Source organism: Pinus tabuliformis, chromosome 8 (assembly GCF_031772625.1).
Source record: "Pinus tabuliformis cultivar Carrire ecotype Pingquan chromosome 8, CPIR1, whole genome shotgun sequence".
NCBI classification, from domain to species: Eukaryota; Viridiplantae; Streptophyta; class Pinopsida; order Pinales; family Pinaceae; genus Pinus; species Pinus tabuliformis.
This window is the reverse complement of record NC_142294.1, coordinates 695,380,185-695,524,363: the sequence shown is the minus strand read 5'-3', so window position 1 is coordinate 695,524,363 and position 144,179 is coordinate 695,380,185. Positions and strand designations below refer to the sequence as shown.

The 144,179-nt window shown below is 37.1% G+C and overlaps 2 protein-coding genes across 3 annotated transcripts; one reads left to right on the top strand and one right to left on the bottom strand.

Moving 5' to 3' along the window:
• Positions 1-30,627: 30,627 nt before the first annotated feature.
• LOC149237515 (MLO-like protein 9) lies at positions 30,628-98,417 on the top strand. Of its 2 annotated transcripts, XM_089372669.1 has the most exons (28): positions 30,635-31,346; positions 31,679-31,736; positions 32,069-32,337; positions 32,526-32,642; positions 32,779-32,839; positions 33,336-33,424; positions 33,537-33,611; positions 33,733-33,821; positions 33,974-34,023; positions 34,141-34,181; positions 34,303-34,476; positions 34,599-34,634; positions 34,819-34,886; positions 35,137-35,197; positions 93,368-93,425; positions 93,758-94,026; positions 94,215-94,331; positions 94,468-94,528; positions 94,985-95,073; positions 95,186-95,260; positions 95,387-95,475; positions 95,628-95,677; positions 95,795-95,835; positions 95,957-96,130; positions 96,253-96,288; positions 96,473-96,540; positions 96,812-96,872; positions 97,873-98,417. In XM_089372669.1, exons 1-28 carry the CDS (start codon positions 31,218-31,220, stop codon positions 98,308-98,310), a joined length of 2,943 nt encoding a protein of 980 aa, XP_089228795.1. In that variant the 5' UTR covers positions 30,635-31,217; the 3' UTR covers positions 98,311-98,417. The 2 variants fall into 2 exon arrangements, with proteins under 2 accessions (XP_089228796.1, XP_089228795.1); XM_089372670.1 differs by lacking the exon at positions 96,812-96,872 and having other exon boundaries at positions 30,628-31,346; positions 97,873-98,039.
• LOC149237516 (uncharacterized) lies at positions 67,624-71,611 on the bottom strand. Its single transcript, XM_089372671.1, has 2 exons — positions 71,026-71,611; positions 67,624-68,186 (listed from the first exon to the last, which is right to left on the bottom strand). The coding sequence occupies exons 1-2, from the start codon at positions 71,418-71,420 to the stop codon at positions 68,144-68,146; spliced, it is 438 nt and encodes a 145-aa protein (XP_089228797.1). The 5' UTR covers positions 71,421-71,611; the 3' UTR covers positions 67,624-68,143.
• Positions 98,418-144,179: the final 45,762 nt, after the last annotated feature.

The following is a 144,179-nucleotide window of genomic DNA, read 5'->3' as shown; positions in this document are numbered from 1 at the left end:
CCGACCTCCGATCACCTGATATCTCTGATTACCGATTAGAGCTTAATCACTATCGATGTATTGCCCTTAACTATTCCATTGTCGCTTAGACCTTTGGCTTCTCCGATATGTGATAAGCGATCAGATCTGGACTGTCAATCTGAATCTTGATCCCATGGTACACACTTAATCGCATGATCGCGATCGCTCCATTTCAAAGGCTCATCCCGATGTCTTTAAAAGGATATCGCTGACGTGACTTAATCCTGGTTGTTGATCTAAATGATCCAACGACTGCTGAGCATCAATACTTCACTTCTCGCTCTTCCTTTTACTTGGGTTTTTACGCTATTTTTTCAGTGTTTCCTCTATGGGTCGATTCTTCAAAAGGTTTTGGTTCCTCATTGTTTCCACTACTCAACTCTTTCTGAGCTTAACTCCTTGAACTCTCAACTTCGTTGTCTCTCTAGAGCTCCACTCTGATGCTTCAATTGGACTCGATGATCCATTATGATTATTCTGAATTGTTCTCCTCTCTCTTTGCGTGTTCTTCACCAAAACTCTGCTTGCAACCACAGTTACAGAACCCATGAATTCACCATTTATATGTAATTTAATCATTCAATATAATTTCACGCATTCACACAGTCCGGAATAGACTTCTGTATGTATAAATATGAATAACTGATACATGTCGAGACTCTCTGTCTCTCATGGCCTATTTTTCAGTATTGTGGCCTCTCCCTAACTGTGCCCGTAGGCTGACATATATGCCAGTGAGTTCTGTTGAACTCATCCTAGTTCAACTCCTAAATCTATTGAGTCGACTCCTAAATGTACTCTATCCTCTATGTCCAGTTCTAACTCATTAAATTCCTAAAATCTCTCTCTTGTTCCTCGAATCATGAACTACTTTAAGATTTGGATTTGACTTCTAACTCTTTGTCATTACTAGCCACTCATGTCCTCATTTATTTGAGAGTATTTACAAACAACCTCTCATTACCTAATTAATTCTTATTCTATGCACTCAAAAGCCTAATATTACATTAATTCACCACTTAGGAATCCAACTTCCTAAAAATACATGACCCCCTATGTCTACTTAATTAAAATGATTTTCTTTGGGCTGAATGCTCTTGCATCAGACTCCCAAAGTAGAAAATGAATGATCCCCTGATCATGTGTCTTCTGATCTTTATCTTCTTGGATCCCATACTTTGTTGTAACTGTCCAAATGTCTTGTTCCTTTACTACTATTGTACTTTTGTTGTCTTCTACTCTATCTTATTCTTCTTGTCAATTAGGTTCAAACTCTAATTGATCATGATTTATTTTGCTACCATTTTCCTCCATTTGTACTGCTTCATCATCAGCGGCCACATTTCTTCAATCTTTGTTTCCAGTACTTCTTTAGACTGGTCCATGTTCTGCTTCTTATCTCTTTGTTTCAGGTTGTTGTTGTTGTCCTCTAACTCTTCAAATTGATTTTTATTTTCTTCTACCTTTGCTCTTTTCTATAATAGTAGACATTTCCCTTACTCTGGTTATCATTGTAGACATTGCTTCCACCCAAAATTCCTGAATATCCATAAGGATTTCTCCCTCTGCAATATCAAATTTCTGCATTGAATTTTGTCCTTCCAGCATTCTCCAACAATTGAGTATCTATGTTCCATGGATTAATTTCCTCCATAGAATCCTCTTCTTTCATATTTATTTGGCTGCTCATCTGTGCCAAATTTCCTCCAGCATCTGCAACAAAACCTGCACTCACAAAACACTTGTTAAAATAAAAAACATAAGGCTTTAGTGCCTTATTTTCCTTTGGCAACAATTCAAGTTTTTGCATTGTTCCTATCTCTTCTGTCAGCACATTAGTATGTTGATTTGAACTCTCAAAAAAATTCATGAGACTGTCCATTAGTCTCTCTTCCACATCATCTGTTTCAATGATATCTCTTTGCTTTTGTTCACAGTAGTGAACTTCTTCTTCCTTAGCCTGTTACTGGTTAACTCTTCTTTGAAATTGTTTGATTCTTACTACCTCCCTTTCATCCTTACCCTCTTGTTCTTTAAGAACCTCCATATCATCTTCAAACAACTTCTTTCCTTCCCCAACGACATTCACTTGATCATTTCTTTGGGACAACATTTCTTCAATCTTCATTGAAATAAGACTTCCATCATCCTCCTCTATGACAGCTCTATCTTTCTGCTACCTACTCCCAGGTGATTCTTCTGTCTCCTCCTGATTCTGATATCTTGCCATCTCAATCTTGATCTGAACAGATTTCAGATTCTACTCCTTCTCTCTGACAAACTCTAAAGCTTGTTAATCCTCCTGTGATGTACCTGCAATCATCCACAAATTATTAATTTTAAAACCATAAGACCTAGCGGTCTTACTTGACTCTTCAGTCATGACATTTCCTTGTTGGTCTGAATCTTCTACATGATTCAGCTCCTCAGACTCAACTTCATCTCTCTCCTTCACAAGGAATGGTTCCTGTCTTGTAAGAGCTCCAACTATTAATTTGTCAATGAGTTCTTTCTATTGTAACAACTCAATACTTTCCTCATTTGAGAGATCTTATTCATCATACTCTACTGCTCTAGAGTACATTTTATCCCCAAAAACACGTTGCTCCTCATACTTCAGTTCAAGAGCTCTATTCAGCTTCTCTTCAGAGTATTTATCTTTTGTAAGATACTCCTCCATGCTTTCAACAACTTCACAAGACTGTCTATCCTCTCCTATGCATCCTCCAAGCACACCAAAACTATTAGGTTCAAAAATACAAGGCTTGATGGCCTTATACATCAGCTCTTCATCTTCAGTCAGCATCTTCTCATGTTGTTTTGAACTATCGCAATAGTCCATGAGATCTTCACTTGATCTCCATTCTTTAGCTTTAGTGTAGTCTTCACTTTCTCCCAGAATTTCTCCCTGTTCTGGTTCACAAATGTACTCTTCCATTTCCAACTCAACTTCCTTGAGTTTTCCCCTCAGCCACTTTACTTTCTTTTGTTGTAGCCTTCTCTACATCTCATGCCATTCCATTGGCTTCTTCCTTAATACCCAACCTTGTCTCTGGTTATCTTCTAGCTGCATTGTTAACACATCAACTTCTTTTCTCATCTCAGCCAACTCCTTGTCAATCTCCTCTTGACTCAGTCTTGCCATCTGCTTTGGCATTCTTCTTCTCATATCCTCTGATGTGGCTTCTCTTTGAACCGCTGCTATGATGATCAATAGTCATCTTCTTCTCCTCTTTCTTCATGAGCTCCTCACTCATCTGCAACAAGCCTCTGCTACAGCTAGTCCTCCTGGCTGCAATCTTACCTCACTAAGCTCTCCTCACTTAGTCTTTTGGTAAGCACGGGTCCTCTGTTTGGAACCTCCTCTTGAGCAACACCTTTGCTCCTTATAGGCTTCTACAATCTCTCACTCTCTCTTGAGAACACTTCAGTTGTCCTCTCTGTCCAATCTCTTATTGGATTCTTCAGGTTCATTGCCACTTCTCCTTCAGAGTGTTTTCCTTACTCTGCCTTCAATGACACATCTAGTTCTCTTCTCACAGCTTCTCTTGCTATCCTTTCTGAGATGTTTCATCTGCAACCACAATCTTCCATTTCAATCTAAAACCAAACACACTATCTTACCTCCAAGATCTATGTATGATCTTGTTCTCCCATTCTTCTGCACTTTGAATGGATTGTCCTCTGTTTGGTATCCAAGTCCTCTTTCCTTCAAAACTTGTACTAAGAAATCTTGCTCTCACTTTCTTCAAGGAATCCTCTGTTCCTGTCTACTCCAAGCCTCTGTTGGAACTGCTACAATCTCCCAAGAACTCCAAAAGTTCCCCTACAATCTTCTGTTGTAGCCTCTATCATTCATCAATTAACTTATGCACATTACCTTCTTCTGTGTGCAAACTCCTTTTCATAGGAAATCTTTCCCCACTCTAATTACAAACCTACTCTAATTACAAATCTGCTCTGATTGCAAATCTTCTCTTATACCACTATTGACGCAGGGTTACCCCCGCACACACCCACAGTATGCATAAACATGAATAAACACAACTGTCCCAGGTAATTGACTCTCAGAGGAGTCAAATCTTCATAATATCAATGGTTAAGGCCCTCTTAGCATCAGTCCCTTCATATCAGAAACTAATCACCCCACCTAAACATCCTATCGGGACTATTCACCTCCTTATAACATTCATTATCCCTTTTATTAAAGCCTTCCTCAAATATTTCTTATCGGGACTCTAAAAACCCTTCAGAACCATTATATAACCCTTTAATCCACACACACACACACACATATATATATAACCACCCTCTTAACCTTTGGTTAATATATATTTAACACATAAAAACCCTTTATCGGCGTTATTTTCCTTAAAACCCTTTTAAAAAGGAAAATGTATGCAAAGCATACCTTTTCCCGCCTTCCGTACAGACTCTGCACAAATTCCGAGGTTGTACCTCTATCGCAATCGCTATCGGCTCTTTCGCAGGCCATACTTACATACCTCATCACCCCTCCAATTCTGATATGCGACTATCAGAATCGTTGAAACCCTGCTTAAGCCTTAAAATACTTACTCTTTAACATAATACAAAGGAGATATATTAACTTCCGCTCCGAACCATATAAGGCGGACTTCAAATTTATAAGTTGCGACTATATTTATCATCAGGTCTACTTCCTTTACTCACTCCATAGCGCTGCACTATAATAAGGCCCAACCTCTGATCACCCGATATCTTTGATTGCCGATTAGAGCTTAATCTCTATTGGCGTATCACCCTTAACTATTCCACTGTCGCTTAGACCTTTGGCTTCTCCGATATGCGATAAGATATCAGATCTGGACCGTCGATCTGAATCTTGATCCGACAGTCCACACTTAATCACATGATCACGATCGCTCCATTTCAAAGGCTCATTCCAATGTCTTCAAAAGGATTCCGCCGACGCGACTTAATCTTGGTCGTTGATCTAAATGATCCAATGACTGTTGAGCGTCAATACTTCACTTCTCGCTCTTCCTTTTACTTGGGTTTTTACGCTATTTTTTCAGCGTTTCCTCTGTGGGTCGATTCTTCAAAAGGTTCTGGTTCCTCGCTGTTTCCACTGCTCAACTCTTTCTAAGCTTAACTCCTCGAACTCTCAACTTTGTTGTCTCTCCAGAGCTCCGCTCTGATGCTTCAATTGGACTCGATGATCCATTACGATTCTTCTGAATCGTTCTCCTCTCTCTGTGTGTTCTTCACCAGAACTCTGCCTGCAACCACAATTACAGAACCTACGAATTCACCATTTTTATGTAATTCAATCATTCAATATAATTTCACGCATTCACACAATCCGGAATAGACTTTTGTATATATAAATATGAACAATTTTTCAATATTGTGGCCTCTCCCTGACTTTGCCTGTAGGCTTACATATATGCCAGTGAGTTCTATTGAACTCATCTTGGTTTGACTCCTAAATCTATTGAACTGACTCCTAGATGTACTCTATCCTCTATGTCCACTTCTAACTCATTAAATTCCTAAAATCTCTCTCTTGTTCCTCGAATCATGAACTTGGATTTGACTTCTAACTCTTTGTCATTACTAGCCACTCATGTCCTCATTTATTTGAGAGTATTTACAAACAACCTCTCATTATCTAATTAATTCCTATTATATGCACTCAAAAGCCTAATATTACATTAATTCACCACTTAGGAATCCAACTTCCTAAACATACATGACCCCCTATTTCCACTTAATTACAATGATTTTCTTTGGGCTGAATGCTCCTGCATCACATATGAGCCTCATAGGGCTGCTAATACTGGACATTTCTCGACCGAGACGAACCAACAGGATTTTGAACCTATTGGTACTGGACATTGCTTGACCCAGTAGGATTAGCAGGGTTGTGAATAACACCAAAAGAAGGTTGGTTCATACCAAGCATGTGAGCTTGTGAGCCACTCACATTGGTAGCGCATGACACCATAGAAACATTTGAGTTTTCCCCCCAGGCACTGGTACAACTTGGCCACCGACTAGAGGGATGGAGGAACTGACAAAGACATTCCTCGAAACCGTTGGTTGAACCGGACAGGTGACTGGGACTGATGATACAAGGGGGTTCAGAACGGTGGGTTGCACAAGGAGGTAACAACCTGTTGGGAGGTCATGTTTGCAATGAACAGACCCGAGGTAGGCATGGTGCCTGACACCCAAATAGGGTTATGGTAAAGTGATGAGGCACTAAGTGTACCTAAAACCAATTATGCCAAAGACACATAGTTGGGTGGAAAACTGGTAGGAATACCCCCTGTAAAGGGGAAACCCTCAGGAGGAAAAGGATGTTCATCCTCCTCGACAATGTGTGGAGTAGAAACTTCTGACTCCTCTAGAGAGGTGACTGGAGCATCACCTTCGGGTTCCATATCCGGGAACAACCAACAACGAATGGCCGAAGAAGTACGAGGGTATAGTTCCAAAGGAACACCCGGCTGGTTGTACGGACTATAAGGATGTTGCGGTGATATCACAACATGGTCAAACAGAGGGTTCAAAGGGTATATAACCACTCCAAGCTGATCGTAAGTGGTCAATGAGTTCTCAGGAGTTTGAATGGGATTGTTCAGAGATTCTGGGCCAAGATCAGCAGATGACCCAGTATCTAAAGTAGGCGGAGGACGAGATGACAAAGGTTGAATGCTCAGAACAATTCTGATTTCAACACCTTGGTCCTCGAATGACTCTGGTAACTCAGGAAACGACTCCTCAGACAATATTTCAGATGAAGGAGAGGAAGAGGAACTAGGTGAACCAGATGGTTCAACCACGATGACCTTGTCTTAGTCGACAGAAAAATAAACTTCAAGGCTTTAAAATGTTCTTTAAATGGAACTCACGATTTGGTCTAGAAAAGACTAATAGGATGTTATTGGATCGTGGGCAATCAATTATTAAGACGCATAAAAAGACTGATGCTCTTTCATTTTTTAAAAGTTGAGAAAGAAACAAAGATGACTCTATCGCTTTCGATTGGAAACAAGCTCGAAAGGACAAGTGCTCGAATGATCTTTTAAGGTTAATGAGTCAAAAATATCGAATGACTACTCTAGATGATCTAGGTAAATAGGATTACCAAGCAACCGTGAATTGCAGAATACCTCCCGGAGAACCAAGAAGTACGAGCAGACAATCTCCCTGAATGTTGTGTTCAGTGTATCACATTTGCAAGGCAACCGAATCGGCTTCCTAAGGATAAAGGATTGCAGCCTAGAGGGGTCTCCTGTTATATACTCGACGGTACAGGGAGCACAAATCCGTACTAGCATTGTTTAATGCCGAAGCTAATGACAGCTGCTAGGTTTAAAGACGTCGGAACACGTCTCTAGCCTAGACCTTCTAGATATGATCATTAAATGTCAAATGTGCCTTAGGTTAATTGAATTCATTTTAAAGTTTATCTTGAGTTATGTTTCAGTTTTTAGGCCTTAGTGATGCGATTCGAAAAACCTTAAATGCAACTAAATGAGACAAGATCCTTTCAATTCGATGAATTGCCTACACTAGAGAGGGCAGAAACTACACAATCAAATGCAAACAATCAAGCAACTAAAAGAAAAAATGATCTTTCACTACTTCACTTTTTGAAAAAATAAACTAATGAAAAATACATTCCAATTCTTAATTTCATGACAAGCACATTTCTAATAGTCCTTTCAAAAGCAAAAATAGTTCTTTTCATTTTCAAATGCCAATGCAATCCTAGCCTTTAATGATGCAGGCTATCGTAGCGCAATGATGCAACAAACTAGAATTTCATACTTTTTATGAAACAACGAAATAAATTTTTCGCATACAACACTTAAATGAAAAAAATTTCGAGACAATAAACTCTTCAAGCAAATGAAAACATGAAAAGAGAGGTTCATTCAGACTAATGAAGCACCGAATTTACCAACAACAAGACAAGCAATGTAATCCATGATGGAAAATAAATGTTTATACAAGAAAACGAAAACTTTTCAAACTTGTGTAATGGAGGTCAAAGTCGTAAAAGGACCGCAAACGAAATGCAAGGAGTAAGTACACCTACAACTCAACCCACAAAGTTCACAATCAGTTGAATGGACGACAAACTAGATGCCCTAGTGTCACTGACCATCCAATGACTCAAGAAATCAAGTAGAAATATGATAAACCAATAAGCAAAATAAACCAAATGAAAAGAAACTTTCTAGTCAGGGAGAAAACAGTCTAAAAGGCTTACATGGTCAAAATCATGAGAGTAAAACACACTGGCCAAGATTGGGGACAAACCCTAATCTTCACTTACAGGCATCAATGTGACTACCTAACTGACAACAAGCGCCAGAGGCTGGTCGACTCGACTATTTCTCAGCATATCGCGCTGATCGGGGCGACTGTTAGCTGATTAAGTGCGCTGATCGAGGAAGCCAAGAAAAAATATTTTTTTTTGAAATAGGGACCAGATTTGCTACTATAAATTTCAAACTCAGACCAGTAAGAAGGAGAAAAGAAACAGAACCAAACGGAACAAGTGGAACTAGAAAAGTTCACACGAAATCATGAAATCTAAGACAAACAGAAGGATTGGTTCCTGAGTATGGTCGCCAATTTCTGGTGAAGTAAAATTATAAGTGTGGACACAAACAAATTCCTCTAGCCCGATAATGGGTCTAGCCACAACTGATACATTCTATGGAAGATTTCCTTATGTTAGAACCAATTAAGAGGGCCTACCTCTTAGTACGCTTATCCCATTTGATGAAGTCCTTGCTTGCTCGCTCCAGCTATCTCTCGCTTCCTTCTTCAAGCACCTGAAACAAGTAAACAACAACAAACAACAACTGTGATAATAGACAAACTATAATTCAAGCTACTTAACAAGTCAAGAAACATTAAGCCATGAACATGTAAGATGACAAATCATGTAGGAAATCAATTGATAGTTGCATATATATTGAATCAATAAGATATTACAACCATTGTCTTGACGTTGTCATTCTCCTCTGACAAGACCAGGTTCCCACACACTTCTGCTAGCATTCCATGGTGGCCTCAACAACAATAGTTTTAAGGATATTCCCTTTAGACTTCACACTAAACGAAATTCACACTTCTCCCTCACACAACTAGAGAGCTACAACTATAAATAGCTTGTTGTTTACTCCAAACTTAATTAGCACTAGCACTCCAACATTAACACTTCAACACTAACCCTAGCTTGTGCTTGGGAAAAAGGGAGGTTTATATGGCATGAATGGATGGGAGATTGATCCTCTTCTCATGGGAGAAGGTCTTATCCCTTGAGGTCGTTCCATCATTATAAGGGAAAGGGGCCCAAACTGACATCCTCGACCCCATCCGGCCAAACCATTTACCAGACTTCAGTTACAAAGCTTCTAGAGCCGGAAGCTTTGGCCCTTTATTTAAAAAAAATTCCATAAGAGGACCGACATGATTGGAACAAAGCTCAGTCACTCCGGTCGGCACTAGGGACAATGTTAATCCTTGCATATCGATGCGAGGAAGACAAGGGCCATTAGCACCAATCTTGTAAACTGGGAAAAACAAAAGATTTTGGGGAAATGGTGCAAAAGGGAGTTGTTCTGGTCATGAAGAGGGACACAATGGGAGTTTCTTCATGAGGGGTAAGCATGTAGGGTTCAATGTATATGTCCTCCAAGATCAAGGAACGAGGAGTACAGGGACAGTGACAAAACGATGTGTAACAATCTCCTTCATAGGACTTTGAGTTTCCTTGGTCTTGGCCATCCTAGGAGCCTCAAATCCCTTTTGTATTATTTACTTTTCTTCCTTTCACTTCTCATTCACATGCATCTCTTGTTCTTGTCTTCTTTTCTATTTCTACATTTAGTATTAATGATTTCTTGTTGTAAGATTGGGTTAAATGGTTGAATTAAGTTATTTTCTAGGATCAAAAACATCATTACATCATTAGAACAACTTTGGAAGGTCATAGTAATCATTAGAGCCACATGGATTAGTTTGCTTATTCCCAAATCTAGATTTCTAGAAGTCCCTTGTGGTAAATAATAGTAAATTTCTGTTATTTCTTAGAGCATGCTAACGAGCTTCAATCGATTTGATTCCACTTGCATTAGATAAAAAAAAACATTCTAGTTAATAACAAAAGTTAACCCATTGCATTTTCACTTGATTAGGTTAGGCATTTGATAAATTTACTAGCTCACTAGTTCTCGAATTTGTAGATTTTAGACTAGTAATTTTCTGTTATTTTTTAGCATGGATTAATAGAGGTATTTTTTAATGATTCCACTTTGAATGGAATAACAAAAAGACATACTAGCCAATAACAAAAATTTTCCCATCCAATTTTGTTGGACACCTAATCCTAAAGGGTTAGTGTGGAATTCGAATGGACAAAGCAATCCAAGAGACCTTGGGATCTGAATCCCAAGAGTCACCTATTGTACTATAAATGTGTATCTTATGTTAATAAAAAAATTGAACTCACTGATTTATCCTTCATATCTTTTGTGCTGTCCATGTGAGTTTAACATGGTATCAGAGCCATGATGTGTGGCCTACGTAGTTTTGTGCAACTGGTCTGAGCACTGGCCTTTGTCATTCTGACTTGAGCACAGGTCCCAAAATAGTGTAACTCCTGCTGAGCGCTGCCTCATCCTGAGTGATTCCCTGACTGCAATACGTTTCTGATTTTTATTGAATGCCCTGCGCTCTCTGACTGCCAGAGACTGCGCATTATTTGAATAAACGTTTGTCTGAGCTGCCCCTCTCTGCGCATCTGACAAACCTGCTCTCTGCTCTCTATCCGTTTTCTCTGCGCATCTGACAAGCCTGCTCTCTGCTCTCTTACATATAGACGGTATAATGTCTCTGAACCTTTCTCGCATTTGCATGGGCGGTGTTTAGTGATATCCTTGGATTTCTCTTCGTTTTCTTGGATTTGTATTGCCAGATGAATGCAAAGGCGGCAAGAAGAGTGTACTGCTGCCATATCAACAAGGGCCTTGAATGAATCAGAAGGGCCCTCAAATTTCCACCTTAATCTCTCATTATAAGCAGTAGTATTTGAAGCAAGGTACTTGATAGTCTGAGCCGCCAAACTAATTTCAGCTATGGTCTTAATATGGATAATTGCGTTTGGAGCAGGTGCATAGTTTGAGCAGGTGCATGCAACCGCCGATACCCATAAAAGGTCGACCCATCGAGCTCCTCGGCGAACTGTTCATCGACTTTCCTTCCGCACTTTGAGTGCCTCTGCAGACACGCACATTAAGACACTCTGTCGCACCAGAAAACATGGTTTTGATAGATATTTTGATTGTTATCTATTTGCATCTTCGAGGAGGTTAAATTTATACCTGTGCATTATTTAAACAGTGTTGTTCCCATTGTTTCTACCTTGAGCTGTAGAAACTGTTTTGCTTGTATCAATTACATTTTACAGAATCGACTCTTAACTTACCTATTGTTGCGTGAAGGCAACCTTCTCTAGGAGTTAGAGAACCTGTGAATTAATATTATTTGTATCCCATCGGTGTCTGAAACGACGTGTTCCGTATGATGCACGTTATCGTTATCGACTCATTACTTTCCTTGTTCACTGGTGCGAAAATCACAATCTCTGTCTGTTTATTCGTGCACGATATTTGGAGTATGGTAATTGCTGGTATATGTGTGAGAATGCCCAGCAGCTACCGGAGCTGAATAATTGCTACGGTGTTCTCAATCTGTGCGCACGTTTTCCTGGAAGCTGAACAATTCGTCTGTCCCGCAGTGTTGTGTGTATGATGCATGGTAAATGGCAGTGCTGCAAAGCGTATAGTATTGGAGCTTGTACAGGCCTGAACTCTCTTACAATTGGGTTCAGTGATCATGGGAATCTTCTGGAGAGTAATTCTCAGTATATGAGAGTAGATTTCATTTTGTTAGAGTTGTGTTCATCCTGTTTGATTTTCTGTTTGATGAGTGATTTAACCTATGATGGGACTGAAGCATGCCTTGGTGAAGTTTTGTTGTTTTTATGCATATGAAATGCCAAATTTATTTTGGTACGTTGTTGAAAGACAGGCATCTTCCGATTCGTGCTGCATGCCATATTCGCTTGCTGCTTGAGTGTGGTGATATATTTAGGGAGGAGTTATGCATTATTTTGGATGTTTCATATTTGTTTGTTGGACAACAAAATTGTATAGGGAAAGTGCTGCACATTTGAAAAGGTGAGAATATTTGTTTTTGGCGGGCAGGTGGGGAACATGAAGGTTTGGTTTAGATGAGCTTCGCAATTGTGGTTAAACGGTAAATCTTAGCTTCCACTTGTGGAAGAGATGGCAAACTTATTGCAGAGAACATGTGTGAGCTGTAGTTGTTGAAGATAGCATCAAAATCAGATTTGGTAATCCGTTAGGGCTAAAAGGTTCATAAGTGCTTTCTTCAAAGCCAGAGCTTTAATTGCAAAATTTTTTATAGATCTTTTGGAGTTGGGGCTATCGTGCAGCGCTCCTCCTTTTTCTGAGATAATGGTGCTGACAAAGACCTGAATGTTGTATGCGTTGTTCCTTGTTATTTGAGATAGCGGTGTTTCAGAACGAGGCTATCGTGCAGTGCTCCTTTTGCTGTGGCTTGTATTAATGCGTGGTTTATATGTGCGCTAAAGCTGTATATGTGCGCTGTGGTTACATTGACCAGCATATATATATATATTGAGGAGGCTTTCATACACTTGCTGGAGAGTATTCTTGTACACAGGATTTAGTTTGTGAGCACTGGGAGTAGTGTGGGCATAGATATTTCTTAAGAGTGATTTTTTTCAGAACTTGAAAGTAAGAACATCATTCAGTTCAAATTTATGGTGGTAATTGTACAGTTGGGAATCTTATAATTATTAAAACATTCAGCTAGACATGCGTTTTGTGAATATAGTTGGATCCTGCTGAAGAGTGGAGCATGCTTTGTTGGAAGCCAAATTCTCACGTGAATTGAAGAAAATTCATTTTTTGAATGAGGAGTCTGTTTTCTGGATATCACCATTCTCTGTATGTTGAATCTATTGCAAGCTGATTTGAAGTTGTTGCCATAAGTTTATTTGGTGTCCATCTTTTCCTCATTGTTTTATTATTTTGAGGTTAGAAATGGCTCCAATCGGTGCAATATTAGAGTTAGTGAACAATCTAATACTCTCTACTATGGATAATACAGTCAAAATCAGCAAGGATTTTCTCACCGATATTCATAGTTGTTTACAAGATGTACATGAAAAGATTGATTTTTTACAACTTGAATCTCAGCTTCAGCAAGAAGAATTAAAACAGAGGAGTCATCATTCTAAACATGTTTCTGTTCAGAACATTGAGACAACCACCCATCAACAGCATGTTAATAATGGTACAGTTCATTCAAATAAAGCAGCAGTTGTATATGCAGATGCAGAAACTCAATCTGCACTTCCCAAGCCCATCATCAGACCTTGGGAACAGCTTGTCCACAACAAGCACAGAACTGGTCTTGGATATGACAAGGACTTGTCCTTTCATATTCCAGACTATGCCAAGCCCATTCAGTTTCAGAGTGTTGGATTCATGTATGACAGTTCACCTGCTCCTTATGACAGTTCAGCTTCAGCTGTTCCAGAATCTGCCCCTCTTCCACAGCAACAACAACAACAACAGATCGTGAAATGCCAACACTGTGACCGAGTTGGCCATCTGAAAGATCACTGTTTTGATCTTCATCCATGTGAGCACTGTCATAAAACCAGCCATTCTTCACACAGGTGCTTCAAAAACAAACGTACTGCAAGAACAAAGATTCATCTTGGATGGATCGCTTCTTGGCAATGGGCATCAACAGCCAAGAAGATATTCCAAACACATGTCAGAACTTGTTCCAGAGTATTGAACAGTCTTGCAGTTGATTTTTCTCCATCGTCTCACCTTGTACCTGATAGGGGGGGAAATGATGGTCATCTACAAGCTTCAAAGCCACATCAAGCGAGCCTGAGCCACAACCTGCCACACCAGTTTCAGAGTTGCAGCCAGAGACAAAGATGCCCGTGAACACAGATTGAGAACACTTCCTCTAGCAGAAGACTCCAGCTTCTTGCCAGCTTTGGAAGAGTTCCAGGAATTGCATTAAGCATTCCAGAGTTGTTGGTCATCCTTAAACCATCACAGGTTGAGACTTCCCTTTTCAGGTTGAAGTTTTACCTTTTATGCGGGGTGAGACCTCCCTTTTATGGTTGAAGGTTTCCCTCTTTAAAACAATAGGATCACTTCCTCTAGCAGAAAACTTCAGTTTCTTGCCAGTTTTGGAAGAGTTCCGGGAACTGTACTAAGCGTTCCAGTGTTGGTGGTCATCCTTAAACCACCGCCCTTTTTACCAACATTTCATAGAGCACATTCAGCCTAGTGCTGCCATGCATCTTTTGCACATTTTGTATTACAGCTCTTTTCTTGGACTCATACATAACCCTTCGGATTAAGGGGGGGAATGTTGGACACCTAATCCTAAAGGGTTAGTGTGGAATTCGAATGGACAAAGCAGTCCAAGAGACCTTGGGATCTGAATCCCAAGAGTCACCTATTGTACTATAAATGTGTATCTTATGTTAATAAAAAAATTGAACTCACTGATTTATCCTTCATATCTTTTGTGCTGTCCATGTGAGTTTAACAAATTTGGATTTGATTTGCTTGGTGATTCGGTGAATTATAGTTTCTTGTAGTAAAATATGTTCTTTCTTGTAGTACTCTTCCAGCGTGTATATACTTGCCCAGATTCACTCAAAAAGCTTGGTTATGATCCCTTAGGGTTGAATCAAGACACCTAGGCTCTAAATAAATTATTACGGAAGAACAAAGACCACTTAGGAGTTACCTCTTTACCCATGCAAAACATTTCAATGATTTGGGCTAATGGGCATATTTATGGATTGGATAATACAATGATGATTTTCTTGATTTCCACATCCAATGAACTCTGTTAATGGACCTAAACTCTTTGAAATGTAGTTATTGACATTTACTTCATAATATTTACTTTATGCAATTAGAATAGGTTTCTTTCCTTGTATTTTCTTTCTTACAATAAGTTCAGGTTTCCATTTCGAGCATTTCATTTTCTGTAATTAGTTTAGGATTTGATTTTATTACATTCACTCCATTACATCATGACACCAAAGGAAGGACACATTATCTGTTGCACATAAAGTGTCGATACCTCTTAAGTTGTACGAACCACAGGTTGATAATCAAAGTTGGTAATCTTGGGAGTTGCAGCATTCTTGTTGCAATACCGAGGTTCATCACTTTTTGGAGTCATTGTCGGGGAGGTGTTAAAGTATGCATTGTTTTCTTCCCTAGTTGATTCATTTCTTTTTACTTTTTGCAAAAACAAAAAAATATTTGCATTAGGCATATTTCATTTCAAAAACAGAAAAGTGCATTGCATTAGTGTTTTCATTCAATCATAAAAACAAAAAAATTCTCCAACACCAACCCACCCCCCCCATTTGATCATGTGGTGTAGTAAGAGCCACATCATCATTCATTTTTGCAAGTATAAGAAGAAGAGGTGACAAAGAATATAGAATAAATGGATGGAGATAATGGCAATGAACAAGATATTCTTGGATTCCCCATTCAAGATACTAATGTCAATGTGCACATGAAGAACATCCCTCCATATTTTCTTCCAAAATTTCATTGTCTAAGGTTAGAGGATCCAAAATCTCTTTGAATTTGAAATCCTTTGTAGATCTTATGGTTAATTACTAAACACTCAAAAAGTTGAGGTTTATTCCAGTGACATTGAAGTATGGAGCTCTTAAATGGTTCATAAGTTTTGGGACTAATTCAATAAGATCATGGAATGATATGCAAAAGATATTTCTATAAAAATATAAAGTTCATGATCTTAAAGAAGAAATATTTACAATGAATTAAAAAGAAGAGGCAAGCCTTAAGGATCTAATAGAGAGGTTCATGTATAATGTTAAGAGGAGAAAATTACATCATTTGATATTTTACACACTAAAAACCCTCTTACTTAGAACAATTAGGGATGAATGGATTGATCTCCTTGATCTCATGAGTAGAGGTGATGTATACCAATTATCATTTGAAGAAATTTTTGAAACGTGCAAACACATATCAAGAGGAAGGACAAGATTAAGTAAATCAGCATCAAGATCGGTAATTCAAGCTAAACTTAAAAATTTGTTTGATGACTTTAAAACATAAATTCTTAGCAATATAACCAAACAAGTAGAAATGTTAAGAATGAAAGATGAGGAAAAAGAAGATGTTGATATTTGTGTTGTCCATGCATAATCACATGCTATTAAATATAGCCCCTCATTACCAAGGTTAAAGGAAGTTTACTAAGAGGAAAATGAAGCAAGTCAATTTCCAATGCAACTATGTTATGTAGCTCCAAGAGGACCATGGCATCCTATTCAACCTGATATTATGCAAGAGCCTAATTCACAATTTCAAGCTTATGCACATCCATCCCACATTAATTGGAACACACCCTTTCCTTGGCAACCTTAGCCATCTCAACCCCAAAAACAATCTTGGCAACAAGGTTGGAAATGAACTTATGGGATCCATCCACATATCCTCCATACCCAACTCCATGTTATCCCTACCATTCACCTCCACCACAACCACAACCTCAATCACATCCATCTCAAATATCCACTCCCATTCAACTACTTGTACCACTATTTCCAAACCCACACAATGAAATAGCTCAACCTACTTACAATTTTGAGGTACAACACTTCCAAATATCTCCTCTTGATCTCAATGGTATTCATCTCACCTTAGGAATAATATTACAAAAAATATATTCTCTTGATGCCATTGAAGGACAACATGCAGAAAAAGAAGATTCAAAAGAGAATACCAAAGAATCATGGGCTGCACTTGATGAAAAGAAAATATCAAAATCAGATGTTGAGAAACCTCCCTCATGGTTTCCATCAAATCCTCCATGTATTAAAGAGAACAATCAATAAAAAAAGGACTATTTAAAGGTCATGGTAGAAGAAGACATGAAGAATGATCTAGACAAGCAAGCAAACCAAGGGCATCAAAGTTATATTGATGTTTGGTTCTAGAAAATCAACAAGATGGAGCATCACTCTTTTCTTCAACTGTGTTTGATATTTTCAAAGTCAAATCATTTGGTATCTAAAATTCAGGTTCATGTCAAATCATATATTGCAAGCCTACACATTAGTTTATCTGTCATCTTGATGTGCAAATGGCTCCATTGGAAGTATTCCTACACTTGAAAATGATTTTGTTTTTTCAAGTAGAGTGTCATAGGAAAATAAATAAAAAATGAAAAATAAGAGAAATAATAAAATCTCAGGTGAAAACCTCTTTTGATGCGCCTGAGATTGGTTCATTGATTGAAAACCTCCATGAGGCGGTCAATGGGTTGGAAAAAAGAGAAAAAAATATATCCTAGGTGAAAACCTCCTTTGAGGTGCCTAGGAACACCTACTAGTTGAAAACCTCATTGAGGTGGCTAGTAGGTCTAGAAGAAAAAAGAGGAAAAAATAAAAAATGGTTGTTCCATGTATCTCTTTGATGAATGCAAGTGCTCTCCAACATCTATAAGAAACAAAAACAAATTGGCACCAAAAAGAGAAAAAAATGGTCAAAATTCTAGTCAAACTTGGACTTTCTCCTGCTTTGCTCAAATGCTTCTGAAGGAACAAGGTCATGCCAACCTATCATCCTCATCTATTTCCACCATCCACCCATCTGATGAGCATCAGTATTGCAACAAGAATGTTGCAACTCCTGAGGCTACCAACTTTACTTTATCAACCCAAGGTTCGTACAAACTTGGAGGAGATAGTGTTGTATACACAAATAGATGCAATGGATCCAATCTTTGTCACTACTAAGCTGGCAATAGACCACTAAGGTTTCTAAAACCAGCCTTCTATTGATTTAGAAGAAGTTTGATTACCAATGGAGAAAGGGGAATTTACCCTAATTGAGAGAATTGAAATATTATCTACTACAGTAATGAAAGACTGAGATAAATAATTAAAACACACCATTCATGTAGCTATATGTTAAGAGATCTTGCTTCAGAATAATTCTAAGCTAACACATGTGGAACCCTAACTATCCTAAGCATGCAATTTGATATAATCAAACAATTTATTGGTGTGCATATCAATGAACACAACAACCTTTTCTTTTTGTCCTTTTTGTGAAAACATGAATGCTATTTCTTCTTGATTGTATGCCAAGTGGGTGAGGTGTGGAGAGAGGTGGTTGTGAAGGGTCAGATGGATTGAGGGGCAAGAAGGGGTTTTGTCCTATCTTTCTTGATGCATTTTTCAGAAATCGGCCTCAAAACAAGCCACTATAGGTCGTCCTACAGGATGTCCTAATGCACCTACAGGATCCCCTGTATTCCTACAGGATCAGGTCGAAAGCATAAGGAGTGGTTTAGACAGTGGTATAGGGCTTAGGGAAGGTGAATGATGGAAGGTATAAGGAAAGGAAGTGGCTAGGACTTACTCAGAACTCAAACCAAATTTTGCAGGATGGTTGGATTTGCTCAACAAGCATGGCAAGTTGTTCTTATGAAATGATAACTCTGTTTATGGATTTAGTGGATTTTGGCGATTATGGATGGATGAGGTTAGGTTGGGCTGCTGACATGAGATATTCCTGCACTATTGAAACTCCTGCAATACACACATTACTGGCATTTAACCATAAATCACATCAAGACAAGAAAGATCTCCAACAACATAAGAAAATAGAATTTCATCATTCATTTTCCTAGTTCATGCATGGAAATAATTTGCAGCCTATTTTGAAACACCATGAAATCTAATACAAAGCTTGAGATATCGGAAATAACAACTACAACCTATCCTTGAAAACTGAAAGATGCTGGCCTAATTAGCAAAAAACCCTAAATTTCATAAGAAATCAAAACTCTGTCTTTTTGGGGTTGAATGGGAGTTTTTCCTTGAAACCATGGTCCTTGAAGGGAGGAGTGAGGCAAGGTCCACCAGTTATCAACCTTTTTGGTATTCCTTTATCTCTCTAAAGCTACTATAAAGCTATGCGCAAATGGAAGCAAACTAATCAAATTCACTAATACTTGCAACGAAAGAATGCCAAAATTAATTCATCAAGTAATCTATGAAGTAACCTAAGCATACAAGTACAGTAAGAGGAACCTCTGTTGCTAGGGTTGGGGCCTAACCCAAGAGCTTCATCCCTCTGAGTCAACTCAGTGCTGGATCAAGGAAATGCCCATTTTCATTAACATATCAAAAAATACATAACAATGTTTTGCCACAATCCTTCAACTCGAAAGTGCTTAGTTATCTTGCATAAAAAAATATGAATCCTAATGAGACTCTATACCTCCTTATTTATACAAATGAAGTTTCCAACAACTTCCTTAAATCTAGGGAGGCTTGGCTCCCAATCTCGAGATGAACTGGTTCCTAACTATCATTGGCTTGATTGCCAATGATCTCCATGACTCGATAGCCTGCAACTTTGAGCTAGTCTGATTTGATTGAAGGATATTCCATTGAGTGATGATTTAATGAGGAAGACCCATCTCCTATAATCTCTCATTCTTGTCTCATTCAAGTTCCTCCACCTTAATTAGCCATAATTGCCATAATTTGCTTCCAAAAACCTGCAATCAATTCACATTAGACCACTAGACATAACATGTTATCTTTACTTATTTCATTAAGCAAAATATAATTAAAACATGTAAGGAATTATGAGAAGAGTTCATTTTAGTAAGCTTGGAGGTGTATTAAGGTCCATATATTTACCCAATGACGAACCTCATCATCACCCCCATACTGAAAGTGTTGCTCATCCTCTTAGCAACTTAATCTATGTCCATGTCCTTCATTGCTCTGGTGGCTTCCCTAACATCCCATGCTTCTGTTGTAGTCTCATCTTCCTGTGAATAAAATCCTGCCTTCTTCTCTATATCTTCCCACTGCTTTCTTTCTTCTTCTTCTTTCCTTCCAACATTCCTAAAAGCAATGGTGGATTAATCATCAAGCTAATCCAATTGACTTTGAGTCTTTGTAGAGTCTGCTTATACATGGGGGTTCTATTTAGTGCCTCTCTCATTCTGTCAGGAGAATGGTATTCTCTGATTTTTAGGCTATAAGGCAAGGTGTTCCATCTCCTTTGGAAAGCTTGCATGCTATCATCTCCTAGAAATCTGAACATGTCTTCAAAGTGTGTGACTGCTTGTTCTTGTGCAGCAAGGTACCTAGGTGCAAGCTTGGGATCATTTGCAATGAGGTTGTGGGTGTTGATGATAGCCATTGGGTTAGATTGTTCAGCTCTGATCATAAGGGGTTCTATCTCTTCTTTTTCCATTACCTTTTTTATCTTTGTAGCTCTTGCCTCCTCATGATTCATCCATGATGCTAAGGCCATCAATTGCAAGTCTCCTAGTTTTGAATTTGGGTCCCACACATTTAAATATGTCAAGGCCAAGTTGTGTAGGTAAAACTCAGATATTTTTTCTCTATCTTCCAAGGTGCTTTGATCACAAAGATCAATGAATTGTCTATAGTCCTAGAAGGGCATAATTCCTCTTTATGTTATAGTTTTGATTTGGAATTGTAGCCACTATTCCTTAAGTACAAGGCATAAGACTTTGTTGGCATCCTGCACTGGATTGCCTCCAAGGATAAACTGGCCATAGTTTCCAACTGGCTTTCCCTTTCTTGTAGTTGTCCCCTTAGCCATGCATTCTCTACTTCTAACTGAGATTTCATCATTACTTCTCTGTCCCTTATGCTACTCATTTCTCTGCCCATCTCCTTCAATTTCTCCTCCATGTCGCCTACATCCTTCACCCCTTTAGATTTGGCAATTTGCATCCACTTGTGTGTCCTTGCCCTCTCTTTTTCAAGTTCAAAGAATAGGGGAATGGCAAACTTCTGTGGGATTACCCTACCTCCTTCAATGAACATGTAGTAGGAGCCGAGGTTTGGCTATGGACTAGGTTCTCTCAATTCTTGGTCTTCTTTCTTTGTTTCTTGTTTGTGTGATACCCTCTTGGTCACTTTTTTGTGTTACCTGAAGGTTTGACAGATTTTCCTGTATGATGGCCTCTGCTTCTTGTAGGTCTATCTGCGTCTCTTGTAGGATAATTTTTCCCTTTGATGAGGCTGACCTTGTGACAGACCTCCTAACATAGGTGATGGGATATTTGGGAGAGGCTTGTTCTGATGATCCTTCTCCTTGATTTTTCTCTAGAGTGGTTGCCTTTTCTTGCTGCTTTGGTGAATCCTCAATGAAAATTGGAATTTTGGTGGGGGTTTGAGGTCTCCCTTTTCTAATCCTAGTGCTCTTTCTCATCCTAAAGTACAGTGGGGTTTGTCTTTGCCTCTTCCCCTTTGATTTGATAGGTGTACTTAGGGCAGTAAGAGAAGTTGTTGCCTCTTTCTCTGTGGGCTCTGGAGATACCCTCGGTGATTCTTCTACTTCTCTACCTTGAGCTTCAGACTTTGGCTCATCCTTCTATCATTTTCCCTCTTTTCCATTTTCCTTCTCATTTTCTTCTTTGTCTCCACCTTCCTCTTCTTCTTCTTCCTCTATTTCTTCACTCTGCCCATATGTCTCTTCTTTTGTTTCTTCCCCTGTCTCTTCTTCATTCTCCTCATCTATTTCTTCTTCTTTTTCCTCCTCTGTTTCTTCTTCATTTTCCTCCTTTATTTCTTCTCCCTTCTTAATAGTAGTGGGGTTTTTGTCATATTCAAGAGCTTGAATTTATCCTCCTGCTTGCATGTCTCTGAAGGTTGTCCATGTAACAGTGAGTCTTAGGTTTTGTAGAGCATCTTCAAGGATGAGTTTGATCAACCTGTGATGGGCTAGTTGTTGATGTTTTCCCTCCTACACTTTGATGCTCATGTCTATCATTGACTGTAAAACGAAATAGGGTATACTCAATCTGTTTTGAGGAGGTGTGTTCTCTCCAAATCTTAGTTATTGGAGGAGTCTGAAGTGGTATCCATACACCACACTGTATATCCCTTCACATGATATGTATTTAATGAGGTGGTAATTGAATTCATTCCAAGGGTATGGAATGTTTTCCCTTCTAACCCCATTTTTTCCCTCCATTGGCTCCTCCCCTTCCAAAAAGAACCTTTTCTTTGCAAGGGTGTTGTTACCCTTGTCTTCTTTTCTCCATGGTAACCCTAAAGGGAGTGCAGTGATTCTCCTTATAAGTTCAGGGGTAATTACTACTAATAAGCCTTTCACCACAATAGTGGCATTGGTCCTAGTGAGGGGTATGAGTGAGAGGGAAAATTCTCTAGCCACATCATCATTGTATCCTCTCATCCTCTCAAAGAACCCCGTCCATTGGTACCTTGTGAAAATTTCCACTACAGGAGGATGCTGGTGGATCCTTGCTATGTTTGTGAATTCTCTCTTGTTGAAACCTCCTGTCATCTTTCCCTAGTAATTATGGAGGCTTGTGAGGATACAATTTAAGAATTCTGGTAGGTGAGGGAGGTATGAATGTTAACTTTTAGTGACATGCAATACAACTCTCATATATTGCAATTTCCTTAATCAAATTGAGGATTTCTTCTTCTTTCAAATGGAAACTATGTAAGGATAACCTTTGATTTCTCTTCACTTAGTTCCCACTGACAATCCTGTAGGTTGATTCCTGTGTATCTTGTAGGCTTCTTGTAGGTTTCTTGCGCTGTAGATGTTGATTGTCTCATGTAGGTGTTGCTTCAGGAACGCTAAGAGAAACCTCTTCATTCGATGAATTCTCGAAATTGCCTTTTCTCTCTTTGTGTGGGAATCAATGTTTTATTTCCATATATGGATGATCGTGTGGTGTAGTGTGTTAGCTGTCCAAGTACAAGCATCTCCTTCTGGATCGTTGTTCCCACTATCAGTCCATCATTCCACCTCATCTCGTAATCATCTCCCACTCCTTTCCTCTGTAACTTGACCACTTTTGTCTTTATTCCCTCCTTCTCTTGATTTGACTTTTGCCACATGTGCAGTGGTCTAATTGTTTTCTTCTCATCGACTGGCCGAAGGTGGCCAAGTTAACTAGCCACCTTTACTTATAAAATCAACTCTCACATAATCCTACATTTTTTATCATATCGTACTAATGTGAGAGCATGATTAAGATGACATACCTATGGGTAAGCTGCTTTGATGATGATGCATGCCGGAGAGTGATGCCTCTTTGTTGTGTTTTTGCTGCATATTCTTCTGTGTATTTGTCTCTTTTGATGCATGTTTATTTTGATGTGTAGGTGCTGGAGAGTGACGTTGGTGATATTTTTTCTGCTGCTAAGCTCTAGAGGAGCTTCTTCATCCCTGGATTCCTTGTGCTGAAGATGGCTGCAAACTATGAGGTTTCCTTGGTGGGATATGCTACTACAAGATTTCTTATGAGATACCTACAGGATGTCCTGTAGCTTCATTTCCCTTAAACTTCTATACTTTTTCTCAACTATGAAGCATGAGGGATGTGGAAATGAGTGGAGAAGGGTGAAAGGGAATGGTAGGTGAGAGATGTTGTCTCTAGGTATTGTTCCTCTTTCCCTATTCTCTATCTCTTCTATTTGTTTTTTTTCTTTTTGTAATCTGTATTTTTTTGAATTGATTTCTTTCATGGATGCAGGGGTGACATGGTGATGAAAGGAATGGCTATGATATGGTGGAGTAAATATTATTATTGTTTTTTTTCTTTTTTAGACACAGGCTTGTCATCCCATTGCTCTCGGACTACCTTTATTGGGATTTTCAAGGCCACTGTAATTCCTACAAGAAACTCTTGTAGGTTTACAGGGAATCCTGTAGGATTACATGGAGTCCTGTAGAAAGCATAGAGTTTGTGTAAGATGAGCTGGAGAGGTTTATAAGTGGAAGAATAGGTGAATAGTAGAAGATATGAGATGGGTGGATTAAAACATGTCGCTTGTAGGTCCTTCTGTCCCTCTCATGTTTTGCTTATCCTCCTCTTGCTAACTTGCAACACAAAATTTCCAAATTTTTTGTATCTTTTTTCTCTTTTTTTTCTTTCTTTTGTAAAACAACTAGTTTGCCTCCAAAGAGGTTTTCATCCTAGTTGCTTGCCCTGGGTGTCTCAGAAGATGTTTTCACTTAGAGATCTTTTTTTCTTCTTCTTTTTTTAAAACACCCTTCAGTCGCCTCAAGAGGTTTTCAACCCAACAGTGGGACTCAGGTGCCTCATGGAAGTTTTCATCTTATTATTATTATTATTTTTCTAGGGACTTGGTGGGATGGAAGCTGAGACTTGCTCTACCACCATCATTGTCTTCCTGATGTTATTGATGAATTCTTGCTTTAACAAGGGCTTCTTGTAGATATTTAATCTATACCCATTGATAAGCAAGGGGATAGTGATGTTGGCTGCCATTAATGTATTGAGTGAAGGAATCTTGCATTTGATCGGCAATGTTGCTTCCAGACCATAGACTAGCTGGAATAGTATGAAACCAGTTGCGTCTTTGGTGAGGGTTTGGTAAGCACATAGAGTTGAAAATAGCATGAGAGCCAATTTGACTTGTGCATCCCAATAGTATGTTGAAGCACTGTAACCAAAACCTTGTTCACGGATTCAACTTGTCCATTGGCCTGAGGGTAATATGGGGTCGAGCTATCGTGGCGCAAGCCCAATGCGGATGTTAGCTCAACCATCATGTAATCTCTAAAATGGGAGCCATGGTCTGTGACAATGGCTTGAGGTACTTCAAATTTGGAAATAACATGGTTGAAAAGGAATTGAGCTGCCATCTTACCATGTGCATAGTATGTAGGCATTGCTTTGGCCCATTTGGTGAGATAATCCACATCAACGATAATATAGCCATGCCCCCCAGTTGAACGAGGGTTATATATCACATAATTGATGCCCCATTTGGCAAAAGGACCAATGGTAATGATGGGGTGAAGGTGAACATGTGGGGCACACATCTTGCATTGGTAAATTTGGCTTTCATGGCACTTGCGAACAACAAGGATGCAATCCTTAAAAATGGATGGCCATAAATAACCAGCGTGAAGGATGTTTTGAGCGGTAGCGTAGCCAGACATATGACCACCACATGCCCTAGAGTGGTAGTCATTGAGAACTATTTCAGCTTCTTCGATCGTAAGACATCGACGAAGAACTGAATCGACACCGACATGGTATAAAGTATTGCCAATAATATGGTAGGGTTGGGAGTGATGCCGAATCCTTTAGTGATCATCCTTAGTCAACACGGACTGGAATGTGGACATCTAGAGATACATGATGATATCACCGTACCACGGATCAAGGGTGTTAATCAGGAAGAGAGTCTCATCTGGGAGGTGTTCATCTACACCAGTAGGGAGAGACTTAAAAGGAAGGGAATAAATCAATTCGATGAAAACGAGTGACTTCTTAGATTTGGTAGTAGTAAATACCAAATCAAATTCTTGCAGGATGACAACCCATTTAGAATATTTTCCCCCCAGCAACTGACGAGTTAGAATGTAGGTCATGGATTGCATTCGGAAATCACTGTAGTCGTGCGCAAGAGGATGTAGTGCCGAAATCGTTGAACAACCTGGACGACGGCCAAAGCCAACTTCTTGACATGGGCTTAACACGTTTTAGTGTCGAGGAGATTACGACTAAGGTAGTAGATGACATATTCGTTTCCTTCGTCGTCGTCTTGGACCAAGACCATAGAAATGATGCTAGGGGTTGCAGCTAGGTAAAGGAAGTAATCTCGATAATAATCTGGGGGATGCAACAGAGGAGCATTTACGAGGACCACCTTGCGATCATCAAATAATTTTTCGGATACCTCATCCCATATGAAGGGCATTCCTTGTTTTAGTAACCAAGTAAAACTTGTAGCTAGCCCAACATAATTGGGTATAAAACGAAGGAGAAAATTTGCCTTTCCTTGCAGGCTCTAAAGTTGGTGCAATGAAGATGGAGGGGGTAAATTTACAATGGCCTCAACTTTCAGCAAATCAAAGCGAATACCGTCCTTGGAAACGATGAAGCCAAGGATTCATTCAGATTCTATGTAGAAAACACATTTATGTGGGTTTAACCGAATGTTGTAGTGTCTACAATGTAGAAAAATCTGTTGAAGATGCTCAGGGTGATCTTGGTGCTTACGAGAATGAGTGGGGATGTCATCCAAGTAAGGCTGGACAATGTTGCGAATATCATGAAACGCATATGACATTACCCACTGAAATGTAGCCCCAACATTTTTGAGGTCAAAAGGGAGCTTTTTGTATGTGAACATACCCCATGGACAGATAAAAGTTTTCTTTTCTTGATCAGTTAGTGTGATGTTGATCTGGTTATAACCAGAAAAACCATCCATAAAGGAAAATATCTCGCTCTCGGCACATTAATCAACGATTTGATTAATGAAGGGAGTAAGGTAGTTGTCCTTAGGACAAGCACGATTAAGATATCGATAATCAATGCAAATGCGGATCCTGCCTTGTTTTCTAGTCACCAGGACAATATTTGAAACCCAATTTGTAAGAGGGATGGGATAGATGAACCCAGATTTGAGAAGTTTTTCAACTTCACCCTTGATAGCGGCGACCTTCCTAGGGTGCACTGGGCGGAGCCGCTGGCGAATGGGCTTCGTGTGTGGATAAGTTGGTATTTCGTGCACAACAATGCTAGGATCAATGCCAGGCATTTCTTCATAGGACCATGCAAACACATCACAGAATTCTTGAAATAGATGAGTATAAGTCTTGATCTCATCTGGAGAACAAGATACCCCAATATGAACATGTTCAACGATACTAGGTTTGATAGAAATATCAATTGACATCGTTTGTGTATTATTAGCCCAATTTCCTTCTGACCATACTTCGTGAGTTATGATTAGTGACAGAAGCAGGAGGGAAGGAAATACAGAAGAGGACTCTTCGGAAGCAGTAGACACGATCGTCGGACGAGGTAGGAACGGGGAACGATGATGAGTATCGATCCAAAGTGGTTCCTCGAGAGACATGACTTCCATGATACCTTCATCAGCAAGGAAGGTATCGGCTAAGGGATTAAGTGATTCCAAAGCGCCAAGCCATGGGATTGAGAGTACGTATCAAGAGAAGTCTTCGAAACAGAAGAATCAAAGGATGCAAAACTTGAAGCCGAAACAATTTCCATGTAATTGATTTTGGCAGGACTAAGCGGCATAACCTCACCCCAAGTATCTACAAGATCTGGTGAAGGTATGACCCAAGGATCAGATTTGACCAAGATCATATTGACATAGGCAACATGAGGAGGTGGGAGCGGAAAAATTCCCATTAAGGTAGAATCTTTGAAAAGACCCGCCCCCACACTCTCATAGGGAGCACCAGTGTGCTTGACGTATAGAACATTGCCATTCAAAGAGGAAGAGGCAAAGAAAGACAACTGGTCGACAATGACAATCTTCCCTTGATGGGGAAAACAAATCACACGGAATAGGGAGGAGGCTACAACATGCATAACATGGGTCCAGATCTGGCCGAGTAGAAGATTGTAATTGAGATTGGCATCAACAATCTCTACCTTGAATTGCACTGTCTTTCCTTCCAGAGTAATTACAAGGTTAGGTAAGACACCGAAGGGTCGCAAATCACACCCATCGAAAGCTTCCAAAGTGTTTGGGGATTGGTTCAAAGCAAGGGAACCAATGGCCTTCCAGCATGCGTTTGACATGATGCAAGTGGAAGCACCTTCGTCGATGACGGTCTAGTGGATGGTATTCTCATTAATGATTACCTGAATGAGAAAGGCAATCTAATGAGGGAGGCGCAGAATATGGTTCTTTATATCAAATTGGAACCCTCAACAAAAGAAACTTGGGCATAGGCCACTCAGTGAGCCCAAGAAACCCCACAAAAACTGTGGCAAAAAAAGTCGGTCAGACCACAAACAAAATGAAACATCTACGACAACAAAAACCATGATAAACTTGGTTAAAATGTCTTAAAACCACCACGAACCTACACCTTCACACACCCGCCACCACTACAACACAAAAACGAGACATGAAACTAGGAAAAATGACAAATATGAAGCAGCCACACCCCAACCCCCTCAACTCCCCTCGTAACAAGGCAGTAATAGTAAAAAGAGAGGCTCGAAACTAAGAAAAAAACGACGACAATGGGGCTACCACTCCCTAGCCCCTTCAACTCCCTTTGCAACAAGGCACAATAGAAATGTCGATGGTTGCGAAAAACGACCAGGCAAAATGCAAAGAATCATGGCGGCGATGAACCATAGCAATTGCGGCGATGTCCAAACTAGAGTAAGAAAGATCAGATGGTAGCGTCAATAATGGTTCCTGTTGTCAAGCCCCCTCCATTAAATTTAAAACTAGAAATTGCCCCTAAAAGTGCAAAGATACACAGAAGGAAAAGAAGATTTGGGAATATCATCTTGAATTGCCCCTAAAGGTGCAAAGATACACCGAAGGAAAGGAAGATTTCAGAATACTATTTTGAAACACTCAATCACTAAATACAAAGTCTCTTATTTCTAATAGAATAAATAGTAGATAAAGATTATTTGATTTTTTTTGTTTGAGAAACTCACTTTCGTTGGATTTGACAAAGTAATTTCATTTTTTCCATCCATTAAACCTTTTCACTTAAAACTGGAAATTTCTTTGTCTTTGTACTCTTCAAGTTTGATAGTTCCACTTTTGTTGATAGGAGAAGCAAAATTCAAATCCCCTTGTATTATCCAAGTTTGATAGTTCCACTTTTGTTAATAGGAAAAGCAAAATGTCAAATTCCCTAAAGATTAAGACTAGACTCTGAGAAAAGACACTCAAAGGCACTATGCCACGTTAAACTAATGAAATCTTAATTACAATTCTAAGTTACATCATTAGATATTTGTGCATAAATAACAAATTTACCATTTTGTTAATAAACCATGTATCATTAGCATTAACTAGAAATTCATTGAAATCATAGCATATAAAATAGCTTGCAAACCTTGAGTTTGACAACAAAGTTAGCAATTGTTTAATCAGAGTTTTAGCCAGTCGTGGCTTTCCCATGCTGGTGTTGTGGTTACATTTGACATTACAAAAGTAAGGATCAAAATAGGGGATGTTACAACCTTGGCTATAGAGTGACCAACTGTTGAGAATGTTGGAGCAATAATGTCTTTTACTATGTGGAAAGTCTCAGATCTACATACAATTACATACAATTGGTGATATTCAACAAAAAAAATAAGTGTTTAGTTATGCTTATATATGTATTTACTCTATTATATATGTGTGTGTATGTGTGTGTTTTTCATGTATTTATGTGCTAAGCATAATATTATTATTGTTCTAGTCATGTTACATGCTACATTATATAGTAGCATGTGTTTGGTATGTATAATAGCATGGTAAAGGGGTATCTTAATGGCATAATTAGACTTGGTTGAGTGACTAAGATAAATTATAAAATTGGTATTAAAGAAATGACAAGTTATATGAGACCAATGATATTACATTTTTGAAATTCAAATTTATAATTTATGGTTATAAATTAGATATTATTAATTATATATAATTATATCTATAATTAATTAAAAATTATTATAATTATTAAAATAAAAACCATTTGCTATAGTGCTTTTTCTTGTAGGAATATTGCAAGTTTTATATGCTTTTAGGAAAAAGAAGGAAGAGTTGGTCTTACATTTTATACATCTCCCTTGGTTAGCTCTTTAGCGTGTTTTAATACTAATTTGTGTAGCATCTTTTACAATTGAATATTAAAATATATGACAAAGTTCAAAAGAACTTTGTCTTCAGATTTGACTCAAACTTCAAACCTGGTTGTTGTAAGGCTAGTTACTCGGTTCTAATTGCAGAGTTTTTCTAATAAATCAATAGTAAAAATCTGAACTTTTATTACATTTTGGATGAAAATGGTTGATTTTTAAAATATTAATAATTTATTTTTAATATAAAGATTAAATATCAAAATAGTATATAAGATTTTTTTGTTTGGGAAATAAGTTATCTGGCCAAACTAAATATCAAATTGGGATTTGAGATCTTTGTTTGTGGAACAAGAATTTCAAAAACCAAATTAATATATAACACTCTTTATTTGTGTAACCAGAAAAACAATATCTCCACTTTAGTATAGTGATTTGACTATTAAAATCTTTAAAAATCTAAATTATACCCACTTAAATCCTTATTAATTCCAATGTTAGAAATGCTTTTAACTCAAATCCTTATTAGTTCCAATGTTAGAAATGATTTTAACCATTTCACCCGCTCAAACTGTTATTGGTTCCAATATCGTGTTGTTGTATATTAAAGGAGGATATCTGCTTTCATTGTGAACATCCTACCGGAATACATTCACTGTGTTGTGTGTCAAAAATGGCAGTTTTAACAGGTGTGGCCAAGATTGAGATGGCAACAGGTGTATGTGATTGTCTAGCTCTGAATCGAAGTGTGTGGTCATCTTGGATCGATGATTTCCTGTTATGTAAATAAAGAAATAAAGACAACAACGGAGAAATGTGTATATCAGAATATGATTTTGAAAAGAACAGTTTGAGGCGATCTCACGACTATAAACAAGTCAACTATTACCCATAAATTATTCAAAGGTATCGAGTATTACATATACCAGTCAGCTTCAATGCCGTTGCCCTTTAGCGGTAAAAATATATTTGTTTTTGATGCTGACAAATTGAGTGACTTGGCCTTCCCACGCCATTGATGGACTTGGGTATGGATTGATGGACTTGGGTTCACGTTTATACTGACAAATTGAGTGACTTGGCCTTCCCACGCCATTGCATTGACTTGAATGACTCCACAGGAGACCAATTCTTGAGTTCTTTATTTACAAAATTCAAAGCTACAGTATGTAGTCTTCTTTCATACATCAACAATATTAAAAGGATAGCCTCACCACGTCTGTATTCAGAGAGAGGGTTCCCGTGCTCGAATTCAGGATTTCGGAATTGAAAAGACGATATTGTGGTTGAGAGTATCAACCCTGATTGGGAATTGTTTTAAACTGCTGAAATTTCCTTTTTAAGGTTGTGGTGAATTTAGAAGCAATTACCAGTCCTCTGAGAAGAATATGGCAGGAGCTGACAGTGGCAATGATCGTTCTCTAGAGCAAACTCCTACTTGGGCAGTAGCAGTTGTTTGTTTGGCATTTGTGGCCATCTCTTTACTTCTTGAACATGGTATTCATTATGCTAGCAATGTAAGGTTTTGCTTAGATTTCAACTGTGCACTTTTTGGTTTAGTTGAATTGATCTTACTTCGGTTCAGTTCTGCATTCAGTTTGTTTTGACTGGTAGAAATTTGATAAATTTTGGCTTCTGAAATCACCAACAAAACACACTTTTAAAACCCAATATGAATGGCTCATATTCCATATGTCATCAGTGATTAGAAGTAGAATTATTGCTTTGGTTATTACAAGAAAGGGATGCTGATAGAGGAAGACATGATAAACAAATATGCAGGATTACAAGTTTTGAATTCTGCTTGCATCTGTACTAATAAAGGCCTTTTATGTCATTATATTTACAGTGGCTCTCCAGAAGAAATAAAAAGGCTCTATATGAAGCGCTTGAAAAATTGAAAGCAGGTAATGGATACTCGAAACCACTCATATCCTCCATGTTGCTTCTTGTAGTCTATCCCCCAAATACTCTGAAACTAATTTGAACAACAAATTTATGCTGTTTTAGATAGAACCTCCTTCTAAAATGGTTACATGGGTTGAACTTGACAATATCTGTTTTATGTATTTAACTGATCTGCTTAGATTGCATTAGTAGCTTGTTGTGGATTTTCTAAATTGAATTTCAGCCTTTAGTTTCAGGCAACTACACTGATTTCTTTTAGCACCTGCTGGCTAGAATTTCTGAATATGTCCTCTGAGCAAATATTTTTGAAAATCGTCTTTTTGGGTTGCAGAGTTGATGCTTCTGGGTTTCATTTCGCTTCTACTGACAGTTGGACAGAAGCCCATTTCTATGATTTGTATACCCAAAAAAATAGCTTATATTATGCTTCCATGTAAGAAGGAAATTGATTCTAGCAACACAAAGGTGGAAGGGGATAATGACCAAGAAAAGGAGCGCATGCAAAAAATTCTATGGGAATCAATGTCTACTGAACAGGAGGTCCCATGGAGACGTGTCTTAGCTGCTTCTGAGGGTAGCCAACATTGTAGCTCCGCACATGTAAAGGCCAAACCCTTCTCTTAGTCTTAATGCGCATGGTTTCTTTATCCAGGTCCTATGATTCTTTGATTGATTTCCCTGCCGAGATCGAGTTGATTTAGACCATCTTGAAATTAGCTTCCCATACAAATTTCAAATATATATTTTATGTTGGATTTTACTTGATAACTCTGGTGCTTTGTATTCAGGGTAAGTATCCTCTGGTTTCCCAAAGCGGCATGCATCAACTCCACATCTTCATCTTTATGCTGGCAGTTCTCCATGTGTTATATAGTATCTTAACTGTGGCACTGGCAAGAGCAAAGGTAGGTGGAAGGGGAGATCAATTATTTTGTCCAATAATGTTCAGTTAAATTCTGCCTTGGGTTTTACTGTTTTGACCTCTGCATGCATTTATATCCTCTGTTAATACTGAGATCTACAAGTCCTCTTGATGCCTAGATGAGGCGTTGGAAAGAGTGGGAAAGGGAATCACAAACTCTGGATTATGAGTTTTCAAATGGTGAGTTGATGTTCTTTTATTTCTTCTCCCTTAACTGGGTTGCTATGGAATCTTATTTACTCCATTCTCTGGAGACTCTTTAAGTTGAAAAGTAATAACTGGTTGGCAACCTGCAAATTTTAATTGGGATATACTGTGTTAGTTATAGGCTGATTGGTAAATGGATTTTAGTTCAAAGTAGTTTGGTAAACAGTTTGTTTCCCAACTATGTGGGTTCAAGTCTCTAGAGACATATTGTAAGTTGTAACTGGCCTGTTTATAGTATTTATGAAATAGTTGTAACTGGTTTAATAGTAATAGCTGATATTTCAAGTTACTGATTCTCAAAAAAAAATCTTGTTTCAGTTAAAAAAATATATTATAAGCCGATTGAGTGATTTTTTTAAATATAGAAGATTGAAAGGACACAGAATGAATCTTTTGGGTTGGGTAACTTTTTGAGCGTGTTAAGAAAACTGTATATTGAGGCAATTGCTTGCTTTATTGGTCCAAGCAGATCCAGCAAGATTCAGATTAACCCAAGAAACCTCATTTGTAAAGCGTCATATGCCTTTATCGAGCCGAATACCGATTCTTAAATGGATGGTAAGTATTTCACACTTGCAAATGATCTATGGATATATCTGAGTTTGACCTTTGCATGTTAACTGAGAAATATCCAGTTCTGGTTTAACATTAATTTCCCTTGGATTTGCAGGTATGCTTCTTTCGACAATTCTTTTGGTCAGTAACAAAAGTTGATTACCTGACCTTGCGCCATGGCTTCATTGTTGTAAGTCTTGATAAATTTAAATCATCTTTTCCATTTCATCTTTGTTATATCAGCACCCATATCATTTGCGTAAGGAATCTGATTAGTACTATAATTTTATTTATTTATTGCAACTGTATAGGCTCACTTGACCCCAAATAGCAAGTTTGATTTTCATAAATATATCAAGAGGTCATTGGATGATGACTTCAAGAGGGTAGTTGGAATCAGGTTAGTAAAGATTTCCCTGTTCACAAAAGCTTTGGTCTTCAGAAATAATATTAGGTTTCCTTCTTGGGCCTTGCTATGTCAACTTCTTGGAATGTTTTGAAAATCCCCTTGAATTTTACCTAAACAGAGGCCTTTTGATGCATTATCTGCAGTCCTTCCTTGTGGGCTTTTGCTGTAATTTTTTTGCTTCTTAATGTGTATGGTAAGTCTTCAAGACTCATCTCTCCCGCCAAAGACATAATTTTGCATATTCATAAAGCAGTTTTCGCTTTTGTTCAATTAATATTTTCTTTTGGATTGGATGTGTTTCTCTGAGCAGGATGGTATGCGTACTTTTGGCTCTCTTTTGTTCCCTTAGCTGTAAGTAAACAAAAGTCTTAGACTAATAGGATTGTCTTATTGATGATGTGAGTTAATGACCTGGAAAGTTTCTTGATTGAATTCTTCGGGCTTATTGCCATTCGATCTTGAAAATGCGCAGACGGTTTTGTTGGTCGGCACAAAGCTACAAGTTATAATAACAGAGATGGCCTTAGAAATTCAAGAGAGGCATGCTGTAGTTCAAGGAACTCCCATAGTGCAGCCAACAGATGAACTTTTTTGGTTCAGTCGTCCTAAACTTGTTCTTTTCTTGATCCATTTCACTCTGTTCCAGGTATCAAAATGCTTTTCACACCAATGCCTCATTGACAAATTCTATTTCTGAATCCTGTTTACTGAATATTCATGGAAATGCCAATGCTTTGATGGTTAGCAAACTTACCTTATGTTCTGCAGAATGCTTTCCAGCTTGCTTTCTTCTTGTGGATATGGGTAAGCACTATGTTCATTTAGTAAAGAATGAACTTTTGCATGTAGAATCATTGGATTTACTATTATAACAATGGTAACATATTGCAGTGTTAGGTGTTTTAAATCAATTTTAGTTCACACAGCTAAAAAGTTTCAATTCTGATCCCTCTGTGCACCTTATTTAAATTTGACTTCATTCTTGCAGTACGAATTTGGCTTGAGATCTTGTTTTCATGAGAGGTTTACTTTCATCATAGTAAGAATTATCACAGGGTAAGTATGCAACATATAGACTAGTGTGCTAATTTATATTTTTTTGGGTAGATGTAAAGGACATTCTAACTTCCAAGCAAACTTCATCATTTTAACTGTTTGTTTTTTATTTACTTAATATCATTATCTCTTCTTTGCCTTAGCACTAGTTGATTGTTTTGCAGCTTTAATATGTGTAAGGAGAATATTGAGAGTGACCTTATTACGCATCTGATAAGGATTACCTTGGGTTGCTTGTGTTTGTGTCTAGGGTTGCTGTGCAGTTTCTATGTAGTTACATCACACTTCCACTTTATGCCCTTGTGACACAGGTCAGTCTACTCCATGTTCATTGAAAATACAATCAGTTTAGGTGTTTGACAGGATCGATTGAACTTGAGAAAATGCTGGCTTATATAATTACAAAAAGGGAGAGTTACATCGTCCAAGTATTCACTTAGTGTATTCACCTGGTTTATTTTGTACAGAAATAGATTAATCAAACCCTACATTGTGATATTAAATATCTTACTTGTACTGATAAAATTAGAGATAAGGTGTCACTTGATAATGCATTAACACAGTTGTTTAATGAGACCACTTTTGATTTTTTTGGTTGATTTTGCCCAAAATCTGAGTAGAAAATGTTAAAACCATAGTGTCTGATTAGAAACAGGGAAATTTTAGCTTTAAGTTGTTGAACTTGCACAATCCAAATGTTTAAGGGATTTTTTCAGGACATCGAATCCATTTTTGTACTCAAAAATAGAATTTAAACAATGAAACATTGTGATCTCACCAAAAATCGTGTCATCAGATTTTGGTGAAATGGTTAAAAAATCACCTCATTAAAAAATAGTTAAACTCATAGTAGACAAATTTATCAGGAGATAGAAAACAGTGGAGTTTAATTTTTTTTTGTACAACAGTTATCTCCCTATTGAGAGCTTCAGGTAAAGCCTCAGAGGATTTTCGAATGAAAGTATGACCACTCTAAAATATGCTTCCTTTTGTTTGTTAAATTAATTTTTTTTGCAGTCTGGAGCCTTCCAGAAAAGCAGAGAAATAGAAATGATGATTTTTCTTTAAATCATTTTAATTTTATTTCTTGATATAACACTGTTTGTTGATAGATAGAGAACATCCATTTTCCCCTGTTTGTTGATAGATAGAGAACATCCATTTTTGTGGCAAATTTTGTTTTTCCAGTATGTACAATTGTTTTATTGAACTTTTGGATGGCTCAAAAACACTCTCTTCTGGTTAAATATCATGTATAAAGGAATGTGCTCTTAAAATATGATGGGATATTTTTATGCAGATGGGATCTCACATGAAGAAGGCAATATTTGAAGAACAGACAGCCAATGCTTTGAACAGATGGCAGCAAAATGCTAAGAAAAAAACAAAACGAGATAGAAAGTCAAAGCATTCTTCCCCTGGTTTCACAAGCAGATCAACTGTGTTTTCGGGATTTCAAGGCGGAGAAACAACTCCAATCCATGGATCTTCTCCATTGCATTTGCTCCGAAGATACAAAACAGCAGGAGACATGGAAACTGCAGATGCCTCTGAGAGATATGACCACTCAGAATCCAGCGCATCAGATTCGGAAATTGATGCATCTTCTTCTTATCCTCCCCAGCATAATCAACCTGTTTTGGTTACCGAGGCCCCTGAGGGTATAGAGACTATAGAATATCCCAGTTCAAAATATGCACACACAAATGATGACAAATTTCCCTTTCCCAGAATATAAATGTTCCATCCACATCATACAAAACCCTGGTTCAAAGCCAATTTATATCTAAAATTGACTTATCTTCCATGGTAAAGTTTATCTTCATTTAAGCAGCAGAGAGAAGTGGCCCCATAACAAATAGGGAACCAAAAAAGCATCTGCACATTCTACCTACATTTCGTTTCATTGAAAAAATAGCTTTCACTAAAATCAACTGTTCAAATATTTTTAAAGGAGGAGCCACTTGCTTCTTCTCCTCTCCATTCTGTCAAATTCAGCTAGCACCAGTGCCATGATGGAAAGCCTTGCCATCGCACTATATGGGAAAGTATTGGGAAAGACAACACAGCAGGCCCTGCCACTGATGAAGCAGAATGACATATTCCTTAGACTTGCTCTTACCATCACAGGATCTGAAAAGTGTCTGGAGCGTCAACCTGGTAATGGCGGTCGGCAGCCGAATATACCAGGACTCTGGAATTATATATGTTGTGAAAAATAAATCCAGTTTGGATGTTTTTAACAATTAATTTGCATTCTCAGTTTTTCTTGATTAAATTTGAACGTTATCAAATACTTTGATAGGAATCAAATTTATATAATTAATTAATTTATATTTTATAAATTAAATTAATAATTAATTGTTTATAAGAAAATACTAGTAGTTTAAGAATATGTATTTTTTAAGAGGTTATATATTTCATTCTAAAAAGAAAAACACTTATATTCTTATATTTTTATAGACTTTTGTAACCAAATCTTACACAAAGGAATATATTTATTTCACAAACCAAAACGTCTATATATATCCTAACCATAATTTTAAAATTAAATTATAATTATTATAATTACAAAACATTATAATAATATCTAAATCAAAATATAGATATATAAAATTTAGGAATTTGATTACTAACTTAACCATAATTTTAAAATTAAATTATGATTATTATAATTACAAAACATTATAACAATATCTAAATCAAATATATATATATATATCAAATGAATGTAAAAATTATATTTTTTTAAATTAATTTATTTTTTTCCGAAAAAAAAAAGAAAAAGAAAAAAGAAAAAAGAACTCGTAAATTTATTTATGGGAATGTGTTATGTTAAAAACATTAGTTAGGCTGAACATTTAATGTCTCACAACGAATCATAAAAATAGCTAAGAGGCCAACAAGTGAGCAGAACACGCAGGCCTGCCAAGAAACCCCAAAGGGCGCTAAAAAAAAAAAAAAAAAAAACCAGAAACCCCAACAACAAAAACTAACGGGATTTCAAACAAAAAATTCGGCACAGGTCACCTGGATAACTCCCAAAAAACCCCACAGATCCTACAGCACCAAGAAGAGACCAAGCACACAAGCCTGCCAAAACCTAAAAAGGCCAACAAAGCTGAAACCCTCAGCGAAAGAAACCTGGGCATAGGCCCCCAGTGAGCCCAACAAACCCCACAGAAACTATGGCAGAAAAAGTCGGTTAGACGACAAATAAAACACAACATCTATGACAACAACAACCATGATAAACCTCACCAAAACGTCTTAAAACCACAAAGCACCTGCACCTGCAAATGCCCACCGCAACTACAGCACAAAACGAGACACAAAACTGGGAAAAAGGACAAACATCACCCCAACCCCCTTAACTCCCCTCGTAACAAGGCAATAGAAGTAAAAAGAGAGGCTCGAAACTAGGAAAAAACGACGACAAAGGGGTCGCCACTCCCCAACACCCTCAACTCCCTCTGTAACAAGGCACAATAGAGACATCGACAACTGCGAAAAATGACTAGGTAATAGGCAAAGAATCATGGTGATGATGAACCATAGCAATTGTCGCGATGTCCGAACTAGAGCAGAAATGATTAGAGGGCAGCGTCGACAAGGGTTCTTGTCGTCAAGCCCCCTCCATTAAATTTAAAACTAGCAATTGCCCCTGAAGGTGCAAAGATACACTGAAGGAAAAGAAGATTTCGGAATATCATCTTGAAAAACTCAATCAATAAATAAGAAGTTTCTTATTTCTAATAGAAGATATATTAGATAATGATTATTTGAATTTTTAATTTCATTTTTGTCATTCATTAAACATTTTCACTCGAAACTGAATCTTTCTTTGTCCTTGTAATATTCAAGTTTGATAGTTTCACTTTTGTTGATATGAGAAGCAAAATGCCAAATCTCCTTGTACTATCCAAGTTTGATAGTTCCACTTTTGTTAATAAGAGAAGCAAAAGGCCAAAATTTTTCTTTGTCCTTATACTATTCAAGTTTGATAGTTCCACTTTTGTTGATAGGAGAAGCAAAATGTCAAATCTTTGTACTATCCAAGTTTGATAGTTCCAATTTTGTTAATAGGAGAAACAAAATGCCAAATAATGAGTGAACCTTTGCTAGGAAAAAATCAACAATATTAATATACTTAAAAAAACTAATAATATGATCTTATTAATTATATTGTGACTAAAGCAGTATTGTACTTTATCATGTGGCATTATTATAACCCAATACCTAGTACAACTTTTGGAACCTTTTGTGTAGACAAATAATACCAAGTAACTTGTAAATATGTAATTTTTTATGATAAAATAAAATTCCCAAAATTTAAATAAATATATAACTTGTTTTATTTTATTATTAAATTAAAAATTATAATTACGCCGTAAGGCGTTCCCCTCTGAAATCAACTCCCTTCTTGTCCATCTGTCATAACCATGCGCCGTTAGATTATATGTTAGACGATTGGAAGGCATTTAGCCGTTCGATCATGCAAAGGTAGTTTGGAAAGCCGTTGTTAAACCCTAACCCATCACTCCCGAACGATTTCGACTTCGCGTCTTCGATCGCAGGCAACTGAGGCTCACAGGGGATCTTCCATTCCTCCCGAATAGTTTCAACTTCGCGTCATCAGGAACAGTTTCGATTTCCCTCGTCGATTGCAAGCAGCAGGGGGCGAGGTAAACCCTTTCCACAACAAAGAGCTCAACGACGCTACCAAAGGATTCAACATGGCTAGAGTTGCGGGTCATTGTGCATTTGGGACAATTTATAAAGGGATTCTGTCTAATGATGGAGCTTTGGTGGCAGTGAAGAGATCTACCTGCAACAATAAAGGGAAATATGAATTTCTTGCAGAGCTCTCAGTTATAGGACGCCTTAGTCATCGAAACCTATTCCATCTGCAAGGATGGTGTCATGAGAAAGGAGAGATTCTTTTGGTCTATGATTACATGTCGAATAGTAGCTTGGATAAGATCATTTTTCAAGAAGGTGGAGGACCGGTGCTGTCACGGGAAAATAGATGCAAGATAGTGATGGGGTTGCATCTGCATTGACATATTTACATGGCATATGGGAGAAACAGGTGGTTCACAGAGATGTTAAGTCCAGTAATATAATGTTAGATGGAACTTTCAATGCTAGGATATTTTGGGCTTGCTCGTCTTATAGAGAACAATAAGAGCCCTGATGCAACTTTAACAGTAGGAACAATGGGGTACCTTGCTCCTAAGTATTTATTCTCGGGAAAGGACTTAGACAAAACAGACGTCTTCAGCTTTGGGGTAGTTGTTTTGGAAGTTTCTTGTGGAAGAAGAGCTATTGAGGCAGACACGCGACCTGGACAGAGTAATTTGGTTGATTGGGTTTGGGGTTTGCATAGAGATGGGAAGCTTCTTGAGGCCTCAGACTTAAGATTGAAAGGAAATTTTGATGAGATTGGAATTCTATGTTCACATCCCCTTCCTGGAGCTAGACCGACAATGATGCATGTATTGCAGATTTTGATTGGAGAAGCTCCAGTTCCTCGATGCAAGCCTAGCATGCCATTTCATTCTAACCTTCTTCTGAGTCTTCAGGAGTTTGTCCTCCTCGACGCAAGCCTTGCATGCCATTTCATTCTAACCTTCTTCTGAGTCTTCAGGAGTTTGTCTTTGATTGTGATCAGAGCCAGGTTTCCAGTTCCTCTACGAGCATCAAGGACTATTCTTGAATGTGATTGATAATATTTCAGAGTTTAGTTAGTTCATTTTTCATTCCCCTAATTTGTCATCTCTTCTTGCTTTCTTTGGAATACAGAAGTGCATGTATTACAAGAAACTGGGTCACCAATTGCATTAAGAAGCCAGTTTCTCAAAGCTTGATGATATTACTGCATGGATATTCTCCATTCAATACAGTCTCACCTATTGACTTATTAAGGGCAGCTAATTCCACCTTCATTTGATGATTCCAAAGAGAGATGTAAAGTCTCCATAATCACTGACTCTCAGATATGTGTGCTATGCAAATTTTTTTAACAGATCCGTTTCCCATTTTGACAAATAAAATTTGATTTTATGTATGAAAAAAATGGTTGAATTTCTGAAAAAAGGTTTGTAATGACATTCAGTTGCATTTTTAACAGGACAGTACAACAAAAATAAAAACAAAACCTATCTGCATGCATGTATATTTTGAGTATGTATCACACCAACAACAGTGGACGCCTTTAACTTCTCAGGAATTAGCTATGCAATTTCATGCACAAATTGTTGAACTTAGAATTTTATTGGAGGATTTGAATGCCACCTACAAGCAAAGCACATTAGATTTTAATACGTCTGATCCTGAAAATATTATTCACATGTGCTTCAGAACATGATGTCAAAAACTACAGAGACTCTGCCTACTGGATTGTGCTTCTTTCCATTAATACTTGAGTGAAACTGAAAATTATTCATAGCTAAGACCATATTTGCATTTTTTTCGCAGCAAATTATTACTTGAAAAATTTCCGTGATGCCCAAAATTTCTGAGGTCTGTGAAAGGATTGTTCTGGCTTGGAGGAAAAGGATTCGATTGGAACAAAATATTCTTCCTATAAGTAAATTTTGTTCAGGATTAACTGCCCTTCCAATTTCACATGTAAATAATGGTATACATTCCATTTTGTGGGTATAAATCCTGTACGCAATGGAAATTATGCTGCTGAGGAAATGTTGTCCCATTTGTTTTGCGATCACTGGTCTTCAGAGGAATTTTAAAGATTGCAGGAACAGTAATCACAAAAATATTTCCCAGGTTCCTGTATGTGATCAGAAATTTACAATATTATTGGGAAGTCGGTTCTATCTGTTACTAAAAATGTAATGCAAGGTTAGGAGATTTTGGGCTTGCTCGGCTTATAGAGCACAATAAGAGCCGTGATCCAACTTTAACAATAGGAACAATGGGGTACCTTGCTCCTGAGTATTTATTCACGGGAAAGGCCTCAGACAAAACGAATGTCTTCAGCTTTGGGGCAGTCGTTTTGGAAGTTTCTTACAGAAGAAGAGCTATTGAGGTGGATACGCGACCTGGATAGAGCAATTTGGTTGATTGGGTTTGGGGTTTGCATAGAGATGGGAAGCTTCTTGAGGCCTCAGACTTAAGATTGAGAGGAAACTTTGATGAGAACGAAATGAGAAGAATGTTATTAGACCGACAATGATGTAGGTATTGCAGATTTTGAGTGGAGAAGCTCCAGTTCCTCATGTTCCTCGGGGCAAGCCTAACAAGTCATTTCATTCTAACCTTCTTCTGAGTCTTCAAGAGGTTGTCTCTGATTGTGATCAGAGCCAGGTTTCCAGTTCCTCCATGAGCATCAAGGACTATACTTGAATGTGATTGATAATCTTTTAGAGTTCAGTCAATTCATTTTGATGAGAACGAAATGAGAAGAATGCCGCTGGTTGGACTTCTCTGTTCACATCCCGATCCTGGAGCTAGACCGACAATGATGCAGGTACTGCATATTTTGAGTGGAGAATCTCCATTTCCTCATGTTCCTCAGCGCAAGCCTAACATGTCATTTCATTCTAACCATATTCTGAGTTTACGAGTTCTGTCTATTTCTTGAATGACTTGAGCTCTACGCTATGGCAGGTTGAAGTAAGGTTGCATTGTTTATTAGTATGATTCATTTTTCTACATTGTTCTGTTGCTTCGTGGATTATACATGCCCATAACAGGAAATGCATAATGCAACTTCCTCGTGAAAAAAAAAAAAAAAATTTAGCTGAGAATCTTTTGAAAGAGGTAAATTTCTTTAATTGTATATTGTGGATGCCAATTTGGTTTTTGCAATGTTCCAGGCAGTTCAAAATGGCCATTCATAAGAGGGTTTCTTTCAATGCCAAGAGATTAGGATTCTTATAGCATACCATTTTTGAAAATTGGTAGAGGTTGGTAAGCTTGAGTCTCAATTTGTTTCAGCCATTATTTTACTTTTTTGTTGGAGGTTTGACACAAAAGATTACTATTTGAAATAGGTTATCTATTTTACAATTGATGAATGTGATAAAGGTTGGCTTGAACCTTGAACCTTTAAACTGTATTTCTTTTATCTTGGTTTCTATGGGAGATCATGTGCAGAGGAGACGCAAGGAAGGACCATCAGTGGAAGAGGTATGCTACCCAATGTAGATGCTTATGATTAATTTGTTGTAGATAGACGTTTATTTTCATTGATTAGTTTACAGTTATTTCCTTTGATTAGTAACATTATTCCCCAGGGAATAAATTGGCCCAATTGGCCAAAAGAGAGGCATTGATATATCCAGAGATATATTTTCTGACCATTTAACATGTACACAATTACATGCTATATCCTCTTCTATCTAGGATATTTTGGCAGGTCCAACAATGTTCAATATGTTTTAGTTCTACGCACAATGCTTCATGTTTCCCTTGATTGCAATTTTAGTCTCCTTCGCTAGCAGTTCATTTTTGTTGAAGTTCCTCCAGCACTTAAATTTTCATTTATATTATATGCTTCAAAAGTGCTCTAGTCTTGTCCTTTATCTATTATCAGATTACGATCAGATAGGTCACATTACCTTTTATCTTCCACAATGTTGGGCTTGTACAACACCTCTGTTTTCTTTGTAAGGAGACACCACCCAATTGGTATTGAAAAATTCTAACCTTTTGCATTATTGGTTGATGCATCGTAAGCCTAAGGCTATAGTAGTATGTGCTTCTTCTTCCTATGTAGTGTTGCATCTTCTTTGTCATTGCACTAAGATAAGTGAGGGGTGTTCTACAGCCCTGTATGAGGGAGATGTGTAATACCAAAATCAATGATCTAACTGCTGGCATAGACCGTGTTATTAAACTATCAATATTTATTGTATGTTTCATGTTATTAATTGCAGTATTTTGTTAGTTGTCAATACACTGATTACAATTTTTTATTTTTGTGTTATAAATTGCAGTATTTTGTCAGTTGACATTACACTGATTACGAATTTTAATTTTTGTGTAGTTCAGTTGTTATTAGTTGTGAGTTCATTGAGAAAGTAACATTGAAGGAGGAGAATTGATTAATGCTAAGGTTATTTATCTTTTATGGATGGGCTTAAATGAAGCAAATTAAATCAGGTGCAAACTAATGATGGTTTATCTTTTGGGATTTGTTTTATCTCAAAGGCCGAATCTAGCCCATGAAAAGGAAGGATATTCTCCGAAAGACTGCATTTGTCATTGAAGGCTTTCATTTTCCATTCAAAAGAAGTGATCTAGCTGTTGGCATAGACAGTTTTATTAAAATATCCATATCTTTTGCAGGGATTGGATTCATTACAAGTTTGCAAGTCCCATTGGAGAGATTGGCTCTGATTTTGCTTTTACAGGCCTGCTTCTGTGAATGTTAGAGAGGCAGCAGGTTCTTGCCGGCAATCAACAGCTTCAGCAAGCCAGCCACCCACTTTTCACCTCAGGTTTGACTGTTTCTTCCTACCTAAGGTCTTGTGTGTGTTGATATATAAAAAGAAACAATCAGGATGCCTTAAGATTTATTTTTCATGTTAATGTGGATAAGTAATTCATTACCAGATAGAATGTACTTCTCATCTGCTCTGGATCTTGACCTGAATGTGCTTGCAATTCATTGAGTGTAGTGGGCAAGCCCTTATTGTCTATGGGGGATGTGTGCACCTTTGTTTCTGGGCATGAGCCAGCTGTCATGATTGTGGCTGGTCCGTGCCCAGGATGTCTTAAGATTTGTTTTTCATGTTAATGTGGATCAATAATTATTTATCAGATAGATTTTATTTCTCATCTCCTATGCATTTTGACAATAATGCGCTTGCAATTATTGAGTGTAGTGGGCAGGGAGCCTGGCAAGCCCTCATTGCCTATGAGGCCTGTGTGCGTCTTTGTCTCCGGGCATGGACCAGTGGTCGCATGGAAGCTCCTAAATTCCTTCATAATGAGTGCATTGTTTTGCGTAATGCCTTTGGGTAGGTTATTAACAAAATTGTCTTTGTTGATTTCTTTTAATTGTCATGTAGTTCGGAAAATGCAAATTCTTTCACAATCAAGGTAATACTTTGCATATTATTAAGTAATTGTGTAAATTGAAATGTCTGCAACTTGTATAGACTACAGCAAATACTGTTGCAACCAGAGGAAGAACAGTTGAGAAATGATTCTGCAGATGCTGCCCTGGAAGGAATTGCTCCTAAGCCAAAGAAAACTATTGGAAAAATTAAGGTTCAAGGTATAGTAGCATCTGGTTCTTTTCATGGTTATTTTGTATTGACTTGATATGGATGCATCAATAATAAGTACAGTTGATTTGTTTTTATTCCTTATTTTCTAAATGGCACATATCTCATTCTTCTTGAAAGGTAGTGAAAAAGAAACAAATAGATGTAGAGAATAGAGATCTGTTGTGTTGTTATAATTTCCATCAAAATTTTTCCATTAGGTAGGTTTGGGAGTCTATGGTTGTGTTGACCACTACCGGTCAACTGCCCATAGCAGTACACCCCCTTTTTCTTTGCAAAAAGGGTAGCGCTTGATCGACATGTCCGTGCCATTCTACAGTCATCGACAGATTGATCAATTTATGTTGTAAACCCAGTCTGCATGTATAAATTGTAAATAATCTTAGCAAATATGAGTCATGTCTGTAAATTGCCTAGGTGGACCTAATTTTCTAAGTGATAATCTACGTTCCGAAAGGTTTTTTGTCTCACCGATCCATGATCGGTAGAGTTTTCCTTCAGCCTAACCCCAAAGCCGAGATGAATTTTGTCATTAGAATCTTAGGAGAATCCTAGTGTGTTAATCTGCTAGATTATAGTTGTGTCGCAGAACTGGGTGGTTTATGAGGGTCTATGTCAAATGGGTTTTCCCCCTTGGGATGTAAAGTTGTAAAAGTCATGATGTAAAGTGTCTTGAGGGTTAAGAAATGTTTTAATCCCCTCATAAGTCCTAAGTCCTAGGTCCTAGGTAATTTTCCCAAAAGCTAAGTTCAAGGATCCATTTAAAAATAAATAAAATATATATATATATATATATATATATATATATATAAAATAAATAAAAATATAAAATATAAAAAATAAAAAATAATAAAATAATAAAAAAAGTAAAAAACCTAAAAATAATAAAATAATAATATTTTGAGTAAATAAATGCAGAATTTCAATTTTTTAATACATTAAAAATTCGACGGATGAGATCAAGAGATATCTTGATCCTCATCGACGGTCGAGATCATTTTGACATGGATCACTTGAACTAGCTGTTGGGATCTTTTCCTTTAAATAGGGTGCTAGGGGTCATTTGAGATCATTCGATCTTGGAGTCTTGTGTTGAAGAAGCTCTCTTGTAAACTTTTCTGGTGCTAATAAAGAAAGACTTTGGGGTTAAAATCTTGCTGGTGTTACTCTCTGGAAGTGCTGTGAGCTATTTTATTTTCTGCATATTTTGATTTTCAGCCATTAGTAACAGCTTATTATGGAGTTTTGTTGAGCACAGGTATCTTGTTCACTTGCCAGGGTTTGAATGGTATTAGGTTTTTTGAAGTAATGGCAGGTATCTCCATTGTTTTTTGAGATCTAGTATTATTTTTCTCTCTTTATTGATGGTTGAAGTGAGCTGTGCAGGAAACCCTTATCGAAGAAGATCAGTGGGCGTTTGGGGAAGTTCTCGGCTGAACCAGCCAACTCCCGCAAGCATTTTCTTGCAGAGCCCAGCTAGTTTTGATCCTGGGTTTATCATTTAGTCTATTTTTCTGAATTTGCATGAGAGATTTTCTGAAGTTTTTCATAGTAAATCTGATATTCTGAAAATATTACTGATTATCATTGGTAAATCTGGCTGTTAAAGAGTCAAAAGCTGTAAAAATTTTTTAGCTGATCTAGGGTTTAAATTTTGTTTTATACGCAGATTTTATTTTCCTTCCTTCTGCAGGTTACAGGTGCTGGGGTTTCATCAATAAAATCTGAAGCAGGGAAAGCTTAAATTTTTTTTTAGGGTTCTCTGAGTTGCTGTTCTACAAGCGTGCCGAAATCTATCAGCAAACCTGCAATCAACAGCAAATACACCATACATTCCACCAACGTTTCTGCTGTTCAGTGAGGCCTCTCACGCTGCCGCCGCCAGAACATCTGTGGGCCTGTATTGGATCCACGCAGAAAACGTTTAGGCTCTATACCCTCGCTGCTGCGTCCTCACTTGTCGTGGTCAAACTGCAAACGATCTCTGCCCGCTGTTGATGAAATCCGCTAAGAAAAAAACGTATCCATCTGCTGCTCCAGCCTCCTGCGGTTGCGTTTCTCACCACGCATCATCTGCATCAAATCTTTCGTGGCCCCGCACCTGTTCAAACAAAAAAAAAATCGTTGAAGTTCCAGAGACGAGGTAAGGATCGGGGTTGTTCCGTGGACGTCAGGTGAAGGTCTCGATTCATAAGTTTGCATTTTGAATACTGATCAAATCTTTTTACGCTGTTAAAACCGCATGAGGACAGGCTGCATATGCGTATTCCCCTAAGTTTCATCGTAAATGCAACTACAGCGGTCCACTTTAGATTTTAATTTTATCATAGTTTAGTTTAGATTTAATTAAGTTTCGTTGTTTCCCTTTGGGCTTTAACTTTTAAATATATAAAATATAAAGGGTCCCGTTTTGGTTTTTAAATTAGGATTTTAGATTTATAATTCTAGTTTTAGTTCAAATTTTATTTATAACAAATATAAAATTCCTAATAAAAATTTCTTTTCTTATACTTTAGGTTTGAGACTTTAATTTAGATTTGATTAAAATTAGATTTTAGTTTTTTTTTTTTAAATCATAAAAAATTCATAAAAGATTTCTTTTCTTATGGTTTAGGTTTATTTTCTTAGTTAGAGGTAAATAATAAATTTTTTTGAGAAGACTTAACAAAGTTCTCGGAAATTTCATTTTGGCAAATTTTGCAGTTGTTTATGTTCCATTACTCTATGGCTAAATGTACTTAAAGGTTTAACTAAAGTTAGCTGTGTGAAAGTTGCAACTAACCAGCATTTAAATTCTGTGATCCTTTAAAGTATTTAAATTTTCTTTGAGTTCAATTGCTGGATCATCTTTAAAGCATTATGGTTTTACTGGATATCTTGCATCGTTCAGGTTGTTTGATGGTAAATGATTGCTATACATGATTTACATCTTTGCAACTAACTATTTAAACATCAAACCCACAAGGCATTGGTCTTTTAACTTAACAAAATCAACTTAGTGCTTGTTTCTTCGTGTCTCCCAACCCAACTGGTCGACAGTTGGTCTTCATCACCTCATAGGGTCTACCCCCCTTAGTCGCGGGAGACAGGCTTAAACGGAGAGATTGGGGATCATGGTGACAGCCCCCGGTCTGAGCGTTGTCGTGACAATCTGTGCGACAACATTTTTTGGTGCCGTTGCCGGGGACAGAGTTTTTCTGTCCTTGGTTCTTTCGTCTCAAGCTTTTTCGTGTTTTACTTCTTGTTCAGGTGGCAACTCCACTTCATATATTATCTTCGAGAGTGTACACTAGAAGATATCCAAGCAGTCTGTGCAATCCTACTCCTGATCCTGAAAAGGTCCTAAGGGTACGATTACACAAACTCGCTTCTCGTACACTTCTTGTAAACCTTGGACAAGAAGCCCTCTCTGATATTCATTTGCTTTTTAAAGGCCAAGTCAGGCACAACATCATGGATATGTATGCCCCTTGTGATTTTTCTAACATTCCAGGATATCCCAACGATATTCCATCTATTGGGATCAATAAATTGCCTAACTTTCAAGGAAATAATGCGATTAGTGCTAACTCTCATTTGTGAGATTTTAGCATATGGATGGCTAAGTACGCAAGATTTGCTGATTTTGATCATGAGGATGTCAGAATGACTCTTTTTATCTTAACTCTAGGAGGTGATGCCTATGATTGGTTTGCAGAAAAGTCTCAGAATTCGTTTAACTCCTTACAATTGATCATTAATGCATTTAAAGAAAAATATGGAGATAAGAGAGAAGGAAGACACCTCGTAAAAGCTATTAGCCCAGTGTTGCGGGGGAGCGCCCCCCCCCCCCTCGCTCCCGCTCCCGATCCGCGCTCCGGGCGGGAGCGACTCGGGAGCGGGTCGGGAGCGCGCTCCCGAAATCGCTCCCGAAAAGGGAGCGATTTCGGGAGCGCGCTCCCTAAAAAAAATTTCGCTCCCTGCCTTTTCGGGAGCGTTTTCGGGAGCGTTTTGCCTTTTTTGCATTTTTTTTTTTTGTAGTAATGTTCGAAATGCAATTTGTTTTGAAAGAAACAAATAGTTTTTGAGTGGGGCAACTTAATGATCAAGTCTAGGCCCTAGTATTGATATGCTATTCATGGTAATGTTAAATTCTTAAAGTAAAAGTGACATTTTCTTTAATTTTCATTTTCATCCTTTTACTTAAATTTTTAACATTACCATGAAATGACTCAGGATGTTTGAGAGTGGTTTCGTCCTCATTGGATTTCATATGGAGAAAGTAGAATTTTAGATTTCATTCAAAATCCAGCAGACTTATCAGTTTTTCAGGATTTCAGGATTGGGGGATTGCAATGTTTCCATTGAATTTTGTCATGTATTAGGGTATGGAACTCATATTTAATCAAGAGTACCAATCCCTCTATGTACCTTGATGTTAGTGACATTGGTTGTCGAACTCCTCTATCATGACCCTTCTAAAAATGTACGCATCACTCAAACAAAATCTTGACTTGACATGCTATGCTTTTTCTATCTTATGTTAATGCTTAGAGGGTGATATTAATGACAAAGATCCCTATACAGATACAAAGGTAATGACAAAGATACCTCTGGATATTAATGCTCGGAGGGTGATATTAATGACAAAGATCCTGATTTTGCAACAAGACTAAAAAATTAGACATTTCTCGTGGTGGCAAGAGGCCCAAGCATAAGAAATAGATAATAGATTTACTTCTCTTTTCTAGTTTCTAGTAGCTTTTATAACTATTGACTCTTTCATATTTATTATGATATTTTTTTAAACAATATATGACAATTTAAGTTTGAAGTTGGCAATTATAACTCATTAGTAATGAATTATGAATATGATGCTTCATGAAAGTTGAAAGTTGTTTCATTTCATTTCATTTTATAACATTTCATTTCATGTTAGATATTATTTGTTGTAATGGTTACACTTAGCTTACAAGTACAACTTTGGTGATCAATGATGATAAATGTTATATATTGAATTTTAAAAGCTTGAAACTTTAAGATTGATGAATCATGAGACTCAATATGTTGTATGTTACTATGTTACTAACTTGCGGACGTGGTTGATGAAGATTATAACTTCTAGATGATTGTTGTTATATGGTTCAATCTATGTTTTTTTATGTTTTTTATGTCTATTTCATCATTCTACATGTTTTTGTTGACATATATGTATCAAAAATTAAAAAATATAAAAAATATATATATTTTTAAAAAATCGCTCCCCGATTCGCTCCCAAACCGGGAGCTTCTGAAAATGGTCGCTCCCGCTCCCGCTTCCGCTCCCGCTTCCGCTCCCGCTCCCCGCTCCCGCTCCCGCTCCCAAGTAACATTGTATTAGCCTAATAAAAAAGAGAGAGGATGAAACTGTTGAAGAATTTAATAAAAGGTTTAATGGTATTGTTAGAGAATTACCTCAAGACTATAAACCTACAGATAAAACTCTCCAAGATTTTTACATTGATGCCTTTAGTCCTGAGCCATCTTATGAATTAAGGCGTGCTAAACTTAGTGATTATAGAGATTGCCAAGCTTTAGCTATAGAGCTTGAAAAGGACAAGGCCGCATATGGGAAGTCTGAGATCCCAGGTTTCGATAGGGCTGCTACGAAACTAAAGGAACCTAAAGGAAAAGCAGTCCAAGAACCTGAAAGTGAGCTTGTTCTCAAATTGCTTCAAAAAATTGAAACTATGGAAATTAATCATAATAAGGAGATAACCACTTTGCAGAATAGGTTGATCCAAATGGAAAGATCGCAAACGCAGAATTTTCAACCTCGAAATAATAATAATAGAAATAACAATTGGCAAAGGAAGGGTCAATCTAGTGAGCAGAGACCTCCTAATCCGCTAAATAATTTGGTTGATAATGCTCCTCCTTATTGTCGGGTTTGTGATGCTCTTCATGAAGAGGCCACTTGTCCCATCGTTAGAAGAATTTTAGATAATGGAATGTTTGGAACGGGTGATCAAATAAATGTAGTAGGCAGCAAGTTTCCTTTGTCTATGGATGATTGGATAGAGGTCAAGGAAAGGAGTCGTGATGTTGTGAATCCTTCATCAGCTTTTAGTATAAATAACCTTGAAAATGAAGATGATATTTTGGCTAGGTTATATGGTGAAAAACCCTCTCCCGAGCAAATCTTGGAAATTGCTAGAGATAAGGGTTTGACCTATCAGAGAAGGGATAAAGATCAAAGCGGGAATCAAATTCCCCTTCGAACTATTAACCCTGGTGTAAACTCTGGAATAGATGTCGATTTGGGAAGTTGGTATAACAATGCAAAAATCTGGGTTCCTGTCTCCGAGATTGCTAAAATCCCTTCCCAAAGAGACAAGTTACTAAAAGCGATTCAAGGTCCTCAAGTCAAAACTTCTCAACAGAAGACTCGGGAAGTTGACTATCATGATGCTCCCATATATCTGTAAAGTTTAGATGCTGACAACAAAGATCACCAACCTTTCTTTATCACCTTATTAGTTAATGGGTATAAATTGAATAATTGCATGTTGGATTCTGGTGCATCAGCTTGTGTAATGACTAAAAGGGTCATGGAACATCTTAACTTAAGAGTTTCTAGACCCTACTATAACATATGCACCATGGATTCTAAGAAAATTGAAGTGCATGGTTTAATCAAAGATTTGCAGGTTCATCTTTCAGTTTACCCAGACATCATGGTTGTCATGGATATTGTTGTTGTGGATGTGCCTGATGCCTGGGGTATGCTGTTATCTAGAAAGTGGGCCTCTAATCTAGGAGGAAGTATTCAAATGAATTGGTCATATGCCATGATTCCTTCTCCTAGGGGTGATGGTTTTGTAAGACTAAATAGAGAGCCCGAAAGAAAATTTCATGTTAAAGATCCTAAGAGACCTCACAACGAAATAATCAAAGAGCAATCTGACATTGGGAACTATGCCATCATGTCTAATTTTATAATTCCTCCCAATGATGAGATTAGGGATCTCAAGGATAAAGTTTGGTATATGTACTTTGATGGTGCATTGTCTAGGCATGGTAAAGGTGCTGGAATAGTGCTTAAATCTCCCCTTGGTCACATTTTCAAGTTGGCCTATCGATTAGAATTTGAAGCAACCAACAATGTCGCTGAATATGAGGCTATATTGTTGGGGCTTGAGTTGGCCAAGTCCTTGAAGGTTAAATTGCTTAGCATTAAAGGGGATTCTGATTTAGTTATCATGCAGCTTAAAAATAAATTCACATGCAGAAATCAAAGATTAAGAAACTATAGAAATGCTGTCTGGGATACTATGGAGCATTTTGATGCCCTTGACCTCGAAGCAATTCCAAGAGAGCAAAATAGTTTGGCAGATGAACTTGCTGTAGCTGCTACTACTTTCCAGCTATCTGATGAGCTAATTAAAGATAAGATCAAAATGGAAGTAATATTCAAACCATCTGTTCCAGACAACTCAGAGCATTGGCAGGTCTTCAATGATGAAAAGCAAGTCATTCGTTTTCTTAATAGTTTGGATGAGTTTGAGGATTTCCGGATACTTTCTGAGGAGGATGGATCTTTAAATCATGAGGATATCATAAATCCTATTCCTAGGAATGTGGTTGCCTTAGAGCAACATTTTGATCGGCATGATGCCACGAAGCTGAGAGAAGAAAATAAGATGGACCCAGGCGAATATCTCGAGATAAACATTGGTACTTCTGAAAACCCAAAGATCGTTAAAATTGGTGGAGGTACTAGTGTGGAGGAAAGAAAAAAGTTAACTGATTTACTTCGCGAATATCGAGATATTTTAGCTTTTTCTTATGATGAATTAAAGGGCTATAGGGAAGATGTCATGGAACATACTATCCCCTTAAAGGATGAAAATGCTAAACCCTTTCGTCAGAAACTTAGGCAAATTAATCCTAAATTAGCCCCCTTGGTTCAGAAAGAACTTGCGAAAAAGCTTGCAGCAGGGATTATCGTCCAAACAAGGCATTCAACATGGTGTTCGAATCTGGTGATTGTTAGGAAAAAGAATGGTACGATAAGGCTGTGTGTCGATTTTCGAAACCTCAATCTAGCATGCAAGAAAGATAATTACCCTTTGCCAAACATGGAGACTTTATTGCAAAGAGTAACCGGTTCTGGAATGATGTTGCTGCTAGATGGTTTTTCTGGGTACAATCAGGTATGGGTTAAGAAGGGAGATCATCATAAAACCACGTTCACCACACCATGGGGTACCTTTGAATACATCAGAATGCCTTTTGGATTAACAAACGCTGGGGCTACATTCCAAAGGGCTATGGATTATGCCTTCAAAGGGTTAATCGGGAAATTTATTGAAATTTACCAAGATGATCTTATTGTTTTCTCTAAAGATGGTACCAGTCATGTAAATCATCTTAGGCAGGTTTTCGATAGATGTAGAGAATACGGGATTTCTTTGAATCCAGCTAAGTCTGTTTTTGGAGTAACGGAAGGGAAATTACTCGGTCATATCATTTCTAGGGAAGGAATCAAGATTGATCCTGAAAGAATTGAAGCAATCCAAAAGATTCCTCTCCCTCATAATCTTAAATCCCTTCAGTCTTTCCTCAGAAAGATAAATTTTATTAGAAGGTTTATTCCAAATTACGCAGAAATAGCTAAGCCTATTCAAAATCTTCTAAAGAAAGATGCAAAATTTGTTTGGCATGAAGACGGCAAAAAGGCTTTCCAAGAAATCAAATGTGCTATCGCAAGAGCTCCTGTCTTAGTTAGTCCCGATTATTCCAAGGATTTCATGATTTTTTCTTTCGCTTCCGAAGATACCATTGCTAGTGTCCTGCTTCAAAAGAATAAAGATGGTCACGAGCAGCCTATTGCTTTCATGAGTAGAGCACTTCAAAATTCCGAATTGAAGTACAATACCATGGAAAAGCAGGCTTATGCCCTGGTCAAGTCTCTTAAGCACTTTAAAACTTATGTGGGTTATTCTAAAATCATTGCTTTCGTCCCACATTCTGCTGTCAAGGATATATTAACTCAAACTGATTGCTTAGGGACTCGTGCTAGGTGGGTTACTAAAATACAAGAGTATGATTTAGAAATCAGACCCACCAAGCTGGTCAAAGGCCAAGGTTTAGCTCAGATGTTAACTGAAGGTAACGAAAAGACTCTTGGTTTGTTCTGTCTTAGCGATCTGTCTTCGCCGGAGTTGCAAAGATTAGCAGAGCACGAGTGATACAAGGACATAGTTTATTACTTGATGAATCTTGCATGTCCTAACCATTTAGTCGCTCATAAGAGAAGGGCTCTTAGACTAAAAGCCACTAAGTATTGCCTTATGAAGGATGGCCTTGGATGGAGAAATCCTGAGGGCATAGTGCTTAGGTGTGTTGACGACGTTGAGTCCAAGAAATTAATCTCTGAGTTTCATTCAGGATTTTGTGGTGGTCATTATGCTGCTAGAACTACCGCCCACAAAATCCTGAGAGCTGGCTATTATTGGCCTTCAATCTTTTCTGATGTGCACAAGTTTGTTAGAACCTGTCAAGCCTGTCAACTATTCACTGGGAAACAGAAGCTTGCTGCCCTGCCTCTACAACCTGTCATTGTAGAGGCACCTTTTCAACATTGGGGTCTGGACTTCATAGGGAAGTTCCATGAAAATTATAGCAATGGCTACTCTTGGATTTTGACTGCTACAGATTATTTTACTAAATGGGTTGAAGCCATTCTTGCTAAGAATGCCACTGAAAAGGTTATTATGGATTTCATTGAAAATAACATCATTACTAGATTTGGTGCCCTCGCTAAGATCACTACTGACAATGCCAAAGCTTTTAGTTCCTTAGAGTTTTCATCTTTTTGTTTCAAGTATGGCATTGTCTTATCTCATTCGTCAAATTACTATACTCAGGGTAATGGTCTGGCTGAATCAAGTAACAAGAATCTCATAACCATTATCAAGAAGATAGTAGGAGATAATAAGAGATCATGGGACAACAAAATCAAGTATGCTTTATGGGCAGATAGAATCACTAAGAAGAAAGCTACTGGTAAATCTTCTTTTGAATTAGTTTATGGCTTGGATGTAACTTTACCTGTGCACCTCAAATTGCCAGCTTATCAGCTCTTCCAGAATTTTTCTACTAATAAAGATTTTGTTCAGAATAGAATAGATCAGATTGTAGAGTTAGATGAAGCTCGTAGGACAGCTTTTGATGCTATATGTAAAAATCAATCTAACATTAAGAAAAGCTTTGATAAATTCTCTCGATCTAGATCTTTGCAGGTGGGAGATATGGTATTGCTTTGGGACCGCAAGAATGAGAAACTAGGAAAACATAAGAAGTTTGATAGTTTGTGGCTGGGACCTTACATCATTCGAGATATAGCTGGACCAAATTGGATGGCGAACCACTTGATCTACCAGCGAATGGCCAAATGCTCAAGTTGTTCTTCAAAGATGATATTTGATGCCATAGGGCATCCTTTGTATTGTATTTCTATCCCTACTCCTTGTCATTTCAGCATTTCATTTCTGTTTTAGATTAGATTTACTTTTCATAGTTAAAGAGCTTCTATCTTTTATGTGCTTAAATGTTATATGATGATTTTTGAATGGACGCTACTTATTTCTGTTGTGTGTTGCGTGGATGCAGATTCTGGATTCTCACATTCCTACAGTGCAGCAACGTGTCCCCAAGTAGAGCCAGATGTTGACCACTACCGGTCAACTGCCCATAGTAGTACACCCCATTTTTCTTTGCAAAAAGGGTAGCGCTTGATCGACATGTTCGTGCCATTCTATAGTCATCGACGGCTTGATCAATTTATGTTTTAAACCCAGTCTGGATGTATAAATTGTAAATAATCTTAGCAGATATGAGTCATGTCTGTAAATTGCCTAGGTGGACGTAATTTTCTAAGTGATAATCTACGTTCTGGAAGGTTTTTCATCTCACCGATCCATGATCGGCAGAGTTTTCCTTCAGCCTAACCCCAAAGCCGGGATGGATTTTGTCATTAGAATCTTAGGAGAATCCTAGTGTGTTAATCTGCTAGATTATAGTTGTGTCGCAGAACTGGATAGTTTATGAGGGTCTATGTCAAATGGGTTTTCCCCCTTGGGATGTAAAATTGTAAAAGTCATGATGTAAAGTGTCTTGAGGGTTAAGAAATGTTTTAATCCCCTCATAAGTCCTAAGTCCTAGGTCTTAGGTAATTTTCCCAAGAGCTAAGTTCAAGGATCCATTTAAAAATAAATTAAAAAATATATATATATATATAAAATAAATAAATAAAAATATATAAAATATAAAAAATAATAAAATAATAAAAAAGTAAAAAACCTAAAAATAATAAAATAATAATATTTTGAGTAAATAAATGCAGAATTTCAAATTTTTAATACATTAAAAATTCGACGGATGAGATCAAGAGATATCTTGATCCTCATCGACGGTCGAGATCATTTTGACATGGATCACTTGAACTAGCTGTTGGGATCTTTTCCTTTAAATAGGGTGCTAGGGGTCATTTGAGATCATTCGATCTTGGAGTCTTGTGCTGAAGAAGCTCTCTTGTAAATTTTTTTGGTGTTAATAAATAAAGACTTTGGGGTTAAAATCTTGCTGGTGTTACTCTCTGGAAGTGCTGTGAGCTATTTTATTTTCTGCATATTTTGATTTTCAGCCATTAGTAATAGCTTATTATAGAGTTTTGTTGAGCACAGGTATCTTGTTCACTTGCTAGGGTTTGAATGGTATTAGGTTTTTTGAAGTAATGGCAGGTATCTCCATTGCTTTTTGAGATCTAGTATTATTTTTCTCTCTTTATTGATGGTTGAAGTGAGCTGTGCAGCAAACCCTTATTGAAGAAGATCAGTGGGCGTTTGGGGAAGTTCTTGGCTGAACCAACCAACTCCCGCAAGCATTTTCTTGCAGAGCCCAGCTAGTTTTGATCCTGGTTTTATCATTTAGTCTATTTTTCTAAATTTGCATGAGAGATTTTCTGAAGTTTTTCATAGTAAATCTGATATTTTGAAAATATTACTGATTATCATTGGTAAATCTGGCTGTTAAAGAGTCAAAAGCTGTAATTTTTTTTAGCTGATCTAGGGTTTAAATTTTGTTTTATACGCAGATTTTATTTTCCTTCCTTCTGCAGGTTACAGGTGCTGGTAATTGAGAATTTTTTTTTTGTATGGGGTTTCATCAATAAAATCTGAAGTAGGGAAAGCTTAAATTTGTTTTTTAGGGTTCTCTGAGTTGCTGTTCTACAAGCGTGCCGAAATCTATCAGCAAACCTGCAATCAACAACAAATACACCATACGTTCCACCAACGTTTCTGTTGTTCAGTGAGGCCTCTCACGCTGCCGCCGCCAGAACATCCGTGGGCTTGCATTGGATCCACGCAGAAAACGTTGAGGCTCTATACCCTCGCTGCTGCGTCCTCACTCGTCGTGGTCAAACTGCAAACGATCTCTGCCCGCTGTTGAAGAAATCCGCTAAGAAAAAAACGTATCCATCTGCTGCTCCAGCCTCCTGCGGTTGCGTTTCTCACCACGCATCATCTGCATCAAATATTTCGTGGCCCTGCACCTGTTCAAACAAAAAAAAAATCGTTGAAGTTCCAGAGACGAGGTAAGGATCAGAGTTGTTCCATGGACGTTAGGTGAAGGTCTCGATTCATAAGTTTGCATTTTGAATACTAATCAAATCTTTTTACGCTGTTAAAATCGCATGAGGACAGGCTGTGTATGCGTATTCCCCTAAGTTTCATCGTAAATGCAACTGCAGCCGTCCACTTTAGATTTTAATTTTATCATAGTTTAGTTTAGATTTAATTAAGTTTCGTTGTTTCCCTTTGGGCTTTAACTTTTAAATATATAAAATATAAAGGGTCCCGTTTTGGTTTTTTTTTTAAATTAGGATTTTAGATTTATAATTCTAGTTTTAGTTCAAATTTTATTTATAACAAATATAAAATTCCTAAAAAAAAATTCTTTTCTTATACTTTAGGTTTGAGACTTTAATTTAGATTTGATTAAAATTAGATTTTAGTGTTTTTTGTTTTTGTTTTTGTTATTTTTTTTGTTTTTGTTTTTGTTTTTGTTTTTGTTTTTTTTGTTTTGTTTTGTTTTTTTTTTTGTTTTTGTTTTTTTTTTTTTTTTTTAAATCATAAAAAATTCATAAAATATTTCTTTTCTTATGGTTTAGGTTTATTTTCTTAGTTATAGGTAAATAATAAAATTTTTTGAGAAGACTTAAAGAAGTTCTTGGAAATTTCATTTTGGCAAATTTTGCAGTTGTTTATGTTCCATTACTCTATGGCTAAATGTACTTAAAGGTTTAATTAAAGTTAGCTCTGTGAAAGTTGCAACTGACCAGCATTTAAATTCTATGATCCTTTAAAGCATTTAAATTTTCTTTGAGTTCAATTGCTGGATCATCTTTAAAGCATTGTGGTTTTACTGGATATCTTGCATCGTTCAGGTTGTTTGATGGTAAATGATTGCTGTACATGGTTTACATCTCTGCAACTAACTGTTTAAACATCAAACCCACAAGGCACTGGTCTTTTAACTTAACAAAATCAACTTAGTGCTTGTTTCTTCGTGTCTCCCAACCCAACTGGTCGACAGTTGGTCTTCATCACCTCATAGGGTCTACCCCCCTTAGCCGCGAGAGACAGGCTTAAATGGAGAGATCGGGGATCAGGGTGACAGCCCCCGGTCTGAGCGTTGTCGTGACAATCTGTGCGACAACAGGTTGTTTGATTGCACTTGAAATAAAGCAAGTGAATGTAAAACACCTCATGATTCAAAAAGTTTAAACTGAGCTTTCAATACATTGTTTTTGATGCAGTGCATAAAGTCAAGATCATGCCAGATGTGCCATCCAGATGTAGTTTTCAGTCTTGTAGGTCATCCTTTCTAAATATGGAGTCCCTATGCTCCCGATCTTCAAATTTACAGTCCACAGTTTTGGCTGGATGGGAAGCAGTGAGAAAAATTTGTGTTAGACCCCATCCTCCTCTGCGTGCCACATATTCTCAGCGTGCTCTTGCTTATGTGCAAGCTATTGCAGAATACATACGAGAGGTGTCTACCCTTATAAAAGCAGGGGCGACATCACTTCGCAACAGCACATCAAATGAAATGACACAAGGTGTGACTTATCTTCTATAACTTTGTAGAGGTTTTAGACCATCTTTGTCCATGTCTGGCTATTAAGAAAAAATATTCAGTCACATAGCACAATTTGAACCTCTCTGTTACAGGGATGTAGGTTATTAACAAAATTGTGTTTGTTGATTTCTTTTAATTGTCATGTAGTTCGGAAAATGCAAATTCTTTCACAATGAAGGTAATACTCTGCATATTATTAAGTAATTGTGTAAATTGAAATGTGTGCAACTTGTATAGACTACAACAAATACTGTTGCAACCAGAGGAAGAACTGTTAAGAAATGATTCTGTAGATGCTGCCCTGGAAGGAACTACTCCTAAGCCAAAGAAAACTATTGGAAAAATTAAGGTTCAAGGTATAGTAGCATCTGATTCTTTTCATGGTTATTTTGTATTATAAAAATGTTTATAATGTACAAACACATATCAAAAACTTAAAAAATAATCAGAATTTTGGTTCTTGAAATTTCTTTCCAGGATTGCTTCAGATTGGCATGTTCCAAACTTCTCAATTTTGCCAAGGCTGGTACAACAAATCCTTCCACTTTATACCAAGCAAGGACTTCAACAAAAACTTTCCAAACCCTAAATAAGGCATTCACAATCACTATAAACATTAACTAACAAGGCATAGCAAAGCATCCCAATGAAGTGTCTCCCCAAAAAACAACAATCTGTCATCACATCAATTGTCCAACCCACAATTCATCTGTCACAAGTAATCTGCTCAAAAAGGAGACTGAATCAAGGTTCCAGTAGTCTGTTCCAAGGAACTATGGTAGGACTATTCTTCGTACTATAAAAAAACTGAACTCACACTAGGTAACAAATCTGCTCCTGACTTGGCAGAGGCTCTGTTCCAAGCTTTGTACAAGCTTATCTAGAGAAAAAGAGTTCAGAGGTCAGAGGTATATTTATGTGATATATGAGCTTCCTAAAAGACTACTTCTCTGAAGAATGTGAGCTACAAGAAAACCATAATTTCAGTGAAAAATGTGAGCTACAGGAAAACCATAATTTCAGTGAAAAATGTGAGCTACAAGGTATAGTAGCATCTGATTCTTTTCATGGTTATTTTGTATTGACTTGATATGGATGCATCAATAATAAGTACAGTTGATTTGTTTTTATTCCTTATTTTCTAAATGGCACATATCTCGTTCTTCTTGAAAGGCAGTGAAAAAGAAACAAATAGATGTAGAGAATAGAGATCTATTGTGCTGTTATAATTTCCATAAATTTTTTTCCATTAGGTAGGTTTGGGAGTCTATGGTTGTTTGATTGCACTTGAAATAAAGCAAGTGAATGTAAAACACCTCATGATTCAGAAAGTTTAAACTGAGCTTTCAATGCATTGTTTTTGATGCAGTGCGTAAAGTCAAGATCATGCCAGATATGCCATCCAGATGAAGTTTTCAGTCTTGTAGGTCATCCTTTCTAAACATGGAGTCCCTACGCTCCTGATCTTCAAATTTACAGTCCACAGTTTTGGCTGGATGGGAAGCAGTGAGAAAAATTTGTGTTAGACCCCATCCTCCTCTGCATGCCACATATTCTCAGCATGGTCTTGCTTATGTGCAAGCTAGTGCAGAATACATACGAGAGGTGTCTACCCTTATAAAAGCAAGGGCGACATCACTTCGCAACAACACATCAAATGAAATGACACAAGGTGTGACTTATCTTCTATAACTTTGTAGAGGTTTTAGACCATCTTTGTCCATGTCTCGCTATTAAGAAAAAATATTCAGTCACATAGCACAATTTGAACCTCTCTGTTACAGGGATGTAGGTTATTAACAAAATTGTGTTTGTTGATTTCTTTTAATTGTCATGTAGTTCAGAAAATGCAAATTCTTTCACAATGAAGGTAATACTCTGCATATTATTAAGTAATTGTGTAAATTGAAATGTGTGCAACTTGTATAGACTACAGCAAATACTGTTGCAACCAGAGGAAGAACTGTTGAGAAATGATTCTGCAGATGCTGCCCTGGAAGGAACTGCTCCTAAGCCAAAGAAAACTATTGGAAAAATTAAGGTTCAAGGTATAGTAGCATCTGATTCTTTTCATGGTTATTTTGTATTATAAAAATGTTTATAATGTACAAACACATATCAAAAACTTAAAAAACAATGAGAATTTTGGTTCTTGAAATTGCTTTCCAGGATTGCTTCAGATTGGCATGTTCCAAACTTCTCAATTTTGCCAAGGCTGGTACAACAAATCCTTCCACTTTATACCAAGCAAGGACTTCAACAAAAACTTTCCAAACCCTAAATAAGGCATTCACAATCACTATAAACATTAACTAACAAGGCATAGCAAAGCATCCCAATGAAGTGTCTCCCCAAAAAACAACAATCTGTCATCACATCACTTGTCCAACCCACAATTCATCTGTCACAAGTAATCTGCTCAAAAAGGAGACTGAATCAAGGTTCCAGTAGTCTGTTCCAAGGAACTATGGTAGGACTATTCTTCGTACTATTAAAAAACTAAACTCACACTAGGTAACAAATCTGCTCCTGACTTGGCAGAGGCTCTGTTCCAAGCTCTGTACAAGCTTATCTAGAGAAAAAGAGTTCAGAGGTCAGAGGTATATTTATGTGATATATGAGCTTCCTAAAAGACTACTTCTCTGAAGAATGTGAGCTACAGGAAAACCATAATTTCAGTGAAAAATGTGAGCTACAGGAAAACCATAATTTTACTGAAAAATGTGAGCTACAAGGTATAGTAGCATCTGATTCTTTTCATGGTTATTTTGTATTGACTTGATATGGATGCATCAATAATAAGTACAGTTGATTTGTTTTTATTCCTTATTTTCTAAATGGCACATATCTCGTTCTTCTTGAGAGGTAGTGAAAAAGAAACAAACGGATGTAGAGAATAGAGATCTATTGTGCTGTTATAATTTCCATCAAATTTTTTCCATTAGGTAGGTTTGGGAGTCTATGGTTGTTTGATTGCACTTGAAATAAAGCAAGTGAATGTAAAACACCTCATGATTCAGAAAGTTTAAACTGAGCTTTCAATACATTGTTTTTGATGCAGTGCGTAAAGTCAAGATCATGCCAGATATGCCATCCAGATGCAGTTTTTAGTCTTGTAGGTCATCCTTTCTAAATATGGAGTCCCTACGCTCCCGATCTTCAAATTTACAGTCCACAGTTTTGGCTGGATGGGAAGCAGTGAGAAAAATTTGTGTTAGACCCCATCCTCCTCTGCGTGCCACATATTCTCAGCGTGGTCTTGCTTATGTGCAAGCTAGTGCAGAATACATACGAGAGGTGTCTACCCTTATAAAAGCAGGGGCGACATCACTTCGCAACAACACATCAAATGAAATGACACAAGTTGTGAGTTATCTTCTATAACTTTGTAGAGGTTTTAGACGGCAAGAGCTAACCAGCCTGCCATAGGGCATTAAATGCCCGTATGGAGGCCCCCTTTACCATCCATGCCCATGCCTTTCCATCCGCCATCCATCGTTTCTCTGGGAGCTCGACTGCCCATCGCATCAAACGTTTTCCGGGAACGAGGGACCCACCACCTCCGAGCTGGCACCCACTGTGCTGGCGCATTTTCAAACGAACGCTCGCGCCAAAGAGCCATTTGCTCCATTCGCTCTCCCGTCGAAGCTCCTCTGCAACCCCTCTCGAGCATACACTGCATCCCGCAGCTACATTGGAATATTCACTACGGTGCGCGCCTTGTTGGTGGCTTCAACTGTGGAAATACGAACCCCACTATCGTTCGACATCATTATAGAAAACAATTGGATTTACCTTCAAGAAATATTTGAAAAAGTCTCAAGGAGCGTTGTAAATTCCTTTAAATTCCCAAGCAAAACATGTTTATCTGAATTACAGAAAACATCTGTGGAAAGAGTCATGCAATTTCATTATTACTGTACTGTAAGATACTTCATTGTTTTGTGGATTTGAAGATGGATCCAGCATTGATCTGATTACTGTGAAAGAAGGCACAGCAGGACAAGATAAGCCATTACTGTGAAAGAAGGCACAACGAGACAGATAAGCCAAAGGCATTGATGCAGCTAGGTTATGAATTAAGGTACTGACAATTCTTGCTGTATTCTAATTTGCATTTCAATATCATAAAATCTCATTTTGTTCCTTCCAATTTTAGTCATTGTTTATGGATGGACAGAGCGTCCATCATTGAACCCATTAGTTTATTGACCAAAGCCAATCCAGTTGTGATTCTGGTAGGTCCAAGATCTATACCGTCAGTGCCCATTAGCCCTTTGATTTTTGAAATTAATTGGGAAACAACAAATGGGCTTGTTGTTGATTGCAAAGATTCTACTATGCAGATTAGATGCTGGAGTCTGTCTGTAGATTTATAGGCCGAGTTTGGTATTGAAAGAAAAAATAAACCCAGTGACTTTCAAGTAGGTATGTAACATCCACGACTTCCGGATTGAGTTCACATTACAAAGGGTTTTCTATCCAGATTAATGTTGGCAACAGAATCGCCATATCTCACAGTTTAGGGTGATATCATATCTCTGTGTTGGTGTCTATTATTCCCTAATTCTTCGTATTCATGAAAGACTGAAAGAATCGCTTGATATAATGTTTGTAAATGCCTTTCAGCTGACCGTGCTAGATAAATTTCAATCAGAGTTTTGATTCTTAGTGAATATTCCGATTTAGAATTTCCACTTATCTGTGTCAAGAAAATGACCCATGGCCAAAGTAATGGAGTCTAGTCCTATTTAGAACTATTTACTAAATATTTCTTAGTATCTTACTTCTAATTTGTTTAATTTTGTCCTCTCTCCCAATATTTTATGTTCATCTAAATATAGGGTTGTTTGCCAGGTAGTTGCAGACTGTTTGGCTTTCCACTAGTGCGATTCTGCATTTCAAGCTTTCTTCAGGCTCTCTATTGAGAATACCTGCTCAAGCAGCATCTTGGTTGACTCTAATATCCATCATACGAAAAAGCTACTTGCAGTTGTTACCTGTCAGGGCTGTGGGACAATCATATTTGTCCTAGGGATTCCAGTTTGCTTCGAGAAAATTTTCAAGGTACTCATTCTGGTCTTATGTCAATAAATGCTGCTACTTGGAGATTCCTATTTAGCAGGTCTATTTAATGGCAGGCTGGTTAGCTCTTTATTTATGACAAAGACATTTTCATACAGGAAGAGGTTTGTGAAAAACCTTATTTGCACTGATAAGAAATCGATGTGCCTTCGCCCTTGCTACAACCCATCCTGGTGCCACCGACGTTGTAGCTGTCTATTTAGCGGCTATATTATCTTTCTAATGAAAACCTCCAATGCCCAAGGTTTTATATTTAGCAGCTGGGGTAGCTGCACTGCACAAAGGGCCTGAAAATCGATCCAAAGATATATACACTCCAAATATTGTGGCAAGTACTGTGTATACTATCTACAAAAACATTTCAATTTTTAAATTTAACGGCATTTTACTGAAAATTTTAGAAAAGTAAGCCTGTCTTGTCCCATTCAAGACAAGTCACATAACACAAGATCATGCCAAGCTCTATCATATGTAAGTGTTTCATTCTTTTAATCAAACAAAGCTCTCCCAACATCATCACTCCCATGTCATATCTTCTCAAAATTTCCCTGTTTCCTAATTTGAGGGGTCACATTTCCATCACATTTCCGTTTCAAATTCAGGTTTCCATTTCCCCATATCATGCAACTTAGTTATAGAGGTATTCCTGCTTCACCAAATTTCGTCATCCAACATTTTCCTTGGTCGTCCATGGCCACATAGTAGGTGTATTGTCTCTTCCATCTTATTTAGAGAGATCCAATTCTGCCATTAGGAGACAGTCCATATATGGTGAAGAAGGAATCTAAACCCTTTCAGCCATTACTTCCCTTCTAAACTTATTGACATCCTTTCTATTCATGTGAGTTGTGCAACATCCAAGTCCCATAAAGGAACCCACTTCTCGTCGATAAGAGTTATCACTTAATTCCATTTCCCAAGATTCAAGTCACAAGATTTTGGTCCCATCCATTCAAAAGAGATTTCATACTTTATATTCCCTTTCAAGTTCATCTCTTAAGGCCCTGATCAGTATAGGTTACCTATCCTCCCCTAAAATTTGCAATTTCATTAACTACTCTCTATACTCTTGCACTAACATATCCTTTTGTTTTAAATTATAAAATCACCTAAACAAGGCCTAATAATTCCCTCAACTCGTTGTCTGGGACTTAATCTTCTTCTCAACAAACTTTACTCTTCTGGGTCAATCTTCAACTATGTCCTCAATGTCAAATTATTGCTTCTTGAACCCAATCTATTACTACATCTAGGTTTTAAATCTCCTCAAGAAAGTAAAACTTCACACCTCATTTGGGTTCATTGTTTCAATATTGCTTCTATGAGCTCTTCTAAAGCATCAAGTGCTTCAATCAGAGTGTTGGCAGGCAATAATTGCTCTTCCATCTTCAAAATCCTTAATCTCTTCTTTATAGCCTCTACCCTTTTGCATACTTGTCATCACATACCCCCTAACGTGAATAATCTACCTTCCCCTTCTTCACCAACAAAAATAACTCTGCTTGATCATCCTCTGCAACCAGGCTTTGGTTTCAAGTGGGATTCTGTCCTTTTCATCTGAAGCTCTATTCAGAGTTCTGGCTACCTCTGTACATTTCACCTCTGACTCATTTTGACTACAAGTTCCTCCGGATTTTCGGGTTTTCTTTCTAATTTATTGGACTACTAGAGGAATCTTTCCATTCTTTGGCCCTTGGCATTATCTGTGGAATCCCATCCTGCATTGGGAGACATAAATTTGTAGTGGCAAACCCTCATATAAGTTGGGTCAGGTTTTCTGCATTTTCAGGCCTATTCTCCTTTGTCTGAGCACATCAATTCTGAGACTGTCCTGTATATTTATAATCAAGAGGTAAAGCGAGACTTTCAGGTGCACAAGCAGTTAATCAAGGACAACAGGGATGCCCTTGGCACAATTACAGTGAAGTCACAGACTCATGATCACCAAATTTCTTCACAAAATGATACTATTATGGGGATTCTGCCCCATTTGAATCAAAGGGTGATGCAGTTGGAAATGGAATGTGCTTTCCTAAGAAGCACACAGTAAAGTCAGAATGATATTTCAGGTGCTTCCAATCACATAAACTTGGACTCTGCAGAGATTGGAGAAATCAGGGAAGAAGACACTGTGTGGCAGCTCTTTGAAGCCATGGAAATAGGAGATTTGGAACCAGTGCACTCTACCCAAGGAATGGAAGAAGCTGACAGCTGTAACATCTTTTATTATTCTGATTTATTTCAAGGTTTTACTAATACTAGGAAGCTTTTACAGGATTTATACTTGTGTGAACTGTTGGAAATCTTTGTTAGCAGTCTTTTGTAAGCTGGGAATTTTAGACATGGAGTTGGAATGCCTAGCTTATCTGGAATTTCAAAGAACAATGTACTTCTGCTGTTACGTAGGGTAATTGTTTATATATATTCAATTAAAACATTTTTATTTTACAATCATTTAACAATTAATTTATAACCAATCAACTATTAAATTAATACAAAACATCAATACTTTATAATAAAAACATGATATGACCATTAAACTAACATTCAAGAATCTCATGAGGCCACAAAAAAACACCCCTTACAATGTGTAGAACTACAACACCCACAGATCAGTAGAGCTCCTCATCAAATATCCAAGATTATTGCCATGCACATTCCAGACCCATGTAAATACACAAAAACAAATTCTCCATGCCTTTCTCAAACAGTGAATCGAACTTTCTTATTAAAAGAGTTTTATATTTTAATTCCCTCAATACAAATACTAAGCATGCCTTGGGGGACTTTCTGGTGATCATTAAGCAGTGATAAAACTTGCAATAGTTGTTTTCCAAGCTACAGCAATTGAAGTTGTTTCCCACATCACAGAAACTCCTTTATGACACTGGCACAAAACTATATTATCATAAGCTTTATTAAGTATGCATTTAAGTTCCTCTTTTACAACTAGTTGAGAAATGCCTTTGTCACTCAATTAAAATATTGCTCATAGTTAAATGCTATCAGATCTAAAGTAACAGCCAAGGAGTGTGCCCTCCTGGCTGGCATAACTCAAGTAAATAATGACTTTCCAGCAGGTCACCCTAATGTAACTCCTCATTGAGGGTGCCCTTCATGTAATTAGTAAAGTTAACTCCCTCATGAACCTCTAACGCTGGTTGTAACTATTTATACCAGCAGGACTGCAGATCCAAAAATAATTGAAATAACCATCTCAAGTACTGTGCCTTCCTCTGCTGTCATAAATGAATGTGGACAGGCCCAAAAGTAGCATCAAATCAGCACCTTTCCTCTGCTGTTAAGTTATCCCTGCTGCTGGTTATAACTCCCATCACAAGCATGCCCAATTTCTTGTTGTAGACACTGTGTTTGGGCTTCAAAGGAGTGCCCCATATCTTGATATATCTCCTCAAAAGAACACTCGAACTTCTGAACATAACCCACAGCCACATACTTTTACTGCAGTGCCCTATCTTATGCAAATCTGCCCTGGAAACAATGGGAAACATGCAGGAATGTGGCACAAATGTCCATGATTGAAGTGGCCACAAATCGACTTTGATTTAACTTGAAAGATATTATCATGAAAGGTACTTCGAGCTTTTGCATCCTTGGTAGAAGTAATGAAGGAACTTCCCTACATTTATTTTTACTATGCCCTTAATCAATACCGGTGTGGAAAGAAGTTGAACATTAGACCTCACTTCAGCGTTTGTGGGATAAATTGATCTTGGAAGATTGCTTTCAAGAGCACTTTAATAGAAGAGAGCTGAAGGAAAATATAACACTGCATAGTGACAACAACAAAATAGATTCATGTTAGAATACTTTAATATGATAAAATATCCTGATTGAAATTGATTATTTTTATTCTACCTCAAGTTTGAATGCACATCCTTGAAAAATAACACAAAATCAAATATCAGTGATAAGACTTTGGGCATAAAGAGAGCATCTTTATTTTTCTATTAGCATAAAGAGTTAATAATGCACGCACATGTTAATAATGCATGCATGCTCATGAAAATGAGGATGTAGCATGACAAGAAGAAATGAACCATTTAAGACAAACCTTGTCATGCTAGCAAGGATTCTAAGGATTTCAAAATATCACCTTTTAGTAAGATTGACTAAAGAAACCCTAGAAAATGGTTTTTCCTGTTACATTTTCAAAAACATTGCTATATCCAGCGATTCTGATTGCAGTTGACTGTTAGTGTTTTCCAGAGCTACTGCTGACATCTTGAAAGAGGGATTGCATTGGTTGGAGGGTTCCAAATAGAGAGAACACTCCTATGCTTATCCAGATCTCCATCAACAAGAGGCAATATCCAGGAAGTCAAATCATGTGTGCTAAATGTTTCCTCCTATGGCCACACAGTGTGAATCATCAACTGGTATACTTATTTGACAGGATTGCATTTGTGATTTCAACAAACATTTTTGGTTGAAGTGATTCTAATGTCTCCACAAATAGTTAACACAACTTTCTCTTCTTCCTTTTGATTCTAGCCATTCCAAGCTATGGATGGTCTCCATATTTTTTAATTCTAGCCATTCCAACTTATCAGTGCTCCTTCTGCTAGCTAATGCTCTTATATGATGGATGACAAATCGTAATCCTTCTGCTCCAGGGTGCTGAACCAACATCTCTTGCAACAGCCCTAAACCCAAGTGAGTTTAGTTGATTGTGTTTTTTAAAATGCCCTCTAGTATGTTGGAATCTCCTGCTTATAACCTCCACTTTTCATGGAATTTGTAAGAATTTTCTTATTTCTTTCATCTAGTTAATCAGAATAAGATCTCTATTGGATCTAAGTAATAAGGTCTCAACAGTCAATTTGATTTGAGGAGTCAGTGTGATCAATCAATGAGATCTAAGATGGAATGAGTTACATTTATTTAATGTATAAATCTGTGATTCTGAATTAATAAAAAATGAGAGTGTGTGTTTAGTGTTCTCAATTTTTAAACTCTGTCCTTCAGTATTCATGTTTTTGTTTTTCATGTCTTCATTTTTACATCGTATCAGTGCATATGCTGACCATGCTTCCACTACAGTGGTGGTAGCAACATTAGCAACATTAACATCAATTTCTCCTTTTATCTTTTTTTTGGATGAGTGAGCATCTATGGTTGGAAGTATGTCCAACTCATACAAGTCTGCTGCAGCTTTTTGGAGGTGATGCTTTCAGCTTATGAAGCTACAAGCTGTAAATGTTGCTCAAGGAAAATGGGTCATGGAGCATTGCAAGTAGTACTAAGCCCAAGCCTTTACCACCACAAGATGTTGTAGAAACTGAAAGGTTAAGAAGTGAAAAGCCCATGCAACTACTGTATTGAATATTGAAAATTCGATTGTAGCTCAAGTAAAAGGGAAAAATAAGCATATGACAAATTGAAAACTTTCTATGAGAACAAGGATTCGCCCGTTAATTTTTAGGTAAACTGTCAAATTATCCAGAACTGTCAGCCCAGAGATTTATCATTAATCACTCATTTGCTTGACACAAGTTGCACTTTAAATATTTAAGCGTGGCAAGCAAATTAATAAACATTCACTCAAAATTTGCATAATTTACTTCAATGTTTTTAAAGGTTTCATCAAACTTGCTATACCAGTAAATTCCAGCCAAACGCTGTTATATTAGACACAGAGAGGCAAGGCATCTGCTTTTTTCCAAATACTCCTCAACCGTCAAATTATCCAAATTTTCCGGCCCGATTTATAATAGCAACGGCCCGAATAAGCACTCATGTTTCGGCCAGTTAGAGCAGGACAAAGATAAATTAAATGTATGCAAGCAAATTAATATACACTCACTCAATTTGCTTATTATAGGTTCCATATTTCCAACATTTTGCCAAAGTTACTGTGCCCGTCTAAGCTAAAAGATTAAAGCTGTATCTTTCAGAAAATTAGAGTCAATTACTCTGATCATGAAGTTCTATTTTCTTGCATGATAAAAGAAAAAAACATCTAGACAAGGATTTTAATACGAAGATGGAGGATTTTCAATCCTAGCCAAGGATTGTAGGAAAAAGTGTACAGGAGAAGTAATGCCAAAGCGAATCAAATTAAAATGCGAATTTTACTCAACTCATGGAAACAACTTTCCGTTTTGCTGGATGCATTGGAACCTATAAAAGCTATACTGTTCTGTAGGTTCTTTTTAATGCTAAAGTATTCTTTATGTCTGATTACTAATTAGCAATGGTGGGTTGTTTAAGGCATCAGGGTTAGTAATTTGTATAAACTTGAAAATGTAGCAGATGATGAATGTATACATGTATGCTAAATGTTGTACAAAAGTAATGAAATTATCCTGTTCCTTTAGCTCATGGGAGGTGGAAAGAGCAGAAGGGTGACCTTAAGAGTTGTTGAGGCTTCCTAACCCTGAGCGTTTACACTTGCAGGTCCCGAGGAGGTTGAGTAGACTTAGGTTGGACAGTGGACTCAGATTTCTCTTTAAAATATGGTTAATGCACTGCAGAGATCCATATTTTATTTTAACCAGATTTAGTGATGCCCCTATTATGGTTGGAATTCTACATCGAATATATGAAGAGAACAACAACAGTATTGATTCTGTTGATTCTGTTGAACAGCGCAGAGTATAATTTACCTATTAAAAATGGAAGAGCGACCTTGCCTGATCAGCAATATCTTCACTTGTCTATAGATGCAAGAATGAGCCTGCCGAGATTCAGCACCGTGAGCGGACCTGCTAGGTGAGCCAACACCGTGAGCGGGATGCAGTGTATGCTCGAGAGGGGTTGCAGAGGAGCTTCGACGGGAGCGCGAATGGAGCAAATGGCTTTTTGGCGCGAGCGTTCGTTTGAAAATGCGCCAGCACAGCGGGTGCCAGCTCGGAGGTGGTGCGTCCCCCGTTTCCCAGAACGGAGGTGGTGCGTCCCCCGTTTCCCAGAAAACGTTTGATGCGATGGGCAGTCGAGCTCCCATAGAAACGATGGATGGCGGATGGAAGGGCATGGGCATGGATGGTAAGGGGGCCTCCATACGGGCATTTAATGCCCTATGGCAGGCTGGTTAGCTCTTGCCATCACCATCTTTGTCCATGTCTTGCTATTAAGAAAAAATATTCAGTCACATAGCACAATTTGAATCTCTCTGTTACAGGGATGTAGGTTATTAACAAAATTGTGTTTGTTAATTTCTTTTAATTGTCATGTAGTTCGGAAAATGAAAATTCTTTCACAATGAAGGTAATACTCTGCATATTATTAAGTAATTGTGTAAATTGAAATGTGTGCAACTTGTATAGACTACAGCAAACACTGTTGGAACCAGAGGAAGAACTGTTGAGAACTGTTGAGAAATGATTCTGCAGATGCTGCCCTGGAAGCAACTGCTCCTAAGCCAAAGAAAACTATTGGAAAAATTAAGGTTCAATCTGATTATTTTCATGGTTATTTTGTATTATAAAAATGTTTATAATGTACAAACACATATCAAAAACTTAAAAAACAATGAGAATTTTGGTTCTTGAAATTGCTTTCCAGGACTACTTCAGATTGGCATGTTTCAAACTTCTCAATTTTTCCAAGGCTGGTACAACAAATCCTTCCACTTTATACCAAGCAAGGACTTCAACAAAAACTTTCCAAACCCTAAATAAGGCATTCACAATCACTATAAACATTAACTAACAAGGAATAGCAAAGCATCCCAATGAAGTGTCTCCCCAAAAACAACAATCTGTCATCACATCAATTGTCCAACCCACAATTCATCTGTCACAGGTAATCTGCTAAAAAAGGACACTGAATCAAGGTTCCAGTAGTCTGTTCCAAGGAACTATGGTAGGACTATTCTTCGTACTATAAAAAAACTGAACTCACACTAGGTAACAAATCTGCTCCTGACTTGGCAGAGGTTCTGTTCCAAGCTCTGTACAGGCTTATCTAGAGAAAAAGAGTTCAGAGGTCAGAGGTATATTTATGTGATATATGAGCTTCCTAAAAGACTACTTCTCTGAAGAATGTGAGCTACAGGAAAACCATAATTTCAGTGAAAAATGTGAGCTACAAAAGGCCCATAATCTCTGTGAAAAATGTGAGCTACAAAAGAACCATAATCTCAATGAAAAAAACCGAGCAAAAGAAAAGCCATAATGTCTGTGTGATGCGAATTAAGCTTTGTACAGGCTTACCTAGAGAAAAAGAGTTCAGAGGTCCAAGGTATATTTATGTGATATATGAGCTTCCTAAAAGACTACTTCTCTGAAGAATGTGAGCTACAGAAAAACCATAATTTCAGTGAAAAATGTGCGCTACCAAAGAACCATAATCTCTGAAAAAGGCGTGCTACAGAAGAACCATAATCTCTATGAACAATGTGAGCTACAGAAAAACCATAATCGCTGCGTGATGTGAGTTAGTAAGATGCTGAAATCTGCTCCAGGTGCAACGAAAATCACAGAAATCTTGTTTTAAGTGTCATGGAAAATCACAAAATCCAAGCTCAAAGTTCTGTATTATCAATCCCAAGATAGCTACCGAAGTTTAGCCAGCAACAGTTTGCTGTTTATTTATACTTCCAGCCTATAGTTGAAGGACTGCTGTCATCCAACACTCATTTTTGTCCCATTAAAGGACAATTATGGTAATGGCTGTCAATCTCCCCCTTTTATGATTGTGATCATAGAAACAAAGTTGTCGGCGCTAGAAAGTATGAAATAGGAAATCCTATATAGCCTATATTTCAAAAAGATCAACAGTATTCTGTTGTCAATATGCTCAGGACACATGAAATGTAACTCAATTTTCGTCTCATACTAGAGTAACAATTTTTTTCATCTCAAAGAAAGCAACAGTTTTATCCTTGAAAATAAAAGATGAGTTTACGTTGAATTTAAAAATAAACGATTCCATAACAAATGGATCGTATATCATTATAATATAAAAACAAGTTATTACTTTAAGACATGAAAACAATAAATGAATGCCTAAAATGATACGATATGATGCATAACCATAACCACATAACAATCATGACCATGATGTAAGATATACTAACTAGTATCAACATTAATGCAACTGGTGACGTTCACTACACTAACCTGCAGTAATTCATTACCAGATAGAATGTACTTCTCATCTGCTCTGGATATTGACCTGAATGTGCTTGCAATTCATTGAGTGTAGTGGGATCATGATAATAAGAAACCTATATAGTCTGTATTTCAAAAAGAGTTTCCAAACAGTTTTTTGTTGTCAGTGTACTCAAAATACACGAAATGTAACTCAATTTTCATCTCAAACAAAAGTAACACATTTTTCCTCAGAATAAAACAACAGTTTTTTTCCTTTAAAAAATAAATTCATAACAAATGAACCGTTGATAGCATTGAAATAAAAAAAGGTTATTTGCGCATCCAATAAATGATTGCTCATGATGCTAAGATATGATGCATAGCAACATAACAATCATGACCATGATCTAAGATAGACTAAGTAATGTCAACATTAATGCAACTCAAGACGTTCACTGCACTAACCTGTCATATATAATGACTTTTAGTATATATAACTTCATCCATTGCTGGAAACAACCAAATAAAGAGCAGCCTTAACAATCAACCAAATAAAGAACAGCCTTAACAATACTATATGATACAAAAAAAAATACATTATTTATGACAAATCATTGCATTATAAATTACTATAAAAAAGCAACATTTATATTCATAATACAGTGAAAACATACATAAATAGAACAATGTTCAAGCGGTATATTGCCAAAGTCATAAGGCAGCTTCAGGCTATGTAATAGCATGTACACAATGTGAAAACAGAAATTTGGACAAAACAAAATTTTGGAGCAGGTTCATTCTATTATGGAATAACATCATCACCATCTGCGAAGGAGAAACAAGTTCCATTTCGCAGAGGACACTGATTAATGTCCAGTGGCCAGCCAGTCCAAAATCAACAATAGGGAAATAAGACAAAAAGCAAAAAATCAGAAACTGCCAAAACAAAACTATATCACAGGAAGAAGAAGGTCCCCCATGATATAGATATTGTTTTCCCAGAAGATTTCCATGTACCATTTACCTATATCTTTGAACAAGCCTTTTTTTGAAAGGTTGTCAGCTAGCGGATTTTGTGATCTTCCTATGTGTTGGATAGAAAAGCCATTCTGAAGTTGCCAGTAAAACTCGATTCTCTTTAGCCATTCAGTTAAAAAAGGATTGTTTATGGAAGCTTTATTTACATTGCTGTGCATTTAAACTTAAATTTCCACCCCAGACCTACTGTCAACAGTCTATGTTTTAGCGTTTTCATCTCATGGCTTAAATTGGATTAAGCTTTAAAATGTTATTAAAATTAAAATGTTATTTTAATTAATATTTTTAAATATAAATTTCTCATTTATTTAAAAAATAAAACATTTGCATTTTTCAATTTATACCTTACAGCGTTTCCTTTGCAACATCTGATGCAAATACTAGTGATAGTAAAATTTATAAAAAAAATAAATAAATTATTAATTTACACAAAATTTCACATAAAAATAATTAAAAGAACATGAAGGTAAGGGAACACATGGAATTAACCCTATGTTTTTCCCTTACCATTAAACTTCAAATGGTATGATAAACCGAGAAGAAAAACTACTTGAAATAATATGATAAACCAGTCATTGTGTACGGTTATGTAAATTATATAATAATATTAAAACTTAATGCGTTAAATATATGTTTATAGCCCATGATAAACCAGAGTCATTGTGTAATGTTATGTAAATTATATAATAATATTAAAATTTAATGCGTTAAAAATATGCTTATAATCCTATTAAATATTATTACAAGGATGGTGGAAAACTAAATCGAGTGTGAATGTTTTTTACGATTAATTTCTATTTTTAGAATTTTTTTATAAAATTTGAAAATCAAATTATTTTTATCTTCAGTTTTTCCTTTATAAGATTTGAAAATTGATGGGAATTAAATTCATATAAATTAATTAATTTTTATCTTATAAATTTTTATAAATTGATAATTGATTTAGTTTTCCTTTATAAGATTTGAAAATTGATGGGAATTAAATTCATATAAATTAATTAATTTATATTTTATAAATTAAATTGATAATTGACTATTTATGAGAATAAAAATACTTGTTGTTTAAAATAAAGAGTTTTTTTTAATTATATGTTCAAATCTAAAATGAAAAACACTAAGATCTTTTGTAATTAAATTTTAGATAAAAGATAATATTTTATTTCATAAATTAAAAAGTTTTATATACTAATTTAATAACTCACTGAACAATAATTTTAAAATTAAATTATGATTATTATAATTACACGACATTATAATGTATCTAAATCAAAATTAATTATATATATATATATATATATATATATATAGATATATCAAATATAAAAATTATATTTTTTTTTAAATTTAAAAATATCTTTTTTTGCAAAAAAGAAACCCGTAAATATATTCATGGGAATGTATTATGTTGAATATTCGTTACATTGAACATTTAATGCTTCACGACGAATCATAAAAATGGCCAAAAGGCTGACAAGTGAGCAGAGCACACAGGGTTGCCAAGAAGCCCCAAAGGGTGCACTCGAAAAAAACCAGAAACCTACAAGAAAAACCAACTGGATCTCAAACAAAAAATTGGGCACAGGCTGCCTATATGGCTCCAAAAAAAGCCCATAGATCCTACAACATCGGGCAGAGGCCAAGCACACAGGCCCGCCAAAACCTAGAAAGGGCAACAAAGTTGAAACCCTCAGCAAAAGAAACCTGGGCATAGGCCACCCAGTGAGCCCAAGAAACCCCACAGAAACTATGACAGAAACAGTCAGTGAGACCACAAACAAAATGCAACATCTACGACAACAACAACCATGATAAACCTGGCTAAAATGTCTTAAAACGACCACGAACCTACACCCGCAAACACCCATCGCCACTACAACCAAAAAACAAGACATGAAACCAGGAAAAAGGACAAACATGAAGCGACCACACCCCAACCCCCTCAACTCCCCTTGTAACAAGGTATATAAGCAAAAAGAGAGGCTCGAAACTAGGAAAAAAATGACAACAAAGGGGCTGCCACTTCCTAGCCCCCTCAACTCCCTTCGCAACAAGGCACAACAGAAATGTCGATGGTTGTGAAAAACGGCTAGGCAACATGCAAAGAATCAAGGCAGCGATGAACCATAACAGTTGCCGAAACATCCAAACTAGAGCAGGAAAGATCAGATGGCAACGTCAACAAAGGTTCCTGTTGTCAAGCCCCCTCCATTAAATTTAAAACTAGCAATTGCCCCTAAAAATGCAAAGATCCACAAAAGGAAAAGAAGATTTGGGAATATCATCTTGAATTGCCCCTAAAGGTGCAAAGATACACGGAAGGAAAGGAATATTTCGAAATATTATTTTGAAACACTTAATCACTAAATACACAGTCTCTTATTTCTAATAGAATAAATATTAGATAAAGATTATTTGATTTTTTTGTTTGAGAAACTCACTTTCTACTTTAATAGTTGATGGATTTGACAAAGTAATTTCATTTTTGCCATTCATTAAACCTTTTCACTGAAAATTGAATCTGTATTTGTCTTTGTACTATTCGAGTTTGATAGTTTCACTTTTGTTGATAGGAGAAGCAAAATGCCAAATCCCCTTGTACTATCCAAGTTTGATAGTTCCACTTTCGTTAATAGGAAAAGCAAAATGCCAAATTTCCTGAAGATTAAGAATAGAGTCTGAGAAAAGACACTCAATGGCATTGTGCCACGTTAAACTAGTGAAATCTTAGGATGTTATAGCTAATTACAATTCTAAGTTACATCAATATATATTTGTGCATAAATCACGAATTTACCATTTTGTTAATAAACCATGTATCCTTACCATTAACTAGAAACTCATTGAAATCATAGCATATAAAATAGCTTGCAAACCTTGAGTTTGACAACAAAGTTAGCAATTGTTTAATTAGAGTTTTAGCCAGTCGTGGTGATCCAGGTGGATCTTCAGACACTAGTGGCATGGAAAAGGTTCAAAATTCAAAGTGGTGGAAAGACAATTAAGTTAACATCAAAACAAAATGCTCGTCGCCCTGATTCCAACGGTACAAACGACACTCCAATCCGAGTCCGGATGAAGAAGATAGGGGCAATCAAAGTTTTGGTTGACTTTTGCTCACTAGGCAGGATTAATGGAGACACAATTTGGAAATTTTCCGGCGGACATAATCTGGCCAACTCCGGTGGGATTCTGGGCAAAATTGTTGCCTCGTTAAAATGTCTCCTTCGGTCCAAAGTCTGGATTTTCGAAAACGGCCATGTTGTTTTATAACTAAAAAAATATAAAAATAAATAATTATTAGTGGGGGCGGGCGGCCATGACCCCACTGCCCCCGGAACCGTCTAACCATAAAAAACAACGTGGAGTGGGCGGGGTCATGGGAACCATGCAACGGGAGCTATATTAGTGGGGGGCGCGGGCTGTCAACCCTGCCGCCCCTCCACCTCACCCACATAAAACAACGACCAGTGGGAAATGGGGGGAGCAGACCACCGAGACCCGCAGACCCGGCCCTAAATAAAATATGTTGTTAATATATGTGGTAAAAGAGGAGGGGTGGGATTTGATCCCCCGACCCCTCCTCAACAACTTTCCAAGTTTGCCACTACGCCACAACTAATTTGTTGTTTAATCTGCCCACGATTTCATATTTAAACCTATTTGCTCAGTGCGCCAGGGGGGAGGAGCGCGCACGTAGTTCGAGGCAGGCTATTTTGCAGGTGGCAGAACCATGAGCAACATAGAGAGAGGGGTAGAACCATGATCTGCGCAATTTCTCCAAGGGGCCATATTTTCACTTTGTTAGATTTTGACAAATTTTATATGGTTTCAGCATTTCTCGATGCCACAAATGCAATGGTGTTGTTCATTGCTCCATAAGAGTTCTGCATTTTTCGGCCATTTTTCAGTATGGAGGTATAAGACTCTTTTTTTGTAACTGATGCTTGTACTCTTCTTTCTCATGCCACTTAATGAATGAAGGCCTCCTCATTGATCGAGCAGGGCCCGGAGTCGTAGTCCAAATTGGACGAACTCTGTTATCAAATTTCTTGTCTTCTTTCCTGCTTTATGTGTTTCTCCTCTTCTCTCATGTGCACATTAAATTTCTATTTTTAAGCTACAATTTATGTATGTAATTCTTTAATACATCTATAAGCAAAAGATCTTGGATCAAGTGGTATCAGAGCAGGTCTTTGTAGATGTGAATTGCATGTTTGTATGCTAACAAGAAACAGGCTCCGAAGTGGGGTGTGCACATTGAAGGAGAAACATGGCAGATGAAGAGGCTCGTTGTGAAGAGGAGATCGATTTTCACAAAACTTTCTATGCAATGGCAGAAAATGTCGGTCAGTTGCTTTCAAGACTGGAGACAGAAGAAGGGAAAAAGGCAGAAGAACAAGGTTTAGTGCATGGAAATGGTGAAGAAGAACCCCTTCCTGCTCCTTCCACGAGTGAAAATTCTTCTTCCTCTCATCATCATTATCATAGAAATTTAAGGGATGCATCTAAGAAACCTTTCTTTAAATTAGATGTCAAATTTGATCTTCCCATGTTTAACAGTGAAAGTAATGCAGAAAAGCTTAATAACTGGATTAGGCAGATTGAAATCTACTGCAGGATTCAGCAGATCGAAGAGGACGAGGCAAAGATTCAGCTGGCCTCTCTTCGGCTGAGTAGCACCGCTCTCGTCTGGTGGGAGAGCAAATTGCGAAGCAGTAAGAGTGTGGGTAATCTTCTTTCCTCATGGCCTAGTTTCATTTCTGCATTAAAGGAACAATTTTATCCCTTGGGTTATAAGCAAAAAGCCTTAATGGATTGGCAATACTTAAGGCAAGGCAGAGGTCAGGATGTTCAAAGCTTTACATAGGAGTTTAGAAAACAAGCACTTAATTTGGGCATTGCACTTGACTCACTCGAAGTAGTAACTAAGTATATTGGATCATTACATAGTTACCTTAGACATTCATTATTATTGTTTGAACCAACTACTATTGACTCAGCCAATGTAAAGGCCATCCATCTTGAGAACAGGGGAAAAAATGAAAGAGATGATCATTTCAAGAAACCACCTTTCAAACCTCCAAATGGCAAACCCAAAGTGAAAGGAAAAGGAAAGGAGAAGAGGACGGCATCAATTAAGAAATATGAAGGAGAAAGGCCTTATTGCACTCACCTCAAAAAGGAAGGTCATGATGATGATCATTGTTGGAAACTATACTTGGAAAAGAGACCAGAGAAGTATGGAGGAAAAGGCAAGCAGAAGACAGTGGCAACTGTGCAGCAAGACCTTGGATCTGATTCCGGAGATGAAGCATTGGTCACAGCAGTAGGAACAAAAGGTACTCTTACACCTCATGTTAATTCTGAATCACATGAAGGCACTAGTTCAATAGATGAGTCTCTTCCTAATGAACGAAAGAGAATTGAGTTATTTCATATTAGAGTTATCATAAATCATATAAAAGTGGAAACTCTATTTGATACCGGATCCCAAGCAAACTTAATTTCAGAGTCCTTGGTAAAGAAGCTAGGCTTAGAAACCAAACCACATCCAAAACATTACCCACTTGGATGGATACATGATAAAGCAAAATTGACTATAACTAAGCAGTGCAAGGTTAAATTTGTGATCACTTCTAAGTTAGTGGATAAAGTAAAACTTGATGTGATACCACTGGATATCTGTGGCATGGTGTTAGGGAGTCCATATCTATATGATAGAAAGGAAATCTTATTCTGTCATGAAAACAAATACCAAATCACAAAAGATGGGGTAGAATATATTGTAAGGGCTCATCAAACTAAAATCAATGACAGCGTTGTAAGTGCAGGACAAATAAAGAGGTTGGTGAATTCTAGTAAGGGTTGCATGCTTATGGTTGTACGGGGGAAAGATGCAGAATTATCCGATGCTTTCAAGGGTTGTGATCATGTGCATAAAAAGGAATTATCTGAATTAATTTCTAACTATGATGGGATGTTTCAGGAACCAAGGGGATTACCTTCGAAGAGGGAAATCCAACATGAGATCCATTTGCAACATGACGCTCCTTTACCAAATATTGGCATGTACAAGATGTCGACCATTGAGATGGAGGAGATAAAAAAGCAGGTGCAGGCACTATTGAACCAAGGGGTCATCAGACCGAGCACTTCTCCATGCGGCTCACCGATTGTCTTAGTGCCAAAGAAATATGGCACATGGAGGATGTGCATGGATTATTGAGCACTAACAAAATCACGATGAAAAATAGTTACCCTCTTCCCCGCATTGATGACTTACTAGATCAGTTAAAGAATGATATCTATTTCACCAAATTGGATTTGCATAGTGGTTATCACCAGGTCCGAATTACAGAGTAGGATGCGTGGAAAACCGCTTTCAAGACCAAACAAGGGTTGTTCAAATGGATGGTGATGCCATTTGGACTTTGCAACGCTCCAACGACTTTCATGAGGGTCATGAATGATCTCTTTAGGCCTTTCATTGATGAATTTGTTCTTGTATATCTAGATGATATTCTTGTCTTTAGTAAAAGTTGGAATGAACATGTATGCCATGTGAAGAAAGTGCTTGATGTATTGGAAAAAGAAAAACTCTATGTAAAATTGTTAAAGTGCGAGTTTGGGAAAACCTCTTTGGTTTACCTAGGTCATATTGTTGGTCATGGTCAGCTAAAAATAGATCCTTCTAAAGTTGAAGCGATTGTAAATTGGCCTAAGCCTACTAGTGTAACCGAGGTTCGCAACTTTTTGGGTCCAGTAAGTATTGGAGGAGATTTATTGCCAATTTCTCTATTATCGCAGCACCTTTACACACATTGACAAGTGTAAAGAAAGTCTTTCAATGGGGAGGAAAGCAACAGTAGTCTGTAGAAATTTTGAATAATTTAACACATATTCAATGGAGATTATCCTGATCATGTACTAATGCGGAAAACATACACAATACATAAGCTCCTCTACGTTGATCATCAATATATAGCAGCATAAATAACAATAAAACATCAAGAGCATTCACACATTAACACAGTATGTATCCCGGGGAAAGCATCTCGCTAAAAACCCCACACTATCTGTATATTAATGATTGAGTCATGTAACATTACACAGCATAATACTTCTCACAAGTATCTCCACCTCTGTTACACACAATACAGCTCAGATCTGATCTCCAAATCTCTTCCACTGCTTGCCTGCCTCCACTGCTCAATACCTGCTCAAGAACTGATGAGAATTGCTTCCCAAACTCGATTTTCACCTGCAAAATAGTCACTCACTCTTTGTGGACGTGAGCAAAGGCTAAAATGCGGGCCAAATATGTGAGCAAACTCATTGGCATACTCAATCCTTTGATTGTGCAAGATCTGGTGCACAACTATAGTCACAACTGATAGCAATCTGATTCTCTACCACCTGTCCCTGTTGAACTGAACATGCACTGACATGCAACTGAGTTAACTGATGTATTCTTTAGTTGTATTATGAGTTAATAATTAGTTTAACAACTCATCATTAGTCTATCTGCAGTTAGACTAACTACAACCAGTTTAACTAAGTTAAACTAAACACAACTCCATCAACTGTACCTCCAGTCCACTAAACTCAACTCACTTGAGTTCTAACTGAAGTCATGCATGCAACAACTCAACTGACTCATAAGAAAAACGAATTTCCTTCTGACAGCTGCATGTGCCACTTCCGTAGCTCAAACTAAAGTGCTCCAAGAGAATAAGATTAAGTTTATAGTCCAAATATTATTGTGAGATAATAATATTTGACTTTTCTATTTTTGACAGCCAGTCTAAAAATAGACTTGATCACTCACACTGTGATCACTCACACTTTCATAAAAAATAGAAGTCCATCTATTTTTCCCAACTTGATCAATCATCCATAAACATAGACATGATCCATATGTCTAAAAATAGACATAGTCTAAAAATAGACTTGCGCCAAAAATAGCCTGTGGGCCCACTTAGTGAAGGCGACTCTTTTCACTAAGCTCCATCATCTTGTTGCAATCTCAACACTCCCTCTCGACAAGATATGGATTATCAACAACCCCTATCCTGCCTCGGTGGTACTCGAATTTGCTCCTGGTGAGAGCCTTCGTCAGAATATCAGCATCCTGATCCTCCGTTGGAATGTACGAAAGTAACATGATTCTCCGCTGCACACAATCTCTAATATGATGGTACCTGATGTGCTTGGACCCGAAAAACCCGACCAAGATCATCCTCATCCACACAGATCTCTGCTTCCTGCTGTACCAAGAAACTACTGTCGATCTGATACTGAAGACCCCTCCTGATGTGCTCTTTCTGTCAGTTGGGCTCCCTGCCCAATCTGCATCTGTGAAGCCACATAGCTTCACCTCATCCTCCTGTCTGTACCACAAACCATATCCCGATGTGCCTCTCAAGTAGCGCAATACATGCTTGCCCGCCTTCCAGAAGAGCTTGGTAGGCTTAACCATAGCTTGTGAAAGCTGGTTAACTGCATAGCATATATCAGGTCGTGTATTGACCAAATACATCAGCGACCCCACCAACTGTCGATAAACAGTGGCATCCACTTCTTCTCCCGAAGTGGCATCCTCCTTCCTCCAACCTCCAGGAAGAGGAGTATCAACAGGCTTGCAGCCATGCATGTTGAACTTCTCCAGTATCTCCCGAGCATACTTGCCCTGAGAAACAAACAGTCCACCACTGCGCTGCCATATTTCCAATCCTAGGAAATAGTGAAGGAGGCCCAAATCCTTCATCTCAAACTCTGTAGCAAGATCCTTCTTGCATGACAGTATCAACAGCTCATCACCCGTTAGAATCAAATCATCAACATACAGTACAATGATAAGCAACTTACCCTCCACCACAATCTGGTATAGGTTCGGATCCGCCTCGCTCTTGGAGAATCCAAGTCCTGTGAAATAGCTGTCTATCCGTGTGTACCAAGCACGTGGTGCTTGCTTCAACCCATACAGCACTCTCTTGAGCCTGCACACATGCGACTCGCTGCTGAAGACTTCAAAGCCTTCGGGTTGCTCAATGTACACCTCCTCCTCAATGACTCCGTTGAGGAACGCAGTCTTCACATCCATCTGATGAATGTGCCATCCCATCTGCGCTGAGAGAGCAAGAATCGTCCGTATGGAAGAATACCTTGCGACAGGTGCCAAGGTCTCCTCATAATCGATCCCCTCAATTTGTGAAAAGCCTCGGGCAACAAATCTTGCCTTGTACTTCTCCACACTCCCGTCAGCTGCCTGCTTAACTTTGTAGATCCATCTCGAACCTACCACTGATTTCCCTTCCGGTCTAGGAACAATCTCCCATGCACTGTTTCTGACAATAGAATCATACTCTTCCACCATGGCGTCTACCCATGCGGGATCCTCCACAGCTTCCTCGAAAGAGGATGGCTCAGTCACAACACACTTGCTCATAAGAGCCATGTATCCAGTGTACCGATCAGGTGACTGTCTCTGCCTGTGTTGGGCTGTAGGTGGTCCTACAACTTTCTCTGCATCTTGAGCCAGTCGCTCAGCTTCTGTCAAGCGCTTTCGCCCTCTGATGGTTGGCGCTGCATGAGTGGTCTCTTCCACTCCATGAACCTCGTCTTGTGGCTGATCCACGTCCTGAAGCTCATCCTTAGGAACTAATAGCTCCTCATCTGCATGCAAGTGTAGCTCCCTCTCAAGCGAACACTTCATGGCTTTCTCCTCCTGAAATTTTATATCCCGTCGCACAACAGTTTTACCACTGTCTGGCAAATACACACGATAGTTGTGGGGCGTATCAGTGTACCCCACAAATATCCCAACCTCTGCAGTCGGCTCCAACTTCTTTCTGGCATCCTTCGTCACATGCATGTAATCGTTAGCACCAAAAATCCTCAAATGAGAAAGATCAGGCTTCTTACCAGAATAAGCCTCCTCGGGTGTACTCATGCCAAGTATCCTATGAGGACAACGGTTCTGCACATAAACTGTTGTATTGCATGCTTCCGCCCACAAGTGAAGGGGTAGGCCCTGATCATGCAACATTGCCCGTGCAACACCCACAATCGTTCTGTTCTTCCGCTCAGCTACCCCGTTCTGTTGTGGGTTATGGGGAGCTATGAGCTCTCTACGAATCCCTTCTGCCTTGCAGAAATCCTTGAACTCGTCCGAGATGTATTCACCACCATTATCGCTCCTAAGAGCCTTCACCTTCTTCCCCGACTCCTTCTCGACCAGTGCTTTGAATTCACAGAACTTTGAATATGTCTCGCTCTTCTTCTGCATGAAGAAGATCCAGCACTTATGAGAGAAATCATCAACAAAAATCACATAATACCTGTGTTTTGCTGTCGAAGCAACTGAGAAAGGTCCACACACGTCTGTGTGAATTCTCTCAAGGATCGTCGTGGCACGACTATCCTTCTCGTGAAAGGTGGCTTTCACAAACTTCCCCAAAGTACACCCCTTGCACTGATCTAACTGCGCAAGTGTGCCTTTAGGAAGCCCTGTAGTTATCTGCTGCAGTATCTTCAAGGCTCCATGGTGAAGGTGACCCAATCTCCTGTGCCACAACTCGCCATCATCCCGGCTCACCAATCCTTCTGCCTTGCCTGCCATTGCTGCGCACCCATCTACATGCAACTGATAAAGGTTCCTCACTCGAACCCCTATCTTCCGGGTCTCACCAGTTGTCTTGCTGCGCAGGAAGGCCTTTCCCTCGCTGAAAACAACATCATACCCCTTGTCTTCTAACATCGCCACTGAGATGAGATTCTTCTTCAATCCTGGAACATGCATGACTTCCTTCAATACAAAGGGTTTACCAGACTCCCTCTCAAAGGAAATGGTACCGATACCGGTCGCACTGTATCTACCATCATCGCCCATCTCGATGTGCACTCCAAGATCTTTGTCCTCCAGATCAGAGAACAAATCTCTATCTCCCGTCATGTGAAAAGACGCACCACTGTCCAGAAACCACACTGATCCCATCACACTTGAAACCAAGCATGCGATCAATGAAAAATCAAGCTCAAACTGAGAAGCTAAAGCCTCTCCCCTTGCAGATCCAGCAGCTTGCTTGTTCTTCTTCTTCAGCGGACAATTTGTGGCATAGTGTCCATGCTGGTGACAGTGAAAACACTTCACCTTGGACATATCCTGCTTCTTGCCTTTCGCACCAGACTGAGAAGCTTTCTTGCTCTTCCCTTTCTTTGCTTTGGCAGCCAAAGCACAATTCTCTTCATCAGCTCCCTTTGACGAAGATCCGTCCCTGGTACTCCGCCTGATCTCCTCCTGCACAAGATCTGACCATAGTCTTTCCCATCCTGGCAACTTCTCCCGACCATTGACAGAGTCCTGATAGGAATGCCAACTCTTCGGAAGACCAAGGAGAGCCAAGCTCACCAAGTCCTCATCATCGACAGTAACCCCCACACTTCCCAGCTCATCTCGACACTGAGTGAACTTCGTGAGATACTTGGGAATACTGTCTCCCTTCTCGCATTTGATGTTTCTGAGTTTATCTTTGAGTGCCAGCTTCCTCTGATCACTCTTGCTTTGGAATAATTCTGTTAATGATTTCCACATCAAATATGGAGTAGCCTTTCCATGGAGGCTGGACACAATGTGATCCTTCACGCCCTCCAACAGAATTCTTCGACATTTTGCGATCTTCTTTTGCCAAGCATCAGCTTGAGTAGCATCAGTAGGCTTTGGGATATCCGTATCTATGAATTCCTTTAGCCCGTTATCATCCAATACTGCCTCCATCCTGTCCTTCCATGCAATATAGTTTGAGCTGCCCTCAAGAGCATACTCCAATCGCAATCCGTTGAAAGACATTGCTGCGTTGTCACCAAGAAAACACTGCTGCAAATTCGAATTCCACCAGCAACCAACTCAACTGCTTCCGATCAATCCTCGCTTGATATCCTGTAAAAATCTCTTCTACAAATCAAGCTGCTCTGATACCATGTAGAAATTTTGAATAATTTAACACATATTCAATGGAGATTATCCTGATCATGTACTAATGCGGAAAACATACACAATACATAAGCTCCTCTACGTTGATCATCAATATATAGCAGCATAAATAACAATAAAACATCAAGAGCATTCACACATTAACACAATATGTATCCTGGGGAAAGCATCTCGCTAAAAACCCCACACTATCTGTATATTAATGATTGAGTCATGTAACATTACACAGCATAATACTTCTCACAAGTATCTCCACCTCTGTTACACACAATACAGCTCAGATCTGATCTCCAAATCTCTTCCACTGCTTGCCTGCCTCCACTGCTCAATACCTGCTCAAGAACTGATGAGAATTGCTTCCCAAACTCGATTTTCACCTGCAAAATAGTCACTCACTCTTTGTGGACGTGAGCAAAGGCTAAAATGCGGGCCAAATACGTGAGAAAACTCATTGGCATACTCAATCCTTTGATTGTGCAAGATCTGGTGCACAACTATAGTCACAACTGATAGCAATCTGATTCTCTACCACCTGTCCCTGTTGAACTGAACATGCACTGACATGAAACTGAGTTAACTGATGTATTCTTTAGTTGTATTATGAGTTAATAATTAGTTTAACAACTCATCATTAGTCTATCTGCAGTTAGACTAACTACAACCAGTTTAACTAAGTTAAACTGAACACAACTCCATCAACTGTACCTCCAGTCCACTAAACTCAACTCACTTGAGTTCTAACTGAAGTCATGCATGCAACAACTCAACTGACTCATAAGAAAAACGAATTTCCTTCTGACAGCTGCATGTGCCACTTCCGTAGCTCAAACTGAAGTGCTCCAAGAGAATAAGATTAAGTTTATAGTCCAAATATTATTGTGAGATAATAATATTTGACTTTTCTATTTTTGACAGCCAGTCTAAAAATAGACTTGATCACTCACACTTTCATCAAAAATAGAAGTCCATCTATTTTTCCCAACTTGATCAATCATCCATAAACATAGACATGATCCATATGTCTAAAAATAGACTTGCGCCAAAAATAGCCTGCGGGCCCACTTAGTGAAGGCGACTCTTTTCACTAAGCTCCATCATCTTGTTGCAATCTCAACATAGTCTTTTGAAACATTGAAAGAAAAGATCAGCATCGCATCGGTCTTGGCCTTACCAGATCTCCAACAGCCATTCGAGATCGAGACAGACGCCAACGGATATGCCATGGGAGCTGTACTGATGCAGCAAAAGAAGTCAATATGTTACCATTCAGAGAAGTTCTATCAGGCTGTGATAAACTATCCCACTTATGACAAGGATTTATATGCCTTGGTTCAGAGTGTGAAAAAGTGAAAACACTACCTGATCGACAAGGAGACCATCATCCATACAGATCATCAGCCCTTGCAGTATCTTCAGTCACAAACCAAGTTGCAACAATCTCGTCATTTTAGGTGGATGGGTTTTCTTCAGTAGTTTCATCTGGTAATAAAGTATAAGAAGGGCACTAGCAACAAAGTGGCTAATATGCTATCTCGCCCTCCTATTTCTACTTCTGTTATTTTGCATAATGCTTCATTATCTTTTGAAAGTTATGCTGAACAATATTCTTATAATGATGACTTTAAGGAGATTTATGCAAAAGTAACCCATGGTTCATAGGTGGGCAATTATCACTTGTAGGGGAAACTATTGTATCACCTTAGCAAATTGTGCATACCCACAGGAGAAAGGGTACATGTAATTCAGGAGGCCCACACCTCCCTTGTGTCTGGTCATTTTGGTGTTGAAAAAACTTTGTGTCATGTACAAAGGTTTTGTTTTTGGCCTCATATGAAGAACATTGTGACTTGCTATGTAAAGGGATGTGTGATGTGTTCTGTTTCAAAGCCCTCTAATAGAAAAATTGGGCTCTACACACCACTCCCTATTCCGAGTCGTCCATGGGAAAGTGTGTCGATGGATTTTGTAGGAGGTTTGCCTTTGTCTAGAAAAAGTCACAACTATTTGTATGTCGTCATTGATCGTTTTAGTAAGATGTGTATTTTAATGCCTTGTAAAAAGCAGATCACTGCAGAGCGGACTGCCTATCTTTTCTTTAAGCATGTTTGGGTCCATTTTGGGTTACTCACATCAATTGTGTCAGACCAGGACTCTCGCTTTCTCGGAGAGTTTTGGACCAACTTGTGGAAAATGATGGACACCAAGTTGAAAAGAAGCACGACATTTCATCCACAGATTGACGGATAGACAGAGGTTGTCAACCGAAACATGGTACACTTGTTGCGAGGCTATTGTGGGAAACATCCTAAGTTGTGGGATGAGCATCTTCCATATGTTCAACATTCCTACAACCGAGCAGTGCACTCATCTACGCATCGTTCACCATTTAAGACATGTTTTGGCTACCTGCCAAAAGACCCTTTTGATATGGTCTTTGGAAGGGAAGATGACTCCAATGGACGTGATGACAGGGAAAAAGCGCAACGGTTCATTCAGCGGATCCAGTTGATTCACCAAGCAGTATATGAGCAGTTGGAGAAAAGTCAAGCCTGGTACAAGGCTCGACATGACAAACACCGAGTCGATCATTAATTTCAAGTGGGAGAAAAAGTGTGGTTCCATATCAGCAAGGACAAGATGAAGGGAGAAGGGAAGAAGTTGCGACCAATTCAGTATGGTCCATTCACCTTCTTGGAGAAGATTGGAAATAATGCCTTTCGTCTTGATTTGCCGACATATATGCAAATGCACTCCATAGTGAATGTGGAAAACTTAAAGCTGTATGAGCCACCATTGATCATGGACATTGAAGAGGTGAGCACAGTTCCTACAGTTGATGACTTTGCACCAAAGTATCTCGATGAGTTACCTGAAGACATCATTCTTGATAGAAGAACCAAGACTTAACGACGAGGAGATGTGGAATACCTTGGAGTTGGTTTCAAGGGGATGCACCCTAGCAAGGCAAAATGGCTGGAAAAAGAAAGAGTGAGGGAACAATTTCCTCACTTGCCAATTGACTGATAAAGCTTTTGGCGGTCCAAAATCTCCTCAATTGGGAGGATTGATCCAGGTGGATCACCAGACACCAGTGGCATGGAAAAGACTCAAAATTCAAAGTGGTGAAAAGACGATTAACTTAACATCAGATCGAAGTGCTCGTCGCCTTGATTCCAACGGTGCGAACAACACTCCAATCCGAGTCCAGATGAAGAAGATAGAGGCAGTCAAAGTTTTGATTGACTTTCGCTGACTAGGCAGGATTAATGGAGACACAATTTGGAAATTTTTTGGTGGATGGAATCCGGCCAACTTCGACTGGATTCCGGATGAAATTGTCGCCTCGTTAAAATGTCTCCTTCAATCCAAAATCCTGATTTTTGAAAATGGCCATGTTGTTTTATAACTAAAAAAATAAAAAAATAAAAATATTAGTGGGGGCGGACAGCCATGGCCCCACCTAAAAAATGATGTGGGGTGGGCGGCCATGACCCCAACACCCCAGGAACCACGCAACGAGAGCTATATTAGTGGGGGGCGTGGGCTGTCAACCCCGTTGCCCCTCCACCTCACCCACATAAAACAACAACCAGCGAGAAATGGGGGCAGCGGGCTAACAAGACCAGCGGACCCTCCCCCAAATAAAATATGTTGTTAATATATGTGGTAAAAGAGGAAGGGTGGGATTTGATCCCCCAACCCCTCATCAACAACTTTCCAAGTTTGCCACTGCGCCACAACTAATTTGTTGTTTAATCTTTCCACGATTTCATATTTAAACCTATTTGCTCAGTGTGCCAAGGGGGAGGAGTGCGCACGTAATTTGAGGCATGATATTTTGCAGGTGGCGGAACCATGAGCAGTGCAGAAAGAGGGGCGGAACCATGATTTGAGCAATTTCTCTAAGGGATCAGATTTTCACTTTGTCAAATTTTGACAAATTTTATATAGTTTCAACATTTCTCGACTCCACGAACGCAATGATGTTGTTCATTTCCCCATCAGAGTTCTACATTTTTTGGCCATTTTTCAATATGGAGGTATAAGACTATTTTTTTGTCACTAATGCTTGTACTTTTCTTTCTCATGCCACTTAATGAATGAAGGCCTCCCCATTGATCGAGTAGGGCCCAAAGACGTAGTACAAATTGGACGAACTCCGTTATCAAGTTTCTTGTCTTCTTTCCTGCTTTATGTGTTTCTCTTCTTCTCTCATGTGCACATTAAATTTATATGTCTAACCTACAACTTATGCATGTAATTCTTTAATACATTTATAAGCAAAAGATCTTGGATCACGTGGCTTTCCCATGTTGGTGTTGTGGTTACATTTGACATTGCAAAAAGTAAGGGTCAAAATAGGGGATGTTACAACCGTGGCTATAGACTGACCAACTGTTGAGAATATTGGAGCAGTAACATTACTATGTGGAAAGTCTCAGATCTACATATAATTGGTGATATTCAACAAAAAAGAAATAAGTGTTTAGTTATGCTTATATTTGTAGTTACTCTCTCTCTCTCTCTCTCTCTATATATATATATATATATATATGTCGTTCAAGTATTTATGTGTTATTCATAATATTATTATTGTTCTAGTCATGTTACATGCTACATTATATAGTAACATGTGTTTGGCATGTATAATAGCATGGTAAAGGGGTACCTTAATGGCATAATTAGACTTGGTTGAGTGACTAAGATAAATTATGAAATTGATATTAAAGAAATGACAAATTATATTGTGATTTTGCAATTGTATTGTATTAAAGACCAATGATATTACATTTTTGAAATTCAAATTTATAATTTATCATTATAAATTAACTATTATTAATTATATCTAATTATATCTATAATTAATTAAAAATTATCATAATTATTAAAATAAAAACCATTTGCTATAGTGCTTTTTCTCGTAGGAATATTGCAAGTATGTTCTAGGAAGAAGAAGGAAGAGTAGCTCTTATTTTTTATACATATCCATTGGTTACCCCTTTAGCATGTTTTAATACCAATTTACTACAAGTATGTTCTAGGAAGAAGAAGGAAGAGTCGCTCTTATTTTTTATACATATTCATTGGTTACCTTTTTAGCATGTTTTAATACCAATTTGTGTAGCCGCTTTTACAGTTGAATATTAAAATATATGACAAAGTTCAACAGATTTGACTCAAACTTGGTTGTTGTAAGGCTAGTTACTCAGTTCTAATTGTAGAGTTTTTCTAATAAATCAAGGGTAAAAATTTGAATTTTTATTAAATTTTGGATGAAAGTGATTGATTTTTAAAATATTAATAATTTATTTTTAATATAAAGGTTAAATATCAAAATAGTATACTAGATTTTCTTTTGGGAAATAAGTTATTTAACCAAACTAAATATTAAATTGGTGTCTGAGATCTTTGTTTGTGGAACAAGAATTTCACAAAGCCAAACACCAAATTAATATACAAAACTCTTTGTTTGTGTAACCAAAAAAACCAATATCTCCACTTTAATGTAGTGATTTGACTATTAAAATTTATAAAAATCTAAATTATACCTACTCAAGTCCTTATTAGTTGCAATTTTAAAAATGATTTTAACCATTTCACCTGCTCAAACTGTTATTGGTTCCGATATCGTGTTGTATATTAAAGAAGGATGTCTGCTTTCAGTATGAACATCCTACCGGTATGCAAAATACATTCACTGTGTTGTGTGTCAAAAATGGCGGTTTCATATAACAACTTTTCTTTAACAGGTGTGGCCAATGAGAAAGAGATTGAGATTGAGATGAGATGACAATAGGTGTATGAGATTGTCTAGCTCTGAACCGAAGTGTGTGGTCACCTTGGATCGATGACTTCCTGTTATATAAACAAAGACAACAACGGAGAAATGTGTATATCAGAATATGATTTAGAAAAGACCAGTTTGAGACGGTCTCACACCTATAAACATGTCAACTATGACCCATAAATTATTCAAAGGTATTGGGTATTACATACACCAGTCAGCTTCAATGCCATTGCCCTTCGGCTGTAAAAATATATTTGTTTTTGAAACGAGTCGGTATGGATTGATGGACTTGGGTTCACGTTTATACTGACAAATTGAATGACTTGGCCTTCCCACGCCATTGCATTGACTGGAATGACTCCACAGTTGACCAATTCTTGAGTTCTTTATTTACAAAATTCAAAGCTACGGTAGGTAGTCTTCTTTCATACACCAACACTATTAAAAGGATAGCCTCACCATGTCTGTATTCACAGAGAGGGTTCCTGTGCTTGAATTCAGGATTTGGGAATTGAGAAGACGATATTGTGGTTGACAGTATCAACCCTGATTGGGAATTGTTTTAAACTGCTGAAATTTCCTTTTTAAGGTTGTGGTGAATTTAGAAGCAATTCTCAGTCCTGTAAGAAGAATATGGCAGGAGGTGACAGTGGCAATGATCGTTCTCTAGAGCAAACTCCTACTTGGGCGGTAGCAGTTGTTTGTTTAGCGTTTGTGGTCATCTCTTTACTTCTTGAACATGGTATTCATTATGCTAGCAATGTAAGGTTTTGCTTAGGTCTCAACTGTGCACTTTTTAATTTAGTTGAATTGATCTTACTTCGGTTCAGTTCTGCATTCAGTTTGTTTTGACTGGTAGGAATTTTATAAATTTTGGCTTCTGTATTCACCAGCAAAGCACACTTTTAAAACCCAATATGAATGGCTTATATTCCATATGTCATCAGTGATTAGAAGTAGAACTATTGCTTTGGTTATTATAGGAAAGGGATGCTGATAGAGGAAGACATGATAAACAAATCTGCTGGATTACAATTTTTGAATTCTGCTTGCATCTGTACTAATAAAGCCCTTTTCTGTCATTATATTTACAGTGGCTCTCCAGAAGAAATAAAAAGGCTCTATATGAAGCGCTTGAAAAATTGAAAGCAGGTAATGGATAATCGAAACCACTCATACCCACCATGTTGCTTCTTGTGGTCTATCCCCCAAATACTCTGAATCTAATTTGCACAACAAATTTATGCTGTTTTAGATGGAACCTCCTTCTAAAATGGTTACATGGGTTGAACTTGACAATATCTGTTTTATGTATTTAACTGATCTACTTAGATTGCATTGGTAGCTTGTCTTGGATTTTCTAAATTGAATTTCAGCCTATAATTTCAGGCAACTACACTGATTTCTTTTAGCATCTGCTGGCTAGAATTTCTGAATATGTCCTCTGAGGAAATATTTTTGAAAATCGTCTTTTTGGGTTGCAGAGTTGATGCTTCTGGGTTTCATATCGCTTCTACTTACAGTTGGACAGAAACCCATTTCTATGATTTGTATACCCAAAAAAATAGCTTATATTATGCTTCCATGTAAGAAGGAAAATGATTCTAGCGATATAAAGGTGGAAGGCGATAATGACCAAGGAAAGGAGCGCATGCGAAAAATTCTATGGGAATCAATGTCTACTGAACAGGAGGTCCCATGGAGACGCGTCTTAGCTGCTTCTGAGGGTAGCGAACATTGTAGCTCCGCACATGTAGAGGCCAAACCCTTCTCTTAGTCTTAATGCGCATGGTTTCTTTATCGAGGTCCTATGATTCTTTGATTGATTTTCCTGCCGAGATCGAGTTGATTTAGACCATCTTGAAATTAGCTTCCCATACAAATTTCAAATATTTATTTTATGTTGGATTTTACTTGATAACTGTGCTGCTTTGTATTCAGGGTAAGTATCCTCTGGTTTCCCAAAGCGGCGTGCATCAACTCCACATCTTCATCTTTATGCTGGCCGTTCTCCATGTGTTATATAGTATCTTAACTGTGGCACTGGCAAGAGCAAAGGTAGGTGGAAGGGGAGATCAATTATTTTGTCCAATAATTTTCAGTTAAATTCTGCCTTGGGTTTTACTGTTTTGACCTCTGCATGCATTTATATCCTCTGTTAATACTGAGATCTACAAGTCCTCCTGATGCCTAGATGAGGCATTGGAAAGAGTGGGAAAGGGAATCACAAACTCTGGATTATGTGTTTTCAAATGGTGAGTTGAAGTTTTTTATTTCTTCTCCCTTAACTGGGTTGCTATGGAATCTTATTTACTCCATTCTCTGGAGACTCTTTAAGTTGAAAAGTAATAACTGGTTGGCAACCTGCAAATTTTAATTGGGATATACTGTGTTAGTTATAGGCCAATTGGTCTTATTTCAAGTAGTTTGGTAAACCGTTTATTTCCCAATTATGTGTGTTCAAGTCTCTAGAAACATGTTGTAAGTTGTAACTGGCCTGTTTATGATATTTATGAAAGAGTTGTATTTACTGATTCTCCAAAAAAATCGTGTTTAATTAAAAAAATGTATTTAAGCTGGCTGATTGAGTAATGTTTTTAAATATAAAAGATTGAAAGGACCCAGAATGAATCTTTTGGGTTGGGTAACTTTTTGAGCGTGTTAAGAAAACTGTATATTGAGGCAATTGCTTGCTTTATTGGTCCAAACAGATCCTGCAAGATTCAGATTAACCCAAGAAACCTCATTTGTAAAGCGTCATATGCCTCTATCGAGCCGAATACCGATTCTGAAATGGATGGTAAGTATTTCATACTTGCAAATGATCTATGGATATATCTGAGTTTGATCTTGGCATGTTAACTGAGAAATATCCAGTTCTGGTTTAACATTAATTTTCCCTGGATTTGCAGGTATGCTTCTTTCGACAACTCTTTTCGTCAGTGACAAAAGTTGATTACCTGACCTTGCGCCATGGCTTCATTGTTGTAAGCCTGGATAAATTTAAATCATCTTTTCCATTTCATCTTTGTTATATCAGCACCCATATCATTTGTGTAAAGGAATCTGACTAGTACTATAATTTTATTTATTTATTTATTGGAACTGTATAGGCTCACTTGACCCCAAATAGCAAGTTCGATTTTCATAAATATATCAAGAGGTCATTGGATGATGACTTCAAGAGGGTGGTTGGAATCAGGTTAGTAAAGATTTCCCTGTTCACAAAAACTTTTGTCCTCAGAAATAATATTAGGTTTCCTTCTTGGGCCTTGCTATGTCAACTTCTTAGAATGTTTTGAAAATCCCCTTGAATTTTACCTAAACAGAGGCGTTTTGATTCATTATCTGCAGTCCTTCCTTGTGGGCTTTTGCTGTGATTTTTTTGCTTCTTAATGTGTATGGTAAGTCTTCAAGACTCATCTCTCCCGCCAAAGACATAATTTTGCATATTCATAAAGCAGTTTTCGCTTCTGTTCAATTAATATTTTCTTTTGGATTGGATGTGTTTCTCTGAGCAGGATGGTATGCGTACTTTTGGCTCTCTTTTGTTCCCGTAGCTGTAAGTAAACAAAAGTCTTAGACTAATAGGATTGTCTTATTGATTATGTGAGTTAATGCCCTGGAAAGTTTCTTGATTGAATTCTTCGGGCTTATTGCCATTCGATCTTGAAAATGCGCAGACGGTTTTGTTGGTCGGCACAAAGCTACAAGTTATAATAACAGAGATGGCCTTAGAAATTCAAGAGAGGCATGCTGTAGTTCAAGGAACTCCCATAGTGCAGCCAGCAGATGAACTTTTTTGGTTCAATCGTCCTAAGCTTGTTCTTTTCTCGATCCATTTCACTCTGTTCCAGGTATCAAAATGCTTTTCACACCAATGCCTCATTGACAAATTCTATTTCTGAATCCTGTTTACTGAATATTCATGGAAATGCCAATGGTTTGATGGTTAGCAAACTTACCTTATGTTCTGCAGAATGCTTTCCAGCTTGCTTTCTTCTTGTGGATATGGGTAAGCACTATGTTCCTTTAGTAAAGAATGAACGTTTGCATGTAGAATCATTGAATTTACTATTATAACAATGGTAACATATTGCAGTGCTAGATGTTTTAAATCAATTTTAGTTTACACAGCTAAAAAGTTTCAATTCTGATCCCTCTGTGCACCTTATTTAAATTTGACTTCATTCTTGCAGTACGAATTTGGCCTGAGATCTTGTTTTCATGAGAGGTTTACTTTCATCATAGTAAGAGTTATCACGGGGTAAGTATGCAACATATAGGCTAGTGTGCTAATTTATATTTTTTTGGGTAGGAAGGAAATTTATCTTTCCTTACCTGTAAAGGACATTCTAACTTCCAAGCAAACTTCATCATTTTAACTATTTGTTTTTTATTTATTTAATATCATTATCTCTTCTTTGCCTTAGCACTAGTTGATTGTTTTGCAGCTTTAATGTGTGTAAGGAGAATATTGAGAATGACCTTATTATGCATCTGATAAGGATTACCTTGGGTTGCTTGTGTTTGTCTAGGGTTGCTGTGCAGTTTCTATGTAGTTACATCACACTTCCACTTTATGCCCTTGTGACACAGGTCAGTCTACTCCATGTTCATTGAAAATACAATCAGTTTAGGTGTTTGACAGGATCGATTGAACTTGAGAAAATGCTGGCTTATATAATTACAAAAAAGGAGAATTACATCGTCCAAGTATTCACTTAGTGTATTCATCTGGTTTATTTTGTACAGAAATAGATTAATCAAACCCTATATTGTGATATTAAATTAAAATATCTTACTTGTACTGATAAAATTAGATATAAGGTGTCACTTGATAATGCATTAATATAGTTGTTTAATGAGACCACTTTTGATTTTTTTTGGGTTGATTTTGCCCAAAATCTGAGTAGAAATTGTTAAAACCATAGTTTCTGATTAGAAATAGAGGAAATTTTAGCTTTAAGTTGTTGAATTTGCACAATCCAAATGTTTAAGGGATTTTTCAGGACATTGAATCCATTTTTATACTCAAAAATACAATTTAAACAATGAAACATTGTGATCTCACCAAAAATTGTGTTATCAGATTTCGGTGAAACGGTTAAAAAATGACCTCGTTTAAAAAATAGTTAAACTCATAGTATACAAATTTATCAGGAGATAGAAAACAGTGGAGTTTACTTTTTCTTTTCTGTACAACAGTTATCTCTCTATTGAGAGCTTCAGGTAAAGCCTCAGAGGATTTTCGAATGAAAAGTATGACCACTCTAAAACATGCTTCCTTTTGTTTGTTCAATTAAATTTTTTTGCAGTGTGGAGCCTTCAGAAAAGCAGAGAAATAGAAATGATGATTTTTCTTTAAATCATTTTAATTTTATTTCTTGATATAACCCTGTTTGTTGATAGATAGAGAACATCCATTTTACCCTGTTTGTTGATAGATAGAGAACATCCATTTTTGGGGCAAATTTTGTTTTTCCAGTATGTACAAATGTTTTAGTGAACTTTTGGATTGTTCAAAAACACTCTGTTCTGGTTAAGTATCATGTATGAAGGAAAGTGCTCTTAAATATGATGGGATATTTTTATGCAGATGGGATCTCACATGAAGAAGGCAATATTTGAAGAACAGACAGCCAATGCTTTGAACAGATGGCAGCAAAATGCTAAGAAAAAAACAAAACGAGATGAAAAGTCAAAGCATTCTTCCCCTCTTTTCACAAGGAGATCAACCTTTGTTTCAGGATTTCAAAGTGGAGAAACAACTCCAATCCATGGATCTTCTCCATTGCATTTGCTCCGAAGATACAAAACAGCAGGAGACATGGAAACTGCAGATGCCTCTGAGAGATATGACCACTCAGAATCCAGCGCATCAGATTCGGAAATTGATGCATCTTCTTCTTATCCTCCCCAGCATAATCAACCTGTTTTGGTTACCGAGGCCCTTGAGGATATAGAGACTACAGAATATCCCAGTTCAAAATATGCACACACAAATGATGACAAATTTTCTTTTCCCAGAATATAAATGTTCCATCCACATCATACAAAAGCCTGGTTCAAAGCCAATTTATATCTAAATTTGACTTATCTTCCATGGTAAAGTTTATCTTCATTTAAGCCGCAGAGAGAAGTGGCCCCATAACAAATAGGGAACCAAAAAGGCATCTGCACATTCTACCTACATTTCTTTTCATTGAAAAAATAGCTTTCACTAAAATCAACTGTTCAAATATTTTTAAAGGAGGAGTCACTTGCTTCTTCTCCTCTCCATTCTGTCAAATTCAGCTAGCACCAGTGCCATGATGGAAAGCCTTGCCATCGAACTCTATGGGAAAGTATTGGGAAAGACAACACAGCAGGCCCTGCTACGGATGAAGCAGAATGACATATTCCTTAAACTTGCTCTTACCATCACGGGATCTTACCATCACAGGATCTGAAAGTCTCTGGAGTTTCAACCTGGTAATGGCGGTCGGCAGCCGATTATACCAGGAGTCAGATGAAAAGCCTCCGGAACCCCAACCTCATAACGATGGTTACGGGCAGGTTCTTCATGACCTAGAACTCAGTGCTGATGGGTAGTGATTGACCCCGACTGGGGATGGATTTGTGCTGACTCTTGCCCAGTTTATGTATCTGCTTTACTGTACTGTGTGCCTACTCACAGGTTTTTAAGTGCTACAAACACAGGTTTTTAAGTGGTTATATATTAATATTTTTTTTATAAAATATATGTTTTTCAAAATAATTTATAAGGTGCAGGTTAATTGGTTGGTTTATTAAATATATGTTTTTCGAAATAATTTATAAAGTGCAGATTAATTGGTTTGTCTGATTTAAGTTTCAAATTCAAATTTTATAGAATTTTTTTTTAACAGAAGAATTAAATTATCTATAAACATCCAAACTTGACCTAGCTTAACCTATAATTCCAGCCTAGGTTTCCCATAATTTGAAAAACAATTATCTGAAATAATATGATAAACTGTTTTAACAAAACTATAGGCTTGAATGGGAAAACAGTCACTGTGTACGGTTAGGTAAATTATATAGGTTGTGAAAACTAAATCCAGTTTGGATGTTTTTTACCATTAATTTCCATTCTCAGTTTTTCTTTATAATATTTTGATGGGAATTAAATTTATATAATTAATTAATTTCTATTTTATAAAGTAAATTGATAATTAATTATTTATCAAAATAAAAATATGAGTAATTTAAGAATATGTATTTTTTTGAGAGGTTATATGTTTTAATTTAAAATGAAAAACATTTACATTTTTATAGACTTTTGTAACCAAATTTTACTTAAAAGGAGGATACTTTATTTCACAAACCAAAGAGTCTCATACACCAATTTAATAACTGACTTAACCATAATTTTAAAATTAAATTATGATTATTATAATTACAAAACATTATAATATCTCTAAATCAAAATAAAAAAAGAAGTATATATATATATATATATATATATATATTTCAAATGAATGCAAAAATTATATATATATTTTAAATTTAAAAATAATTTTTCCAAAAAAGAAACTTGTAAATTTATTTATGGGAACGTGCTATGTTAAAAACATTAGTTAGGATGAACATTTAATGCCTCACAACGGATCATAAAAATGACCAAAAGGCCAACAAGTGAGCAAAGCACGTAGGCCTGCCAAGAAGCCCCTAAGGGCGCATTGGGAAAAAACCAGAAACCTCAGCAAGAAAAACTAATTGGATCTCAAACAAAAACTTGGGCACACACTGCCTAGATAACTCCAAAAAAAACCCACAGACCCTGCAGCACCGAGAAGAGGCCAAGCACACAGGCCCGACAAAACCTAAAAAGGACAACAAAGTTGAAACCCTCAGCAAATGAAACTCGGGCATAGGCCCCCAGTGAGCCCAAGAAACTCCACAGAAACTGTGGCAAAAAAAGTCAGGCAGACGACAAACAAAATGCAGCATCTACGACAACAACAACCATGATAAACCTGGCCAAAATGTCTTAAAACCACAACGAACTTGCACCTGCAAACATCCACCGCAACTACAACACTAAAACGAGACACGAAACTGGGAAAAAGGACAAACATGAAGCTGTCACACCCCAACCCCCTTAACTCCCCTTGTAACCAGCCAATAGCAGTAAAAAGAGATGTTCGAGACTGGGAAAAAAATGACGACAAAGGGTTCGCCACTCCCTAGCGCCCTTAACTCCCTTCGCAACAAGGCACAATAGAAACATCGATGGCTGCGAAAAATGACCAGGGAACAGGCAAAGAATCATAGCGATGATGAACCATAGCAGTTGTGGTGACGTCTAAACTAGAGCATGAAAGATCAGAGGGCAACGTCGACAATGGTTCCTGCCGTCAAGCCCCCTCCATTAAATTTAAAACTAGCAATTGCCCCTAAAGGTGCAAAGATACAATGAAGTAAAAAAAGATTTGGGAATATCATCTTGAAAAACTCAATCACTAAATAAGAAGTCTCTTATTTCTAATAGAATATATATTAGATAATGATTATTTGAATTTTTAATTTCATTTTTGCCATTCATTAAACCTACTTAATCTTTCTTTGTCCTTGTATTATTCAAGTTTGATGGTTCCACTTTTGTTAATAGGAGAAGCAAAATGCCAAATCTCCTTGTACTATCCAAATTTGATAGTTCCACTTTTGTTAATAAGAGAAGCAAAATGCCAAAATCTTTCTTTGTCCTTATACAATTCAAGTTTGATAGTTTCACTTTTATTGATAGGAGTAGCAAAATGTCAAATCTCCTTCTACTATCCAAGTTTGATAGTTACACTTTTATTAATAAGAAAAGCAAAATACCAAATATTGAATGAACCTTTACTAGAAAAGAGTCAACACTATTGATATATTTAAAAAAATAACTAATGATATGATCTTATTAATTAGATTGTGACTAAAATAGTATTATAGTTTATTATGTGACATTATTATAACCTAATGCTTAACACAACTTTTGGAACTTTTATCTTAAAAAAATAATACCAAATGACTTATAAATATATAATCTTTTATAATAAGAATTTTTTTTCAAAATTTAAATAAATATATAATTTATTTTAAACTTGAATAATTTTAAAAATAATCTTAAATCTGAAATTTTACTATTAAAACAAAAATTATAATTATAATAAAATTCGTAAGAGGAAAAATAATTTATTATTTTACGCAAAATTTTACATAAAAATAATTAAAATAACATGAATTATCTACTCTACTTAATTAATCACTTGGCCCCGTTGAAGTAACCCATAACTGCCATGTCACTATTTACCTACACCAAGCCAACTAATACAAGGTAACGGAAGACCTGGAATTAACCCTATGTTTTTCCCTTACCATTAAACTTCAAATAGTATGATAAACCGGGAAGAAAAATTACTTGAAATAATACGATAAACCAGAGTCATTGTATATTGTTATGTAAATGCGTTAAATATATGTTTATAGCCCATGATAAACCAGAGTAATGCTGTAATGTTAGGTAAATTATATAATAATATTAAAATTTAATGCATTAAATCTATGTTTAGGCCGATAGGCCTTCTTATGCATCAACACAGTGGTCAACACTTTTATTTTCCTATTGACATCTGGCATGGTTTCCTGCTCGACATCTGGCTATAGTCCTGCTTGACATCTGTGCACAGATTTTACGTCACCTTTCTACTCCCCACTTAACATCTGTGCACACCAGTTTCACTGAACATTGTGTGAACCATATAAATGGCAACAATTGATTTGCAACATGGTTAAAAAATATTCCAAAAGAGCCCAGCTCTAGTAGCGTCATCACAGAGAGCTTGTGGATTGGATGGTACTTGAGGTTTACTAATTTGGACAAATTCGCCTTAGGAAAATCTCAGAGATATTGAAATAAACAGTGAGAATGGATAAAAAAGGAAACATCGTTTACTGTGTAGCTCTAGTAGCGTCATCACAGAGAGCTTGTGGATTGGATGGTACTTGAGGTTTACTAATTTGGACAAATTCGCCTTAGGAAAATCTCAGAGATATAGAAATAAACAGTGAGAATGGATAAAAAAGGAAACATCGTTTACTGTGTAGTATGCATTTAGTATGCAAACTATGAACACGCATAAAATAGTAAAATGAGTTTGCTGTATTGTATGCAATTTAGAATGGCAAAGATGGAAAACGCATATAAAAATCTACAGCGGCTGCTGCTTCCTTGGTTGTTTGGTGGTGCTCCATTCGAAGGGAGATAAAGCTGGATATTTTCTGCAATTGGCTAAAACACACATCCTTCTATGCCGCTATGAGATTTTATATATGTTACTCTTATGCTTGTTCTCCTGCACTACACGGTTTCAATTTCGAAGTATATGAATAGCTAAAAATCCATGGAAGGGCAATTTAGATTTCACATCCGCATGGGGTCTGCTCTGTTCATGGCCATCCTATTGCTTTCTGTGTCAGATACGTTTTATGTAAATGGAAAAAAAGTAGCTGATACAGAGCAGTTAGGATTTAGAGCAGATCTGATGCATGTAGATTCGCTGATGTCCCCATTTAGTCCGGGGAATATCAGTTACGTTGAGCAACTGATTTGCAGCATGGTCAAAAAATATTCCAAAAGAGCCCAGCTCCAGTAGCGTCATCACAGAGAGCTTGTGGATTGGATGGTACTTGAGGTTTACTAATTTGGACAAATTCACCTTAGGAAAATCTTAGAGATATATAAATAAACAGTGAGAACGGATAAAAAAGGAAACAATGTTCACTGTGTAGTATGCATTTACTATGCAAACTATGAACACGCATAAAATAATAAAACGAGTTTGCTGTATAGTATGCAATTTAGAATGGCAAAGATGGAAAACACATATAAAAATCTACAGCGGCTGCTATTTCCTTGGTTGTTTGGTGGTGCTCCATGCGAAGGGAGATAAAGCTGGATATTTTCTGCAACTGGCTAAAACACACATCCTTCTATGCTGCTATGAGATTTTATATATGTTACTTTTATGCTTGTTCTCCTACACTACACGGTTCCAATTCCGAAGTATATGAATAGCTAAAAATCCATGGAAGGGCAATTAGATTTCACATCCGCATGGGGTTTGCTCTGTTCATGGCCATCCTATTGCTTTCTGTGTCAGATATGTTTTATGTAAATGGAAAAAAAGTAGCTGATACAGAGCAGTTAGGATTCAGAGCAGATCTGGTGCATGTAGATTTGCTGATGTCCCCATTTAGTCCGGGGAATATCAGTTACGTTGAGCACATCCAAAGGGAAATCTATCGAAGCAGGCAATTGGTGCAAAGAGCGGGTGGAGCGCTTGTAATTAGAGGGAACAGAGAATTCCTCTTGAAATTGGCAATAGGTACGCCAACTTTACCCTATTATGCGATTCTTGATATTGGAAGCGACCTGATATGGACGCAGTGCCAACCCTGCGTTGATTGCTATAAACAGCGGACTCCAATCTTCAATCCGAAGCATTCTTCCACATACATCAAGCTTCCATGCCAAAACGCGCTTTGCAAGTTGGATCCATATTCTTTTTCTTGCGGAGTTGCAGGTTGTGAATTCGATTACAACTATGCCGATTACTCAACGACATCGGGGAATCTCTCATACGAGACATTCACATTTGCTACTTCCAAATCTGGACAGAATCAATCAATCCCGCATATTGCCTTTGGATGCAGTACTAGCAGTGAAGGCAACACCTTCACACAAGCAGCCGAGATTGTGGGCTTTGGACGAGGTCTCGTGTCGTTAATTTCACAACTCCCTCCATCAACACCCAAGAGGTTTTCGTACTGTCGGCCTTCTTATGTATCAACACAGTCGGCAACACTTTCATTCTCCTATTGACATCTAGCCTGGTTTCCTACTCGACATCTGGCTATAGTCCGGCTTGACATCTATGCACAGATTTTACGTCACCTTTCTACTCCCCACTTGACATCTGTGCACACCAGTTTTACTAAACAATGTGTGAACCATATAAATGGCAACAACTGATTTGTGGCATGGTCAAAAAATATTCCAAAAGAGCCCAGCTTTAGTAGCGTCATCACAGAGAGCTTGTGGATTGGATGGTACTTGAGGTTTACTAATTTGGACAAATTCGCCTTAGGAAAATCTCAAAGATATAGAAATAAATAGTGAGAACGGATAAAAAAGGAAACAATGTTTACTGTGTAGAATGCATTTAGTATGCAAACTATGAACACGCATAAAATAGTAAAATGTGTTTGCTGTATAGTATGCAATTTAGAATGGCAAAGATGGAAAAGACATATAAAAATCTACAGTGGCTGTTGTTTCCTTGGTTGTTTGGTGGTGCTCCATGCGAAGGGAGATAAAGCTGGATATTTTCTGCAACTGGCTAAAACACACATCCTTCTATGCCGCTATGAGATTTTATATATGTTACTCTTATGCTTGTTCTCCTGCACTACACGGTTTCAATTCCGAAGTATATGAATAGCTAAAAATCCATGGAAGGGCAATTAGATTTCACATCCGCATGGGGTCTGCTCTGTTCATGGCCATCCTATTGCTTTCTGTGTTAGATACGTTTTATGTAAATGGAAAAAAGTAGCTGATACAGAGCAGTTAGGATTCAGAGCAGATCTGGTGCATGTAGATTCGCTGATGTCCCCATTTAGTCCGGGGAATATCAGTTACGCTGAGCGCATCCAAAGGGCAATCTATCGAAGCAGGCAATTGGTGCAGAGAGTGGGTGGAGCGCCTGTAATTAGAGGGAACAGAGAATTCCTCTTGAAACTGGCAATAGGTATGCCAGCTTTACCCTATTATGCGATTCTTGATACTGGAAGCGACCTGATATGGACGCAGTGCCAGCCCTGCGTTGATTGCTATAAACAGCCGACTCCAATCTTCAATCCGAAGCATTCTTCCACATACAGCAAGCTTCCATGCCAAAACACGCTTTGCAAGTCGGATCCATATTCTTTTTCTTGCGGAGTTGCAAGCTGTGAATTTGATTACGACTATGCCGATTACTCAACGACATCGGGGAATCTCTCATACGAGACATTCACATTTAGTACTTCCAAATCTGGACAAAATCAATCAATCCCGCATATTGCCTTTGGATGCAGTACTAGCAGTGAAGGCAACACCTTCACACACGCAGCCAGGATTGTGGGCTTCGGACGAGGTCCCGTGTCGTTAATTTCACAGCTCCCTCCATCAACACCCAAGAGGTTTTCATACTGTCTAGTGTCAATTAAAGATTCCCAGTCAAAATCGAGCCCTCTGATGTTTGGAAAACATGCGAAATTGAGTAGCGCAATTTTGAATGATTGATTGGATTTTATTATATAAATAATTGAGAGAAACGAAGAATAATAATTTGTATATTTTTGATTAAGGATTTATTTTATTTTGGGCAATTTATTGACTAGGTTTAGTTTGAATGATTGAATTATTATAGTATTTATTATTTTGAACCAAAATACAATTCTTTCAATTTAACATTTCTATCTGCTTCTCTTTGCACCTTTTGGGGCAATTGCTAGTTATAACTCATATTAAATATTGTTACAAGGATTGTGGAAAACTAAATCGAGTGTGAATGTTTTTTACAATTAATTTCCATTTTCAGTTTTTCTTTATAAGATTTGAAAATCAAATTATTTCTATTCTCAACTTTTCTTTATAAGATTTGAAGATGATGGAATTAAATTCATATAAATTAAATTGATAATGGATTATTTATTAAAATAAAATACTAGTTGTTTAAGAATAAGTGTATTTTAATTAAGTTATATATTCAAATTTAAAATGAAAAAATATTTACATTTTTATAAATTGTTGTAACCAAATCTTAAATAAAAGATAATATTTTATTTCACAAACTAAAAAGTCTTATACACCAATTTAATAACTGACTTAACCGTTATTTTTAAAATTAAGTTATGATTATTATAATTACAAGACATTATAATATATCTAAATCAAAATTATATATATATCAAATGAATGCAAAAATTATATATATATATATATATATATATATATATATATATATATTTAAAAAATATTTTTTTCTTGCAAAAAAAGAAACCCAAAAATATATTCATGGGAATGTGTTATGTTGAACATTCGATACACTGAACATTACTCACAGTGAATCATAAAAGTGGCCAAAAGGCCAACAAGTGAGTAGAGCATGCATCCCTGCCAAGACGCCCCAAAGGGCGCACCTGAGAAAAACCAGAAACCGCAACAAGAAAAACTAACTAGATCTCAAACAAAAAACTGGGCGCAGGCCGCCTAGATGGCTCCAAAAAAAGCCCATAGATCCTGCAACATCAGGAAGAGGCCAAGCACACAGGCCCGCCAAATCCTATAAAGGGCAACAATGCTGAAACCCTCAACAAAAGAAACTTGGGTATAAGCCACCTAGTGAGCCCAAGAAACCCCACAGAAACTGTGGCAGAAAAAATCGGTTAGACGACAAACAAAACACAACATCTACAACAACAACAACCATGATAACCCTGGTAGAATGTCTTAAAACCACTACGAACCTACACCTGCAAACATCCACCGCCACTACAACACAAAAACGAGACATAAAACCAGGAAAAAGGACAAACATGAAGCGGTCGCACCCCAACCCCTTCAACTCCCCTCATAACAAGGCAATAGCAGTAAAAAGAAAGGTTCAAAACTAGGAAAAAAATGATGACAAAGGGGTCGCCGCTCCCCAACCCCCTCGACTCCCTTCGCAACAAGGCACAACAGAAATGTCGATGGCTGCAAAAAACGACCAGGCAATAGGAAAAGAATCATGGCAGCGATGAACCATAGCAGTTGAGGCGACGTCGAACTGGAGTAGGAAAGATTAGATGGTAGTGTTGACAAGGGTTCCTGTTGTCAAGCCCCCTCCATTAAACTTAAAACTAGCAATTGTCCCTAAAGGTGCAAAGATACACAAATGGAAAATAACATTTGGGATTATCATCTTGAATTGCCCCTAAAGGTGCAAAGATACACCGAAGGAAAAGAAGATTTGAGAATATCATCTTGAAAAACTCAATCACTAAATACCAAGTCTCTTATTTCTAATAGAATAAATATTAGGTAAAGATTATTTGTTTTGTTTTTGTTTTTTTTTTTTTTGAGAAAACTCACTTTCTACTTTAATAGTGGCTGGATTTGACAAAGCAATTTCATTTTTTCCATTCATTAAACCTTTTCACTAAAAACTGGATCTTTCTCTGTCCTTGTGCTATTCAAGTTTAATAGTTCCACTTTTGTTGATAGGAGAAACAAAATGCCAAATCTCCTTATACTATCCAAGTTTGATAGTTCCATTTTTGTTAATAAAAAAAGCAAAATGCCAAAACCTAAATAAACCCTTTGATTAAAAAAAAGTCAATAATATGAGTGTACTAAAAAACCAAACCAATAATATAATATTATTAATTATATTGTGACTATTTTACTATTATGATGTGGCATTATTATAACCTAAAGCTTAGCACAACTTTTGGAACCTTTTGCCGAACAGAATGCTTAGCACAACTTTTGGAACCCTTTGATTAGAAAAAATAATACGAAGTGACTTGTAGATAGGTAATCTTTTATGATGAGATAACATTCTCAAAATTTAAGTAGATGTATAACTTTTTAAAAATTAAATAGTTTTAAAATAATCTTAAATCTAAAACTTTATTATTCAAATAAAATTATATTTATAACGAAATTCATATGAAAAATAATAATTTCTTATTCAAATAAATTTATTATTTTACACAAAATTTTACATAAAAATAATTAAAAGAACATGAATATATGTTTTTAATAACTTAACCTGGTTAAAATAACTCATAACTTCCATGTTAATACATGAAATTAAAGTCAATCATTTAAATTTGGGAATACTTATTAATTTAATTAATCTACGAAAGAGAAATACTATTGAAATCAACATTATTTATGTTAAATATTTTTTTAATACAATTCCTCATATAATTGGTCATAAAAAAAAATCCAAGACTTTCATATTAGGAATTAGGTAATTTTCTTATCATAATTCCAATATTATATATAAAAATAATATTTATATATATGTGTTTTTATATTTTAAATTAAAAATAGAAATAGAAAATAAAATCCTCTTAATTTTTTGTCTAGTCAAAAGTAACTGTTACATTCTAGTCGTTGGAATGATCTATCTCTCCATTCAATTCTCTCTATTTAACCCGATGCCACGATCTGATTCTTCATCTTGTCCCGATGATGAACCACACTAGTTGGTTTGAAACGCGTCGACAAATAAATTTTGATGTGATTATCACCGAAAAATCTCTCAGAAATCAAGATATGGATATCAGAAGCCTAAACTTGATCATCATTTTCCATTGTATGGGATAGATTGTCATTAGAAACATACATGATAGGAAGCACTTGAAATTTTGCTTTGAACTTGCGAGCGACTTTTGTGTGTGCTTCTGTCCATGGATTGGGATTTTTCTACAACCTTTGATTCAAAAAATTCGTGTCTTGAGAACAATTTTGATAACAATTACAAACATAGTTTAAGCACCCTAGAAATCTTTGTAACTAAGTCTTGTCTTGAATTCTATTTGGAAATTTATCTGCAAATGCTACAACATTTTTTTGCAAAGAGATTTGTCCATTCTATATGACATGACCAAGAATTTCATATTGAAGATTAATTTTTGTGCTCCCAGACCTATGACTTCTCTGCGTGCTTTGACCCAATATTTGGTTGGAATATATTTTTATTTAACACATTTATATCTGCACCAGTATCAAGCAGGGTCTTCAAATGGAAGATTTCATTTTGGATTCTAATCTTCAGCATCACATGATATTGCTGGTGTTGTACTGCCATTATCCTCATAATATTCAGACCCATGAAATCATTTGATTTTGTTTCAAAAATTTCAATCTTTGGATTTTTGATAGGAGGTGCCACTCGACTAGATGCTAGTGAAATGTTTTCACTATTCTTCTCCTTTCCATTTTCTAATACAGTAATATGATTTTTCAGTCCAACAATTTTTTTTGAGGTGTTGAATCTCATGGCTGAGTTCACTTAAAGTAAGTGTTCTTTGCTTATCTTGTTGGTGATGCTTTTGAAAGGACTTAGTGTTTTGTTCATATAAAGCATCCACAAAAAGACATTTAGGAGTAGTACCTTTCTGGGTTGAGGATGATGATGATCCTTGATTTTTAAGCATGGTTTGTAGAAAAGTTTCCATCATTTTTTCTTTCATTTCTCCTTCAAGGAGAGTTTTGATTCTTGCTAAGACTTTTGCATCTTCATCTTCTGTTGAATGGGCTGTACATACTTTTAATTTAGGGAGCAGTGTTGCTTCATCTTTAGAAGAATATTCTAAATCAATTTCTGTAGTACTACAGTGGCAATTTTCAGAATCTTTGCAAATACATTATTGGGATACAAAGGCTACAACATCATTAATTGAGTCAGATTCAGAAAGACTGAAAATGGAAGTCTCAGTGGATTCACAACAATCTTGTTCTAATAGTTGTACCTCATCTCGAAACATAATGTTTGGACAATTTTTTGTTTTGTGATTCTTAGAATCACATCTGAGACATTGTATTTGAACAAGCAAATTCATTTCTTTTTTGGACCTTTTTTATTGAAACTTTTTGGCTGCTTCTTGTGATTTCTTTCCTTTGTGAAGCCTAGAGTTTTCTCCTTGAGGACACATGTTAGAAGTGTGTCCTTGGTTTCCACAAAGCCAATAGGTGAACTTATTCCAAGATTTCTCTTTGTGTGTCCTAAGATGAATGTTTGTTGGGTTGTAATAATGGGTTCTCTCGATCCTTTTGTAATTCCCTTTAAAAGGTTTCTTGGGTGTCTTATAACTTTTGGCTTTCTGGGGGTAATAATATCTTTTTCTTTTTGGTATTTTCTTTATTTCCTTTTTTTCCATTCTTCTATGTACAATTGGATCATCTAAGAGAAGGCCATACTTATTGCATACTGACTTACTATCAGGTAGTTGTGAGAATTTTTGGATTGATTTGTTTACTCTCATGTTTGTGCAGAGACTAACCAGGGTTTTTGTTATAAGATTATATATTTTGTCCCATGTGTATGAATCATAGGGATTTTGGAAGACTTATTGGATCTTTATGTAATCAACAAATTTATATGGGAGTGCGACAAGATATACTTGTTTCCATAGGAGATCTTGCTATCTTTAACTTCATAAATTCTTTGTACCCAATCCCTATGAAAATCATCATACTGAGACATTCTTTTTTCATTTCAGATTCATCAGGAGAAATTTTAGTGTTTTCCCCACACCAATGTTAAAGTATCATGAAAGTCAGCACACCTATCATATTATCTTGTGTTATGCCATCTGGATTCATGACTATATCTCCTACCTCATCTTTAAAAGTTTCATCAACCATTTTTTTAACAAGAGCAGGACAAGATTCTGCTTCCCACCATCTTTGTAGTGTGTCTGTGAAACATTTTATGAGTTTTTTACATGCTTATACCTCCCCTTTTACTTTTATGTACATTAGCTTATATTTAATATACATCTCATTAATCATTTTCCTAATTTGACTAGTACTAATGTTATCAATATTCCGTTCTTTGTGGCCATTACGGAAGTAGGTTTGAGTTTTTGGCATTTTACCCTTGCCACTAAGTTCAGGAGCTAGATATCTTGTAAATTGGCTACGTAATGGCTCATAGACTGGAAGAAGATGAGAATGTTCTCCTGTTCCATAAGAGGTTCCTTCTGGATCTGCTTTTTCTTTTGGAAATAAGGCAGGGAACTTCTCTATAGTCCTTTGTGGTTGATGAATGGTAATAGGATGGCTGAGTAGAAAGGAGAAAGGGATTTCTTTATCTTTAGTGGTCAAGGTCAACTTATCAAACTTGGATACTGATTCTTGGATTTTTTCATGAGCGATGGAGAGACCCTTACTAACACCCTTTTATATATCATCAAATTGTGCTTCTATTTTCCCTGGCAGATGTTTTGTGACTTATTTTTCTTCTTTGACCATTTCTCAATTGATGATATAGGAAACTAGAAATCATTTAGACTACTTGTAATACTATGTATAGAGACTTGGAGTGAATCAACTTGTTATTTCTATGCATTGTGTCTAGAAGAATGCACAACTAATCCCTTAAGTGTTGTATTTGTCCAATTTAACTTCTCCCCAACTTGTTGGATCCTACTATCTGTATCTGTAGCAGTATCATCTTTTAGGACAATGGGAGTAACTTTTTCCTGTTTATCCTTTTCTTCTAGTATGATATCTCTCAAAGGTTGAAATGTGGTGGGGGATTAAACGTTGGATCCATCAGAGGCTATCCACTGATGCTTTTGTGAATATTATGTCATCATTTGAACATCTGAATCTTCTTGTTGGTTTTTCCACTCATAAAAAGATATCCACGAATCTATTTTATCCATGTATTCTTTCCACTATTGGGAGAGGCTTTGCTTTTCAGCCAAAGGCATGTTGATATTAAATTCAGTAGAGTCTGGATGGGTAAAAATATATTAATTTAACATATGTTTCATCCAACTAGACTCTACTCAGTATTTGGAGCATCCTTCCATCAATGTGGAAAACTTATTCATTTGAGGTTTTGATGGTCTTTTCAATTCTCACGTACTGGAATTCTGAATTAGCAGGTAGGGATAAGTTCATCCATTTGTTCAAGGTATCCAAGTCCATACCTGGGCATACCAGGGGGCCTCATTTTGCTAAACATTTCAGTTAATCTAGGATCCTCATTTTCCAAAGAAGGAAATTCATGGATGACACAGACACTATCATGAGGAAAGGAAATATCATTGCATTTGGGATTTGGACATGAGTTATTTAAAAAGGAGGATGGAGATTCACCAGTTCGAGGATTATGATTCTTATTGGTGCTCATATAGGCAAGATATTTTAAGCTTACCAAGGTCTGGAAAGGTGGACATTTAACCTCTAACTCAGGAAATTGCAAAAATTGTGCTATTTCAAATAAAGAAACATGTATACAATATATGGAGATGGAGGTTGAAGCTGAGACTGAGGTTTCACCTATATATGGAAGAGTTTATTTATATTCACCAACTTCGGCTGCAATTTTTTGTTGGGGTATGGTAGACCTGCGAGGGAATGACAAGATTACAGAGGAGGAAGTTTCTTGGATCTGTGATGTAGTAATGTTTTGGATCTGAGGAGATCTAGGGATATCTACAACCCAATATTCAGGAAAATTCAATTCTTCCAATTGAATGGTTTGATCTTCTATTTTTAGTTCTGAGCATATTTTATAACAATAACACTTGATTTGTACTCACAACCTAGGGAATGTAGGACTATAACCTAGGGAATGTAGGACTATAGGATAAAGGGTATTTGTATGTCGAAAAAAACCTCAGTTATGAATATATATGTTTGTCCTACGTCTCTTCATATCAAAGCCTGAGGTTTTAATATGGGGTTGGATAATATTTTTAATATGCTCATAAAAAACATAGACTGAAAAATTTGGATAACAGTGAAACCATACTGGACCATTTGATAAAGGGGCAAAAATTCTTCCTAGAAGTGAATCAATGTATTTATTATGGGTAAGATCTTTGATAGTGGCCAAAACAAAAGTATTTAAGCCTTTGTGAGTCAAGGCGGAAATACCTATACGGAAGCCAAGGTGGATATAGGATGTGTTATGCTTTTTGGGCTTTTTTTTTTTAACTCGGGATCTAGCAAAGGTATAGTTTGAATACACTCAGAATTTTCTTTGACTTGAGAGACACACTCTTTAACTAAGACTTGAGTAATAGATTTAAGATGAAACATGATTAAATCTGAGTAAACTTCTGAAAGATTTATTACTAGAAGTTTCGAACATGCAGAGGCTAATTCTCTACTATCTCTAACTTAGCAGAATTTAAGATTGCAGTAGATCTACTGCATGGTTAAATAGGCCCTGAATACTAAAATACAATCAACACAACCTTGCAAAAATAGCATGACCATGTTGGAATTTGAGTGAGGAGTAATTCATTTGAAATCACCATTGACTTATGACTTTACTCCTCCATACATCATCATTATAACATAACTATTTTATTGTGTAACATATTTTCTCAAAACCTAGTCCAAATTGCATAAAACCACCATTAAAAGAAACATCATATCTACTACCCTGCCTTTCTTTGAATCAACCTTATCTCTTTTAGTGATGGGCTCATATTTCAATCACGACTCTAAAACCACGATAGCATAATTTCCTTCCTCCCTAGCCTTAGGTGTCAAATCATAAACTGGATTTGACAACTCCATTTGCCTATTTGCGTGGTGTGCTGGATTTTAGCGTGGTGGAACATTTTTTCAAAGATATTAATTCAACATTTTAATTTGTGTGTAATTATTATTAGCCATTGCTCCAAAAGGTGCAAAGAAAGGCCGATATGTTTCTTAAATTGGAAAAATTGTATGAGAAACGTTATTGTAGATATGTATGCCATATATCATATGTTTTGGCATATATATATATATATATATATAACCACTAATTTGATATACCTCTAACAAAATATTGTTAGAAACCACCATTTAAACTCAATTAAAATGATTGGATTATAAAGTCATAATAGAATTATTATGTTCACAATATAATTATATGTTCACAATAGAATTATTATTTTTATATTATAGTGTGAGTAAACCTCTTTCATCCAAAATTTAGGGTAGAAACATCAGTGTAAAACAATTCGTGTAGCTTGAGTTTGTTGGCTTAGTGTGCATGTTGTTTAGAAATTAAAAATGGTTGAGAGAGGGTTATTATGAGAGATTTTGCAGAGATTCCATGCTTAATAAGTGGATGCTATCAAAATTATTAATAAAATATATTTTTATGGGGTTGATAATAGATTATTTTGGTGGTTGGATAGTTATTAAAATATTTTTGTAAATTATAATAATGAATAATGAATAGCATTTGCATATTCATAAAAGTTAAAAAAAAATGATGTACAATATAGTTATGAAAATAAAGGCAATGGAATCTATGGGAGTAGTTCAATTGGCTATGACAATGTTATAAAGTAATAGGTTAAGCAAAAAAATAACCAAAAGTATTGACCAATTTGAAATTAAAATAATATATTTAAACTGCCTTTTGGGGGCTCTCCATTAATTAAACTATGATTTCATTGACCTCTCGAAACTTTGTTAATTTAAGTACGAAACAATGTGAATCATCGATTATTCTATGACTTGCCAAAAATATAAACTCTCATATTGTATTCCTTGTTCTTTCACCAAGTATTTACAAAACCCAGAGTTCTACCAACATGTTCATCATACATAACCAAAGTGTTCTATCATCAAGAGCTTCAATGCTTAAAATTTCACTTTTCAATTTAAGATCATTTAATTTAAACACCAACACCAAAAGTGCTATGGGAAATACATGCCATATGCCTGGTTCATTTTTCTATAACAAAGAAAATTGTATTTTTCTTTTATGATGATCAACTTCTATACCAGTCCAATGGTAGTTGAATGTCTATTGAATATAAGCGACAATGTAATATAAATTGCAATTTTTCTTCCCATAGCACTGGTAACCTTATTAGACCTTATTTTTCATGCTATATAAACCCCAATAACAATGTTATAAGAATATCTTTATCCTGAGATGAAATATGTGTCCTCAAAGACTACAGTTGGAGATGTAATACTTAATTCTTTTCTTTCCAAAGTGTTCATGCCTACTACAATTTATTTGTCTTTATCATGATCAAACATTCAGTTATTTTCCTCCCCCTAGCATTGAACCACCTCGAAGTTTGACTATGATCTAATGACATCAGATGGTTGTTTTTGTCTTTATGATGATCGAACGTTCGGTTATTTTCCTCCCCCTAGCATCAACCCACTTCGAAGTTTGAGTGTCATCGGATGACATCAGCTGGTTGTTCAATAAGAGGTTCGGTAGGCACTAGGAAAACCTCATCATCTATTGTGAGAGACCTTTGAAAGCAGATAATATCTCCATCTTCAAATCAGTTATTTTCCCACAAGTTATCTAAAGCAAATATTAGGAACTAGTATTGTGGTTTGAGTTGTCGCACATGTATTGATGTTTTTGTTGTCAATACTAGCTTCTGGATTGGGACTGGACACAGAAATTAAGCAAACAAAGGGTCCCTATGAATTATTTATTATATCTAATCTAAGATTTATATATGTTGGAAATCCTATTTTTTTTAAATCACCAATACATTCTTACATATAACTTTCAATCACCTAATTTGCACATGAGACTAACTATATAAAGAATATAACACATTCCCAAAAGGAAACATTTACTCATGTTCATATGCTGAAATTGAATCTTACATTGTAAATTTTGAATGTTTATAGCTCATTGGATCATCAAATAATATCAAATAGAAAATATTTAACTAATTTACACATGAAATTAACCATCCAAAAAATATAATACATTTAAAAAAAACATATAAACTTAAATACTAAAAGAAAATATTGGTAGGATCACCAATAATACCAAAAATTTACATGGAAAATGCTTACCAAAAATCTAGGATCACCAAATGATACCAAAAATGTATATGGAAAATGCTTACCAAAAAGTCAATATTTCATTGATTAAAAAAACTAAACTATATTTGATTGATGCATATCAACACGATGTCAAATAAAAATGGAATAATCTTAGTGAACAAACAAATTTGATGAGATATCAACTTAAACAACTAAAAGAAATATGAAACAAGCAACTTCCCACATGCACATTAAAACCTGAACTATAAATCAATTCAAGCCAAACTAAAACATATGTTAAATTGAGTTCTTTTTAGATGGGTTTTCATACTAATTATACATGGATATCTTCAAAATTGTGTGTTTGTCAAATATATTCTCATTAACCTAATGTCAGTACGAAATCAAACCGAATTTCTTATCGTGATAATTTATCATTCCATTTAGACATCTAGATTTTGATTTCACGAATCGAAAATAGCTGCACCCAATTCACATCGGCATATTTATTCCACATGTATTCATAACACAGGAGCAGACCAAAACAGTAAGGATACACTTAAGAAACTCAAGTCTCATAGTTGTAAAGTAAATAACTGCACCCAATTCATATTAGCATATTTATTCCACATGTATTCTTAACATAGGAGCAATCCAAAACAGTAAGGATACACTTGTAGAGCCTCTATTCTACACCTACTTGTCTACCATTTTCCTCAGTTTTTCCTTATCTTTCCTTCACTTTTGCCTCATTTTCACTATAAAACCACCCAGATCATTACAGTAAGTGTCATTAAGCATGATCGAGCAAGTTTTGCTAATGGATGACTATTTGTTTAGATTTTGACTTATTTGCAGGAATCCCGCAGCTATCTGATGATCCTGCAGCTATCTGAAGATCCTGCAGCCTTTTTGTTAAACGCAATATTCCACGTGTCGGTTTGCTAGATGAGCCACATGGGCACTTAGGTATCAACGTGCTCGAGGTTCCTGTCCCATTTTTCCAGCCATCCACGTCATCTTTACCCATGGTCAAAGCTGGTCAAGTTACGGTCAACTCAAGGCTGTTTAACGGTGATTGTGAGCTGCTTGGTCACGTCATCTTAAACGGTGACTTGTCCATGTTCTACAGGTGGCAGGGGACATGATCCAACATGGGATTCATTACCCATGACGACAGAACCACTAAACTCATCCACGCAGCCATATGAAGTGTCAAGGGACCATAAATATGCATGACAGTTTGTTGTTTTTCAGTTAATTAGCTGTACGAGTAGGCTATCTTAGAAACCTCTATAAATAGCTGCGTCTGTGTACGCTCATTAGACTTTTATCAGTTGTAATTTTCTGAACTTGTGTTAAATTTAAGAGCATTGTGAACTCTGTTTTTTAGTGCTATCCTAGCACTCTGTTTTGTATACTTTTTGCAAATGGAGGAATAGACATAGCACCGTTTTGAAGTTTCCAGATCTTTGAGTTTTCTTGTGGCTGAATGGACAGAGGGCCCCTGCTCATCTCAGCCTCTGTAAAGTATTTTATGTGCAGTATTTCTTTATTTTCTTATTCATTTCCTTAAGCATGTATAGTTTCATTTACTTGTTTTCCTTTCTTTCAAGCTGATCAGTGTTATTTCTTTGCAGGTTTCTTTTAGCCCGGGATTTATTTTTATGTGTGTGTGTTTGCTTTACAAACTAATGGTATTTGAAGTTGACAAATTCAAGTGCTGCCTTTGTTTTTATAGCTGATTTTTAATCTTATTTCTCAAAGAGCTGCTAACACATGAATGATCTTCATCATAAACTGTTATCTTTTAAGATCAGAATATCACTAACTTGCAGCTAGTTTTGAGTGCTTTCTAGACTGTTCTTTCACTACTTTCTAACCATACTTTGCATAGTACATATGGTTGAAGTAGAGAGTTAGGAAGAGCAAAATATTACCACTAGTCTTTAAAGTAAAGTTTTGATTTTAAGTGCTTCTTAGACTATTCTTTCACTACTTTCTAATCATACTTTGCATAGTACATATGGCTGAAGTAGAGAATTAGAAAGAGCAAATCGTTATCATTAGTCTTTCAAGCCGATTTTTCTCACTTTTCTAATTCAACTTAAGCTACTTTCTATCCGTGCTTTACACAGTACATGTGCTTTGAAGCATCGAGTTAGAGAGAGATAATCTTTATTTTTGGGTTTTAAAAGTGACTTTCTTTTCTTTTATTAGCAGCAGCTTGAACGGTGTCTAGTGCCATTGGAAGTGGTCATTTGCTTTCTTATTTCAAGTCATTTCAGTTCACTTATTCCTTTCAAGCAAGTAGTTAGAGATCACTAAACACACACTTTCACTCATTTAGGATTCACTCTACACACACACCATCACTCACTTGTTTATAAATTATCACTCCATCTTAGGAACATAATTAACCACAACAACACCCCAACGATAAGAAAAACTCTAAGAGGTTACTTAAGTACATATAGTACACCTTCACTTCATCAGCTTACGAGCCCCGGGTTGACAATAAATACTAGCAATTTAGATCACACTAAATTGACTAAACATTTTGGCGCCGTTGCCGGGGAAGTGAAATTAAGTAGCCATATTCTTAGAAAAAAAATTATAAAAAAATTTCAAGGAAAGAAGTTAATAGCCTATCTAAGTATGCTCTCCTCTTGCACTTTGAAGTGATCTGGAGGATCAGAAAGGAGAAAGTTATTGATTTAATAGTTTCTTGAGTATGCTCTCTTCTTGCACCTAGAGTGAACTGGAAGATCAGAAAAAGAACTATTTAACTTGACTTGAAGATAAAATAAAAAATGACATGCATAGAGCTAGAGATTCTAGGGGAAGGTTTTTAGCTAGAGCTCGAAGTTCAATTTTTACAAGTCCATCTGCTTCAAGAGATAGACAAGAGACACCTCCCTTATCTCCAACCGAAACTCCTAGTCCTGAAATTCAAGAGCCAAGAGTTGACTCTCCTATACCTTCTATTGAGTTTGAACTAGGAAGAGACTCTTCTCTTTCTCCTACAAGAAAACCAATTGTAATTGAGGAAATAGACTCACCTGAGGAGGAAGGAGAAATCTCTTCTCATTCACCCTTTGTAGAAGAACCAGAAGATTTTGAAATCCCTAGGAGAATCATCATGGCAGAGGAAGAAGGAGGTGGTAGAGGTAGAGGTAGAGGAGGAGGAAATAACAATAATAATGGAGGAGGTAGAGGTCCCATAGGAGGAAATAGAGATGGGGATAATTCATTTGGGTTTCCCATTGTTAATGAGGACTCCCGAGCCACCATGAAAAACATATCACCATCCGTCCTCCCAAATTTTCATGGATTAAGAACTGAGGACCCTGAAACATTCTTGTTTGAATTTGAAGTTGTGTGTCGAACCTATGACTATCTGGATGATACTCAGAAACTCAAACTGTTCCCATCAACATTAAAAGATCAAGCTTTGAAATGGTTCATGGGGTTACTTACTCAATCCATTAGGACCTGGGATGAAATGAAACAAACCTTTTTGGATAGGTATTTGGACTATTGTATGCCTACTAATCATAAGGATGAGGTTTTTAAAATGATGCAAAAAGAAGATGAGAGCCTAGAAGATTTACTTGAGAGATTTCAATATAACTTAAAAAGAGCAAAGATGAGCAGCCTGGATGAAGAGACCTTAAAAGCCCTCTTATTAAAAGCCATTAGGGATGAATGGATAGATATCTTAAACATGATGGGGAAAGGGGATATCTCTCAACTTTCTCTCAATGATATAGCAGAACTTTGTATCCATCTCTCAAGGGGCAAATCAAAAACCCAAAAAGGGTCTAGAGATCCTTCTCTCCTTAGGGCAAATAAATCTGCAACAGGATCCGTGAGTAGGGCTGAAATCGGTAATATGCTAGATGAATTTAAAACTGACATCTTAGGGAGTCTTAGTGAACAAATTGATACCCTTAAGATCCAAAACAAACAAAAAGCAGAAGCCGAGGCTATGACCATTTTTTGCCCGGAGTGTAGAAAGAAGCATGCTTTAAGGGAATGTCCCTTGGAAGCAAATGTTGTAGAAACATGTGTCATTTGCTCAGAAACTCATGAGACCAAGGAATGTCCTTCAATCCCTGGCCTCAAAGCAGTCTTTGAAGAAGATCCAAGTACACTTGAATCTCTCTGTTTCGTTGCAAGGAGACCTTGGCAAGGACAACAGAATCAAGGGTTTAACAACTCTATGAATTCTCAATCCCAACCAAATTGGAATCCTTGGCAACAACCTTGGCCTCAACCACAAAATCCTTTCCAAGCATGGTTGCAAAGCATGCAAATGCAAAATCCTTATGGGAGATTTGCCCAATTCTATCAATACCCTCAATTTCAAAATCAGCAAGCTCCCCAACTTCCAAATCAAGGTCAACAATTGTCATTACCATTCCCTCAACAACAACCTCCTCCACAAAATCAAAATTCTCAACTCTTGTTACAATCTCAACAGAGGCCAAATCAACTTCCCTCTCAACCTCAACCAAACCCCAATAATAGGAATCCTCAAAGTGCTTATGTGATGGAAGGTCAACCACTCATGGAAGGTCAACCATTCCCTACCTATATGGTTGTTCCTCTCAATGAGGTCCAACTCAGATCAGGTAGAATCCTAGACCAACCTTCTACAAGTGCTCAACAACCAAGCATTTCTGAGGAAGAATCTCTCAAAGCCAATAAGGGTTCTGAAGTATCCCTTCAAAACCCAAGCATTAAAGAAAAAGAAAAAGAATCAACTCCCTTAGTAGAACAACCCACATCTTCAGCCATTCCTCCTTTTCCTGAAAGATTGCAAATTGATAAAGGAGTGGAGAAGCAGATTTGGTTGCCTGACTATAGCTTTCTAGATGAATTGAAAAATGTCTGTATCAAGATTCCCTTGTTAACAGCCATTAAGGAGATTCCCATTCTAGCAAAGACAATAAAGGAGATGAGTTTGAAAAAAACAATAAAAAGAACCAGAGATACCAAAAGGATACATCTAGTTGGAAAAATTGCAGACATTATGATGGGTAAAATTACCATGCAAAAATATGTAGATCCCGGTAGTCCTATTGTCAAAACTCATATTAATGGGGTTGAAATCCCAAATACCTTGATTGACTTAGGAGCTGCTATCAATATCATGAGTAGACAGACCATGGATCAGTTAAAACTTCCTAACCTTCTCTTTACACCTACTTTGCTGCAACTTGCAGATAGATCAATCATTAAACCTGATGGTGTATTAGAAGATATACCTGTCTCTCTAGATTCTTGGGAATATCCAGTTGATTTTATGATTTTAACTCCCAAGAACAATCTAGGAGGACATCCTCTTATTTTAGGAAGACCTTGGCTGGCCACAACTGATGCTTTCATAAGTTGTAGGTCTGGGGACATGTACATATCAGATGGTAATTCTACCAAGAAATTCAACTTGTATCCTCCCGCAAAGGCAATAACAGAAATAGGAGAAGATGAGTGGATTGATGATGAGGATACCCTTCAACCTGTTCTAACCATCTCTGAGATTAGTGAGGACAGTCAAATTCTAAATACATTAGAAAATTTTGAGATACCTTTAGAATATGACTCTTCACAGTTTCAGTTAGATGCAGACATTGAATATCTCTCCTCTAGACAAATGTCTCTCTTCTCAATGGAAGAGTTTGGTAGTTCTACAGTTGAAATCTTTCCAGGAAGAACATTGAACATTAACAAGAACTTGGAAGGACTACAACAAGAAGAATTAACTAAACTGTTGCAAAAAAATTCCACTGCCTTTGCATGGGAATACACTGACATGAAAGGAATCGACCCTAAGACTTGTATTCATCACATTTATATTGAAGAAAACAGCAGACCTATTAGGCAGCCACAAAGACGGATGAATCCAAATCTTAGGGAAATTGTGAAAGAAGAACTTCAGAAATTGCTCAAGGTAAACTTCATTTACCCCATTTCAGATAGCCAATGGGTCTCTCCCTTGGTTATAGTGCCCAAAAAGAATGGTAAATGGAGAGTTTGCATTGACTATCGAGAATTGAACAAGGCAACTTTAAAAGATCATTTTCCTCTACCTTTTATTGATCAGGTACTAGACACTTTAGCAGGTAAAAAGTATTTCTCATTCTTGGATGGTTTTAGTGGTTACAATCAGATTCAGGTAGCACCTGAAGATCAAGACAAAACCACCTTTACTTGTCCTTGGGGAACTTTTGCCTACCGAGTACTCCCTTTTGGATTGTGCAATGCACCCGCTACATTTCAAAGGGCTGTACTAGGAATTTTTTCAGATCTGATTCATGATTGTGTAGAGGTATACATGGACGATTTCACAGTTTATGGTAATACATTTGAAGAAGCTTTGGCAAATTTGGAAAAAGTACTGGTAAGATGTAAGGAAACAAATCTTTCTTTAAGTCATGAAAAGTGTTTTATGATGTTTACTGAAGGGATTGTTTTAGGACATCATATTTCAGGAGATGGAATCAAAGTTGATAGATCTAAAGTAGAAGTCATCTCTAAGTTACCTGTTCCAAATTGCCAAAGAGATGTTAGAAGTTTTCTTGGATTTACTGGTTATTATAGGAGATTTATTGAAAACTTCACTAAAATAGCATCCCCTCTTTTCAAACTCCTTACTAAAGATTGTGAATTTAAGTGGGATCCTGAATGTCAATCTGCCTTTGAAGCCTTAAAGACTAGAATATCTGAAGCACCCATTCTAAGGGGTCCAAATTGGAAACTCCCTTTTCACATTTCTACTGATGCTTCAGATACAGCTTTAGGAGCTGTTTTGGGACAAAAGGATTTGATCCCTTATGCCATTTATTACACAAGTAAGAATTTGACTCCTACTGAGTTAAATTACACTGTTACTGAAAAGGAATTTCTAGCCGTTGTTCATGCGATAAACAAGTTTAGACACTACATAACCGGCTATGAAACCTTTGTCCACACTGATCACTCTGCCATTAGATACCTCATGAACAAACCAGTCACTAATGGTAGAGTTACAAGATGGCTTTTGCTTTTACAAGAATTCAACATAACTGTGTTAGATCGACCAGGTAAACAGAACACAGTAGCTGACTTCTTGTCTAGAATCCAAAACACTAATGAGGACTCTCCTGTAGAGGATAAATTTCCAGATGAGTATTTGTTTGCAGTAACTACCAAAACCCCTTGGTATGCTGATATTGCTAATTATTTAGTTACTGGAAAGTTACCTTTACATTTATTTCCTAATGAGAAAAGGAAAATCATTCAGGATATTCACATTATTCTTGGATTTCTAATGAATTGTTCAGAACAGGGCCAGATTTGATGATCAGAAGATGTGTACGGGAGGACGAAATGCCTGACATCCTTAAGGCATGTCATGACGAACCTTGTGGCGGACATTTTTCTGATAAGAGGACTGCCTATAAAATCCTTTCATCAGGATATTATTGGCCTTCTCTCTTTAAGGATGCGAAGCAATATGTTAAAAGGTGTGACAGTTGTCAGAGAATTGGGAGACCAACTCTTTCAAATGAAATGCCACTTCAGCCACAGGTATGCATCGAACCTTTCGAGAAATGGGCTCTAGATTTTGTTGGACCAATTAATCCGCCATCCAAACAAAATAGATATATATTGGTTTGTACTGATTATGTTACCAAGTGGGTAGAAGCTATAGCATTAACTTCTGCTACTGAAAATTCAGTTGTTCAATTTCTTTTCAAGGATATTTTCACCCGTTTTGGTGTCCCAAGAGAAATTGTAACAGATCAGGGAAGCCAATTTACATCAAGGATGATAGAGAAGCTAATGGAGGAATATAAGATCAAGCATAGAACATCTACTCCATACCATCCGCAAGCGAATGGTCAAGTAGAATCTACAAATAAAGTTCTTGAAAGCATCATCACAAAGACTGTTCATCTTCATAGAAGAGATTGGGCAGAAAGGCTTCCTGAAGCCTTATGGGCCTATAGAACTACATGGAGGAACACCACAGGACATTCTCCCTATGAACTTGTTTATGGGAAGGAAGTCTTGTTCCCCATTGAGTTCCAAATCAAGACCTTCAAGACAACAGTTCAATTGGGGATGAGCTTATCAGAAGCCCAGAAGCACAGAATGGACCAGTTAAACGAACTAGATGAAATGAGACAAGATGCAATTCTAAGGACCGATCTAGTTCAGCACCAAAGAAGCAAATGGCATGATCGACATATCAAAGAAAAGAAGTTTCAAAAAGGTGATTGGGCACTCTTGTTTGATTCAAAATTTAAGGACTTCAAAGGAAAATTTCAAACTCATTGGCTTGGGCCATATGAGATTGATGAAGTCTTTAATAATGGAGCAGTTAGAGTGAAGACTATTGATGAACTTCAAACTCCCTTTATTGTGAATGGCCACCGGTTGAAAGTTTACCACAAGCCACTCTCAAAAGAGGAGTTTGTTAAGTTATTCCAAAGCGATTATGAAATGAGGCTGGTGGAGAAGAATTCTTCTCCCCCATCAGCCTAATCTCTGTTTCTTTCAAATTCAATAAAAAAAAGAAAAAAAAAAAGAAAAAAAAAAAAATGTATGAGCCTGAAAACCAATCTCTGATTGGCAGTCTCATGCAGAAAACATGAGGTGAAAATCAGGGTCACCTGACACCTCATGTTTTCCATCTCTCTCTCTTTCATCTCATTCCATTTATTCCATCTCACCATTTCCTTCCATCTCACCATCCTCACTCCACCTCACTGCTTTCCACCCACTCATTCATTCATTCATTCCATCTCATTTCATTAATAAAGTTTTTTTTGGCAACTAAAGTATTTTATGCAGCTGGAAGACTTCATTACAGTTCCTGCAGCTATTTGACAATTCTGCAGCCGTTTAGCCTTTCTGCAGCCTTCTGCACCTGCACAAGAAACACAGTCCGTCTGAAGAAAATATGTACAGTTCAAAATCATCAAAGACAAGGAGGAAAGAATCATGTGCTAGCAATAAAGTTAACAAAAGGTTAGTAGCAAATTATCAGAAGCCAAATCAAATGCGGATCTGTCCGAGGTATGTTTAAAATTTTAAACCTATAGTTATTTCATTACGCGGAATTTTCTGGATTATGTCTTGTTGGCCACTAATTGTAATGATTACCCATTTTCTTTTCCCATGCGACCACAACTCTACGAATCCTCCACGTCTATCAGCTCATAATACCCATGATTTTTGAAATCACATATGGCTGTTTCTGTCATTAAGGTCTCGTACCCTAATGACGTAACCTACCGTATTACGTCTCTCAGTTCTCATCCCGCAGCCATGTGTCAATCCACAGCCGGAATCGGAGAATATAGCCGTTCCATTCATCATCTCGAAACCCTCTGCGCTCATAACACTCCATTCCTCGCTATCATCTCCCTTATTCCGTTTCACTCACTACGATTACCTCCATAAACCATACTCTGTCTTTCCCTCTGCTGTATAGCCAGTAAACGTGTGATACAGTTGTATTACGACTGCTAGTCACCGTTTCACTGTGTTCACGTTGTTATCCACCACTTAACTCTGATTCAAGCCGTGAATTCTCGGTGTCTGAGGCTGTTGATGCACCCATATATCCTCTGTTCCACAAAGTCTGAACAGGAACCGAGGAATTACTGTGTAAAGTCACCATCAAAGTCGTGTTTTAAGCAGAGCTGAGGAGTCGATGGGAAAACTTTTAAGAGCTGAACCAGAAGGTTCGAAATTCTTGGAGGCATACCCTCAGGTTGAGGAGGCATTGCAAAAAGCCAATTGGCTACAATGCATCAAGAAGTTCAAGGGCTACCACAAAGAAGTAACAAAAACCTTTGCAAGGTCATTTCAGGATAAAAACAGTCAAGTAGAGGTGGGTGATTTAACATTTGCAGTCAGTGAAGGAAGCATAGCAAGGGCTACATCTCTTCCACAAACCGGTGAGCGTTGGTTCAAAAACCGGGCAGTCCAGGATCAACAATGGAAGCGGATTTTTAAAAACCCAGGTATGAATACAAGTGTTTTCACCAAAGGAATCCCTATCTCTCATGTTAAAGAAGAATGGAAAGATCTACTGTTATTAGTGCAAAAGTTTTTTACATGTGAAGGGAGATTTGGGGTTTTATACGTCTATCATGGGAAAATTATGCAGCAATTTCAAGGAGAACATGATATAAATCTTCCCTACTTCCTATTCCAAAGCCTTAGGAAGATGTGTTCCATGGCTCAAAAGAATCCACGAAACATAGAAGCTTACCTCTGTCACCATAGTCTTGTTAAGTTATTGATAGAAGAACAATTAAAAGAAAAACAAGACACATGGGAGAAATTCCTTGTAAGGAACCATTTTGAAGAACCTGGAGAATCTTCTATACCTAGGAAAAGCAGAAGGAAGAGAAAAGAAAGTATCTCTGAGACTGTTCAAGGACAAACTGTAGAGGAAATAGAAGTATATCATCCTGAACCTGAGATTGAACCTACTGAAGACAATGCTCAAGAGATTATCTCAGAAACCCTCGCTGAACTTGCCAAAGAAGCTGCCAAAAAGAGAAGAGAAGATAAAAAGAAACAGAAACAAGACAAAGGAAAATCCGTAATTCAAGGAATTGATCAGACTCCAGAGCATTCTAGTGATGAAGAAAGAGATAGCCAGCCCTTAGCACAAAGGGTAGCTAAACTCCATGAGAAAATTGCCCTCTCCAAGAAAGTAAAAGTACAGAAACCAAGGAAAAAGGCACAAAAAGAAACACAGAGTGCTGCCACTATAAGAAGGAGTAGTAGATTGCAGAATAAAAGGAAAGCCACAAGGACACTCTTCGTTGATCTAAGCACACCTGAGAAGGGTGCTACAAAAACAGACCTTGAGGATAGTCCACAACGTGAGGCAGCTACTCCTCCAAGGGAGGACAGTCCATTTCAGCCGGAGTTTGAAACTGAAATTGAGCATGCACCCAGTCCAAGAAAATCACCAATGATTGATCCAGCGCAGCAAGAAGCATACAACTATTTTGAAACATTGGAGCAGAACACTGCTGGCCCAAGTAATGTCATACCTCATGAGCAGCAAATAGACTTACTCAAGCAAGAGATCTATGAACTTGAGGTGCTAAACCGTCACATAAAACAGAGAAATGAAGAAATGAAGCAGCAAGCTGATATTGCCAAAGCAATCCAAGATAACACCTTTCTTCACATGAGCATGTGGCAGAAGAAACACAGCAGACTCAAGAAGAGATGTAGAAGGCTGAACAGAGCCTTAATCAATTTGAAATTCAGATGCATGTTCAAGAGACCAAAGGTTAATGTTTCCACACAAAGGAAGAGGAGGAGTTTGGATGTCTTAGCTGAGGCATCCCAGCAGGTGGATTGAATTGTGTTTTCATTGCATGAGGACATGCAATACCCTCGGAGTGGGGGTATGTAGAGCCTCTATTCTACACCTACTTGTCTACCATTTTCCTCAGTTTTTCCTTATCTTTCCTTCACTTTTGCCTCATTTTCACTATAAAACCACCCAGATCATTACAGTAAGTGTCATTAAGCATGATCGAGCAAGTTTTGCTAATGGATGACTATTTGTTTAGATTTTGACTTATTTGCAGGAATCCCGCAGCTATCTGATGATCCTGCAGCTATCTGAAGATCCTGCAGCCTTTTTGTTAAACGCAATATTCCACGTGTCGGTTTGCTAGATGAGCCACATGGGCACTTAGGTATCAACGTGCTCGAGGTTCCTGTCCCATTTTTCCAGCCATCCACGTCATCTTTACCCATGGTCAAAGCTGGTCAAGTTACGGTCAACTCAAGGCTGTTTAACGGTGATTGTGAGCTGCTTGGTCACGTCATCTTAAACGGTGACTTGTCCATGTTCTACAGGTGGCAGGGGACATGATCCAACATGGGATTCATTACCCATGACGACAGAACCACTAAACTCATCCACGCAGCCGTATGAAGTGTCAAGGGACCATAAATATGCATGACAGTTTGTTGTTTTTCAGTTAATTAGCTGTACGAGTAGGCTATCTTAGAAACCTCTATAAATAGCTGCGTCTGTGTACGCTCATTAGACTTTTATCAGTTGTAATTTTCTGAACTTGTGTTAAATTTAAGAGCATTGTGAACTCTGTTTTTTAGTGCTATCCTAGCACTCTGTTTTGTATACTTTTTGCAAATGGAGGAATAGACATAGCACCGTTTTGAAGTTTCCAGATCTTTGAGTTTTCTTGTGGCTGAATGGACAGAGGGCCCCTGCTCATCTCAGCCTCTGTAAAGTATTTTATGTGCAGTATTTCTTTATTTTCTTATTCATTTCCTTAAGCATGTATAGTTTCATTTACTTGTTTTCCTTTCTTTCAAGCTGATCAGTGTTATTTCTTTGCAGGTTTCTTTTAGCCCGGGATTTATTTTTATGTGTGTGTGTTTGCTTTACAAACTAATGGTATTTGAAGTTGACAAATTCAAGTGCTGCCTTTGTTTTTATAGCTGATTTTTAATCTTATTTCTCAAAGAGCTGCTAACACATGAATGATCTTCATCATAAACTGTTATCTTTTAAGATCAGAATATCACTAACTTGCAGCTAGTTTTGAGTGCTTTCTAGACTGTTCTTTCACTACTTTCTAACCATACTTTGCATAGTACATATGGTTGAAGTAGAGAGTTAGGAAGAGCAAAATATTACCACTAGTCTTTAAAGTAAAGTTTTGATTTTAAGTGCTTCTTAGACTATTCTTTCACTACTTTCTAATCATACTTTGCATAGTACATATGGCTGAAGTAGAGAATTAGAAAGAGCAAACCGTTATCATTAGTCTTTCAAGCCGATTTTTCTCACTTTTCTAATTCAACTTAAGCTACTTTCTATCCGTGCTTTACACAGTACATGTGCTTTGAAGCATCGAGTTAGAGAGAGATAATCTTTATTTTTGGGTTTTAAAAGTGACTTTCTTTTCTTTTATTAACAGCAGCTTGAACAGTGTCTAGTGCCATTGGAAGTGGTCATTTGCTTTCTTATTTCAAGTCATTTCAGTTCACTTATTCCTTTCAAGCATTTCCTTTCAAGCAAGTAGTTAGAGATCACTAAACACACACTTTCACTCATTTAGGATTCACTCTACACACACACCATCACTCACTTGTTTATAAATTATCACTCCATCTTAGGAACATAATTAACCACAACAACACCCCAACGATAAGAAAAACTCTAAGAGGTTACTTAAGTACATATAGTACACCTTCACTTCATCAGCTTACGAGCCCCGGGTTGACAATAAATACTAGCAATTTAGATCACACTAAATTGACTAAACAACACTTAAGAAACACATGTCTCATAGTTGTAAAGTAAATAAAAACACACGAAATATAATGATATAGATTTGGAAAAAAAGCTAGTTTTACCACCAGTGGGGTGGCTTTGTGGTATTTGTAACAACAAATTTACTCAAACAACCATTGATTTTGATCTTTATGAACATAGTTCGACAACAACCTAAACTGTAAATTCACAAATAACAACCTTTCAAAAAATCCTAAATCCAGAAATAACAACCTTTCAAAAAAGCCTAAATGTTACTTGATACATAAACTTTTCAAGGTACCAAATTTCCTCAAAGCCGGTTATACAGAAAATATTTTGTTCAACAAAATTGTTTTTTTCACCTTCTGGATTTTCCCTTTCCTCGCCGCTTCTTTGGCAGTTGCTTTTCAGCAACATTGTTTGGCTTTCCATTCGTGTACGCACCTTTTGGTTCTCCATTTTCATGGAATCTGTTAATGTTCTCCTTTCCATGCCCATTGTCAATAATTCCATTATCATCCACATTATCTGATTTTCCATTTTCATGCACACCTTCAAGCAAATGCTGACATTCTGGCACCAACTGTTGGAACTGCATATCTCTAGAATCAAGATCCTTGTTGACAGATTCTAAAGCACTCTCCAATTCCCTTGTCTTGTCTAAATGGTGGAGAATTTTCTCTAAAGCCATTGTACACTTTTTCAATTCAATCCTTAAAGAGTTGCTTTCATCATGGAGGCACCTTTTTGCATCACCAAGGTGTGAAAGAGGTATTGTAAATAATTTAGCTGACAATCTTTCTCCACTGCCATGGCCCTTGACAATTCAAGATCCTTGTTGACAAGATCCAAATCTCTTTCCAATTCCCAGATTTTGCCCTTAAGATGCATCTGTTCTTCATCATTAGCCAATTTCTTTCTCTCTATTTCAATGTTTTTATCTTCAAGGAACCTTTTTTCCTCTGTAATGAATGATAGTTGATCTTGTAAATCAGCTAATTTGACGACCATGTCACAAATATCACATTGTATATCAAATATGTTTTCTGATTTGGAACCCTTGTCAATTTAATCCCAATTGTGATTATCGCAACATTGATTCCCCCCTTAAGAAAAATGAAGGGATTTGCATTTTCCCAGTTGTAATAGTTCTTTATTCAGCATTGGACCTCATCCATTATTATATAATGGAGATATTCTATGTACTTTTATAGTTGTGATTTACACCATAAGTAATTGTTATTCCTACATGGTATTACAACAATGGCCTAGGTATTATTCCCTAGAGCTATGTCGAAGGGGGGATGCTGCACTAATCACTGCACCTCATGTGGACTAACCACCCACTCTAGGTAATGGTAAAGGTTTGGAAGTTTACTAATGTCTACAAGTTATGGTGTAATTGCAAACCTCAACACCTAAACCTATTGAAACCTTCCACAAGCCAAGATAAGTGGTTTAACCAAGTTTCATACCTAGATGGGGTCCCAATATTATAGGACATCCACTGTTAGACTTAGCTTGATGGACTTACATTCACATATTATCCAAAAAACTCAAAGCTTATGAACATTAAGCTATTAACAATATATTATACAAATAAAATTTATGAAAATATCATACTATATTCATGATCCCAATTGAAACTTAGTTTGTGATATCTATTAAAAACTTTTTGCAAAAATGCTTTTATATTTTTTTAAAATATAAGATAACATTGCAAAAATTCTTTAATATTTTTTTAAAATATAAAATGGCATTTTTAATTCTCTTTCTCTTTAATTTGATTTTAATTTCTTTTGCTTATTACCAATGCTCTTTTTATTTATTATTTTGTAACAATTCTTTATAAACACATATTTATTTACTAATAAGGAATGTCCTAATTAATATGCGAAGTGAGAATTTATACTTTCATTTCATGTGGCAATGCACATGGATCAATGGATCACATTTTTTATTTTGCAACTATCCCCTTTACTTTGTTTGGTATGCGCAAGACGTATTTGTTCACATTGATTATTGGTTATTAATGCCCTGCAGCTCTGGATCAATGATCAAACTAGACCCTTCTGGTCTTAAAATTTATTGGAATCTGACATAAGGATCAATTGTTGGAGCACTGCATCCTTTTGAAAACAAAAAAGGAGGAGGCAGCAAATTCAAGCTCATCAAAACAAATGATGTCTGGCTCAATGCTGTGCATTTCCCCCGATGGATTTCAGAACTATGTATGGGGAATTGTCAAGGACGCGGACAACAATAGCTTTCAGAAGGGAAGCATTGCTTTGAAGCTGATTCCTAGCAATGAAGGTGTAGTGGCCAATCTAGGGTGTTAGATTAGACTAGATTTATTATCAACCAGGGTAGGTAAACTTAGAGGCATGCGTCTAAAGTCTATAGACCTAAAAGGATCTCGGCTACCTAACTAAGTGTTTACTGTGACAGGTTACAACGCTCCTTTACAGGAGGTTAAAATATGTTTCCTCTTACACTTTAACACTCAGATCATCTAGTTTATCTAACTGTCCTAAAGATACAGCGTATTGCGAGATTGAGCTTTCAACCCTCTTACAAGGATGTTATGCACAAAAGCTCATTCTAGCTAACACACTAAGCATTCATGAAAATCAAAAGCACACTGAATTTTAAATGCATGGAAACAGAGTCTACGGAGATGCTTTGAAATCTAATGATCGATCAAATCTTTTACAAGATATTGTTCAATGATCTAACAATCAGATCTTTAAGCTATCACCATGAATATCATTTGCAATAATTTCTAATCAAATCAATAAACTCACAGACATGGAAATAACATTAAATGCTATGCACACTATTCAAATTCAAAACGCTATGGAAATGAAATTAACAGTATACCAATTCCACGTAGGGCCCGTCCACGTTTCACTGGCACATTGAAGAAACTTCAAGCGATGAGAATATTAACGCATAAGCATTGTTGGAGTAAAATGGTGACTGTAGATAAGTTCTGAAGATTGAAATCACATACAAGAGTAGCGTTCTGGAATAATACACAGAGATAATAATAATCGTTTTTGAAAACAATACAATACGCAGTCTTTATCTCCTATCTAAATCGAATGTACATACATTAAGCAGATGTTTCTGCTTTTACAAAAGAGTGATTTTTGTCCTTTCTAATCTAAACCGATTTCCAAAAGAAAAAACAAATCAGTTTGGGAAACCATGGCTTTTTGCTGCCTTTGTGACCAAAAGGGCTGGGTTTGACCAGCATTGAACGCATATCCAGGAGCGTTAGATTTGCTGTTGAATCGATTTTTCACCATGCATGTACATTACAGATCACGTTCCTATCCATTGTTTTGACTTCCCTGCCATGCCACGTGTCACATCATAAACCATTTACAGGAAGTTATGACATCCTGTAATCTTTTTGTTGAAAATTCCTAATTTTTAACATAAAAATTCACAAATTAATTTTAATGTAAACTAACAACTATAATGCTATTGATTAATCAATTTCGATGGATATGAGGGTTTATGGAAGAAAAAGATAGACAAATGATGGTGTTTCTAGAAGAAAAGGATGGCAATGAAATGGTACCAACATCTCCCCCAAGCTCAATGATTTAGCATGTCCTCATGCTAATCCTGATGTACTTCCTTTATACTCTGTTCTTGCCTGTGCCTCTGCTGCTTGTAACAATGCATCTATATTCTTCTGAGCTTGGGCATTCTTCTGAACATGGAGCTTATGTTTCAAATTCTTGTATTTCTATTTGAGAGCTTTCTTTTGAGTATACCATTTGATTGCCCACTTGCAAATGTTAGTTTGTTCAGCCTTGAGTTCTTTGATTTGCTCCTTCAGCTTCTCATTTTTCTGCTGAGTCTCCTTGCTCTGAGCTCTCAACATTTCATTCTCTTTCTTGATGACCTTATCTAGCATGTTGGCCTCCATCAGTTCTTATTTTAACTTTTCAATTTGTTTTTCTAACCTCCTTTGTCTCTTGTTTGCGGGTGGTGACTCTTTCCCTTGTCTATTGTTGCTCTCAACTTCCATTTCGGCTTCCGGTCTAGGCTGTGAATGAGCACTGCTCTCAATGTCCATCGGTGCATGTGCATTTGACTCCGGTTGATCTTCTTGTGTCTGGGTCTTTTGTCTTCTCCTTGATCTTCTTGTATATGTAGTGAAAATCTTGTCTTGTTCAATTTTCTGGGCAGCTTCTTGCCTCATCTTTCTCGTCCTTACACTACTGCAGGGTGGAGGGACAGTGCTTGTCTTGTGCACAGGGATTTCCTCATCAATGTCAAGCATAAATCCTGAGTGCTCTTGCTGTTCTTGTTCATATTTTCCATCTTTGATTTGATTGGCAACCAGAAATTCCTTCCATGTTTTCCCCTCCTCTGCACTTCAAATTCAATTAGAATTTTAATTAACCCAAAATGACATAAACTTTTATCTTCATTACCCTTTTGCTTTTGAATAGTTTTTGACATCTTAGTCAAGCTCTGTAAGAGGAAGTAAGGTAAACTGATGGTGCATTGCCCTTTTAGGTGCAACAGGAGTTTGATGTGATATAAATAGACTATGCTGTAACGACCCTCACACGTAACAAATTTCTAAATAATATACACCATTTCATCCCATGGGTGCATCAGCCAGCTCCTAGGGACACCCTTTTTCCAGTTAACAGATGAAACCCTCGACCTAGACATGAATTGGGTCCATGATTTTTCCTTGAATTGTTTTGTTTTGAAGTATTTTTCTCCTTCTGGGCTGATCCCCAAGGATTGTGCTATGGTGTCTTCTGAAATCCTAAAAGAGAAGTTGCCTATCAATGCTTTCTCTCCATTAAATGTAAAGGCAAACTGCTTAGTTACTTCTTCATTGTTTCCATTAAACTTCTCCAAGAAGGGTAGCCATTGCTTTTCCCTTAAAATTTTAATACATTCATCATGACACTGGGAACTATCAAATGTATTAGGCTCTGCTCTATTAGTCATTTTGACAAAGAAACTCCTGTTCTAACCCTCCTCGTTTATTCTTAATAATTCAACAAGGGTCTCTTGATTTGTTACCTCTGTTTTTCGCTTCACTCAATCGACCTGGTAGCGCCCTCTGTTCTCGGGGTCAGCTTCTTCAATGGCTTAGGCTGCGACCGGATGAATGTCCTTGGATTATGGCGGAGGTGGAAACCCGTGAGCCCAATTACTATGCTCTCCCTTCGTAGCACCTGCTGTTCTCGGCCTTCTTTGAAATCACAGCGTTTGAATTACTAGTATGGAATGCCCTTTTTACAAACTGAGAATGAAATGGAACTTTAACAACCGACTTGACCCAATTCACTATAATAATAATGACAGAGCGTATTCATATTACAAAGACAGAGGAGTAGCTGTACTGGGTTGTATAGGTACCATCATGAGAACGTCGTAAGCATATATGGAGTGCTGGAGTGATGATAACGGATAGTTGTTTGCATGAGTCAACTTGGGTCGAACGATCATGTTATAACTTGGCCGATTCAAAAAAACAATGAATGAAATCGTTGAACACTTGGCTCTCCAATGATTCACCACCTGTCCCTTGCTCATTGGTACTTGGCCGATTAGGAGAATGTTGGACCGATAATAAGGTTGGATGGCCGATTCAAGAATAAGGAGTTAATAACAAGGTTTGAAGGGTGGTGTAGGAGAAGATTTAAAAATCGTAGGAGGAGTATGGTGATAGGCTAGAGTGTGTTGGGAAATGATAGTAGTTAGGAATATGACAAGGGTGATGGGTATAGGGGTGTTTTTGAAATTGATCATAAGCAATCATAGTCATCACATTTAACACTAAAATAATCCAAGAATTTAAATGTTAAAAATAAAAATTACAACAATACATTACACTTTATTGGTTGATCAAGAGTTGAGTTGGCATGCATAGGTAGGACTGATCTTTATTGTTCAGATATGACTAATCTTCACTGTCCATAACAGGTCCCTTCTGAGATGAATTTGGATACAACAGGTCCCTCTGAGATCTGGAGAATGTTTGTGCAGCTTCTTTGAAATCTGGAAAAGAACTATGTGTGTGCAGCTTTCTTGATCTTTGGTGTTGATGGAGCAACCTTTGAAATTCTGTTGAAACCTTGTTGAAGCTTTGCTGAAGTAGCTTGAGATAGCAGTCTTTAACAGGTCCCTTTGATGTTTGTTGAACAGGTCCCTCTACTATTAGTGCTGGTAACATAATCTTCTGAACAGGTCCCACTGCATTTACACTTTGAACAGGTCCCTCTGATTAGAACAAAGACAAAAACAACTTCTTTATTGAAATACTGAAGTGCTGAAACAAACTCTTTGGAAATTTACAGTGAGGAGATGGGATAAGGAAGACAAAAATGCTGATGCTTCTCCCCCACTAAAGCTTTGACTTGTCCTCAAGTCATTATTGAATCTATGAATCAAACAGGAAACAAATAAAACAAGGAATTCTTACCAGCCAAAGAATTGGTTTTCAAGTAAGAATTCTGGGTTAGAGTGTGCCAAAGTCTGGTTTTCACATCTAAACCATTATTATTTTATATATATATATATATTTTTAAATTTATTTATATATATATATATATATATTTTTTAAATTTTTTTTTTTTTTAAATTGAAATGAAATGAACTAAGGTAGAGATATCACAGCTGAAGGCTGCAATATCTCAACCTCCCTTTACTGAGATACAGTTTGAAGAAAATCTTCCTTGCTGATAGGCTTATGGTAAAGTTTCAAGCAATGGCCATTGACAAGAAAGGGGTGGCCTTCTCCATCAATGGTAATAAGCTTGACTAGTCCATTGTCATAAACTTGAACTATTTCGTATGGGCCCATCCAATGTGTGGTAAATTTGGCTTTATGATCTCTGAATTTAGAGTCAAAGAGTAAAGCCCAGTCTCCTTCTTTAAACTGTTTCTTCTTGATGTGTGCATCATGCCACTGCTTCCTTTGTTTCTGCATTAGGAGTGTTATCTCCTCTGCTTGCTGCCTCATTTCATCCAGCTGGTTCAAATGCTGAATTCTTTCTTGTTGGGCTTCATTTAGATCAATTCCTAAATCTGCAGCCATCTTATAAGTGTGTATTTGAAATTCAATAGGAAGCATTACCTCTTTGCCATACACCAACTGATATGGTGTAAATCCTGTAGTGTTCGTCCACGTGATTCTATAAGCCGAGAGTGCATCTTTGAGCTTCTCTTCCCAATTCTTTCTGTTCATTGCTACGGTCTTAGTGATAATTGCTTCCAAAGTTTTATTTGTGGATTCCACCCGGCCATTGGCCTGTGGATGGTAAGGTGTACTTTTTCTGTGCTTGATTTGATATTTTTCTGTGATGTCTTTAACTAGCCTTGAAGTAAACTGAGTACCTTGATCAGTCACTATCTCCCTTGGTACTCCATACCTTACAAAAATCTCTTCAAAAAGGAAGTTTACCATTGTTTGTTCAGTTGCTCGGACTAGTGCTTTGGGTTCAACCCATTTTGTTACGTAATCAGTACATACTAAGATGTACTTTTTACCTTTGGAAGTGGGATTGATGGGTCCTATGAAATCGAGAGCCCATTTTTCAAATGGCTCTAAGTGTACTTGAGGTTGAAGTGGCATTTCATCTGTAGCTATTGGCCTACCCATTCTTTGAAAGCTATCACAACTCTTCACATACTTCTTGGAATCCTTAAAAATAGATGGCCAGTAGTATCCAAGACTAAGAATCTTGAATGCTGTTCTTTTAGTTGCAAAATGCCCACCACACGGTTCATCATGGCAAGATTTTAAAATATCAATTATTTCATCATTTCTTACACATCGTCTAATAATCATATCATAACCAGTGTAAAATAAATCTCCATTAACCCATGAGTATCGAGCACTTTGTTTGATTAGCCTCTTCTTTTCCTTTGGAGTAAAATATGGAGGTGTTCTTCCTGTGGACAAATAGTTGGCCAAGTCAGCATACCAAGGATTCACTATTGAAATTGCAAATAAATTTTCATCTGGAAAAGAATCTTCAATCGGAACAACCTCACCTGAATTTTGCAGTCTAGAAAGAAAATCTGCCACCTGATTCTCTTTACCTGGTCTATCTAACACTGTGATATTAAATTCCTGTAATAATAACAACCATCTGGTAACTCTACCATTAGTTACTGGTTTATTCATTAAATACTCAATGGCAGAATGGTCAGTATGTACAAAAACCTCATAACCAGTTATATAATGTCGGAATTTATTCACAGCATGTATGATTGCAAGCATTTCTTTTTCAGTGACTGTGCAGTTTAGTTTTGCAGGTGTTAGATTTTTACTAATGAAATAGATGGCACAATGAAAAGACTCCTCTTTTTGGCCTAGTGAGGCACCTATTGTAGTATCAGATGCATCTGTAAAGATGTGAAATGGTAGGTTCCATTTAGGTCCTTTTAAGACTAGTGTGGTTGATAACTTTTCTTTGAGTGTTTCAAATGCTTACTGACAATTCTCATTCCAGTTGAAAGGTGTATCTTTTGCTAGAATTTTAAACAGAGGTGAAGCTATTTTACTAAAATGTTCAATAAACCTTCTGTAATAGCTTGCATACCCAAGGAAACTTCTTACCTCTTTTTGAGTCTTTGGAATTGGCAAATTGACAATGATCTGGATTTTTGATGGATCAACTTTAATGCCTTGAAAAGAAATATAGTGGCTTAATACTATCCCCTCATTTAACATCATAAAGCACTTTTCATTGCTCAGGGACAGATTAGCTTCAATACATCTCTTCAAAACTTTTTCAAGATTCTCTAATGCATGCTCAAATGAATTACCATACACTGAAAAATCATCCATGTAAACTTCAACACAATCATGAACTAAATCAGCAAAAATAGCTAATACAACTCTTTGAAATGTAGCTGGAGCATTGCAAAGTCCAAATGGTAAAACATTATAAGCATAAGTGCCCCAAGGACAAGTAAAAGTGGTTTTGTCCTGGTCCTCTAAGGCTATCCTGATCTGGTTGTAGTCACTGAAACCATCAAGAAAAGAGAATGATGATTTCCCAGCTAATGTGTCTAGCACTTGGTCAATAAATGGTAGTGGGAAATAATCTTTGAGGGTTGCTTTGTTTAATTTTCTGTAATCAACACAAATCCGCCACTTACCATTTTTCTTGGGCACTACTACCAATGGGGATACCCACTGACTGTCAGAGATAGGATAGATAAAATTGACTTTCAACAGTTTTTGTAATTCCTCTCTAACAATATCTTGAAGCATGGGATTCATTCGTCTCTGCGGTTGCCTCACTGGTTTGATATTACTATCCGTATAAATATGGTGAGTGCATGTTTCAGGGTGAATTCCGTGCATATCGGTGTAGTCCCAAGCAAATGCTTTCTGGTATTTTCTCAATAATTGAATCAATTTTTCCTCCTGAGATGAGTCTAGGTGAGTGCCAATATTCAAAGTTTTTCCTGGACTAATCTCTATGGTTTTGCTCTATGTGTTTGTGATAGATTGAATGGGAAAAATATTCTGAAATGTTGTTTGAAAAGATTGAATGGTGCATGTTTCCTGAAAATTTTGTGCCAAAAGTTCATCTGCAGCATGATATTGGTCATTTCTCAAATCTTCGGAAACATCAGGTTGAGAAAGGAACAATTCTACCAGATCATCATTATTATGTTCTTGAAAATCATAGATTTGGTTGGTGCTGAAAACAGATTGAACTTCTTCCTTGTCATTATATTTATCGTCAAGCCATAAATTGTGTGCTACTGCTAGTGATTGTGCTGATGGGTAAAGAGTGAGTTGTTTTCTTTCAGTTCCTTGTGAAATGATCATATTACCCGATCGACATCCTATGAATGCATCAACAATTGCTAACCATGGTCTACCAAGGATGATAGGGTGTCCTCCTAATTGGATTTTGGCTGAAGAACTAAAAAGTCCACTGGATACTCCCAAGAGTCCAGTGAAACAATTATGTCCTCCAAAATCCCTTCAGGAATCACTTTAGCCCTATCAGCGAGTTCTAGAACAATTGTTGTGTGCTGCAAATTTGTGAGCTGGAGTGTTTTCATCGTTTCAAGAGTCATCACATTTATTGTAGCCCCAAGGTCAATTAAGGTGTTTGGAATATGTATGTTGTTAATGATTGTAGTGACTCTGGGAATACCAGGATCAACATACTTTTCCATTGAAATGGTGTTTGTCATAAGGCCAGCTAAATGTCCAATAACATGAATGGTTTGTGGATCAACTCTTTTCCTAGTAGGCTTTTTAAGGCACAGTTCTTTGATGGCTTTAGTATATATGGGAATGTCTTTTATGGCTTGTAGTAGTGGAATTTTTATATAGACATTCTTTAGCTCATCTAAAACATTAAATTGTGGTATAGACATGGGAAGTTTTGCTTGGACCAATCTGTCTGGAAAAGGTGGTGGATGCAACGGTTGCATTTGTTTATTTTTGATGTCATCATTTTGTTTCCTTTGAATTGGAGTTTCATTTTCATTTTCTTCGTTTTCTTCTTGTTTATCAACTGTTGGAGATTCTTTGTGAAGTATCTTACCAGACCTCAAATTGATATTTTGCAAGGGTAATGTGGGATATGAGGGTCCCTCATCTACATTGTAAGTTGGTCTCTCTGCTCTGTTATTTGGATTTGGTACAGGTTGAGCAGGGATTTGAGTAGGTATATGAGGTTGTGGGTTAGATGGAAGTTGCAATTGTGGTGGATTTATTGGTGGAGGAGCAGGTAATGCTTGTTGAGTGGGTTGGGATTGATGTGGGTAAACAACTTGCTGCTGAGAATATTGCTGATATGGTTGAGGATATGGCAAATATGGCTGATGATATTGTTGATATGGCTGCGAATATGGTTGGTATGGTTGAGGATATGATTGATATTGTTGAGAGTATTGCTGAGATGGTCTCCATTGTTGTTGTGGGTAATTTTGGTGCTGCCATGGCATGGGTACATTCCACGAATTCTGAGCATACATCTGATCATGTGCAGGAAATTGCAAATTCTGGTTTGGGAACATACCTTGAGGTGCAGGTTTTGGCTGCCATGGTCTCTTTGCGCCCATGAAATACACATTTTCCATATCTGTGTTAGCTGCCACATTACAATTCTGTAAAACCTTGAATTTAGAGCAATGAAATATATCATGATTTTCAGTACAAAAGGCACAAACTTGAATGTTTTCTAATGGGCAGTCTTTTAAGGCATGTTTCTTCTGGCATTTTGGACAAAAGATAGCCATCATTTGATCTTCCTCTTTTTGTCTTTTCTTAGCTTTGAGAGTGTCAATTTGAGTTCCTAAGGTACTCAATAGATCTGTCTTGAATTCCTCTAACAGGTTTCCTATTTCAGCTCTTGTGACACTTGTTGAAGCAGATTTTGTGGCTTTGGATGATATGGTTCTTTTTCCAATTTTGGCTTTGCTCCTAGAATACTTTTCACATAACTCAACAATTTCTTCAAAAGGTAAAGTGGAAATATCACCTTTGCCCATCAAATTAAGATAATCTAAGTATTCTTCTCGAATGCCCTTCAAAAATATTGTTCGAATTAGATCAAGAGGCATGGTTCTGTGTTTTGATTTTTGTAAATTGTAAACAAACCGCTCTAAGTACTCCTCTAAATTTTCATCCTCTTGTTGGTTCATCCTAAAGATATCATCTTTGGAATCTTTCGATCTATAATAAGGTTGGTATTTCTTTAGGAATATTCTTCTCATGCCATCCCAATCAGTTATCACATGTTCACCAAGCCCCATGAACCATCTTAATGCTGATGCTTTTAATGTTGCTGGGAAGAGTCTAAGCCTATGGGCATCATCTGTGTAGCCATATGTTCGACATACAATTTCAAACTCAAATAAGAATGAATCTGGGTCTTCTGAAGCCACGCCATAAAAGTTTGGTAGCACAGATGGAGGTATGTTTTTCATTTTTATTTCGTCATCCTCTTCTGGTTCTTGGATAGGAAATTTAAAGGTTGACTCTTCCTCTTGATCTTGATTTGGTGGTCCTCTTTCTGATCCATGTCCTTCTTCAGCCATTTTGATAGGTTCCTTTGTTGATTTAATTTCTTGTTCAGTGTCACTTGTTTCAAAGAGAAGTTTAAGGAAAGATTGTTGAGTTACTGTGCTACTTTATCCTTTTATAGAGGATTCAGGGAAATGTTTCTTCTGTGATTTGTGTGCTAATAGAATTTGCCTCTCGATGAGTGTGAGTCTTTGCCCCGATTTCTGTTTATCCTCTAATTTTTGTATGGTGACTTTCTCAGCTGATGTTGTGTGTTCAGCTTGTCCTAAAGGGACTGCTCCTGATGGTAGGTTAGTTTTTGGATGGGGGGTTTTTATGAATCTACCTTTATTATCTCTAGATCTAGGCATAAGTAAACATGACTTCTAAAATGATGAATTAAAATTAAATCTATGTTTTTTCTTGTTTTTGTTTATTTATTTATTATTATTATTTTTTTTTAACTTTGTTTTTAGAAATCCTCTAGCTGCGCCTCCCTGGCAACGACGCCAAAATGTAGTGGCCAATCTAGGGTGCTATATTAGACTAGATTTATTATCAACCAAGGTAGGTAAACTTAGAGGCACACGTCTAAAGTCTATAGACCTAAAAGGATCTCGGCTACCTAACTAAGTGTTTACTGTGACAGGTTACAGCACTCCTTTACAGGAGGTTAAAATATGTTTCCTCTCACACTTTAACACTCAGATCATCTAGTTTATCTAACTGTCCTAAAGATACAACGTATTGCGAGACTGAGATTTCAACCCTCTTACAAGGATGTTATGCACAAAAGCTCTTTCTAGCTAACACACTAAGCATTCATGAAAATCAAAAGCACACTGAATTTTAAATGCATGGAAACAGAGTCTACGGAGATGCTTTGAAATCTAATGATCAATCAAATCTTTTACAAGATGTTGTTCAATGATCTAACATTCATATCTTTAAGCTATCACCATGAATATCATTTGCAAGAATTTCTAATCAAATCAATAAACTCACAGACATGGAAATAACATTAAACGCTATGCACACTATTCAAATTCAAAACGCTATGGAAATGAAATTAACAGTATACCAATTCCACGTAGGGCCCGTCCACGTTTCACTGGCACACTGAAGAAACTTCAAGCGATGAGAATATTAATGCATAAGCACTGTTGGAGTAAAACGGTGACTGTAATTAAGTTCTGAAGATTGAAATCACATACAAGAGCAGCGTTCTGGAATAATACACAGAGATAATAATAATCGTTTTTGAAAACAATACAATACGCAGTCTTTATCTGCCTGTCTCCTATCTAAATCGAATGTACATACATTAAGCAGATGTTTCTGCTTTTACAAAAGAGTGATTTTTGTCCTTTCTAATCTAAACCGATTTCCAAAAGCAAAACGAAATCAGTTTGGGAAACCATGGCTTTTTGCTGCCTTTGTGACCAAAAGGGCTAGGTTTGACCAGCATTGAACGCATATCCAGGAGCGTTAGATTTGCTGTTGAATCGATTTTTCACCATGCATGTACATTACAGATCACGTTCCTATCCATTGCTTTGACTTGCCTACCATGCCACGTGTCACATCATAAACCATTTACAGGAAGTTATGACATCTTGTAATCTATTTGTTGAAAATTCCTAATTTTAACATAAAAATTCACAAATTAATTTTAATGTAAACTAACAACTATAATGCTATTGATTAATAAATTTCGATGGATATGAGGGTTTATGGAAGAAAAAGATAGACAAATGATGGTGTTTCTAGAAGAAAAGGATGGCAATGAAATGGTACCAACAGAAGGTAAGTTTGTGAGTTTAGAAAAGAACAAAACCTATGAAATGATCCAGTCAACTGCATACTATGAAGCCTATATCCATGTTTTGGAATGTCTTCAACAACCAGAAATGAAAGAGCCTTTTTTTTTGGAGCACTTTCTATCATTAGAACCCAAAACTACAGAGCCAGGTTATCTGAAAAAAAGGAAATTCAAGGATGCATATAACTTAGAATGTGCATTTCCAAGGATCTGAAATTATTTGGGAAGAAGCACAATCCACATATTGCATAAATGGCCATATAATTCCACCTTAGATGAAAGACAAATGGAAGTCATGACGCTGTGGCTGACAAAGAGGCTGGATATTATTCAGGGCCCTCCTAGAAATTGGGAAAACCTACGTCGGCTTAACCATTGCGAGGATTCTTTGGTAGAAGATGTATGGTTAAAAGGGAAGCAGAGAGTGTTGAATGAATATTTTTCGGTGGATACATCTCTGGATGACATAGTTCCCAAGATTTATGGTTGTTGCCCCAAAAATCAAGGATCAAGCTGCACAATCATTGGTTGCAGAAAGCCAAAGAAAAGGTTGGGGAGGAACTGCATCATCTATTTGAGAAATACTGAGAAGTATGTGATGGGTTACTTCAACATGATCAACCTCAAATTTCTAAGAGAAGCAAAGGTTGTAGGATTGACAACCACTGTAGCTGCTAAAAATTATGACATTCTCCACGCATTACAAGCAGATATACCAATGGCTCTGCCATTGAGCCATTCAGTGAGTTAAAACCCAAGTCAATAGAATACAAAAGATGGCATTTACCAAGTTCTGGAGGCAACAGACCCGTCAATCTGTTGGAAGAGAGATTGATTCGCTGGAGATTGGAGAGTTGCCCCAATTCTGGAGGAATAAACCGCTCAATCTATTCTTGGACAGGTCAATGGAGCTCAAATTTTTGCTTTGCCCTAAGCTTGAGGGTATTTCATCTTGTAAATTATTATCCTTCGTATCTAGATAATCAATGTGAAGATTCGAACCCAGAAACTGGACAGGGATAACACCAGTCAAACGGTTATGGTTCAGTCTTAATCGCCTCAAGCTATGACAATTCCCAATCTCTGGAGGAATCTCTCCTTCGAACAAATTGTTGCCCAACAATAGAGGC

What these genes read in the sequence shown, in the direction of transcription:
- LOC149237515 (XM_089372669.1), top strand. Translation starts at nt 31,218, where the DNA reads ATGGCAGGAGCTGACAGTGGCAATGATCGTTCTCTAGAGCAAACTCCT. An exon ending in TCTCTTTTGTTCCCTTAGCT is followed by an intron (nt 34,182 to 34,302) that starts GTAAGTAAACAA and finishes GAAAATGCGCAG; the next exon opens with ACGGTTTTGTTGGTCGGCAC. An exon ending in TACCGATTCTGAAATGGATG is followed by an intron (nt 95,074 to 95,185) that starts GTAAGTATTTCA and finishes CTGGATTTGCAG; the next exon opens with GTATGCTTCTTTCGACAACT.
- LOC149237516 (XM_089372671.1), bottom strand. Translation starts at nt 71,420, where the DNA reads ATGGAGGCCCCCTTACCATCCATGCCCATGCCCTTCCATCCGCCATCC. An exon ending in CGCTCTTCCATTTTTAATAG is followed by an intron (nt 68,187 to 71,025) that starts GTAAATTATACT and finishes GTCACTATGCAG; the next exon opens with TGTTATATTTTCCTTCAGCT.